Here is a 111,722-nt window from a genome sequence, read left to right on the forward strand (position 1 = left end):
CTGAACCAGGTTCATCCATCCATCCATCCATGTCATAACTGTTCTTTATTTAAACAACTAGCTGTGATTCAGACCAAAGTAAAAAAAAAAATAATAATAATAAGTCAATGCAGTAGTAGGCTAAGTGTTACTAAGGATTATAAAAGAGTGGTGTAGGTTTCATAAGATTGTTTCAGAAGCCTATTAAACAAAATTTGACAGCTAATTAACAGTGTGAACAGTTCACTTCATAATGAATTCAGTAAAATAATATTTCTCAAAAAAAAAAAAAAAAAAAAAAAACATGCGCTGCTTTTAATCTGAAGTTAAAACCCGGAAGTGTGTTGCCACGGCAGCAACGGTTCAAACCTGTGGGTCCGTTTGTCGCTGTGTCTGTCTGTCCGGTGATGAGCTCACACGCACCGGCGCCGGTAGCAGCGGGAGAAACAGCAGCAGCTCGGCGGCGGTAAAGGAGGACGCGGCGGCCCCGGACCGGACCGTTGTTTTGTTAACACCCGTGAGACCGTGTCATGCTCAGGGACCGGGAAAATAGACCGTAAAAGTGGGTGATTTTCGGCGGTGAAGATGCTGACGGACACGATCGTGGAGGAGGAATTTGAGATCAAGGAGGAAGAACCGTGGTACGACAAGCAAGACCTTGAACATGGTAGGTAGTCTACAGTTTCCCTGTTTCAGTCTTTTGTCTTTGAGCCTTAAAATAAAACCAACCTCAGAGCCGGAGAGAAGAAATAAACACAACACATCTTTAATAAATGTGCATAATATATCATATTTAGTACCGTTTAATATGTGTATCAGGTTAAAAACTCGTAATTGATCTCTGCAGGTGCACGGTACTAGGACACATTTGTAAGAATGATAATCTGAGACAGTACTAAGGTTTATAATCTTGAGTGTGAAGGACTGTGGTAGAGGAAGTGAAGCACATTTGCTGGGCTGCAGGAAAAAGACAGAAGTCAGCAGGGCACTCAGATATGCGGCAAAGTGAAAAAAAAATAGAAAAGGTCTGTCAGAAATGAAGACTTGTGCATGTCTGTACACTGAATATTATAGGTTTGTCTGTGATTCTGCTTCATGTTTTCACCCTAAGTCGTTTAATTTTTATTATTTAGGCTACACTAGATTTTAGAGGCAAGATACAATAAATAAGAATAAAGGTCAAATGATAGGGAACATTTTAAACATGTGCATAATGAATAACCATTAGAGCACCTTCAAGATACATTTTGCACCGATGTCTGTCTTAGTTAGTAGTGAAGGTGGATAAACCCTTTGGCACAAATATTTGAAAAGTGGGTTACTGGACCAACGCCAGCAGCTAGAAAACCTCCCAAAGCTGCTTGGTACAGCATTGTCCTCTCCACTCAGTGTTTCAGACTAACTAACTAACCCATGAGCTGTGAAACGCTGCTGCTCCTGCTGCCTCTTCACTCTCCGTGTGTCTCTTGTCTCTCGTCCCGTCCACAGACCTGCAGCTGGCGGCCGAGCTGGGGAAGACGCTCCTGGAGAGGAACAGGGAGCTGGAGCAGGGGCTGCAGCAGATGTACTCCACTAACCACGAGCAGCTGCAGGAGATCGAGGTAAAGGAGCCTGTGATGGATCAGGATATATTTTAAATGATAAGATATGACGTCCTTGCTTCATTCATGAGGCACTAATTCCTTCTTTCATGTAGGTTATTAGACTGGACAACCTGAGATTTAGTATATTGAGTTAGAAAAGCCTCAGTTCAGCCTGAACATGATGGGCTTTTTTTTTAATAACACAACATTTAAGCTTCACATGCTTTGGAGAGGAATTTGCAAACCAGATTTCGCTTGTCAGGCAACATTTCTAGAGGAGCTTGTCATGTACGTAACTTGCCAGGAAGACTGCAGATGATTAAAATAAATTGGTTTTAATAACCAAGCAGAGATAATTCTCCTGAAAATGCTGGAATGGATAGTCAGTCGAATACAGTAAAATGTTGATATCTACAGTAAAGATAGAAATGAAACATTATTTACTGAGGTTTGAAATGTATTCTTCATATGAGAGAGTATTTATCAAGAAGTATCAGATTACTATGATTACAATTATAGAGGATTATTGTTATTTTGCAACCTTAATGTTAGGATATTGATTAAGAGGAAAAAAGTACTAATTGTGTTATTTGTATGTGCTTGTTTTGTTATGACCCTCTTCTATTTGCTGTATCCTGCTTGAGGGGATATTCCTGGCTTTTGAAGCGTGGTTTTAATTTCCTTGAGTGGGGTTAGCCCGCGTTGTTGTCTACGGGTAAATCCCTCTCTACATGTCGCTGCTGACATGCAGATTTAATCTCTTAATACCTGGGCTGGACACCTGTTACGTCACAGCTCTGATTTAAGCTCATGACCTGTGTGTTGCAATTGATTACCTGTTCCCCCCCGTTTGCCTTTACTGTCACTCTTTAACAGAATCTTTTAAAAATAGACCCTAACCCAATAACCTGCCCTAAACATTGGCAATAATGTCTGACTCTGTTTACGTCCCGTCTGTTTGTTTAGTTTGGCAGTGAACTGCAGAGCCGACGGCAGCGGGTCTGTTGTCAGTGTGAAGTCGGTTCTCAGCAGTTTATGTAATGAAAGGTTCAAAGTGTCCTGGCTGCAGCAGCTGATAAGATAAAACCTTGTTCTTTAAGAAATTGTTCCACTGAGGGGAGATTAGGAGGCGTTCAGGTGCTCATGGGAAATAAAAAAGGTTTGGCTGTTAATATTTGCAGTTAAAGCAGCTAATTATTGATAATGATCATAAAAAATAAGGGTTTGGTTCCTTCAGGAGCAGCATTTAAACTGTTTAAAGCTCCAGGGTCTGCTGATAGTTAAAACTACTGCTAATTATTATTATTCATATTAATATGAATTCACTTTGTTGTGTTGAGGCTAGATATATGGATCAAGTTAGAAGTACAACATCTAACAACTTTTCCCTCTTTTACAGTATAAATTGCCAATTTTATTCACAATTGATCATTTTTTTCTTTTATTTATCATACTTTTAAAGTGTTTTTAATGTCTCCCTGTCTTAGATCTGTCTCTTTATGTGTACATTTTGTTCTAGTGTGATGTTCGGATTCAGTCTAACTACAACAGTAGACTGGATGTGTCATTACTGTAAAAGGTAAACGGTCCTTCCTCTCATGTCTTCTTTATCTCCGTCCACCTGTGTCCGTCTCCTCAGTACCTGACGAAGCAGGTCGACCTCCTCAGGCAGGTCAACGATCAACATGCTAAAGTGTACGAGCAGCTGGACGTGTCGTCCCGGGAGCTGGAGCACAGCAACCACAAACTGGTCCAGGACAACAGGTCGGCCCAGCAGAAGATCCAGGGGTAAGGCAGAAGATGTAGAGGTTGTTTACAGTCTAAAATATCCCCTGATCATAATTCAGATACATACTGTACACATAAATCAGAACTTAAAGGGATAGTTCAACATTTTGGCAAATTGGCCCATTGCCATTATCCCTATAGTTTTAGCAGTAGGTTCGTTACCTTTAATTGTCGGTGCTAGAATGGCGGAGCAGAGCCGTGAGCTGCTCAGAGCTGCACAACGGAGGCTAATGGGATTTCTTGGTTTCGCTCATCAAACCCATCAAATACACAATCCAACAACTCCAAAACGCTGTCGTGAACAAGTTGTGACCTGCACATTCACCACGCTATGAGATAATAACGGAACATTACGAGACAGAGTTGTTTTAGAGGTAAATTCATGCAAAACCGCTGATGCGCGTTCCCGTTGGGGGCAGTTTTTCAGCAAGCAGTCTCTGCATTACCTCGAAAACAACTCTGTCTCATAATGTTTCGTTATTATTTCATAGCGTGGTGAATGTGCAGGTCACAACTTGTCCACAAGAGCGTTTTGGAGTTGTTGGATTGTGTATTTGATGAGTTTGATGGGGGAAACCAAGAAATCCCATTAGCCTCTGTAGCGTAGCTCTGAGCAGCTCCGACTTTTTTTAAATAGCTTGCACCGACAATTAAAGGTAACGAACCTACTCCTAAGACTATAAGGATTATGGCAATGGACCAATTTGCCAAAATGTTGAACTATCCCTTTAATTGTCATTGCACAAAAGTGCAACAAAATTGCCTTAAAGAAAAAACAACCTACATAAAGCAAACATGCACACAACTGTTTCACACCACTCATTTATTCAGGGAGATGTACATTCATACTATAAGATATTGCACTGCTGTGGTCAAATCTGTGGCAATCAGAGATCTGACGGAGCTGTGTTTTGTTTTTTCCTGTGCAGGCTGATGGAGACGGTGGAGCTGCTGCAGACGCAGGTGGAGGAGCTGCAGCATCAGGTGGAGGAGATGAAGCTCAGTCCTCAGCCTCAGAGGTCTCCACAAGGAGAGAGGAGGTCGCCGCGCGGCAGCCAGAGTGTTTCCTGTCTGAAAGAGCTGCAGAACACGCTGAGGTGAGGATGCTCCAACAAAGTGTAAAACAATGTGTCATGCAAAAGTTTGGTCAAGATTTCTGTTGATGTGAACAGTTAAGAAGGTGGAAGATGATATGATCTCCAAAAGGCATAAAGTTACAGGTGACACATTCCCTTTACATTTTAAACAATATAAATAAGAATTGAATGCATATATTATATCTATTAGAAATAAATGATATATATTAATAGAGCTATTGACATGAAACCCAAGTGATGCACACATACGAAGAAATCCAAACATTTATGCCCATAAATTAAGTAATGTGTAATAAAGTGAAATGACACGGGGAATAAGTATTGAACACATGAATAAAAGGAGGAGGTGCAAAAAGGTTTGGAAAGCCAAGAAAGCAGCTGGAGTCTGGCCACGACCAGGTCCTCACAAGATTTCTGACAGTCAAAAGAAAACTAAGAAGAGTTGTCCAAAGGCAAAAGAGCACTGACAGAGATTTAGAGAGACCTGGAATCAGCAGGTACAGTTGTTTAAAAGAAAAACATGATTAATACTCTCAGCCGCCATTGCCTCTATGCATGTTCACCATGCATGTCTGTTGACGAGTTTAATACTTATTTTCCCCACTGTGTATTTTTTAATTTTCATGTTTTACATTTTCAAAATGACAGAAAAAGAAAAGGGCCCACAGTAAAGGTTTGGCCACCCTGCATAGTTAGTACCTACAGTAGTAGCCCCCCCTTTGGAAACTATCACAGCGTGTAAATAGTAAATACTGTAGCTTGTCTGATACCTTTGTCTGAGTTATATTATTTGTCACTCTAAAACAAAAATAATACACTGATATTGCTTAAAATATTGCAAAAGAGTGTTTCATGTTTAACTTTATGCCTTTTGGAGATCGTTTCATCTTCCACTTGCTTTAACTGTTCACATTAAAATAAATTTTGACCAGGGGCGCCCAAACTTTTGCATGCCACTGTATAATCAGAGGTGCTGAAATGATGAGTCAGTTATTTGAGTAACATTTTGGCAAGCAATTAATTTTTTAATTTAAAAATATGAGGATTTGCAAGTGCTTGTTGTCGCTGCATTTGAACTGGAGGAGTTCAGGGTCACGAAATCCATTAAACCCTTTAAGACAAGATATGTTAATTGCATTCTCACTGATCCAGGCTCTTTGTGAGCTTCGAGAAGGGAAACGGTGAATAGCTCTCTCCTCTCTGTACGTGTGCCAATCCCACTCGCTGGCAGGCGGCCGTGTTTACCTCACAGCACTCTGAATGTCTCACGCTGTGGTCACTTCCTCTTGAGCTTGGACCAAGACAAGTTCATTTCACTTGCTGAGTTTAGTCTGTGTAATCCCGTTAGGGGGCTGCTGCATCAAAACATCCAGGTCAGATGGTTGGAAGTCTGTGATAAACACGGCAGGGAGATACGAGATACGAGGAGGCAGGTCTGGACTCGTAGCAGTGAAGATGAGGTTGGAAGGAAAGAGTTCAAAGTCTGAAGCCGGAGGGAACAAACATGTCTCAATATGTTTCTGAAGCTGCAATCGATTCTTCAGCTGATTTCTAATCACCTTGGTTCTACTGATAACTAAGTTCCCAATTTCTCGCTTAGTGTGCGTTTCTCTGCCCGTCAGCTGTTTCTTATCTCACGTCACCTGCTTTTGTGTTTTCCTTTTTTCCTGTTTGTCTTATTCAGATTAAAAAAAACACACACACGCACAACTGATCTGCAAAAGATAAACACAATTACACAGGTTTCCAAATCAGACCTAGACCTACAAGATATAAGATTTCTTTTCTTTTTTCTTTTTTCTTTTTACTTTTTACAAAAAACAGAAAAAAACCTATACAAAATGGCAATACAGCACCTGACATTGGTAAATGAAATAACTGAAGGATGAAAAGAAAGACAGAGGCTATATGAGGATCTACACAATAACCAAAGTAGTCTAGTCTAGTGCTTCCTGTCTCATGATACTGTAAACAAAACAAAAAACAAACACACACACACACACACACAAAAAAGGAGAAAAAAAAAAAGAAACAAAGAAAACCATAAAAGGAGAATCAAAACCTTGGTCAGTACACAAAAAATCCAAAAAAAGGGAGGGAGTGGGAAAGGATGACTGATGTCCTTTCATTTTCATTTTAAATTGCTTTGAGAACCAGTTAAATGTCACACCAAGGATACAAGATATTTGTATTCATATTTATAAGCATAGATAAAAAAAATTATCATTTTAAAAGGCATTTAAATCCCCACTGTTTTCTGCCGGTGTAGATGCCACGTGTACTGTATGTCTCCTCAGCGTAATGAGACTGAACCTGGTTTGTGACCTTTGGCACAAAGTGTCACCGTTTCTCTTCACTGAGTTGTTTCCTGTCACCTTTCACTTTGTTTTGCTTTATAATAAATCAGATGGGTGATGAAGATAAAATGTGAGGAACGGTTATGAAAGAGGGGACAAAGTGTCAGCCGGCGTGGATTAATAATAAAAGTCATAGTTGATTAAGAAGAGCTGTTCGACAATCTTTACTCAATGTCCTCTCACTGAGATTCTGATTAGATGGTCCTCCTCCAGTTAGAGTAACCTCTTGAATCAATCTCTCTAGTTCTTCCTATAATTACCTGAGCCCTCCTCACCTGTGATAGGTTAACTTAGTGACAAGTGAATTGAAGAAACAGGAAGTGTGGTTACAGTGAAGAGGATGAACTGTGGAGCGAAGTAAAAACCGCCCGTCGTCTGTTTTTCTGTCCAGGTACGACTGTGATCCCGACGAACCCGCCGACGACCTGGAGTCGTGGCGCGAGGAGGAGCAGGCGTCGCTGCGGCAGTCCCTCCGCGCCCTGCAGACGCAGTTCGCCGGCGAGCGAGCGAGGAGGGAGGAGGCGGAGCGAGAGGCCGAGCTGCTCGCAGGAGAGAACGCCGCTCTGGAGCAACGGCTAGTGAGGATGGAGGGATGTCAGGTACATCTGAGAGATACATTTGGAAAACGCACACGTTACACTTTGCACTTTGGTTCTAACTTTTATTTTTTAATCAGATAAGTTAAAGCAGAAGTAAGCGATCCGGTCGTTTTGGCTAACTTCTTGTCAGTGGATGGAGTTAGCAGTCCCCGCCCTCGTCCCTACGTCACCACATTCACACGCATCCCTTGGCTGCACACACAGAGAGGGCTTTATGGGCTTTATGCCGTTCTCTCTCCTCATTGGATAAAGGTTGTAGGATACAAGGAAAGTTTTCTCCTCAGCTTACAGCAGAGCAGAGTGACTGACAGACCCGTGTTTCAGACCAAACACTCTAAATAAGTGATTGCTGTCGGAAGATATAACTATTTAAGACTTATATTAACACAAATATTCCACTTACTTCTGCTTTAAGAGCAATTATAGGTAACTTTTATTGTTGTTGTTATTATTATTATTATTATTCCTATGTAAGGCAACTTGCACCAGCTGAACGACGAATGTGTCAGATGCCAATAGGTTAGGGGGTCTAATTTTGTTTGTCTACATGTATTTTTCATATGCTTTTTATTTTATTCTATTCCTGCAGCATTCTGTGCTAGAGACAAATTTCCCTGTCAGGACAATAACGTTTATTTGATTTAATTTGATTCGGGTTACAATTACATACAAATATGAACTTTTTTCTGCTCATTTTCCTTTTGTTTAGTTTGTAAAACTGTCAGCAATAAAATAACACAGGGGCACACGGTACGAGGTTTCCCAGCTTGTCTCTACATGACCATGAAGTTACGTTCATGTAAATCAAACATGTAAAAACACGGACTCAAATGAAGTCAGATTAAAGGGAGTCACTTATTCATTCTCACATCTTCCGTCTTCTTCAGGCCCGAGTGTCGGAGCTGGAGCGTGAGGCTGAAGAGCTTCGTCAGCTCTGGAAATCCGGGTCCTCGACGCGACAATCCAGGCCGGACGTCATCCACAACCTGCTGCCGGACTCGCTGTTCCTCAACCCGGAGGACGAGCACGACGGGGACGCGGACGCGGCCCGGAGCCCCAGGGTGCTGAAGCGCTGGGACAGCGAGCGGCTGATGAAGATGCTGCAGACGTCCGACGCCTCCGACCGGATCTACGACCACGAGTGCTCCTGCGTGCGGCGGGCCGAGGTGGTGAAGTACCGCGGCATCTCGCTGCTCAACGAGGTCGACGCCCAGTACAGTGCCTTGCAGGTGAAGTACGAAGAGCTGCTGCGCCGCTGCCACCTGGGGCCGCAGGAGGACGAGCAGGACGGCCAGAGCCACAAGTCGGTCCAAACGCCGTCCGCCGCCGCTTGCCCCGCTCTGACGGACATGCAGGACTTTGAAGACGACTTCCACCAGCCGGAGTACAAGGAACTGTTTAGGGAAATATTCTCCCGCATTCAGAAAACCAAAGAGGATCTGATGGAAAACAGGGGGAGACCTTCAGCTGGTGGCCTGCTGCCTCTTATGCATTAGCTGCTTCCAGATAGAGAGAAAGAAAAAAAAAAGACCTGCTCTAATGTAATCGCCATCTTCCAGTTTCAAAAAACGACTCGTTTTATGGCAGCACATGAAGCTAAAGAAGTCGTCTACTCTTTACTGTACGTTATTTACCCAGAAATGCCCCGGCAAAGGAGTCGAGACACCAGAGTGATGCAGAAACACCAAGGCCAGACACCAACACCAGCTCACGTCTCCGATGTGATGTGGCTCATTTTGCACAAATACACCAGTGCCTAACGCCGCCGTCTCTACTGTCCGATCACTCTACCTCACTTTGCACAGCCCTGTTTTTAAACAAGCTCCTGTGGAAATCATTTCTGGGGAATAATCTGTCCTCTTTTCTTATGCTGAGTCAGAAACACTTTTTTTTTTACATGTTCTGTAGTTTCCTAGAGAGAAATCAAAAGAATTGGTGCGCAAACCTGTCACAAATTACACCTTTGCAGGACAATATAAGGGAATTACAGATGTGGTGTGTTAAAAAGAAAAGTGTTTCTGTTGTATCTGCTCTTTGTTTACTGATCTCTTAAGGTCTAATGTGAAATTTTGCATTTTTTTTTATTTTTCTTCTTTGCAACTACTGTATGGGGGGGGGAAAAATGTAGCTTTCTTGGTGATAGTTCTGCCTGCGCCTATAAGAACGACCAATGGAAAAGTAACCGATGTAGCAAAGTGGTGTTTATATTGGTGAAGGAGGTGAAGTAAAAGCCGATGATTCAAGGTGCTAAAATATATTTGGACTTTTGTAATTGTAACATGCATTTCTCTGAGAATCTACTTGATTGATTACTGTGTGTTAGGTTAGACGACCGTGAGTGAATGTTAATATTAAAGGGAAGTAGGGAGGTTTACCAAAATGATAATAACTCCATGTACTTGATAATGTAACGGCCTCCTGATTATATTAGCCTCAGGAAGCCGCGTATGATTAGAAGCTGTTGCTTTTCGCTGCCTGACGACGTGTCCTTGTTCAAGCTTAAAGATTGTGCACATGTTTGTAGACGTCCTGTTAAATCTCATTGAGATGCACTTTAGAATTGCACAGGCATTATTAATGCTCCTCCGACACTTTATATTTCTGTCTCGTGAAGTTAATGCAAGTGTGATGTGCTACTGTTTCAATCATATTCCAAATCTGAATAATAGTCTGTATGTACTACTGTATGTAAGTACGATGTGTTTTACCTGTTTATGACTGGACCTCATAGTTTATGTTTTTGCTCTGAGCCATAAACCGTGAAGCAAAGTGACACAGCTGTGTGTGTGTGTGTTTTTTCTCTGAGTCATCTATTGTAACAGCTCGAGTATATGTTTGGTGTCACAGTCAAACATGGACGTTTTGACGTTTCACTATGAATATGATGAAAGAGTTATTTTGTCATCTAATGTAATAAATGACTGTAATGTGGAGCAGCCACACGTCCTGCTGGACTTCAAACAAACCGCAGCAAATCAGGCTTAAATATAACACTGACCAGAGTCATTGACTATTCAAAACTACAGAGATTTTGAGAGCGCCATGTGGGGGCGCTGCTGCGGCGTGATCTCTGTCAGTGAAACCCATGACCTTAGTCACACATTGTACAGCCAGAGCTAATCCAACAGACACATCATCATCTCTCTCTCTGAACACTGACATTAGCTCGTTCAACCTGTGTGTGTGTTGGACTTTGTAAAGTAGGTGATAAACACTACAAACATCCTAAATTCATTATTAAACACCTGTATGTAAACTGAGCCCTCAGCGGTTGAAATGCACCTATCAAACTCAGGCCTACATCTTCATTCATTCAAGTTCATTTGGCTTAAAAGGATAGATCAACATTTTAGCAAATTGGCCCATTGCCATAATCCCTATATAGTTTTAGCAGTAGGTTCGTCACCTTAAATTGTCTGTGCAAGCTATTTTTAGAACGGCGGAGCAGAGCTAGACTATGTTTGTATTTGATGAGTTTGATGAGGGAAACCAAGAAATCCCATTGGCCTCCGTAGTGTAGCTCTGAGCAGCACGCGGCTCTGCTCCACCGTTCTAAAAATAGCTTGCACTGACAATTAAAGTAACAAGCCAACTCCTAAAACTGTAAAGGATTATGGCAATGGGCCAATTTGCCAAAATGTTGAACTATGCCTTTAAAAACACAAGTTTGCTACCAAGAAGAAAACGAAAAATAAGACTTTCTCCAAATGGAAATGTGTTTATTGTTATTCCTTTAATACAAATACTGATTTTAATACAATCTAACAACAGAAACAAGTTGAGCCTCGTAGGGACCAAATCTTCTCTCCCAAGAATCTGTCATGAGCTCGTTCTTACATACGCTTACTAGTTAAAAGATTAAGAAAAAACAAACGGTGTTAGGGGAGTATCCTGTAATCATACACAACACTTCAGTATTATATACACACATATATTTAAAGAACAAACTCTTCAAGCACCAAAAATGTCAATCATCCATTAAAGCACATGCAACAAGCATGAGAACAAACAAACAAAACCAAAAAAAATAAAATAAAAAACCCACACACTGTAGCACATCACATCTGAGTCTGCCCATTGAGGACACACATGAGTGTGTTATTGTCAATTTACATATTACAATTAAGAGCACGTTGTCAGTCAGTCAGTCAGTCAGTCAGTCAGTCAGTCCGTATTGTGAAATAACTGAGGTGGTGAAAAAGTGAAAAGAGGTTCACTGAGGTCGGTCTTTCTCCCATGGGGCCTCGGCTCCCTCAGTTCCCTCCGCCTGGGCGTAGACCGACAGTTCCTCATACAGACCTCCACCACAGGTCTCAATGGCCAAGCCCTAAGAGAGGGAAACCAGCCACAGTTAGGGCGTAGCATGCGTACGTTGGAGTCCCATGTGGGTCCGAGGAGTCCTGATCTCAAAATACGTAGGTTTTATTTAATAATGAGACGTAAAACTGCAAAGTTCTCTGCAGCTTTCATTTGCATCTGATTCAGACATGACTCAAATATAAAGTCGTGCAACTGAATTTTTTTGACTCACAAATGCCACTTTCCAAAGTTATCATGTCATTGTTGTTATAAATATTATTATTATAAGTGACACAGATGAAGTTTGGCCAACAGGACAGGCTGCGTTCAGACATGAACAAAAAACGGAGATCTGCATAGTGCATACACAAAATACCAAGATACAATCGTGGTTAGAATCTCAGTGGTGCGAGGAGACTGTGTCCTGTTTGTTTGTTTCTTGCTCACACTTTTGTATCTAAAAGCGTGCAGCTGTGATGTGTCTTCAAGAGTCAAGGCCCACTTAGAAAAAACAAAACAAAAAGAAAGATGCTTCCTCATCTTTGGTGAATGTTAAAGAAGTCAAACAGAGACAAACCTCATAGATGTGATCGGTTTCAGGGTCCTCGTAACAGCTATCGTCGTTTTCCCACTGGAAAACAAGAGGGGGAAAATGAAACAGAGAAAAGCTACTGATAAACACACTCAAATAATAAATAAATGATGCTAAAATGTGTTATTTTTATTGGCAACACTTTCTTTTTTACAGTGTAGGCTACCAAGTGGGCATGTTACAGGAAAGGAGAAATAAATTAAGCCTTAAATACTGTAAAAAAAACACTTGATAAGAGCTACTGCATTAGCGGAGTTTCACGGGAAAATGGCAGTTTTCATCATTTTTCTAATCAATCTAATCAAGAGCATCCAAACATTATCAAACAGCTTAATCTAAACTTAACTTAACTTAAAATGTGTGTAACTTTAGGCCATGAAAACACCTGTGACTGTGATACCGAGGGCTTAAAGGTAAAAAAAAAAAAAAAAAAAAAAAAAAAAACTATTAAGAAATTAATAAGGAAAGAAAAGACCTGACTTGAATTTTACCTGAACCCTAACCAGTTGGCCCAATTTACTTTGCCCATAAAAATTGTGAAAAATATTATAAATATAGGCTAAATATCGTCCGGTCTGTTTACTTAACCATCAAATAATGACAGAGGTCTTATCAAGATCTTGACAAGTTATTGACATGTTGATAAAAGTATATTATTTGCAGCCTTCTTAATTTTTCCATGGTTGCACTTTTTGTCCACACTTTTGGCATACTTGCTATGTAAATCTTTTAGTAATTCTCTTTTATATATGTTTTCCTGATGCTTTTTCATTGAAAATCTGTCATTTTTAAAAATTATGTTTCATATTTTATTGTTCTTCTTGGTATTTGTTCATGTTGTTCCTCACCAGAGTTTGTTTGCGGAACAGCATAGCAGCGATGGTCACAGCCAGCAGGAGGCCCTGAAAGACGATGAGCCCGTCCTTCATCCTGCTGTGGTGCAGGGCCTTGGTCAGGTTGATGGGTCCTGTGACAAGAACATATGGACATTTTTCAAAAGTGGCCTTAAAAAGAAAAACAGACTATTTATTGACCATGAAACAACCTCAGCCACTTACTGACGACTCTGAGTTCACTTCCTGGTCCCCATGTCTGATTGTTGATTTTGCAGTAGTAGACGCCGCTGTCCTTTATTTTTGTGTCTTCGATGTGGAGATAGCCAATGGTGGTATATTCATTATCAAACCTTGTTCCTTGTAGGACCTCTTTTCGCTCTTTTTCGTTCATATCATGCCTGTAGGCGTCCACCCGGTACCACCGCACAGATTTTGGTCTCCCCGTCGATAAGGAGCAGGAAAACGCCACGGTTCGGCCGGTTTTTATACCGTAGAACCGAGGCCTCTGGATGACCTGCAGGGCCGCTGGGGGTGGAGAAGTTACAGTTACTGTATCTGTCATCAGATGAAGCAAATGCAGGTCTGATCTCAAACTGTGATAGGAGATGTGGCCTATTTAAAGCAGAAGTAAGTGATATATTTGTGTTAAAGCAGAAGTAAGTGATATATTTGTGTTAATATAAGTCTTAAATAGTTATATCTTCCGACAGCAATCACTTACATAGAGTGTTTGGTCTGAAACACGGGTCTCTCAGTCCCTCTGCTCTGCTCTGAGCCGGAGAGAAAACATTTATCGTATCCTACAGTTTTTATCCAATGAGGAGAGAGAACGGCATGCAGGGCTGTGTGTGCAGCCAAGGGACGCCGTGAATGTGGCGACGTAGGGACGAGGACTGTTATGGTGCGTTCAAGGAAACTCGTATTTTTCCGACCGTGAAGTCGTACCAGTTCGATCTGGTACGAGTTCACCGGTCGGAAGTTACAAGTGGCCGTTATAGTGACTTTCACCGGTAAAACAGGTCGGAAAAACACGAGTGGGTTGCCTGAAACGCTACAAAGTCGTAAGTTGTGACTTGAAGCTGTAATTTACGGTTTCAAAAGCCTGCCTGGAACGCAGCATTAGCCAAAACGACCGGATCGCTTACTTCTGCTTTAATGGAGGTGGAGGGAACATACAGTATAATCACAGTTTTCAGTCGTCTGAAATAGTGAGGTCAAACTAAAATAGTGAGGTCAACTATAGTTTTACAGATTAACGGATCAAATTTGATGGAGTACTGATATTGTTTTTTTACACCAACGGATACATGCTTGTTGCGCCAATTATCAGTGGATCAGTAGAAATTAGGCTACACTCTTTTTTTTTCTTTACCAATTCTATGGTTTAATAATCTATCATTTTAATTTGGTTATGGCTTCATGATTATGATGTTTGGCTGTTCTTTATTAACTACAGTAATTGACTGCATATTGTAGGCTACATGCTTTGTGTAAAAATGATTAAGAAGACAGCAGTTCATCAAAATGACAATAACATCAAACAAACAAACTTCCTCTTTTGTGTTAGAGGCCGTTGGTCAGTTGATGGTATGAAAAGTGTCCATAGATGAATTGGTTAATGACATTTTACAAAATAAAGATGGAGACCAATGTAAAAAAAAAAAAAAAAAAAACAGAAAGAAAGAAAGAAAAAAGTGATGAAAAGGATTATTAACTGTGGGACTGTGGGATGTACAAGGTGGAGAATATAATATAAAATAATGCAGTGACAGCACATGTAAACTTCTGTTATTTCTATTAATTCTCTCAAAGATTAACAATAAAGTAGAATAAAAGCAAATTGATTACACGGTGACACCAGTTCATCAACATGACAATAGTATTATGCAGCCTGTGTCTCAGAAGAAAACTTCCTCTTTCCCCCCAGATGGCCAGGAAGTAATGGTATTGTGAGCTCAAGAAAAACATGCAAAACACATGAATGCAGTGTAGCTCCGGTAAAACAGACGCATAAAAAGTACAATTAAAATGTCTGTGTAAAGCACATTGTGGGTAACTTACTGCTGTGATATCATTTTTTTTAATTATTATTATTTAGCACCAAGGCTTTAAACTGTAGTTTGCATCTTGGTGCTAATTAAACTGATTATATTTCAAGAAATTGACTTTTACCTGAGAGGCTGATCAAGGCGAGTCCATAGCATCCAGCCAGCAACCAGTGCATGGTGACATGCAAGAGTGAAAAGTTTATTTATAATTCAATTAAATATTTCTGATGGCTAACGCCTGTCCGGACGTCTGCGCAGTCATGAAAACGCTGTGAGAGTCTGCAGCAGCCGGTGGGTGTGCTGTCTCACACATACAGGCTTTAATGGCAGGCAAATGAGGGGAAGAGCCAAAATAACTGAGAACAACCCACACTTTTACCATCATAACCCGTCTGATTTCACACTCAGGTGCCAATTATAGGGACAAATGAAACAATGTGGGGAAACTGGAGCATGAAGAAGCTTTGAATGATAATTCTGTAAGGGATTATATAAAATAACAATATCTGTGTGATGTCAGATTATAACCAGGTTGAGGCTTTGGTGCTGTTTAGTGACTGTTTTTACTATAATATCTTAGTTTTGGTATCGACACCAACAACTTCCACTTTTAGATTTCCTATTTTTCTACAAAGTGTCGTGTTGTCTGAACTGTACCAGCTGTAAAAGAGTTATCAATTCTAAGTAAAAAAAGAAGAATGCACAGGCTGGGTAAAGGCAGGAAGTAGCTGATGAAAGAATGAATCAAGATTACAAACCTGACCAGACTTTACAACTTGACAATAGTTTAAAATTTCTTTATTTTTCTTTCTTATAACTTTTGCTCTTTGAATTGTGAGACCAGTTTCTTTGTCAGTATGACATTGGAAAATATAATGTAGTGTTGTTCATGATTTGATTAACCCCTTTTTATCAATGAAATTAAAGTATAAAGTCTGTTTAAATGAGTTTAGAAGGTTTTTTCTTGGTTAGAAAACATTGACTGATTTTTAAAGAATTTCATTTTCAAATTATGAACAAGGATAGAAGGCTAATTACCGTGTTTTATTGATGATTTTTGACATTCAATGTGTCGAGGGGAGCCTGTCTTCTGGTTATTATGACTCCAAAGTCAATAGATTAAACAGATATGGCATAGTCAGGTAAAATGCAAAAAAATGCACAAGCAGAATATGGATAATTGTTGTATCTATTACTAGATTTTGTATGTTTGAGTGTAAAAAAGATGCGTTTTGGCAATATCAGTGTGTGTTCAAGCAGTTAAGGCCTGTCGTCATGTAGACATTTGTTTGTGGAAAAAAAGGAAAAATGTATTGGGTCCAATGAGATGAAAAAACTGAAATGATGGCCATGTTACTTCAGGATTAAGCCTCCTGGTCACTGGTTGTTGTAGCTGGTCTATTTCTGATTTCTGATAACTTTTTCACCAGTTTGGTGCAGACAGAAATATCGCAACAACTATTGGATGGATCCCGATTAGATATGTCGCTGGGCTGGCATTTGTGGTCCCCAGAGGATGAACCTTCCTGTGCCACCTTGTCGTACCATCCTCCATGTGTCACCAAGAGTTTCACATGAGTTTAAGTGAAATGTCTCAGAAGTTACTGGATGTTACATGATGAACATTAACTTTGCACCCATATTTTTCACTTGGCGACCATTGGCGTTCCCATTAATCTCATCTCCTGTAGATTATACCTTCAGATCAACAGCACGGTGACACTGTCGTACTGCCCTGCAGCCAGAGCTGCTACCACGGCGAAGGGCTCTTACCCACATTATGCAACATTCGTCTGCAGTCAAGAGTGAAGTTTTCAGCTCAGTCAAGCAGATCACATTTCCCTAATTGTCAAAGCAAACACACACAGCAGCCGCACAGTTTTTTAATCTACTGGGCTGAGTTTGGTCAGGTTTCACAGTGTGTGAGCAGGAGATAAACCAACTTCAGCAACGATCATGTCTCACTGACAGGAAACGCTGTGACCTTCACAAAAATGAATGCTACTGTAATGAGAGGTGACTAAGAAAGTCTCATTTGCTTGTGAGCAGTGGCCACAGGACATGAGATAAGACAACATAAGGTTTCAGTCTCTCGAATATGAAGAAGCTACTTTCCCTGGTTGCACATTGCAAAAAGAAATATTTTGTTTTTTCAACAATGGGATGGCAAATAAGAAGGCATTTGAAGTGATCTTGGACATTTTGACCATTTTCTAATCTTGTATAGAATAAATAGACGAAGAGATTAATCAGCAGATCAGTTGATATTGTAAAACAATTGTTAACTTGTGACCATATATGGTATATATCTATGCTTAATTGACTCTGTTACAGTGTCAGAGCACATATTCACATTCAAAGAGCAACTGAGCCCAGGTCACTTTGAGTAACCAACGGTTGGTAAAGGGCGAGTTGTAGCGTGCAACCACAAAAATATGGAAATTAATCAGATGCCCCACTTCTTTATTTGTGCTCACTTAATTTACTGACACTCATACTGGATAAGTGGGTGAACTGTGTTAATCAGCAGCTGCAAAAAGACCCAGAAAATGCAACGTCAGTCGTGCTTTAAGACAATACAGCGTCAACAGTCCAGTACAACGTTTTACTGGAAGTTAAACTGATATGAAAATAAAATTAAGCTTTATATATATGTAACCAACATCATCATTTAAGACAGCTTTTTATAAAATAGACATCATAGCTTCTGTAAATTGGAGTGAACAGGTTTGGACAAAGGACACAGGGTTGAGATGTATTGGCTCTGGTGTTTTCATGATGTAGCTACACACTTATCACCAGCTTTCCCCTTAAACACTGTTAATAATTTGACACCGACATACACTGTTGATGAAGCCTTGACTGTTTGGAGTTCACCCTACAACCACCAGGGGGCCTTGGTGTACCAAGGACAGGAAAAGTTGAACTATCACAATGACACATCAGTGTCCAGACCCTTTGAGATGTTGCTACTCCTTGACTGCAGTACAGACGCACATCTGTCCTTCTGGAAGTTTCTCCCTCCTCCACACATGATCTCTGGAGCTCTGTCAGTTTATCTGGGTGTTCGGGCCATAGGACTCGTTGGCCCCAGACTTCTAATGTATAATATATATGGAGGCCACTGTGGTCACTGTGGGGAAACTTCAATCCCTTTCTGATCTCCTTTGAGTTGTATTGTTGGCTGTGAGAGCTCATACAGGCAGATGTGAGGCTTCCCAAATCACGTAAGCTAAATTAACCTGAGGTGGACTTGGATCAAGGTGTAGAAACATCTAAAAGAGGATCATCGGAAATTCAAAGCACAAGGGTTAACATTTCAGAAAGACAAGAGCCTGAATACTTTTGTCAGTGGGTGGGTGTCCATGGCATAGATGACATAGGCAGCCGATTAGAGTTTAGACAATACAATAGTGTTACTTTTCTTTTCTGGTGCAGCAGAATACACCAGTAACATATTGTTATTTATCATTGTTAGGCTACACCATTTATCAAAATAAACTGATTTTAAATTATAAAAAAAGACACACTGTGCCTTCTGAACTGCCAGAACTAACACTGTGCAAGACTGTTGTTGTGTTTACCTTGGAGTTGTTGCTGTAAAATGTTAAGCAAATACAGAAGTAAGAAGTAACAGTTTCAGTACAAGACGTCAAAACAGCGCTGGGCAACATAAGCTCACAGTCTATACTTTTACCTACAAGAACTTTATTCTAACAATATAGTTGCAGTTTTTGTACAATAACAAAATGATATAAATATACAATACAGAAAAAAATGTATATACAGGCAACACTGACTGTGGGTGCACCAGTAAAGCTCCTGGTAAGGGTTTCCCTCCGTTAGAAATGTAAACAAAAGGAGGACGCTGTCTTGTGAATAAGATGGTACCATCGGTGGGGGGTGGGTGGGGGCTGGATGGGAGGGGGGCGACTACGGCTAAGCAGCGCAGCAGCACGTCAATCTGAAACAGGATTGCTGCAGGTCACATTACAGACTTCTGACAGGAATAACTGCAATGCTGTGGCAGCAGGATAAGACAAAGAGACCCCTTGTAGAGGAAACGTCCATGATTTTCCTTTTTCCTCCAGGGTTGATGTTACAACACACATGAACAAGAGAAGAGACAATCTTCTATAGTCTACTGTAAAAAAAAGAAAAGAAAAGAAAAACACACTAGAAAACTGTAAAAGTGCTTATGTTATTCATGTAGTTATATAATCAGAGTAAGACATTTTAAAATCAGTTAAGACTTACACAACAGCAAGTGAAGCAACCTTTCTATGTGAGGTTAGGACTTGAATAGATCCACTGTGCTTTTTTTAAATATAAATATATGATCTACATAGAAAACATGGGTACTTTTTTTTAAATCTAGCATTGCATTCATGTATTTAACTCAACCATTTTAAGATCAAGTCAAAAGTCAACCCTGTTTCAACCAGAGGCAAATCTTAATTTAGTCTTTCCTTGCTCTATAGTTATTGTTATTTAAGAGAATTGTCGCTCTGTTGTGCAACCACATTAATGTAAACACCACATCTTAAGTTTTGTGGCCACATGTGACGTTTAAACCCGGACACTGGAGATGGGAACAAGTTATTATTGATTGTTGCTTTGAGTTTAGAGATCACCTGATATCAAGACAGGGGGGGAAAAAAACATAGAAAAAATAAGACAAAACATTGATATGACATGCATATTGTTTACCAGTGATGAAACCATCTTAGAAAACAGGGAAGTCTCTGAGTCTTACACAGTCGACAGCTCTAACTCGACCTGGAAGGGATATAAATAGTGCAATATAAACTGGGACGTCGCAACGAGCCAGTCAGGGACAGATGTTAACTGCATTAGGTAGCCCATGTTATTGTTAACTAATAATGACTCATCAGGGTTTCACTGGTATGCTGGGACAAATCTGATCCAGATACACTTTTTTTTACTCCATAATTTACATATGTACAAAGCGAATTCCACCACAGGAAGTCGTTTAGTTTCTAATTGAAAGAATTAGCATGTAGAGAACTCACAGTGATGAGATTCCACATAAAAGTGACTTTAAGTGAGCAGGAACAATTGGTAATAAAAGGTGAGAATACACAAGGTGATAGACAGTTAACTATTTTAGCCATAAAAAGGTACAATGTTGATGTGGTTGTTGTCATTTGTAAGTGCTGTTTGCACACTAATTAAACATCCAGATATTGCTGTGTGGAGGTGGATAATAGTGCCGCATTCACGTCACAGTAAAATAACTGAAATAATTGAAATTAATACAGGATAAAATCCTACTGATGAGTAATTCAGGTGATGTTCAAGTTGCTCTTTGGTCGGAAGCTGGAGAGCATGTTTTGGTTTTCTGGTAACCACTGTACGTAAGTATTGGTTTCAGGTGTTATTATAATTATAAAATTGTGCTATAATTTGAGCATGCTCTCCACTCCCATTTTACCCCAAAAAGCATGTTGAAATGAAAAAAAAATAAGTAATTTTTATTTAAAAAAATGTTTTTATAAAAAAAATGCAGGTAAAAACATTCATTCGCACTGTGTAACCTATTCATCTAATGTGGAAAGTTCTGCATCATTAGTGAGATTCAACTAACACTACTCCCTTGGCTGGTAAAAGAAACAAAACAAAAAAAAAAAAACGGGGAAGATATGATAAATTACTGCCGTTTGTTATACAATCGACTCTCTCAGGTTTGCTTGTAGGGTCAAGAGGTGTTGGTGGGGGGCAGAATGTAATAAAACCTCATTAGTAATTTCTACGGGTACAACGATGACGTTTGGCTCTACTGGTGGTTCTGGACCACACTGGGACCCTGGATAATGTGACAATGTCTCGGGATTAGGAGGCTCTTGGCTGGCTAGAGCCTCTAACGCGGCCTGCTCCATCTCCGCTGCCAGGTCCGCATTGCTCCCATAGAGCACTCCCAGCCTTCGCGCGAGCAGCCCCTCTTTTTCCGGCGGATCTTCACCTTCGTCGTTCCTCCCGATCCTCTTGGCACGGTGCATGAAGGCGGCATGGCGTATGCAGCGTTTGAGCAGGTGCTTGCGGTACGCCCTTTGGATTACCACAGCAGCGGTCTGCTCTTCCTTGTGGCGTACGGTCGTGGTGATTGGCGCAAAGGAGTCCGAGGTGGGGTTGCTCAGGATGAACTTGGCCTCGATGCTCTCCCGCATTGCCGCCATCTCCACTGTGTCGCCCAAGACCATCTGTGTGACGGCCAACAAGACATCCAAGCAGTGGATCCTGTCCCCAATGACCAGCGGCAGATCCATCTCGATCAGGCGCATCCGGTTAGGCTTTGCCACCCGCAGCGGCTCCTGCAGAGTGTCGCAAAAGTCTGAGAGGCGACTGTACTCTATGAACTGAGTTCCTTCAAGGTCAAACTTCTCCCAAGTCTCATTGAACATCTCAAAGTCGTCCTCACAGAGCGCATCGCCACTCTCCTCCTGCGCCACATTGAAGTTCTCCAAGATGATGGCAATGTACATGTTGACCACCACTAAGAACGAGACGATGATGTAGCTGCAGAAGAACATCATGCCCATACCCGGGTTGCCACAGTCACCCTTTACATCCGTGCCTGGGTTCTCAAAGTTCGGATCACAGTCTGGTGGATCCCTGTTCAGTATCGGAAGTAAAAGCCCGTCCCAACCTGCCGACGTTGTGATCTGAAACAAACAGATGATGCTGCCACCAAATGTCTCAAAGTTAAAAATGTCATCGATTCCCGCCCCCTTTTTGACATAGGCAAAGTTTGACATGGCAAATATAGAAAAGATGAACATGATGAGGAAAAGCAGAAGGCCGATATTGAATAGGGCAGGAAGTGACATCATCAGAGCAAAGAGAAGTGTCCGAATGCCCTTCGCTCCTTTGATAAGACGGAGAATCCTGCCTATTCTGGCCAGTCTGATCACTCTGAACAGAGTTGGTGATACAAAGTACTTCTCAATGATGTCTGAGAGCATTGTCCCTGAAAGGAAATGAGAAAAAAAACAACAGTCAGAGTCAATGCATGAACATCTACAGTACTGCCCCTTTGCATGTCTGTGAAATGTCAGGTACCCACCTGCTATTGATAAGATAACAACGACAAAATCAAAAATGTTCCATCCATTGGTGAAGAAGTACTGTCGCAGAGCAATGAGCTTCAACGTGCACTCTCCGGTGAAGACAATGATGAAAGCCACATTGACTTTAAAGAGGAAGTCCTCCTTCTCTGCGCTCTGATCGTCCGTCTCCACCATCATGGTCACCATGTTGAGGCAGATGAGCACCATGATGAAGATGTCAAAGAACTGCTGACTGATGAAGTCAAACACCATGCCCTGGATTAGGTTCTGCAGGTCAAAGGTAGAAAGAGGGAGAAAGAGGGGGGAGGGGGTTGAGAAATACAAATCCAATAGGGTCATTTGGCCTGTTCACACCAGCAGTGTGCAGAGAAGGTCAACACAGAGGTCACTGACGACATCGCCGTGCATACCACACATGCCGAGCTGATGTGTAATAACTGTGGTTTACCATGTTCATACTTAACAACAGCAAACTGTGTGGATTATGATTACTACTGAATCTGTTCCAAATATTATCACACTTATCAATTAATATCATGAACAGAAATAATGAACACATAAATTAATGACATACTGCTGGACGTGGGATTGGCTTTTGTGGCTTTTTCGAGCCGAGTTTCTTCATGGCTTCGTAGTATTTCTTTTGTTCCTCAGTCATGAATATGTCTTTATCTCCAAAGTGCAGACACAACATAATACAATGATTATTATAGGTATTTAAATTACATAACAGCTTAAACTTCAGTTGGTGTATTTCAAACTCCTTCATATGACAAATAAAATACTTATCTTTTTCTTTTGTTGGTTGAAATTGTCAATAATGACACCAATAAAGAGGTTGAGTGTGAAGAAAGAGCCAAAGATGATGAAGGTGACAAAGTATATGTACATGTAGAGGTTGATCTCATAAGAGGGTTGTTCCTCTACCTAAAAGGAACAAAACATTCAAATCAATAATGGAAAAATAAGAGAATGCAATTCATTTCTCTGTTATGACATTTTTGAATATATTAGGAAAGATGTTTGTGAGACAGGGCCGAGACGAGACAGGATAAAAGGTTAAACTGGAATTTGATACAAGTCGGGAGACACTTGTTGATCCAGAGACAGGGGACTCACTTTACCATCGCCATCTGGCACATATATATTACATATAGAGTATATTCAATTAACTTAAAGTGCAGGAAGGTGTTAGTAAGGGAGTGGAAAAATATGCCGCGTGAGCTGAGAGCATAACAACTGGATTTTCTAATGTTGCTCATTATGCCTATACATCCTGTCCTTATTAAAATAGTGAATTAGTTAAGCAAAATAAAAAGTTTTATTTCTCCATTCTTCTTCCCTATAGGATATCATGCTTGCTTTTTACTTCTTTTTATTGGTTATTATGGAAATCCAAACAAGTTTAGAAAATAATTTACATTCCTTGACCCATGTGCTGAGATAAAAGCTAATGATAAGGTTTGATTTGAACAAAAAAATAAATACATAAATAAATCTTATTTAATTGGTATCCACCAGTAATTTAAAAAATCTGTCAGTAGTATAATACGGATTTGAAATTGTTCTAAATGCATAAAAACAACCAAAAATGCAACTGATACATGAAATACATTTTCAAATATTGGTAACATAACATATGCTATTTATAGGCTATAAAGACAAAAAATATACTGTACATCAAATTGGAAATAAGTGCAAGATACTTTTCTGAATATCAAGTCATACTATAACACTACAAAAACAAAGTGTACATACATAAACTACTATTTTGCATAAATAGACTAGATTGTAAATACATACCTCTCTGGAATCAACAGCAGCATACATTATGTCCATCCAACCTTTAAAAGTGGCCTGTAAACACAAAGGAAATAGTCTCAAATGTGTTTCACTGTATTAATCTGCTAAAGCCTCTTTCTTCAGCAGCAGTCCTCACCACTTGAAGCAGGGACAGGTATCCTTTGCCAACATTGTCATAATTGACCTTGACATTGACCCAGCGTGCTTCCTGTGTGGCCTCCTTCAAGGCCATGCAGTCACTCCTGTTGTTGACCTCTGACATGGGGAAAAGCTCCTCTGAGGTGGTATTGATGCAGCGGTAAAACTTTCCGGCGAACAGGTTAACTCCCATGATACTGAAGATGAGCCAGAAGATCAAACACACCAGGAGCACGTTGAAGATGGAAGGAATCGCCCCAACAAGAGCATTCACCACCACCTGCACAACAAAGGGGACTTTTTAGGAATGTATAGATCTTATTTATGTATTTTGGTTGTAAGCCAGAACAAACGTGGTTTAGACAATGCAATGCTCAGGCATTGCTGATACTCTTACCTCAGTCACTTCTGTTAAAGCAGCCATGGTGTGATCATGCATACAGCAAACACAATAAAGAAAAGCTGATCATATTAGTACAAGAATGCATTAAACATTCAAAATCAATGTTAGCCATGCACTGTGCTCATATGCTGGATCACAAACTTACCCTCATCCCTTCAAATCTTGACAATGCACGGAGAGGCCTTAGTGCCCTGAGGGTTCTGAGGGATTTGATTGGTCCAAGGTCAGAGTAGCCGAGCCAGTTGGCAACTAAACTAATCAGGGAGACCTGGGGCAGAATCAGAACATTTCCTATTCAAGTGTTACCACAGACTTTATCTGACATAAAGCATGTTTGTATGCATGTACTGTTTTGAAACGAGACATCAAAACTTACATCTACGATGAAAAAGTCTAACCAACACCAGGCGTTGGTGAAGTAGGTCTTAAAGCCGTAGGCCACCCATTTTAGGAGCATCTCGATGACAAAGATGTAGGTGAAAACTTTGTCAGCATACTCCAGAATAATTTTGATGGTTCGGCGTCTTTCTATGTTTATGTCCTCAAAGGCCTGCCAAAAAAGACATTAATACTCAGATACATGTCCAAATGGTATTAGAGCGTCTTACTGTAATACTATCATAAAACAGTCAACATTTCTAAATCTGTAGCACTGGCGACAGCACTTACCAGAGCTCCGCTGCTGAGCAAGATCATAAAGATTATGAAGGTTTCAAAATAGTCATGCTCCACAATGGTGAAGCAAGTCCTACGCAGGTTCCACCATTTCTTGCCGCGACCTTGGGTGATGTCCACAGTCAGACATGGCCAGCGCCTCACACAGTCTGGACAGAGAGGAAAGGGATTAGCATTATAGATTTCAGCAAAATGAACACTGGTAAATATGTCACGGTTATTTTGACTCTGTTTTACAGGTTGGCTGTACCGTCAGTGAAGCAGGCCTCTGGCTCCTCTGGCTCTGGCTCTTCTTCTTCCACTTCTTCTGGCTCAGGCTCAGGTGGTTTATAGTCCACTGTGCTGCAGACCGAAGAATCCCCATCACTCAAAGCACCCATCAGCTGGTTGAGAATCACACAAGCAGATGAGTTACCATGCAAAAAAATAAAAAATAAAAATGAAATAAAAATAAATGCACAATTAATTACAAGGGATGCTTTTTTTTCATAAATTTGGATGCAAATAAATGATGTTTGCAGTTACTCACTTTGATGTTTCTTGTCTTAAAGCTTTCATGAACTGAGTTTTCCTGTAATAAAGAAAAGTCTGTATAAGCACTGAGCAGTCAGACAAAGATATCCAGCTCTGAAGTTAATTTTTCCCTCCAAAAAAGTTTCCCACCACATCCACATCCACATCAACCCCACACTGCTTTAAGTTTGGCTACATTATGTGTGACCGGATTGAGCCTGAAGTCTTCTCAATCCGGGAGACGGAAGTGATGTACAGGAGCTTCATGTGGTTTGTTTACAAAACGAAAATAGAAGCGGCGCGGGCGCTGCCTACTTCTTCCGGATTCGAAGGGCGTTGCTAGGTGACGAGCCGGGCCGGGGGCTAGCTGGTTAGCATGCTAAAGAAAAGCTAATTTCGTAAGCATAAAAGCGAATTTCAGTAATAGTAAAGACGCAAAAGAGACACGAGTCAACGCGGGTTTTGCTTTCCACCGCTGGTTACGGCTCTTCTTGGTGAGAAAAGGAATTAAGCTTGATGCTGAGGCTGAGCTGATGCTAGCGATGTAGCATTTAGCGAAATTAGCTATGTAGCAATTAGCAAAACAGTAGCCTTGTGCTCCTAATTTCTACAGGTGTTTCCGTTAAACCTGGAACTTCAGCACAGGGATTAATTGAGGTTGTCAAACTTTATTTACCATTAAGAATTACAAAGAAGAGATACAAGTTGTTGAGTATGATGAAAATATCAGTCAAGCAGAGTGTGTCAACAAAAAATGTGCTTTGTCTTTGAGTCTGCAAAACCAGCTCATTGTTTCCCCTACAGCAAAGCATTCACTAATCCCCTGCCTCATTATTTTCAAGGTGTGTAGTAAATGCATAATTTGAGCTTGATGGATCATGGTCAGGTTTTCAGCTTGTCTGACGTTGGATAGTGTTTTGCTTTGGCCAGTGTCATGAAATAAGGTGAAATGCTGTCTCTTCTACCACACTGTAATTGTATCCTGATTGGTTAAGCATACTGTATGTGTGAAAAAGCCTGCTAATATGATGAGATGATTGACACAGCATCAAGGCGCTAGCGTTAGAGACAGACAGACAGACAGACAGACAGACAGATAGATAGATAGATAGTTTTCTTACTGCATCCTCTTGGTTATTTTCTTCATCTAAAATCTCAGATGAAAAGTCATTATCATAGTCAGAATTATTCGCCTCCTCCTCCTCCTCCTCCTCCTCCTCCTCCTCCTCCTCCTCATCCTCATCCTCATCGCCCAGGATTTCAAAGTCTGACTCTCCCTGGGCGATAGGCACACTGAGGTTGAGCTCTCCGTCGACAGTAAATCCAGAGGGCCTGCCTTCGACCAAACAGTTAGGTATCCCATCAGCTGTTTTAAAACTCAGGCTGGCATCCAAATGGTTCATTTCAATTCCCTCCATTTTAGGGTCCCCGTCATCCTCTGGACTTCCCTCGGGCTCCTTGGGTTTTCTGTCAAGAATCTGCAGGACCGTTCGAACGACAAAAGCTTTGAACCAGTCGATGCCCCGCGTGATCCTGCCGATAGCAATCTGGAGGTTGTTCATCTCTCCGTCATCGTCTCCTGTCGAGAGGTTGTCTCCGCTGAACGAGCTGAGCAGTAAGGCCAAGAAGAGGTTGAGCACCTGAAGAAGGATACATGAAGGACTCATGATGAAGGTAATAAAAACACAATCTGATATTTGAAGTATAAAATGAATACAATTTCAACACCTTGTACCCTGATGTGAAAAACAAAAAATATACATGGCAGAAGATGCACACAATCTGCAGATACTTATACATTTGATTCAGCAATGAGAATTAAATGATCAACATTAACATTCATTCCTGTTTCAAGAGTCAGAGAATTCTTTATAGTCCCATATGAATCCCCAAGCTTATGGTGACTGATTGCCAGGTCAAAGAGTGCCGACATTGCCTGAACTAAAGACGCTCTGGACTATCTCAAATACACATCACATATCAAATTGGGCCTGCGATGATGCATCAGTAAATATTATGTCGTCTGCCTCCTGTTGCAGACGTTGCTATCTTTAGTTTCTTAAACCTGTTAGTCAATTTCTCGGTTCTTGTTTCCCAGGTTTAGCGGGAGATCATGGTTACAAGGGCCAGTGGCAGGCTGATCTATCTCATGCCAGTGCAGGAGCTGTGAATCAGTAAAAGAGGGTTGAAGAGACAGGATGAGCTGCTCACAACTCAATCCCAGTATTGAGTTGTATAGTACCCAGTATAGGTACTAGACGCATGAGGTAAATTCTCAAAAATATTACTTAGGTAATTCCCCTGTTTACTTCCCTACTAATGCTGGTGATGTGAGATGTTCCTTATTTTGTGGGATAGTTTCACATTTTGATAAAATTTCCTGGTGATTTTTCTGAGAGTATAACGAGTATAGCCAATAAAACTCACAAATTTCAGTTAAATCTGAAAGTACAGCCAGCAGCCAATAACCTTAGTTTATCTTATCTTTACTTAGTGTATGGAAACAAAAGAAATTAAATTAAAAATAAAAATAAATAAATAAATAAATAATTAACGTGCAAGATAATGTTTCTTTAAAACAAGGTGTAAATACTATTTTTTGTCTGGTATCTTGTCATCACCATGAAGTTCCCAGGCAATGAGCTGCATTTTAAATAGTGAGCTTTAGACACGGTTAACTTTCGACAGGGCCAGGTCTGCTGGTTCCCTCTGCCTTCGGTCCTAATGCCAAGCTAAGTGGCTGCTAGTGGTAGCTTCATATCTGATGAACTGATGTGGTATCAGTCTTCTTTTTCCCAACTTTGGGAAAAAAAGCAAACAACTTTACAACAATTTTAAATAAATCTAGCTTTGAGTTTTCTTTATTATGAAGAACAACACAAAGCTCTTGAATTTGTGCTACATAATGCAAGCGCAGAGGATGCTGAAAGTCAATAAAGAATCCAGTGTGATCTGAGATGTCAGCAGCATTTTTGAATATGAATGGGCTCAAGAGCAAAGATAATCAGCACAAAATGATCAGCATGTCCCTAAACATACAACTCTGCTCCATGCTGTCGTGCTGATGGCCCAGTATGATTACCTCTTCATCAATTATGGTTCAATCTCCTATCAAATGACTTTTCCTTAACACCCAGTCCCGCTGCCACCTGAGCTCTGCTCTCTCAGCTGTCTGTGTTTGTTCCCTCAGTGGCAGCGTGCTTACTTGAGCCGGATCTTAGCACATACCCAAGGTCAAAACCACTGTTTGGTGGCACAAGTCATTTGATTTAAATAGAATACCCTCAACCCCTCCCTTCCCATGAAGTGTTTAAGTGCACTATTTGCCTTTATGTCAGCACAGATAGTGAGCATTCATGCATCAGATGAATGTACGGTGGTGTATGGATGGAGGGTTTAGTAGGGAGGGGGGCACAGAGTGTGAGACACGAAAAAGGCATGATAATATTGGCACAGTGTGGTCAGCGCAGTACTTTTGTCAGCACTTGACGATGAGCCATTTCCTTTTCAATTCTATGAATAACCTTACAGGAAATGGTTTTGGCACTCATCATTAAATATGATGCCGAAATGATGTCTGCGAGTGATCATCTGTATAGCCTTCTTCTTTGAGGCCAAGATAAAATGTCAGGGTCACAGTATTGTCATGCTCCAGACACTCAGCATTCTTAACTAAACAAATTCACACAAATTCACCCAGACACTGACAATAGGTTAGTACAGATCAGTTTAACAGCACAAACAAACAACTTGTGTGTGGTGTTGTGGTTTTTGCCCATGCTGTAATATGCTGCAATGCCCCCTGATGGAAACATTTCTCCCGCCAGCTGTGTCTGTCTGTCCTCGGCCTTGCTCAGCTGAAGGATCAACAATAGATTGCTGAGATATGCAGACCACAAAATCTCCTGGCATTATGATAAGATAACTGTTAGATTTAGAAAGATTTTACAAAACAGGTTGTCAGCTTTACAGCTTCACAGCAGGGACAGTTGCTCAGTTTGGATATTGCCTGTGAGGTTGAGCTGAAGCATCTGTGAGCTTCTCAGGAGTGAGCATTAAGGCATAGTTTAATTGAGAGATAAAAACAGAAACACTGAGAAACAACAACTGGAAAATTTGATGCACAACTTGTGTGCTCAAATATCTTAGTATAGATTTAAAACAAAAACACTACATCCACATTCAGTGACACAGATGGACACACAAACATTTACCATTCACCAGAATTCACACTTACCACTAGATTTCCAATGACCATGACCATCATGAAAACAACCAGACACATCCCGGTTCCGGCCACCTCCATGCAGTCCCACATGGTCTCTATCCACTCCCCGCACAGGATGCGAAACACGATGAGGAACGAGTGGAAGAAATCGTTCATGTGCCAGCGTGGCAGCTCACACTCTGAGGAGATTTTGCACACACAATCCTTGTAATTCTTGCCAAAGAGCTGCATGCCCACCACAGCGAAGATGAAGACAATGATGGCCAGCACCAACGTCAAGTTTCCTAAAGCTCCAACAGAGTTGCCAATGATCTTGATTAGCATGTTGAGTGTGGGCCAGGATTTGGCAAGCTTGAAGACACGAAGCTATCTCCAACATGGGACATACACACAAACAAAGACAACGTGAATAAAATGAGGAAAAGTCACTGTGGTGAATGGACAGATATAAATTCAATCAATGTTTCTCACCAGACGAAAAGACCTGAGGACGGAAAGCCCCTGGACATTGGCCAGCCCAAGCTCCACAAGACTGAGAGTGACAATGATGCTATCGAAAATGTTCCAGCCAACTTGAAAATAATAGTAGGGGTCCATGGCGATGAGCTTGAAGAACATTTCAGCTGTGAAGATCCCAGTGAAAACCTAAAGTAGTAAAGATTTTCTTTTTACAAGAATTGGCAAGAATGAAGACTTCTCCTTTATCATTGCTGCATTGAAATTCAAAATCCAACGAGGTGCATATTCACCAGATTCCCCACTGAGAGCATGTTGTCGAACTCGGGTGTCATGGGGTAGTGCTCCATGGCCATGAAGAGCGTGTTGAGCACGATGCAGATGGTGATAGCCAGGTCAACAAAGGGGTCCATCACCACAAAGAGCACCCATTCTTTAAAGGTCACCCAGGACTTGCAGCAGTTCCACTTAAGGAACATGTCAGCAAACTTATACCAGCCAGGTGGGCATGGCCTCTGTGCATCCTCCAACTCTAGATAAAGACATACAAAGAAGGAAAAACAATCAGATAGTCTACCATCAATTTTCTCAAAGTATCTGTGTTATCTGTAAGTGATAATAAGGAAGCAACTCGCAGAATCCTGCCAGGCCACTTCATAGCTGAGCTGAAATAGCCCAAGCTTAACACCGTGAGGGTGCAACTCTGAAAGCTGATGGGGATTCCTCCTGCACACAATGTGATTAGCCTGATCATGGCAAGCACTGAACAATGCTACTGTATTAGCATGGGAGAAATGAGTGTATAATGTTTACAACTGCTTGATAATCTAAGCAATTAGAACTCACATTAGAGCTTAGGCTCTATGAACCTGCAACTAAGCCTTGTGTATTTCTTCATTCCCTGACGGCACTTGACACTCACTACTAGATACTTGCAAGCACCCTGCTGCTTAAGCCTCATGGTGTTGTATCATTTGTTTGTTTAAATGTAATCCAAGCTAGGAAATATTTGTAATTCTGTGTGATGTTTGCTGTATTATCAACATGAGGTTTCTGTCTTTATTGGCATTGTACCTCCCATAGCAGCTGTAGTGAGGACAGTCATGGCACTAGAGGATCTCTGTTTCAGGCCCGATCCTTCCACCTGAAGCATGCTGTGCACAGAGCCCAGTGACTTCTCTCCGAGTTCGTAATCTACAGCAGACTGTAAAATATGTTGAGAAACTTTGAGCACACACACAGATTTGTCTCATGAAGCTCATGAAGAAATATCAGTAAATCGACTATTACTAACCTCCTTCAAAGTTGGTGATCTAATGAGTAGATGAGGAATGATTCTCCCGTTACAATCCTTGATGAATTCGTCATGTTCAAGACTCCTTTCATCGTCTGCCAACTCGGATGATGTATGATGACTGAGCGATTTCTTACTGGTCAGAGTGGCTCGGCTCCCAAGAAGTTGAGCCTGTGGAGTTTCTGATTTATTTAAACACTACTAACCACAAACACTTGTTTTAACTTGTAATAATCACTCTAACTTGTGGATGGAGTAGTAGGTATGTAGATATTATGTATTGGAACCAAATAGCTATGTGTGGTTCCAATACATATAACCTTAACCTCATAGCAACAGCAAATATTGGCCAGATACCAGTGCTCTCTTCTTCTAGAAGCTGCATGAATATTGTATCTGTGGTCACTGTAGATCACCATGACATAGTTGATACCTGATCTGGTTATTAACATCAGTATTGGTAATGATTCAGTCTATTGGATCGGTGCATCTCTAGCTTGTTGTATCCTTTACCTGTTCTTGATTCTTGAGTTGCTCTAGTAGCCGCTGGAACTCCTCCTCTTTCTCTATGGCCTCTTGTTGAGTTGCCTGATTCTGCTCTTCATAAGCCATGGCTACCACAGCCAGGATGAGATTGATGAGGTAGAAGGAGCCCAGGAAAATGATCACGATGAAGAACAGCATGTATGTCTTACCAGCCGCCCGCAGGATCTGTGTTTGGACCAAAAAAGAAGCTACGAGAACTAAGGACAAATTTCATAGAATAGCTTAAATTCTAAAATGAAAAGTTTGGTTAGAGGTCATGAGTCTGTTTGTTGCAACAAATGAAAGAAGTGCCAACCAGCTGGAAAAGGTTCTCCCAGTAGTCCTGGGTCATGAGTCTGAAGAGGGCCAGGAAGGACCAGCCAAAAGAGTCGAAGCTGGTGTAGCCATAGTTGGGGTTCCTCCCAGCCCTCATGCATGTGAACCCTTCGGGGCACTTTCTATCAACAGGGAAGAAGAGTCAGCATGCTACAATTGCTCTCCCCTTACCCCATACTGTTGTGACATATGTAAATGAGATAGTTAGGGTGGCTAATACATACCCAGCATCAGAGCTGTTCCCACAAAGCAAAGCATCTAGGCTGCCCTCCACATAATAGTGATTTTCTATAATCAAACAAGAACAGAAATGCTGACATCCACCCCAAAAATGTAAAGCTTAATTAAGAGACACAATCCATAGTAAACATACCTGTGTTTTCTATATATTCCTTAAAATTAAAGGTACTGTTGTAATATGATGTATAGTTGGTACCGTTGATGGACACAGTGTCGTTGAATGCCATTGTGGCATCAGTTTCATTTAAAATGGGCCACCGCACACATTTTTGACGTAGATTTCCCATGAAAAGCTGAAGGCCAACAAGGGCAAACACAGCAAGAGCAAAGACGGTCAGAATCATGACATCCACCATCTTCTTCACTGACTGGATCAAAGCGGCCACAATGGTTTTAAGACCTGAGCAAACAGACATATGTGTTATTGACAATTATATATCTGAACATCATACAGCACTGCAACAACAAATGATTTCAATAGTATCACAAATTATTCATGAAATACTGTGTATCATCATACTATTTATCTATAATCACAAAAAATAATATCACCAACATATCAAATAAAACATCAACGCTAATTGTAAATTAGTTGTAAATGTTCTGCTTTAGCAAACCGCACAAACACACAATAACATATTTGGACACACACACACAAATCAGTGTATTAAATATTAAAAATACCAGGAATCACAGTAATTGTTTTGAGGGCTCGAAGCACACGAAATGTCCTGAGGGCTGACACGTTGCCAAGGTCAACAAACTCAGTGACGTATCTGTGGAAGGACATAATATAATAAATAAAAGTCGCCAGCAAGATTAGACACAACATAGTATCAATACACTTATGTATGAGAACTATCCACATACACAGCACAAAAACAAATCTGCAACATATCAGGTTTCATATGAACATAAAGATCATTTGTTTCAAAAATATCTAGTTTTGGATCTGTTTTACCTTTAATTTATGCACTAAAAATGCTGATTAATGTCACAATAAGGTCATTTGAAAAATGTCTCTGATTTTAATGTGATTTCACAGTTGGATAAACGTGTGCTCAGATACTTACGCCATGCTGATCACCATGAAATCCAGCCAATTCCATGGATCTCGAAGGAATGTAAAAGATCCAACACAGAAACCTCTCGACAACACTTTGACTGTTGCCTCTGTTGTATAAATACCGGTAAAAACATACCTTGACAGAAACAATGCGCCATGAATAAGTATTACCAAAATATAACACAGGAATTATTGATACCAGAGAAAGTGGTGTAGTACTCACTCAACGGTTTTACTCCATGCTGGTGGGTTGCTCATTGTCATGAATACACAATTCGACAGAATCGTAATCATGATGAACATGCTAAATAATTTAATCCAGAGTTAAGGAAAGTACATTACAGGTACAGTGTAAGCAGATGTCCCAGCACTTGACCCAACATTTAAACCTAAATTCACAAATTAATTCAAAAGTTATGGCAACAATAGTCCAAAGGATATGAATGTATGAGAATTTTGATGGCTCCTCTCCTAACCAAACTAAAGGGGCTCAGAATGTAGCAAGCTGGTTCAGCGTTGAACCTGAAGATCGTGTTTCCTTTGCTGATCACAATGAATGTCTGAAAAACACAAGAATTATTTGTATGAATACAAGTGAGTCCAAAAATAACATTTCAATAAATACCTAGTGATGACAATCCTGAAATAATAAACTAACTAACATATGCATACCATGAAACTGTATATGTTTCGTAAAGGGATAGTGTATGCAGTTGTAATAACAAATTTATGTCAAGTAATACATCCTGTCGTAACGTGAGGTTACAGAAGGACAGCGTCAAGCTCATTAAATAGTGGTTGTGCACACTTGTTGTGTGCTTCAGCAGACATTAATGGCCATGTGAGACAGACTTTTTGTGCTTTGTAGAAGGGGTCCAGGTCCTCCAGAGGTGTGTTGAGCAGCTCTGATGGAGGGTCTCCATAAATCATGGGCAGACTCTTTCCCGCCTCCAAGTCAGCGTTTGGGACTGCTCGCTCTTGCTCCTCTTGACCCTCTACTTCTCCGGCCTTTTTACTTTCCTCCGCGAGCCTCTCGATCTCCGCCAGTGACTTCTCGGTGAAGGGGCGCAACGCATAGCTGACTGGGGGAGGGAGCAGGTTTGCCATCTTCGCATCGCGAAGGGATACCGCCTCACCAGGGTTTCCCTAGAAGAAGCTGGAGGCAGAACATATCAGTGAATACAGGAAACACCATGCGTTGCCAACCACAGCTCTGAGATGGGCATTGAATGCGTAAAGCATCGAGCCATGACCCCAAAACCTCAACCATTTTCAGCTCAACACGAAAATTTTGATTTAAACTTTAACTTAAAAAGACCTTTATTGTCCTTACGGAAATTTGTGCTGCACAGCAGCTGAACAATCCTCACATTTCCACTCAACACAATTCATACGTTAAAACCTCTCCTCCCATTTCCAGTCAGCACAAGTCATACATTAAAAACCCATACATATAAAATAGGATTAACAGTCAATGTCTGCAAGAGTCCAGGGATCCTGTAATGTGTGGATGTGTGTGTCTTCTTCTTCTCTTTTTTGTGTGATTGTAAACACCTTTAGTGGTCTTAGAACAAACAATTAATTGAAAAGAATCAAAAGAATAATAGATGATCTTTTAGCATTTATGAGTATGAGTATTTATGAGTTTCTTTTTCTTTCCCTCCCTCTTTCGGTGGCAGCCGCTTTAAAACTGGACCCAGTCAAAGCAGATATTTGAAACCCACGGTAAGGGACCACATGTAGACACAGCTTTGGTTTGAAGGGTCGCAAGCCATGTCTCCACAGGTGTCCAAAGTGTTGGTAACGATTGTGGGTCTCAGTTTCTTTGATCTGTGTCCAAACCCATCACCCTCGATCACTCCTGCCCTCTGCCCTGCGCCCTGCATCTCTGATCCGACACACCTTGCCACACCATGAGCACCTAAAAGTGTCAAGACAAGTAACAAAATGACTAGACGCACTCAGGGCAAGAGCTTGGACTTTCCCACCCTTCTAAAGAGACCATGACATTACTTGTGTACATCAGATTACTTATTAGCTTAGCAGACGCTCCATGCTGGGTCCAAGTGGCATTCGCTTACGTCCTTTGATGTGTTTAGCAACCACTCAAGATCACTTGGTTTCTTCTGGTGCAACTAAGGTTAAGCTGTCAGGGACACAATAATGTAGTTAACTGTCAGACATGTGTAGATTTGAATAAAAAACATTTTGGGATACTAAAAATATGAGTTGGCACTGCTTTTCCATAGGTGCTACTAAGACTATAATCCTGACACTGGTATTTTATCTAACAAGATGTATACGTACGGGTACAAATCTCGACATAAATAGGTTCATAGGAAACATGTATTTCCCAAACAGCAACTATATTAATATGCATTGTGCAGATGTAACTTTCTAAGTTTTAAGCTTTGTGTTGTCAACCCATTGATCACACAACTTTTGTCATCCTGATCGATCAAAACTGACCCGACCTGTTCCACCTGATTAATGCACTATAACTTTTAATCAACTTTTCACTTTATTTTGGAATTTTATGGTCAACAGTCCAAATTTACATAAATGTATACTTAATTTTGAGTCAAAATTTAATCATGTTAAAGAAAAACATATTTCTGATATAAAAAGATGGGTCAATTTGACTCCAGGGCAACAAAAGTTAGCAACTGAATCCACAAAACAAAGCTGAGCCCTTCACAAACACAGAACAATCAAAAGCTGCCTGTTGCCTTGTAACGTCCACTTGCAACTTCACTAAATGTTAGGGACCACAGATACAACATTAATTGCCAAAACACACAAACGAGCTGGCAACAGATTGAATAGCTGTTGAGTTCACGCACAGAGGCCAACTGAGCCGTGAGCACGCTGGGATGGACTGCAAGAGTGACAGCGATAGCCACCGATTGCACATATCAATTCGGGGGGTATAATGCCCACTCAAACCGCCTCGCTTGAGCAGAAACGATGCATTCACACACACGGGAGGGGACGCACACGTTTGCACAGATACGGTGGCTGCCCAGCTGCTACAGGCAATCAAGACGGAGCGTCGTGTTACAGAAGCCCGATGACTCTGCTCATTCCATCCTGGCTGAGCCTTTGCTCTGCGCCTCACATCCCTCCGATAAACAGGACAGCATGCCAACTTATCTTACCGAGCTGACTCCTCTCCCCTACTACCTTCTATTTCACATGGGGCCCCAAACACACTAAGCTTCCGCCTCTGCACCCTTAACAGCACTTTACAACCCCCCTGCCACCACCCCCACCTCCACCATCCTGCTATATGACACTTGAGGCTCTAAATCCCTCTTCATACAACAGGACTTCAATCATGCCATCTCGCCTCTATCACTCATCAAAGCTGCCATCCCTGATCACTCAAACACACCAGATACCGACGGCCCCCTTCAATTAAAAGTAAAACATGGGCACTTTATCTTACACAGGTATTCACAATGTTTATCAATGCTATCCAGTCACAAGACGACCAGCACAATGCTACACCTACCACCTTCTCCCTCCACACTCCCCTTCAGGCCCTAGTTTCAACCCCTCATCATCCCATTTCAAAACCCCCCATTCTGGGAGACGTGGGCCCCGCTGCCCTCGACCGTGAGCCAACCTTAAAATACACATCCTGAGAATGGATGTGTTTCTCTGTGGCTTATGGGGAACATTTCCTGATTGCATTACATCACACAGCTCCTGCTAAAGCCATCAAATGTTCTTTTTTTAAAAGAAGCTGGGTCCCTCTGTTGAAAGCCTGCCAATCTTTAAAAAAAGGCCTCTTGCTGAGGTTGTTGCCTTATCACCGGCGTCACGTAGGTAAATAATACGCTTTGGCAGCATGTTAAGTTTTGTAGCTACATTTATCAGTGTCTCTACATGAAAGAGCCAAGAGTGCACAGCCAAGACTGGGATATTTAGTGTCAGTCAAAATAGATTATGTATAGCACACTTAAACTCATCATTAAACGTGTCTAGAAAATATGATCCTGTCTCAGTTTCTAAGATCAAGACCAAAAAGAACTGGTAAGTAGATGTGAAGAGTGATGGAAGAAGCGCCAGATCCAGAAATGTGAAATGCAGTACAATACGAAGTGTTGTAAAGTAAAATCACTTTACTCATTATTATATTTATCATTATTTTGTCTCTTAATTCTGATACGTCAGTGTGTGTAAGCAGCATTTAGTCATTGTCACTACTCAAAGGAAAGCTACGTTATGTATTTTAATAAGGTAGTTTTGTCAAGTGGTTCTCAACCTTGGGGTCAGGCCTTGCGAAAGGATCTACAGTTAAATCTGAGGGGTGTGTGTGTGTGTGTGTGTGTGTGTGTGTGTGTGTGTGTGTGTGTGTGTGTGTGTGTGTGTGTGTGTGTGTGTGTGTGTGTGTGTGAGAGAGAGGAGAGAGAGTACGTGTGTGTATGTGAATGAACTCAATGACATTTGAAATGTGGAAAAAGGGCTTCAACCTGGTCAACACTCTTCTGTTTGACAAGATGTTACAGGTTTGGTAACCACTGGTTTGATCATTTTAATGCATTTTGAATCTTAATATGTGTTTTCTTATGCAAAATCATCATTGAAGTGACTTCCTGTCAAATACTGTGTAGTACAGAAACATGTACAATAAGTCCCGCTAAAATTAAACTGAGGTCTAAAATCTGTATTTCCCAATGTGACGCTTTTAGAAGTTTTACAGTTCTCTTCCCCATGGCTGACTGTTTCATTATGTACACTGGTCTTGTGCAGATAGAATGAGTGGGCATCTCTGAGTTTATGTTTCACCTGAGCGTAAACCTCCCAAGATAAAGCTAAATGCAGCCATTGTACCAGCCTAAAAACATGATGGTTGCGAGGTGCGAGGTGCAGCCCAGGTCAGTTTTACAAAACATTTCTGGGTACAGATTTAATTATTTGTAAGTCCAATTGTATGTCTTCCTTTTGAGTAATATAAAAATGGATATACCCATGTACTGTAGCCTACCTAAAAAATAAATTGAGCACAGTTGTTGAGTTAAACCACTTCAAGAGTCTTGCCGCAGACAATCAGCTCATTACATGTCCATGCTTGCTCAGTGGCTGTGGACAGGTGGCAAACTGAGGAAGAGGGTGGGAATGTTAGATTTCAGAGGCCTTCCCCGAGAGTAATATATATATCACCTTGCATGTCAGTGAGGGCCATGTGACCTGTGACATTCTGGCCAAGGATATAGACTGGGTAATGTAGACACCTCTTCGTCACACTAGCCGGCCGTGGAATGTGAATGCCAATATTCACCTCCGGAAACCAACCAAACTAGTTTTTTTGGTTTTGTCACAAGGGCAGCCCAAGTTGACACAGTTTTCACCTCATAAACAGTGAAGAAGATTAATTCACTAGACTTCAGGGTCAAATTTCCTACTGTGATCCATGAAGCATATTGCCAGGCAGAGCTTTGTTCTCCCTGTTGAAGTCCAAACCAAACATACCAGTGTCACAAGTATTGATCCATTCCTTGGTAAACATAGACGAGTAGAAACTTTACTCAGTTGTTGAGGCAATGCCCATGTTTCCTGTGCTACAGCGGAGAAGTACCCAGTATTTTAATCAGTTTTAATGACATGTTGTCTTAACTCCGGTGCCCTGGAGATGCCAGGCAGTTAAAAAGACAAGTCCTGTGGCCACACGGCAAATGCCTGAGTCCCCTCATTATTACAGCCCTTACTGCCCCTGGTATGTGGTTAAGTTGTAAACGACAGATCTACAGAGCAAACAAGGGGCTTTTATCCACACGTCCTTTGACATCTGCCGTGCTCCTGTTCCCCCTGTTTTCTCACGGGGTCAAATCGCAACACTGTGGTTTGCTGTCTCCCAGCTTGCTTCAACACCCTGTCACCCACCAGTTAACCTTGTATTTCAAACCCTATAGGGAGCCACATTAAAAACAGACCTCTCCACCTGTTGCTGCCTCCTACCGTGTCATTGTATGTTGCCACTGGGCACATTTTGCACTTCAACAAACTGGACGGAAAATGATCAGCATGTTCAGGGCCTCGGTAACTACTCAGGGTCAAGCCCCTGGTGTCTTTGACTCTTATTTTGATGTCTTTCTCAGATGTGCGACCAGGAGACTTAGTTGCACTATATCTCTACATGCATTATGTTGCTGCTAAGAGGACAGCTGCTGTCATTCACGGTATGCTTCTGTCGCTGCATACCGAAGAGCTGTGAAGACCAAGCGTAATCTCCCTGGTGCAGGCGGGTGGTCAGATGGTTAAGAGATACATACACAGTAGGCCTACTGGTTTATAAATCCAAACTTTAAACAATGTGTCTCTGATTTATCTAAGCCCAGGAAATGTTTCATCACATCCATCTTGGTCTCCTCTATAACAACAACATGATATTAAGAGTATACTAACAGAGAGTCCTATCTAAACTAGTAGATGACTAATAAAGTAACTTAAGCTGTTTTGGAACAAACCATAAACGTAAGATTAACTTTTTTTTTTATATATCCAGGAGTAATGTCATCCTCAAACAACTTTCTAGCTGCTTTCTAGATCGGTGCGGTTTCAAACTGACCCATTTGGCCTTTGCACTTGCTGCACAGAAATTTGAGTAGATTACATGTGAAAGTGATATAGAGAATATTCCATCCAGCTTGTGTGAGACCAGGGGGAGCTATTATCATACCCATAACACCAATCAAGTCCATAAAAAACACACAGACATCCACGAAGGAGCTGCTGATGTTTGAAACATCTATCTAAAACAAATCGTTAAAAAAACACATGCAGTTTCTGTCACATACAGTCCCTTGGGGAAGCAACACAACAGTACGTCACTGATTGAACTGATCAAATACGGTAATAAATTTTGAGGAAAAAAGATGCACTTCTTTAACCTTACTTCACCTTTTGAATACTCTGGAAATACAGAGGCCCAGCCAAGCAGTCACATGGGCTCAGTTGGTGAAAGAAACTCAAAACCGACACCTTGTGCGTCCAAGAACATGTGATGCGAGACACAAACACACTTAAAGGCAGAGGAAGACACAGATACATATTTACATATTATGTGTGTTTGAAGCCACATAAATATGTATTTTATGCTATGTACCAAACATGGGCTGACAAGGGTAAACATATCCGCTTTGAATGAGGAGATTTAGCTTAAATTATAAATTTAAAATATCTAAGAAAAATGATGCAATATGCAAATAAAACTTACTCTAAGAACTTTAAAACACCACCTGACGAAACCCGTCCATGTTGAAATCTGCATTGGTTCTACCGCTGGAGCTTCACTGTAGGAGCTCGGCCTGTTACATAAGGGCTGCAGGTGCACTGTTGACAGGAATCTAATGTGAACACCAGTCTCCACGTCCTCCCCTGTGTCCAGAGATCTGCTGTGCCTGCATGGGGCCAGGCTGTCTCTGTAGTCCCACACTTCTGATTGGGGGCAACAGGGATTAACGGTGGAGAAATGGAGGGGCATGAGCATCCACAGCATCACAGTATCTTGCCCATTTGCCATGAAGACATGGGCTAAAAATAAAACTTTGCCCCCTGTGGGTGGAGGCATAGTGGGGATTGAGAAGGTTGCAAACTGTCCACACTGGACATTACAGCCATGTGCATGGAGGGGGATATTCACCTGGCAGATGAAGACAGGGGCCTGTTATGATGCTCATGCACACTTTACCCTCTAATACTCCAGGAAAACACATGCTCTGTGTGCACAACACTGCACAAACGTACCCTTTAAAAAGCACATTCAAGAAGTCATAAATCTACCAATTCCAAATTTGACCTAAGCTTAATTACAGCTCCAGGTTTATTATTAGAATAAAGGCGCTCAAATTAACTTTGCATCTAATTTCTTTGGTAGTACAGCTGATTAGTTTGAGTAACACCCCCCCCCCCCCCCACCCCCTTCTATTTATACTATTAATGAAAACTGTTATTGAAAACTTCATAAATATCTTAACAGTCCAAATGAGAAGTAGCCAAACTATAATTCTCTCAACTCAACACAGATTATTGCAAAATTTGAATTTCATACACAAAAAAAGGGGAAAATAAGGATCAAACTCACGACTGGTGGAGACATGAAATGGCCACAAACGTCAGTAATAATCCGAGTTTGAAAAGAACAACTCTTCAACCTGCAGGCTGACGTGAAACTTTCCTAGGTTTCATGCAGGAGTCATCTCTCTCCTCAACCTACTCATGGAAGACAACAGAAGGCAGGAGGCGTGTTACCTTGCACGGTAAAGCAAATATATCCACAGAATCCAAGAAACTTGGGGGGGAAAAATCAAGTCTTCCGTGAAGCCTTACACCGAGGACGTAACTCTCCCCTTGTGGCAGCCAGCGCGGGGCTGCAGGACAGCTGTTGCTGACGCAGTGTGGTGTCCTGCAGTGAAACCGGAGGAGTCGCTCCAGGTAGGATCAGATCAGACCTTTGACACTTTGGCAACGGAGCCGCTTCCTCGTTCCCACACAGCTGGTCGCTCCCGGTGCTTTGAAACTTTTTTTTTTTTTCTCGTCGCAAAGTAAAAGCGGGCGTCTGCAGCAGCAGCAGCAGCAGCAGCGCACATGGAACTGGGGGTCCCGCTGCAGGATCACTGCAGCCCGGATCAAACCCTCACCCCGGGCTTTTATTCATCTGACCCATCTGCAAGATCTGCGTTAGAATCTCCTCTCTTCAGATTTGGCTGCAAAATTTAGGTATTATCTTAGTATAGTGAAAAATCTTTAACAATGTCACTAATGCTCATTCAATATTTCTTGCTGAGTCATGCATTTATGATAACAGAGTGGTTGGTGCTTGTGCATGTGTGCAGCTGAAGGGCCCAATACTTAGGCTGTTTTACAGTAGCTACAGTTGAACATTTTGTCATTGTGCACACACTCAGAAAGCGGTAGGCAGATCCTACAAAACTTTGCATCCTACAGTAGAAGTTTCATTGGTGAATCTGGGTGTGTTTTTCTTTCACTATGTTTAAGAAAACAGTGGATGAACATGAGGTAAAAGTGAAAGGGGTGATTTTATCTCATTCTAAGGATGTTTAAATATCTGTTGTTCTTATGTTCTTTTCACAATAGCTAGAAACATGACATGAAAGCACAATACAAGGAAATAATACCCTATAAGATTTATAAGGATTGCTGGGTGCTGTAACCACAAGAGGGCAGCATGATGGATTTCTATCTCACTGGAGGTTCTTTGATTTAGGTTTATACTGCGCCCTGATACCACAAAACATGACTACAAACATTCAGAAATGTGTGGAAACAATATTAGAATGAAAAAACAGATCGTCTAAGAAACAATGAACAGATGGAGACTGACACCTGTTTTTAGACTTGTTGACAGGGCCCATATGGACCTGTAGGCAATGTGCTTAAGGCCCAATATCTAACATCCACTTAAATTAATGTAATATGAGTAAAGCTGTTAAAGGTCACATGACATGAGACATATAAATAATTCTGAAGGAAAAATGATCAGATTTTTAATTACATTTTTAGCAAATGACCTCTCCATATGCAGTGAGAGGGACGGGGCTGCATCATTACACTTCATACAGTCTGATTGGGTGAGTCCTCCTGTCAATGTGAAGGCTATATTTGGCTGAAAGGTGTGTAGTATGATTATACAAGGAAAAATGATATCTGTGATTACAAATGTTAACTGGGTGTCATCTGTTTCTTGGAAACGGAGCCTGCTGCAATTTTCCCCACCTTCTCCTTTCCCATGGGAGCTAACTGTCCCAGTTTCAAGACACGAGACACATGAAATTATACTAAATGTTGAAGAAATATGGCTAAGTTTTCTCACTATCAGTGACATCAAAGAGATATAAATAGAAGCTGCTCAGTAGCTTGTTCTGTGGTTTTTAAATTCATCACAGTATGGAAACCACCTTTGTAAAATGAATCTTTAATATTTGATTCAACCGTTCTGCCTATTTCTATTAGTGTTAGATCTGATTTTCTTTAGATACAAGAATAAATGGTCATATGATTTGCTTTTGTTTGTTTTTAATTTTGCTCTGGGATTTAACCTTTGCACCATATGTGCCTTAATCTGTTTTCCATACCACCCCGGATATAATAACAGAATATAAAAGTAATAATGATCAAAGTGATAATAATAAAACTCTGCTCCTTAAATTATTATTATTAGTAGTACTATTAGGGGTAGCAGTGGTAGAAGTTGTAGTCTACACAACTTCTACTTGTAGTAATTTGTGGCAAGTAGGAACTATTTGAAAAGGATTGAGGGAAGAATTAAAGACGTGACACCGTTACCATGGAGACGCAGTTGCTACATCCGGACGCTGCGTGGAAACGGTTTGTGTTTCATCATTTACTCTTCTTTTATTAGTTTTAATACGTTTAGTACGTTGTTGCATTTAGTTGACGGTAGTTTTTTTTTTAAGTTACAGGAGAAAATATTCCTTATTGCAACGGGAGTGTGACTTAACATTAACGTTTTGTTTGTGTTTGTTTTTTAACCGTTTGTCGAGCTAAAGTCGGTTCATTTTTCAGTGGTAGCTAACTAAGTTACATGTTTACAGGTTACAGAAAGTAGACTAACACACGCTGTTTTCTATCTGTTTCCCGCAGAAAAACATGGACTCTGAGTACATAAAGAAGCATCTCGGACGGTGTCTGACAGACGGACTGGCTGAAGTCGCCGAGCAGCGGCCCGTGGACCCCATCCTGTACCTCGCACACTGGCTTTATAAATACAACACAAACGTCGAGTATGAAGCAGAGGTAAGCTGCTGTTCAGCTTTCTCCTCAGTGGGGGGAGGCATTACACAACACACTGTGTGTACAGAGCAGACCTATAACCTGGGTTTTTAGTGAGATGCTATTATAAGAAATTTGAATTTAACTTTTTACGTATTATAATGTATCAGATATGCAGGGACAGACCTAGATATGTTAGCTTGAGCTGCAGGGATAATGATAGCCACAATTTTCTGGCATTGTATACACTGAACAATCTGGTATTTAACAACATTGAATATATTTACACACAAAGATGCCTCCAAAAACTGGCATAAACAAATACCAGATTGTACAGGAGTGTGAACTTTAGATTTTGATGGATTATTTGACAAGTGTACAATATCAAATACCATAAAGGTCAGTGTTTTTGTTTACAGCTTGTTTCCACTGCCCCCATGTGGACAAAAAATGTGTTAATCCAGTTTTAACCACGTAACACGTAATCCAAGTTTGAATGCAAGACTGTATCTGTAAAGGGATATTTCTAATAATTTGATTTACATTAAAGGAAAGGGTTTTTCATGCCCCATTAGTAACAGGACAGATAAATATTCAGAAGTGATCCTGTAAATGCTGTCGCAGAAATTATAATACCGGAGAACATGCCCCCACTCACCAAAATAGGAATTACACTGGCTTGTATGCCACTACTCTACTCTACCACTTCTATAGTACTAGAGCCGTGATCCTCAGACAGGTTGAGAGCCACAGTGGAGGATGACACAGACTTAGACAGTCTAATCTCCTCAGGCTGAGCACTATAAAGGTATTAAGCCTATAGAGACAGCAGCAGTAAAACCCCACTCACCTTTTACCTTTAACCTGAATGCTTTCTATGAGAGTCCTGTATGCCTCTATGGCTGCTCATAAGTAAACAGACCAGAGTCCCAAGCCTTTTAACTTGTTTAAAAAGTGCAGTTAATCCTTTTCCCTCCATCACATGAGCCTTGTTTTATAATTTGCAGAGAAAAGCCAATTTGGCTCTTCTGGAGCAGGAGCAAGCGTTGCATCAGGAGAAGCTGAGGGAGGAGCGAAAGATCAGTGAGGCCTTGGAAGAAGCTAAAAAAGTATGTGACAAAATCCTTGTCATGTTTTCAGTGTGTGTGTGTTTTTATTTTTCATTTTTCTCCATTAATTATCTGAGGCCTTCTTACAAAGAAGTTCCCTCAACTTGCAGGAGTTATTGGTGCAAAGTTTGTGCTATCTTGTTTTTTTTATTTCCTAATTTTGTCCCAGTCCGTTTTTTTACGAATGGTTCTCAACTCCGTCTTAAAACACGACTTACATGTACAATAAACAAGTTAGTGCTTGCTGTGATCATAAAATGAAAGAGTTTCTCAGGACAATGTTTAATGTCTAGTCACAAAAATTGTATTATACAGACTTAAGCTTTAGAAATTAATATTCAATTGTTGCTGAAGCAAATACCAAGAAATCCGAGGAATAGCAGATGAAAGAGGTAAGGTCAGTAAAGCACCATGATGTGCTCTAGTTACGTTTGCATCCATCGAAGTGCAGGTGATTTAAGATTTTGAGCAAAATCCAAGAACATATGGCCACATTAACAGATCTCTGAGACGGCGCCTACGGGATCTGATGCGTCTCCATCAGCCACAGCCACAGGAGCTGCTGAGGACAACAAACCTGTGGCAGAAGAAAAACCAAACTCTCCTCCTCCTGAGCAGCAGCAGCAGGGAACAGACGAGGTCCAAGCTGAAGCTCAGGAAAATGACACTGAGCAGGAGGTGATGAAACATAGATCTCAAATCTGTGTGTCTCTGGTGGTGGTGGTTCCTTCCTTCCTGATCGTTTGCACCTCCTCTTCTGTGACCTTTGGCTTTTGATTTGTGGTCTGTTTGCGGTGAGGGTGCAGGGCGCTCGGTTAATACTGTGCAAGTGTGCATTAGCTATCAAATGACTGACTTCAAATGCTTTAAGGCGTTGGTGTGTCTGCCAGGTGAAGGTTGCAGATGATATAACCAGTCCAGTCCAGTCCCCCAGGAGAAACCCTGAGGAGGAGGAGGCCACATCTGAGCCTCTCAGCGCTGAAATGCCGGTAGAAAAAAACGAAGTGGAGCCAGGGAGCGACGAAGCAGGAGAGAAAAGAGAAGAGGAGCCACGTGACAATCAAGTACAGGAGAAAATTGAGGAGGAGGGAAGTGTCAGTCAAGTAGAGGAGAAAGCAGAGGAGGGAAGTGTCAAACAAGTAGAGGAGAAAGCAGAGGAAAGTGTTGAACAAATAGAAGAGAAAACAGAGGAGGGAAGTGTTAAACAAGTAGAGGAGGAAACTGAGGAAGCAAGTGTCAGTCAAGTAGAGGAGAAAATTGAGGGGGAGAAAAGTGAAAATCAAGAAGAGGAGAAAACTGAAGAGGAGGGAAGTGTCAATCAAGCAGAGAAAGACCAAGATGAGGACAAGGTGATGGTTAAATTAGTTTTATTTCAGTCCCATAATTTATAGAAGGATGGTTTTTATCGTTGCACTGACATCTAGTAGTTCATTTACATCTGTGTGTGTAACAACTGCCCTGCAGGTGGTTGATGAAGCCGACAACACTGAGCCTGAGCAGACTGAACCACACTCGACTCCTGACAGAAACCGAGAGGCTGACGACTTAAAAACAGACACGACAGAGGAGACACGAGACAATCAAAGTCCTCGAGACCCAGAGAAGGTGCTGGCTGCTGAAACACAGGTCACGTGATGTTGATTTTTACTACGCATCCAGCATAAGAATAAAGTTTAGGAAGCAAGAGAAGCGAGGAGAAAGATTTGAAGCAAAGTGAGCTGAGGACTGTGAGCAGGTCAAGCAAGGAGAGAGGAAGAGAGAGGCCGCAGGGGAAGAAGATGCAGACGAGGAGGTTTCAGGCTGAGGAGAGGCATCATGACAGGATTGTTTTTTAGACTGCTGACTGTTTTTCATATTAATCAAATCCACTCGTTTTCTCCATCGAACCATTTCACCACAAGGTTGACGAAGATCAACCTGATCAACCTGTAGACTCCGTCCCAGCGGAGCCGCAGAGTGAAGAAATCAAACCAGAGGAGACGGTTTCTACTGATCAGGAGACGCACAACAAACCAAGTTCTCCTCCTCTCCAGGACCAGGAAAAGGTTCAATCTGCCAACTTAACATTAAAACTGTAAAGCCACATGTGTAAAACACAGCAGCTTATTTCTCTTTTCTGATGTATTGAGTAAGAAAGGTAGGTTCGGAGGAGGCAGCACTGTTGTTGAGGATCTAGAGGTGGAAAAACACTGTGGTTTAATGCTTAAATAAAACTGTTCTGACCACCTCATCTCAGGAGGCAGACGGGCGACGCAGCAGTGATATCACTGATAGCTCGACTCCTGCTCAGGGTAACAGTGACGTAACAGCGGAGATGAACCAATGACCAACAGGAACAACAGGAACCTGACAAGTCGGAGTCAGGTCGGGAGGTAATGACTGTGCAGATCTCAAAAAGTGATTCATGATCTGTTTCAAAAGTCAACGTGAACACATGTGGTCAGTTATTTTTAACAGTTTTTAGCAGTGAATAATTTGTTACTAAAGGCTGTTTCTTTTTTCAGGAAGAGAAACAAAGACGACAAAGACGACCAAACATGATCGAGATGAGTCTGATGATCCATTATCTGCTGATCTGCCTTTTAAATGAGTTTAAAGTTACACTGTCTGTTTAGTTCATGACCAGTTCATGTATAGGCCACAGTTTATGCAAATAAGAACAAAAAATAAACATTTCTTGTTAATAATGTTGTAGTCATTTGTTTTGTTTCTTAGTTTCTTACAATAGCATCTCACTAAAAACACAGGATATACGTTATATGTTCAACCTACTGTTATTATTTCAAATCTGTTTTTAAAGACACATCACACCCGTTTAAATCTTGTTTATTGTCTGAAGCTCAAGGTGAAAATCAAGGTGAGCGGGGAAACTTTCTCACTGAATGTAAATGAATGTGAGAAAAGATTTCCAGAGGCAAACTGGCAAAAAACAAACAAACAAGAAAACTCATTTTCAGTGGAGTTGGATTTGATTTGTTTCGGTCAGAGTGCACTGGATTTTGTGGTTGTGATTATGTCACACACACACACACACACACACACACACACACACACACACACACACACACACACACACACACACACACACACACACACACACACACACAGTGCCACAGTGTGAACCATGAGCTCAGAGAAAATCCGTCGTACTTAGGAAATGCTTGTTGTGCAACATCTTTTTTTTTTTTTTTTTTTTTTCAGCTTCAGTATCTGTTTATTTATTGCAAGTCATATCATCTCAATACTGTAACAGTGTTATTTATTTATTTATTTTTCTTCAAAGTTTTATTTCAAGTTATAACAACAACAACAACAACAACATTTCAGCCTTTCCAGCTCACATTCGCTGCAACAGCAACAATACATTTACAATTATGACAGCGTAACAAAGGTTAATTAAAACAAAATTAAAATATAAACCAAAAAAATAAAAAACAGTCAAATTAACAATAAAGGAAAACAATGACAGACTTTGTATCCCATGCAAACCACAGTTATGGCCATTGTGACAAGATCATTCACCAAACATCTCTGAATGTATGGTCATTATTGCTATACATTTCCGGTTTGTAACTAAATTAAGAGACTTAAAATAATAATCAACTTCAATCAAAAACTTGTTGTGCAACATATTTCAGACATTTTTGGCCGCAATGACGTTGCAGCTTCTGCGGTGACCTTTGACCTACAGGAGGAGGAGGAGGAGGCTGATGCATAATGACTGTTTTGTATTAGATTTCTACCGACGCTGTTTGTCTGCAGACAAGAGGGCGGCGTCGCTGATCAAACGCAGCTGTATTGAATCGTCGCTGATCGGGGTCTCGGTTCCGGGGGGAGGGAGGCGGGGTCGAAGGGATTGAGATCCGCTGGAATTTAAATGCGCTTCTGGAGGATCTGCAGGTCACACACGGAGCAGAGCAGAGAGGGGTGGAGGAGATGCAGTGAATGCAAACCCGCACAGAGGAGGAGACATGGCAGCGGGACAGAGAGGAGACATGGCAGCGGGACAGAGAGGGGACATGGCGAGTCTGGTCGCCAGCACCGTGGCCACCGTCGGCGGCCTCATCACCGCTGTTATGAATTTCCTCACCGACATGTTGCTGACGCCGCCGCTGAGGGCCACGCTGCAACATCTGGAGGAAACAGAGCTCAAAACTATGAAAGGAGGTGAGTCAGCAGTTTTACTGACTGGGGATCTACCGTCAACTTGTTGCGTCACAAGTTTTTAACCTTGTTATTCTTCCTCCCTTAAGAGATAAAAACCCTGAAGGCCAAGTCTCTGTGGGAGAAGTCAGGAGCTGTCATCATGGCAGTACGGAGGCCTGGATGATTTTTGTGCAGAGAGGTAATAGAGTCTTCATTATGACTAAAAAGGCTTCATGAAAGTGAGTCTGTGTCTTCTGGATATCACTTCTCATTCAATACTTGTTTCTCCTCTTAACCCCCCACTCCATCAACAGGACATGTTCCTCCTGTCCTGTTAATCACAATGAAAACAAACCCTGACATATTTGGCATCTGTGGGAGATTTTCCACTTAAATTATTAAGATGAAGGTTTTGAACAATGTTCAGCTGCTCAGCGTTGGGGCCTGTAAATACGTTTTTAGTCATTAACTTTTGTTTGTTTTGTATTTTATTTTATAAAATGATTCAAATACTTTATTATTCTAGCTTAGTCTCATACACACTGACAAATGAAGTGGCACAACTTCTTGGATAAATCACAACAGACAAATGATGTTTGAAAACTCACTGACAGCGTTATACAGTAGTCAAAGACCTTGGTGTCACTGAGGAGTCCACAACCACCATCCAAAATACAATTACTCTAAGGCAAATCATAACAAGGTCCATGTTAAGTGCAGCAATACGAAATGCCACTTTAAGCCAGTTGAATCACAGCCCTAGAAATCAGCAGCCGTATCTCAAATCACTGATTGAAATGTTCACTTTGGTTATTTTTAATCTAATGTAGTATGTGTTTACACTTGTATTCCTCCTCTGGCTGCAGGAGGCTGCAGAGCTGTCCTCTCTGAAACCCGAGCTGGAGGAGCTCGGGGTCCCTCTGTACGCCGTGGTGAAGGAGGACGTCGGCACCGAGGTCCAGAACTTCAGACCGTACTTCAAGGGCGAGATCTTCTTGGATGAGAAGGTGGATTTTTCTCTCTTTTTATTTTTATTCAAATGAATCAGTACATTGTCCGTTTGCCTTTTTAACACAGACTCGTTCAGTCTGACGTCATCAGTTCCTGTAAAGACACTGAGGTCTTTCAGGATCTGTGAGAAATTGGTTTAGTTCTACATGAACATCCTGAGGGTTCTTGTTTGTTTTGGTTGTGTTGCAGAGGCGTTTTTATGGACCCCGTGAGAGGAAGATGGGTCTCCTGGCGTTCCTTCGTGTCGGGGTGTGGATGAACGGCCTCAGGGCCTTTAAGAAGGGCTTCATGGGAAACGTTTCGGGGGAGGGCTTTGTCCTCGGCGGGGTCTTTGTCATTGGACGAGGACAGCAGGTAAAACCCTTTTTACTGTCAGGACACTATTGTTTAGACAAGATAGTTCAATATTTTGGGCAATTTGCCATAATCCCTATAGTCTTAGCAGTAGGTTCGTTACCTTTAATTGTCGGTGCAAGCTATTTTTAGAACAGCGGAGCAGAGTCGCGAGCTGCTCAGAGCTACGCGATTGAGGCTAATGGGATTTCTTGGTTTCCCTCATCAAACTCAACAAATACACAATCCAAAAACTCAAACGCTCTCGTGGACAAGTTGTGAGTTGTTTTAGAGGTAAATTCATGCAAAACAGCTGATGCTGATGTTCCCGTCGGGTGCAGTTTTTCGGCAAGCAGTCTCTGAATTTGCCCCGAAAACAACTCTGTCTCGTAACGTTTCGTTATTATCTCATAGCGTGGTGAATGTGCAGGTCACAACTTGTCCACCAGAGCGTTTTGGAGTTGTTGGATTGTGTATTTGATGAGTTTGATGAGGGAAACCAAGAAATCCCATGAGCCTCCGTAGCGTAGCTCTGAGCAGCTCGCGGCTCTGCTCCGCCATTCTAACAATAGCTTGCACCGACAATCAAAGGTAACGAACCTACTCCTAAAACTATAGGGATTATGGCAAAGGGCCAATTTGCCAAAATGTTGAACTATTCCTTTAATGTGATATTTGAATTGCCAAATTATGCCACTTTGCACTTATTGTAAAGCACTTTGTGATTTTCATCTGTGAAAAGTGCTATAGGAAAAAATGGTTACTTACTTTACTTACAACAAACGTTTGGAGCTTTATACTGGACTATAAAAGCTGTGTTTGTTGTGCAGGGAATACTTCTGGAGCACAGAGAGATCGAATTTGGGGATAAAGTCAACATTGAGGACGTCATCCAAGCCGTCAGAAGAATCCCACGGGAACTTCAGGCTTTGGAGAAAAAATAACTCTTTTGTTTTTCTCACCATGGACCAAGTTCAGAGCTACAGAACTGACACACGGTTAAACAAATAATCAAGTAAACACTGGGGGGTAAAAATGCTTAAATGGCTTTGAGGCAGATTAAAGGTTCATGGTTTTGTAAATTCAAAGCACATCAGGCTTGTGAGTTTGTTGGAGGACTGGTCTCGGGTAAACATGGATGCATTTTTGCGGTGTAACTTTTATTAAGAGGCCGAGTGTGTTAATGATGGTCTGTCTTTAAAGTCGACAGAGGAAGCGGACCTGACGTCCAACACTGGGTTTCCTTCTTAATGACTGTGACGCTGCAGTGTTATCTGTGGAGCTCGGAGACTTGCAACCTGTGACTAATAAAAACAACGCTGTGATGTTCAACAGTTGGTTTTTTTTGTCGTTTGTTCACCATGTGAAGGAAACTGCTCAGGGAAAAAAAAATATCCAGTGGTTTGAGGGAGGAGTTGTTTGCTCGTCTGCGTCTGTTTTCCTGCAGGTCTCACTCTCCAGTAGTTCAGTGTTCAGCATGAATTAACTGCAGCTCTTACTCGACAACTTTTTGAAACAACCATGGAAACAGGTTGGTTTTCTTTACCTTGTTTTCAAACATTAACTGTGAATAGCTTTTCCTTTGATAGACAAAAACATTTCAACTTTTCAACTATCAGCTTTTTTTTTTTTTTGCATATCTATGTAGTATCTAAAGCTTGAATCCAGTTCACTATGAGATGTTTATCTGTATTAACAATGGAGAACAGCTGTTACAGTAGAGCAACAGCTTGATTAGATTATGTTTGTCAGATGAAGGGTGTTGCCTTCAGGGATTCTTTCTCATTTTAAGATCCAAGTTAGTTTGAATGAAAAAGAATAAACATGTATTTACTTTTCCCACATGAGTGTTAAAAGTGAAACTATATAACTTTTTATAGCAAGACGCAACAGATTCAGAGTGTTTAAACTGAAATGTTGAGCTCAGAAGTTTTAATTTAACGCACGTTCTCATTGCTACACTGAGGGTTTTGCAGCTGCTCCCTTACATGGTCTGGTATTTACAGTATGGTGGCTAATGAGAAACAACACACTGTTCTGCTCTAGTGCTTCACTTTCACTGCACTTTTCTTTTAGCAGTTTCCATTATCGTATGTTCCCATTTTTAATGTCTTGCCTAAGGTTCCTTATAAAAAGTAATTTGTCTCTGACAAAGGAGCTGAGTCATTGCACTTGAATCTGTCTAAAGCAACTGATCTTTCTGTTTGTTTTTGCTGAGATTTTTTCTTTCTTCTTTCTTCCCTAAAGCATTTTTTTACAGTATAAAACAGAAGACAAAGTAGATCTATGGAGGTTGGTGTTGGGTTTACACAGATCGCAGGGTGTTGTTGGAAATTTACCATGACTCACTGAATATCCTGTGACCTTTTATCTAAAAAGTATTTTGACATTAAGGGGAAAGAAAGAAGAAGAAAATGGTAGAAAAACACAAATACCAGCTTTAGATAAAGGATTATTAAATCAAATAGAGACATGAAGAGGTGTGAGACACATATAACAGCCGTGATAATAAAACACTGCAATAAAATAAAGGCGAAAATGCGAAATAAATACAGTAGAAACACATGAGAGCATTTGTAAAGGTGCAGGGCAGTAAAGAATAAAATAAAGGTGAGAATAAACAAAAGCCAATAAAACAATGAAATGACCTAAAAGCAAGGGGAGTGACATAATTAGAATAAGGAATACAATAAGATAAATAAAAGTCTGTATAGTCAGTTTATATATGCTTACAGTATAGACTATAGATTGATGCATCTGGTAAAAATTAATGCTGTCTCTCTGTTCTCTGCAGTGCTGTCCTCCATCCTGCAGGGGGCGCTGTTTGACATCTGGTATGTGGCTCTGGCAGTGGTGGCCACACTGATGGTGGCAGTGGTCTTGGCCAACTCTGACTTAATCCTGACTAAATCAACCGCAGCTTCTTTGGAAGAACTGGGAGCCGCCGACCTGCAGACGACAAGAGGAGGTGAACGAAACGGAAATAAACAATCAATGAATAATAGATGATCAAGTTTCTGTGTAAAAATGAAGCTGGAAATCAGTAATAGCCTTGCATAGCCTACATACACTTAATATAAATATCACATTGTTTATAAATATGATTGCAAGGTCTTATACCATCATAAATGTCATAATTTAGATATTTTCACTACTGTTTTTTGTACATTATATCTTCATGTGTCCATAGGATGTTTATGTGATATGAGACATGTCATTTTTTACATTTCTGCATGAGTATAGTTTCATTAAACTGTGATTAGAGCTGATTTTAGGTTAAATCAAACCTTGTTTTTTCAAGTGGCTCAGTAATGTGATGGGTGTGACTCTGCAGATGTGTCAACAGTAAAAGGTCGAACTTTGTGGTCGAGGAGCGGAGCAGTGATCCAGGTCGTGAGGCGTCCTGGATGAGCCTTGTGCAGAGAGGTACAGTTAGGATCAGTGAATATGTGATGATGCTTAGGCCTATATTATATATTTTATATTTAAAAGTCTCAGATTTGTTAATGGTTGACCTGCGGGAGTGAAATGAGGCAAAACCCAACATAATGGATTTATTTCCAGCTGTGGAGGTCAGAGCATGAAGTTCAAAACAGGAAACTTCTGTGGCATGTAACTCATCATCTGCCTAAAACTGCAGACATTTTCCCACCAACAGATTGTCACTCGACAGCGGGCAGCTTGCCGTGAGGATGTGTGTGTGTGTGTGTGTGTGTGCGTGTGGCCTGTCGGTTGTGTGTTTTTGACAGGAGGCCAATCACAGCTGTTTTATCAGCAGCATGAGGAACCACACCTCCGTCCCTGCTGTCATCACAGACTGTTTTTAATTTTCTAAAGTAATATAAAATAAAAGGTTTAATGGTGAATTTGATGTTAACATAACATCCACATACTGTTAAAGTGAAGCAGTCCCTCTTTGGTTGCTTTTAACATGGTTTCAATCCATTTTAATGATTATATCTGACACTAAAGAAGTGAAAAAGTTAAATTCTGAGTATAATTGTGTATGAAAAACGTTTCTTTTGGAACCCTCAGATTCATCATCGTGACCCCACATGAGGCCTCTATCACTAAACTATACTCTCACAATGTCCACTGTGTTGGCTGGAGGTTATTTATTGTCTCAGTTTGTCTTAATCTATAATTGATTTGGTTATTGATCAGTGATTTCCCCCTGTCCCCTGCAGGAGGCTGCAGAGCTGTCCTCTCTGAAGCCCCAGCTGGACGAGCTCGGCGTCCCTCTGTTCGCCGTGGTGAAGGAGGACGTCGACAACGAGCTCCAGGACTTCAGACTCTACTTCAAGGGCGAGATGTTTGTGGATCAGAAGGTCCCAGTGTCCGACCTCAGTTTCTTCATCTCATCCTTTTATTCACACGTTTTCATTATTTTATGGTTTTGCTTCGTTTTGTCCTAGTTTTCTTTATCTCTATTTATACTATATCGTTATAGAGAGTTTTCTATGGTCCCAAACCGAGGAGAATGGGTCTGGGTCTTGGTCTCGTTCGTCTGGGTGTTTTACGAAACCTGGTCCACGTTGGGAGAGGGAAGGGTTACCAAGGCAACAAGAAGGGAGAAGGATTCGTTCTTGGTGGCTTATTTGTCATTGGACAAGAAAAACAGGTAATTAATAATGATCCTACTTTTTTTATTGTTGTAGGCTACTTTTATTTATGTCAGTACCTATTTATTCCTGACTTTTATCTAATCTAATCTTATCTATGATCATTTATCCATCTCTCCCTGCCTCACTCAGGGTATCCTGCTGGAGCACAGGGAGAAAGAGTTCGGACACAAAGCTGATCTTTCTTCTGTCCTGGAGGCTGCAAGGAAAATCAATAAAAGCCAATAATTTTTTTTTTTTTTTTTTTTTTTTACATGTTTTTTAAGAAGTGAGAATTTGTCAAATAAAATGTGTTTTTGTATGACGGTCTGTGTCTAAACCACTGGCGGAGACAGACCTGATGCTGCAAACCAATAAAACACTCACAATAAAAAATAAATAAAATTAATGCTCTAAAAAAAAACGTCTTCTCTCATTTAATATATGTTTTATATTTAATTTAATACTCACTGCTCTATCAATACATTTCCAGTTGCATTATACACCTAAGAAGTCCAGAAAACATTAACAATGATTGACATGTAAACCATCCAATCAGATACTCACAATCGACTCCAGTCCAGCCAATCGGCAGCGGCCTTGGGGGCGGGGCTTAGGCACCAGAGAAATGTCCCGAACAGGTGAGTCCAGTCGTTTCGCTCAACATGGACACAGGTGGGACAAAGAGCCCGGTGCAGGTGGTTTATTTACGGTCTGTAGGATGGATGTAAGGGACACGGAGGCGCTCTGTCGTCTGTCGGAGGAGTTAATCATCTTTAAATGAGCGTCTGTTTGCGGTGTTTTCGGCTTTGAAGCGTAAAAATGAGCGGTAAGTGTTGCATTTGTGGCGTTTTTTTAATACTAAAATTGACCCTTTGTTGTCGCAGGTAGGAGAAACTATCGCTGGATAAATTTTAAAGTGAACGTAGCACATTTAAGTTGAAATAAACCTAATTTAATGTATTTTTTTTATATTTAATTTGACATTTGCCTTTTAAAATGTGTATTTTTTGACGCTCCTGGATGCAGGGAGGGGGACCCCAAGGTGAGGCCATGAGGACTCACTTGTTGTCCCGGGGTTAAGTTGAGTTGAGTGACATGTAACCATGGTGAAACACCATGTGACGTCCTGACTGCTGTAAGTGGGTCAGGTGTGAGCTAAATAAAACGATTAAATCCTTTTTCTGACTTCACCTGCAGCTTTGTGTGGATGCTACTGAACCTTTTTGTGTTGATCATGTGTGTTTGTGTTTGTGTTTGTGTTTGTGTGTGTGTGTGTTTTCCTCAGGTGACAGGTGAGAGCGATGCACCATGGGCAGGAATGGACCAGAGAGTGACTCCAGGAAGAGTCGGCCGTCATGTCACAAAGCAGCCTGCACCAGTGAGTAGGTCGTCCCCACCTTTAACCTGCATTAACTCACATTAAATAACAATAATTTAAAACATGAAGCTTCCTTCTCCCTCTGCTGCTGCAGACGCCTCCACCCGGAGCTGAGCCCCCGGTGGAGGAGCTCCTGTGTGAAAGGGGACCCCAGCAGCAGCAGCAGCAGCCGCCTCCATGGCTCATTCATCAGACCCGTCCCGCAGGGAGCCGACCTCCGGGACCCAAAGGTCACACACGGCTACACGCAACCTCTTACGGAAGAAGGAGCAGCGCCGGCGTGGAATCCGATCCTCTTCGCCCATGGGCCGAGTCATCCTCATCAACTCCCCCGTGGACGGTGAGGAGCAGCTGCTGCTGCCGGCCGATGTACACACACACACATACACACATACACACACACACACACACACACACACACACACACACACACACACACACACACACACACACACACACACACACACACACACACACACACACACACACACACACACAACACCGGTTCAGTCTCGGTCTGATAAACCTGTCACTCTGTTTGATTAAATAACTTTATTATTGTGTCCAAACTTGTGATGTTTAGATTTTAACTCCTCATGTTTTAAATGGTTAAATACATAATGGTCACAAGTTGTCACATTAGAGTTTTTACAGTACACACCTCAACTCCATCAACTCCACGTGTCACCAAAAGTGACAGAGAGATAGGTGGAAATTTCAAAATGCACCTATAATGCACAATATTCTTACATATGAACTTAATTTGACCTTCCCTAAACTTTTTTTTTTTAAGTATATTTTTTGGCCTTTTTGCCTTTATTGGATGGCACATAGTAAGATAGACAGGAAAGGGGGAGGCAGAGAGAGGGGGAATGACATGCAGGAAATGTCTGAGGACTGTAGCCTCTACATGGGGCGGCCGCTTTAACCACTGCGCCACGCACCGCCCCAACCTTCCCTAAACTTTTAAATGCACATGTCCAACTGTTTAATGTTTCAGTACTTATAACATACTGTAACATGCTGTTCTCTAACAAGGTGATCGTTAACGGTGTGTGTGTGTGTTTTTGTTATTTTCAGGAGGAGATGACAGTGAGGACCTCCACACGATCACGGTGGATAAGAGCGTGGACGGGAAACTCGGCTTCAGCGTTCGCGGAGGCTCCGAGCACGGCCTCAGCATCTTCGTCAGTAAGGTGGAGGACAACAGCTCCGCAGGTGAGAGGACGGAGACGAGGAGGCGTGATTCAAAAACTGAGTGTGTTTATGATCCCGTGTGTGATTCTGTGTATGTCATGTCATTGTTTTTTTATTTTTTATTATTGTTGTCAGTCATTATTATTCTATTTGTTAAATTAATTTTTTCATGTTATTTTGTGTTTTTTCACATTAAACTGTAAAATAAGGTGGAGGCTTAAAAATAAGCCCCTTGTGGCTTTTTGCCTCTCCCTGCACTGTCCTATTGTTACCTACCATGTTTTATGTTGTATTATTTTAACTTTGTGCAAAAATAAAAATTCAAATTCAAAATGTGTGTGTGTGTGCTCAGAGGAGGCCGGGCTGCTCGTCGGAGACAAACTGGTGGAGGTGAACGGCATCAGCCTGGAGAGCATCACCATGAGCAGCGCCGTGAAAGTCCTGACGGGAAACAACCGGCTGAGGATGGTGGTGCGACGCGTCGGCAAAGTCCCCGGCATCCGCTACTCCAAGGAGAAGACGACCTGGTGACGAAGCAGCTTTAGGTTCCTGTCGGCTGTCGGCTCGGTGTCGAACCTGAACGCTCTGTGCTGAAGCTCGCTGTTTGTTTTTTGTTTCTTTTTCCTCCTCAGGGTGGATCTGATTCACAGGCGGATGGTGGTGGAGGAGAGCGGCCGGACGCCATCGGAGGCCAGTTCAGGCAGCGCCCTGCGGAGGATCGTCCACCTCTACACCACCTCCGACGACTACTGCCTCGGCTTCAACATCCGGGGCGGGAAGGAGTTCGGTTTGGGCATCTACGTCTCCAAGTAGGTACCACTGCTCCTCGACAAGATCAACGCTGCATCATCGTTTGTATATAACAAACCTATATAACATAGGTTATACATGTTGTTGTATACAAGCCATTAAGTCTTATCTTTCAAGTAATGAAAGAAAAATAGATGTATAGTTAGAAAAAAATAAATGAATAATAAAAGCACCCACACTCTATCCCATCACGGTACTGATATACAGATTGTAGGCAACATAAGGATCCAAAAAAATAAGAAATGATAATGATAACAAGAAAAATGAAAATAGAATAAATAAAATAGGTAAATATACAGCAGTAAATAAAAATAGACAATAACAGCTGTAAAATTAATATATTTGTCTGACTCATATGCACATTTCTTTATTCATAACTTCTCCTGCAAGCAGTATCTTATAGTTGTGTGATAATAACTGCGATGGCAAGTTTAACAACACAAATAATAGTAATTATAGATGAAATAAAGATAGTTTGCTGCATACATGTATAACTCTGACTGAGAACAGTGTTGCATCATTGTTTTTTGTTATGTTATTTGAAGAAAAAACAGCTGATACATGTTGCTCTATATTTTGTATACATATATCATCAAATCTTATCATCAAAGCATGTAAAGAAAGAAAAATAGATTAAAATAGATTACCTTTTCTTTTGATCTTTAACATCTATGGAGCAATTTATTTGTAATTTTCCTGTTTACCTCTTTATTTCCCTCCCTCCTGTCCCATGGATCCAGACTGGACCCTGGTGGTCTGGCTGAGCAGAACGGGATAAAGATGGGAGACCAGATCCTGGCGGCCAATGGCGTGAACTTCGAGGACATCAGCCACAGCAGCGCAGTGGAGGTGCTGAAGAGCCACACACAGATCATGTTGACCATCAAGGTGAGAAAGAAGAGTGATGATCCTGTGAGATAAGGTTTTTTTGTTTGTTATTGAAAAAACTGTACATTTTCCAAAGTTTTAAAGACACAGGTGTCGTAATAAATATGTCCTTCCTTTTTGCTAAATGAAACTGAAAAGTATGAAAAGTTTGATCAGATCTTTCACTGCAGGTATAAAAACCAAAAGAAGCCACATCTGTCCTAAAGTCCAGACATGTTTCTTTCCATTTTTATGTTTCTATTTTATTTCCCTCTTTTCCAGCTTGTTTGTTTTTTTCCCCCTGATGCAGCATCATAGCCACTGAGGTGTCTCCACTTGTTTCATTTTTACAGAAAGGATGAAAAAAATGATCTAAAGTCCGAGGACATAGTCATATTTTTGCGAATTAAAATTCTTCCTATTTTTGTTATTGATGTTTTTGTAGGAAATTGTTTTTTTGTTTTGTTTTTAAGCCTCATGAGAAAACGGCTTTTCAGTGGCTGAAACAGACTGATGTTACTGTTACAATGAATGTGCAGAGAAATCAGACAAGCTTTATACTTTTAGATTATGGTTAAACTCAGAAAGAAAATGTCTAAAAAAAACAGTAATCAATTTCCAATCATTAATAATAATCACAGTTTTCCAGCTCTTATGGGGAAATGAGCGAAAACCCCATGGATGAGACGTGTGTGTGTGTGTGTGACGCGGACGGTGAAGTCGTCTTATCTGTATCACCTGAACGACTCTGATATCACAAACATGTCGTCGCTGCTTCCATCAACTCTCTGACCCGATCGTCTCTTTCATCTTTAATTGTCTCTCACACGAGTCCCGTCGCTACACAGTGGATGTAACAACAGTGTGTGTGTGTGTCTGTGTGTGTGTGTGTGTGCAGGGCTGACAGCTGGCATGCAGTCGTAATATTCCTCGCTCACTTTACTTGCTGCTGCTGGAGCTTGGGTTTCGCGCTGTGACAAACAGCCAGAGCCGTGTGCATTATTCACCAGGCGCCCGCGGATCAGGTGCTGATCACAGCCCGAGCATGTGTGTGCGTTATACTTTTGTGTGGGTTTCGTCTCGGGATCCCCCCGCCGTCGCTTCACCGCGTGGAAACTGAAACTGAAGCGGAGTTAGAAAGCATCGCAGGCGTCAGAGGTTACTAGAAAGTCGAGCAGAGAAATGTGGCGAAGGATGAAGAGTGTGTTTTAGTCTCTGTCTCTCTCTGTGGTTCTAAGGTTTCTCTTTATCAAATATAGTGATCCCATAAAAGTTTCAGCGTCTCTACTGTGTCTCATTTGCATATCTGCTCCATATCTCCACAGGAGGCCGGACGATACCCGGCGTACAAAGAGATGGTGGCAGAGTACAGGTGGCTCAATCAGCGTACGTATCTGTCAGCACCAGTGTTTTATTCTCTGGAAACCTTCAGCCCGCTCCGGTCCAGAGTTAAATCGTCTCTTATTGTTTTCCGTGCCCAGTGGCCAACGGTCAGAAGTCGTCCTCCCAGGGCTCAGAGTCCAACTCCTCGGCCTCCTCCCTGTCGTCCGGGACCCCGGTCAGCTCTCTGAGCGGCCTCTCTCAGGTCATGTTCCCCCCCTGCCTGCCGTTTGGCTCTGACATGGTGGACGTCTGCATCTCCACCGAGGACCAGAGGTCGGACTGATTGTTTTTTTTTTTTTTTTCTTCTCTATTCCCTCTGGGGCAAAGTTAACATGTTAAAGGGATAGTTCAACATTTTGGCAAATTGGCCCTTTGCCATAATCCCTATAGTTTTTAGGATTAGGTTCGTTACCTTTAATTGTCGGTGCAAGCTATTTTTAGAACGGCGGAGCAGAGCCGCAAGCTGCTCAGAGCTACGCTACGGAGGCTCATGGGATTTCTTGGTTTCCCTCATCAGACTCATCAAATACACAATCCAACAACTCCAAAACGCTCTGGTGGACAAGTTGTGACCTGCATATTCACCACGCTATGAGATAATAACCGAATGTTACGAGACAGAGTTGTTTTTGAAACAAATGCAGAGACTGCTTGCTGAAAAACTGTCCCCATCGGGAACGCGCATCAGTGGTTTTGCATGAATTTACCTCTAAAACAACTCTGTCTCAAAACGTTCCGTTATTATCTCATAGCGTGGTGAATGCGCAGGTCACAACTTGTCCACCAGAGCGTTTTGGAGTTGTTGGATTGTGTATTTAATGAGTTTGATGAGGGAAACCAAGAAATCCCATTAGCCTCTGTAGCGTAGCTCTGAGCAGCTCGCATCTGGGAGCAGAAATCTGGGTAAATAAATGAATAAAATGCAAGTTAGAGCTGTAGAAAATGTAATAATATTCCTTTAAAGTACATTTTGAATAGATAAACCTGTGATTAATCAAGATTAATTGTGAAAACTCATGCATTAAATATGTAAATCAGTTGACAGCCCTTTGTTTCTGCACATTTTGGTTCATCACACTGAAGCACCAGGAGGTTTTAGACCTGACAAAACCTGAAATCGACATTATGGTGTTTTTTTTTTTTCTGTCCAGGTCTGAGTCTGAGCGCACGGAGACGGCCATCCAGACCGACCTCCTGTCTGCAGACACCACCCGCAGCCTCGGCCGCACCACGCTGCTCAGAGACACCGTGATTGGAGGGGAGGAGAGCGAGTGGAGGGGGGAGTCGCCGAAGACGGCCATGTTGCTGGCCCTGAGCCGGCCGAGCCGACTGATCACCCGGTCGCAGAGCCAGGTCACCGTGGCAGGTGAGATTATGAGGACAAGACGGTTCATATCACAACAAGACTGAGCAGGTGAAGATGATCAATGACTGTGGCGTCTCTGTCGTCAGAGATCAAACAGAAGAAGGAGAAGAAGCAGAAGGAGAAAGACCCGCAGGAGAAGAGCACCCTGCAGCGCTCGAAGACCTTCGTCAACCTGCTGTTCAGGGGCGGACGCAAGAGGGACACCTCCAGGGGGCGCTCCAAGTCCCCGTCCACGGACAGAGGCAGAAAAGGTAGATGAGATTCAAACGTCCTCGAACTAAACCTGCTCCTGCTCTGGTGAGACTCTAATGATGTAGATGACATGTCCAGTAGAGGCACAAGGCTGCTATTTGACTTTATATTTTTTAATTTCAACATTTGTTACGTCTTGTATTTCCTCATCAGCTCCAAACCTTTCATGTACTAATGAAGATCCCAGTCTCAAACGAGTTACAGATGTGTCGTTTCACCACAAAATGTCTTTTTATTCCTTGAACATAAAGACAAAAGGAAGTTTATTGTTGTATTTTGTTGTATTGTTGTGTATCCAATGCAATGAAATTTCAGTTTGGCACTCTGAAAAGCAGTCACAAGATAAAAAAAAACAAAAATAAAGAACCAGCACCAGACAAAAACCAGATGGAGCAGCATCATACTCGATAAAACAGTCAATTAATAAGTTATGAGGAAAACCAAAGAGCAGTGGTAAATAAAAAGCAGCAGATATCAGGTGTTGCACATTTTATAGTCAGAGAGTACTGAGCTGTTGTGAACATGCACGCTGCCGTCGTTCTTCCCTGTAGTTTTTCAGTAAGGACGTGTTTAATGTTCAGAGTCCAGTGGACGAGTTTCACATGACCTAATTGTCACCGGTGCCACTCTTGTTTCCAGAGGGACGACAACACGCTGCGACGCCAAACCCAGAGATGCTGGGGGTGGTGGAGGACATGGCGCGCAGGCTGCTGACGGAGGAGGAGGTGTCTGTGGTGATGAAGACGTGTCGACGGGTGAGAAACAACAGACTGTCGTATTTGGGTTTTTCAAAGTCAAATTGGACAGTTTGGACTTTTTTTGGGGGAAATCAATAATTCACCAATTTTCTACTCACCATCATGCCAAGGAAGGGTTCGGAGAACTTTCAGAGTTATCAAAACGCTTTAGGAGTTTCAGGGGGGTACGGCTGGCAACGGATTTTCATATAATGGCGGCGGAGAGAGTTCACTTTTGAATCGTCCAAAACACACACTATGAAACATTCAAATACCTCCATACTGCTCATCTGTACTGAACCAAGTGTCCTGAAGCCGCCACATGAAAAAGTTGTTCGGAAAAAATGAATTTTATCTCTGTTTTTAGCCTTGTTGTAGCAGTAGCTCCCAGTGGCTCTGTTGATGTTTGTGCGCATGCAGCACGAGATTTGCTGCGAGATGTTCTTCCGTGTTTACATCACACATCCAACGACGGTTTAGAAACCTTTGATACATCCAATGGTTTACAACAACGAACAAACATCTCGCAGCAAATCTCGCAGCCACTGGGAGCTACTGCTACAACAAGGCTAAAAACAGAGATCAAATTATTTTTTTCCGAACAACTTCTTCATGTGGCGGCTTCAGGACACTTGGGTCAGTACGGACGAGCAGTATGGAGGTATCTGGATGTTTCATAGTGTGTGTTTTGGACGATTCAAAAGTGAACTCTATCCGCCGCCATTATATGAAAATCCGTTGCCAGCCCGGACCCCCCCTGGAACTCCAAAAGCGTTTTGATGACTCTGAAAGTTCTCCAAACCCTTCTTTGGCATGACGGTGAGTAGAAAATTGGTGAATTATCGATTTTTGGTGAAGTATCCCTTTAAAGACATTCAAAATAACCTTAAAATAGTCAGGATAAATAAATAAGCATCAAGTTTCATTAATAAGTCGACTGCTCTGACTGTTTCAGTACATAGCAGAGCGGTCGGTGGAGAGCCTGGTACGCCACCTGCTGGCCGTTCTGGACCGGCCCGAGAAGCTGCTGCTGCTCAGGGAGGTCAGGTAGGACCGACCCACTGAGATGAACTACTGTATGATATGAAATGCCTCATAAATATAAATTTCTCTTTTTATTTCCTTTGTGCAATAAACTGTTTTTTTCACAAGTTAATTATCTGATGTGTGAATCCAGCTGGAGAACAGTGCTGTTATAAATCCATCCACCAGACCAGGATTAATAAGGATTTTTCAGGATAATCATCTCAAATCCAACAGTTTTAACACAGAAAAACTGAGGACTAATTAAAAATGGATTTGTTTCTTTATTTGTTTTTGTTTTTTTTTCATTATTGTTTTGTTTTCCAGAATGCTCCTCTCTCCCTCCGACCTGAGGGTGTTCAACAACACGGTGACGCCCATCGAAGCCGAGGCCTACGACATCCTCAAGTACCGTTCAAGTGCGTTTGAGTGTTTTTTTCTTTATTTTTTAAATGTGTCCAACTTTACTGTTTGATATTTTGATATTGTATTGATGCACTGGGACATTTTCACTAAAATATCGTTCTTTCCTTCCTGATCTTCATGTCTTGTGTTGTATCTGTAAATCAGATGTCCTCTCGACTTTGTCTTTTTCAGTTCGGACTCCTCCTCTTCGCTCTCCAATGTCTGGTCGAGCCCCCAAACGACGCCTCATCACCCCCGTCCCAGGTCGGTGCCTCTCACCTCCATAGCAGCATTATTATATTTTTTATATGGTCGACTGATTGTTGAACTGGGAATAATATGCAACACTTCTTTTCTTAGAGTTGATTATTATCAATTGATGACGTGTTCTGAGGTAGATATAAAGGAGAAAGAGTTTAATGCACTGTAAAAACCAAAAAAAAAAAAATGTATGTTTCTTTGGTCAACTGATTTACAACTGCAGTCAGATACTAAAGTTGAAATGTTGATCTTTTTCATAATTAAAGATTTTGTGTCCACTTTTTGTTATTTTTAATTGTATCCAACTTTCCATCTAATCACAATGGAAAAGAAGCCATTTTCTCCTTTTCATTTCTATATTAGTGTACTAAGATGAGTAGATCTATCTATCTATCTATCTATCTATCTATCTATCTATCTATCTATCTATCTATCTATCTATCTATCTATCTATCTATCTATCTATCTATCTATCTATCTATCTATCTATCTATCTATCTATCTATGCAAATATAGAAATGAACAGAAGGAGAAAATGGCTTCTTTTCCATTGTGATTAAAAAATATATTATAATAATAATCATAATAGATCAAATAAAATACATATAACATGATGTAACGTGATGCTGAACCTCCTGTGTGTTTCCTCCAGACTCCAGAGGAGGCTTCGAGCTGCACAGCGCCGAGGAGGTGGAGAAGGAGAGCCACCTGCTGGAGGAGCTGGAGAGGCTCAGCGTGTCCCGGGAGAAGCCCCACGCCTCCACCTCCACCTCCGCCTCCGCCTCCGCCTCCCGGGCCTTCACGCCGCTGCTCGATATCCCCGTGGACGGGTACGACTCGGAGGCCGGACTCCTCGGCTCCTCCACCTCCTCCTCCTCCTCCAGGCCCATGCTCCCCAACTGGCTGCTCTCCCGCGGGGACCCCGTCGCCCACCCTCCGCTCCGCACGGACATCGGCACCATCCGCTCGGTCCACTTCGACGAGGTGTCTCTGCACTCGGACAGAGGACGGTCCGCGTCGTCCAGCAGGAACGGCGTCTCCAAAAGTCGGAGGGAGAAGAGCGGAGAGCGGAGTAAAGACGCCGCCGTGTTCACGCTGCAGAGCGCCGCCGCCCGCAGGAGTCGGCCGGCGTTGTCACAGGTGTTCGGTCCGAGTCCAGGTGAACGAGCCGGGAGCGGACAGGTGAACGGTCACCGGACGTCGACCTCTGAGAACGGACTCAACCGCTCCGAGCATCCGCAGGAGTACGAGTTCAAAACCGTCACCATCTCCAAGACCAAACAGTCGCTGGGTAAATAAATGTCAGGTTCTTATGTGAATTGTTGTAATTTAAAGGTCAATTACATTAAAAAATCAAATTAAAGATCAATATAAACAACAACCTCCATCAGAAATGTATGGTCAAACTATCACCAACATCAACTCTGTACACGACCTAAAGAAGAAACCAGAGTTGATAACAAAACCTCAGCAGCATCAACATTTCAGCGCTTTATTTTTAAAACATCGTCACTCTTATGACTCCATATAAACATAAATGTGTTTGTTATACTGCAACATACAGGCTGCACAACATTTCTCTTTACCTGTGTGACGACAACTGTTTTACAGGACGTTATTACTGCTGCACCAGAAAAACATTGTTATAAAAACTTATAAACATGAAGTTTATTGGTCTGATAATTGGTTTTTCACATTTTTACCAAATACAAACTTGTGACATTATAACAATATCATTTATATTGTAAAAGAAAATGTCACATTTATGTTGTAAAAATTGATCTTTATTGTGAAAATGTGCATCATGATTTACAATATCTATAAATCCATATGATTTGCAGTACTTTGTGTAATTTTAAATTTCTATTAATGTTTATTGTGAAAATGTTGAAAATCATAGTGATTTACAGCATTTTTACAATATAAATTATAACAATTTTCAACATTTTTACAATATTAATTACATTTATGGGGACTGTGTGTATTTGAATCAGCCTATAAATCAGTATGTAAATCATATTATTGTTGTCAGATATAAAACACATCACTGTGTCTCTGCAGGCATCAGTATATCTGGAGGGATGGAGTCCAAGATTCAGCCGGTGGTGAAGATTGAGAAGATTTTTCCTGGAGGAGCCGCCTCCACCTGTGAAGTGCTCAAGGTAACACAACGTCACTGAGCGGGGTTTCTCTCAGGTCCAGGAAGTTACATTTTTAGACCTTTTTATGACACAGGAATGACTAATGACTTAAAAAAAAAAAAAAAAAAAAAACCCAGGTTGCTTTACAGTGAGCAAAACAACCAGTAGTAGTGTATTACTTTTATTATTATAGTCTATCACCTGTTCAAAGCAGGAGCGCCCCCTGCTGAAAGAGCTGGAGAAGAGCAGGATTTGAATCAAACTGCAACTCAATGAATACGTTTTTCATCATCATACTGTCCAAAGTTTAAAAAATATGATTATTAATTAGCAATTTGATTTTTCAGACAAATAGATAATTAATTATTTATAGTTGGATTTATAATGTTTCACATAACGGGAAAAAGATATTATTAGAATTAATTTATGTAATTTAACCATTTAATGTCAGATGTTTCACATTTTACAATTTAAGTCAACATGATTTATATAGTAAAAATGTGAATTGTTTCACATTAAACTAAATTATTATCACATTAGAATTTCCTGTTATTACAACATAAATCATTATATTGTTATAACATGTGATTAGAACAATAAATTTAACATTATGACATGATAATGTTTTTTCTCTTTCTGACACGGCAGCAATTCACTTCCATAAAACATTAGGCGTTTGGTCTCATTCAAATCCACAGTCTCAGCTTTAGTTCACTAGAAAAAGTCCACAATCAGTTGTTTTGACGTATTTATTAAGAATGAATTTGTGAGAATAAATGATAGACTAAATGAATGAAGACTTTTTAAAGATGAAATGTCACTTCTTTTTAATCTCTGCTGATGATCTGTGTCCGTCTCTCTCTCTCTGTGTTTGTACCTATTTGATATTTAATTTTCTGTATCTGTTTGTATTTTAACCATTCAGTTCTGTGTCTCCAGGCTGGGTTTGAGTTGGTGTCTGTGGACGGCGTCTCCCTGCACGGCGTCACGCATCAGCACGCCGTGGACATCATCCGCAAAGCCTTCAGCAACAAGGCCAAAGACCCCATGGCGTTCGTGGTCAAAGTCCCCAAGAACATTTAAGAGGAGGAGAACGAGACGCTCGACATTGACTGTAGATAAAAAGGAAAACTTGAACACACATTTTTTGCCATTCTTGTTAAAAGTTCAAATTGACGCCGTGGACTCTGGTGACGGTGGAAAACAAAGATGGCCGCAGGTCATGGGACTTCAGGAAATTAAAGACCATGAATGTGTGAGAGGAAGATTTGTCACAAAATAAATTACAAGTTAACACAAATTTTAAACTAAATGATGCTCCTGATGCCTTAATAATGTCACTTCATCACAATCAGTGTTTGTCAAGGAATGTGGTTTTCTACGGTGGCTCTGAAGGCTCAATTCAGATTCAGATTCAGAATTACTTTATTGATCCCTGGAAGGAAAGTTTTTCTTTGTTAGAAACTCCTGAATAGTACTGTAAGAGAAATCAACACGAAGTGAGATATACATAGATAAATAAAAAATACTATTACCAGAAATACAATATACAATGCACTGCAACTCAAGAAAACACACACAAAGACCCAATGGAAGTATATCTGGGGACACAAAAACGTGACGGACCTGGCAGTTTGGTTTGTTATAACACTAACGCACTGAAGTTACAGTGTGTTGAGCCTTCGGGGCCACCGTAGTTTCATTTTAAATCCATTATTGTATAAAACTGATAGATAACTGGATCAGTGGTGACTGGTGCTGTTAAAATCCCTGTGGAACGAGTTGTGTGGAGGTCAGACGTTTGACCTGCAGGGGGCGACAGGTGACGAGCAGCACTGTAAAAATCACACCAGAGCACAGACAGAATGTCAAGTATTAATATCCAGGTTGCCAATCGTTGAGAATTAGAAAACTATTATTTGTTGGGTGAAAACTTCATAGACTGGAACTAAAATGTACAAGTGAAAAATAAATAAACCTCTGAATTCTGTAAAAACTCAATATCACATGATGCTGCAGAATAAGTTGATGTCAACATGAACAAATCTCCACCGACGGGTTTAAATTTAGTGTTTTTTAATTAAAAACATAGGTTTGTTCAAGAAATGTACAGCATGAAAATATACATTTAATGTCTTCATACAAATATTGTGGATTATAAAATTACACTGAGGAACAGAAACACACACACACACAAACAAACAGTTAATGTACAGGCAACTGTATCTGCACTGTAGGAGCAAAGTAATAACGTGTGCGACATTGCTTTGGTCTATTCACAGTGGCTATGTTTTGTATTATTTCTCTTTCCGGGGGGAGAAGAGGAAAACTGTACACGTCGTGATTGGGTCGAGTTTTTATTTACACAGGATTATGATTGGATCAGCAGAGAGGCAGGAAGTGAGCGTGCACGAGAAGGTCGGTGGGAAAAAAACAAGCAATGTCAAGGTTGGCGTTGATTCATTTTTTTTTTTTACACCAAAACACCCGACATCCAGTGCTGATTCATCTGTGTCAATAACACACACACACCACCCACACACACAGTTATCAATCTCCTGCCACCTTTACACAGTAGTACTTAAGTGTTTTCCTCTAATTATCACATACAGGAGCCTGTGTGGGTAGATTTTTTTTTTTTTTTTTTACTGTGAAAATAGATGAATTTTAATCTAATTTTGCTCTAATGTGAGCAGCATAACCAAGACTGACTTTTAAACATTAGCAGTGGGCGATATGATGATTAACTGTTTAAGACGAGACACAAGAAAAGTGTCACAGATTATTTTCTCCCACTGTTTAAATGAATGAGTTTTACTTTTATAATGTCATTGAAAACAAAAAATCTGAAGCTCAGAGGCTCCTGGACTGATTTAACTGGAATTTTTGCATTGATGTAATGAAGTATCTTTTTTTTTTTTTTTTTCTACACATTTAAATTGTTTACAGCCAAAATAACCCCCCTAAAACAACCATTTCCACAGCAGGAAAAGCACAGATGTAGATACTAAATGTCACCTCCTGTGATGTGAGTCCACTAATTTGTGCATTAAAAGTGGAAACACATTGATTTAATTGGAGATGTTTATATCTGATGCTACAACTACATAACACAACAATGAAAGCAGCTAATTTAACATTGTTGGAGTTGTGTATTAACTAAACAAAATCAGATTAAAGGGTGTTTTCCCTCGTTTTTTCCCCATTACGTCTCTGATGCAGCACGGTGAGTCAACAGTTTTCAGTCGTGGTCTGTTCACACTGACTCACCGTCACAGGACGAAGCCCTCGTTAATGTAATTACTATCACTGGAGCTTTTTGTTTTTTTCCCCTCCATGTCAAAATACCTGCTGTGGAAAAGGTCTGTTTATTCTCTGTGACATTTATCATCTCATGATAAACAGTGTAAAATGTAAAAAAAAAAAAAAAACTGACACACTCTCAAGCAGCTTCCTACAGGTTATTTCTCAGGTGTTGAAGAAAAAAAAGAAGAAGAGAAACGCACTGGATGTGAGGTGTTGTTGTGTTTAAAGGGATAGTTCACCCAAAATTCAAATTTCACTCTATCTCCTCAACCTCATGTCGTCTTTTTGGACGAAGAAAAGTGAGCCCCGTTTGCAACCGTCATATGGCAATGCATCGCTGCACGGACCCCCCCCCCGTAACTCAGAGAAGGCACGGAGGACTCTGAAACTTCTCCAACCCTTAGTCGACATGAGGGTGAGGAGATAATGAGTGACATTTGGGTGAAATATCCCTTTAATGACATCACACTGTGCTGATGTCATCTCCACCGCACTGTTTTTATCTAACCAGAATATAAAAGCAACAACTTAAAACTTTATTTCCCTATTGTATTAGTAGTCAAATCTGTGCCATATGCGGCTGGACAATTAGTTTTTGTTTTAAAGATTAAATTCACGTTGGAAGTTTGACATGTTTTCGGAAACATCTGCTGTTTGTTGCTCTGAAAGAAAACAACAACAACAACATGATTCTCTCTCCTCCACGTCGTCATCAGCAGCGCCTGGATCTGATTCACGCTGAAGTTGTGGTGTCCCACGTTCGCTGTGAGTCGACAACTGTGTGGGCTTCGTCTAGATTAACGGTGCTAATTAGAGTCGACTGTGAACGCAAGAGTGGGAGAGCGGCGCTGAAACCAGCAGGAGAGGAGGGGGAGGGAGGGAGAGGAGGGGGGAGAAAGGTTGGAGTTACTCATACACAACAACAACAACTCTCCCACAAACACTGACGTGGACTTGATAACGGAGGGCGCAGGTTGTAAAAGAATAGACCAACAACGAGGCAGAAGAGCTAAGCTGTTTGTTTTTGTCTTTGTTTTTACACATTTCTTCTTGTTCGTCACGTTCCTCAAAGACGAGAGAAAGGGTTCAGCTGACAACAGTAGTGCAAATCAAAAAAAAAAGAAAGATGGAGAGACGACGAGGGCAGAAAAAGGTCAAATCTCTGTCGCAGCGATCTCGTCGAAGTTGATCTCGTTGCCGCTGCCCTCGTCGTCCTCCCTGCTCTCCAGTTCGTGACTCATGTCCTGCAGCATCGTCTCCAGCTCGCGGTTGCGGCGGTACATCTGCACGTAGTTCTGCTGCAGCTGCTTCTGGTAGCGGATCACCTTGTCCTTCTCCTCCTGCCAGACCCGCCGCTCCTCCTCGAAGCCGCCGGTCTGCTGCTCCGCCCGCTGGCGCTCGAAGTCCAGCTCCGCCCTCATCCTGTCCATCTGCGCCTTGATGCTCTGCAGCGCCTCGACGCCGACGCCGCAGCCGCCGCCGCTCTGCCGCTGCGCCTTCGCCTCGTCGCTCTCGTACGCCAGCAGGTGCTCCTCGGCTTCCTGGAACACCTGGCACTGTCTGTTCCCCGGGCCCTGATTGGCCAGAGCGTCTCTGAGGTGGACGAGCTCCGCCTCCAGCCGCCCCACCTTCTCCCGCAGCAGCTCCGCTTCGCTCTTGCGGCGCTGCAGCTCGTTCTCGCAGACCTCCAGCTCCAGCGTGCGGGTGCGCGTGGCGCCGTGAGCCTCCTGCAGCAGCACCTGGGTGTTGGTCAGCTCGCCGCGGGCCTCTCTGAGCTGGCCGCGCAGCGACACGATCTCCCCCACGCGCTGAGCCAGCTCGCCCTGCACCTCCTTCAGCTGCTGCTTCAGCAACGAGATCTCCCCCGACTTCTGACAGACCTGAGGCCGAGACACAGACGGAGCGGATCAGACGCTGAGTTTCAGTTCAGAGAGGCAAAAACAGACAAAAAATACAGAGCACAGTGGATCTGCAGTGTATGATGGAGGATTAGGGCCACACTTCGAGAATAAAGTCATAAAATATTAAAGGGATAGTTAGAGTAGGTTCGTTACCTTTAATTGTCGGTGCAAGCTATTTTTAGAACGGCGGAGCAGAGCTGCGAGCTGCTCAGAGCTACGCTGCGGAGGCTAATGGGATTTCTTGGTTTCCCCAAAACGGTCTCATAGACAAGTTGTGACCTGCACATTCACCACGCTATGAGATAATAACAGAATGTTACGAGACAGAGTTGTTTTTGAGGCAAATTCATGCAGAACCGCTGATGTACATTCCCATCGGGGGCAGTTTTTCAGCAAGCAGTCTCTGTATTTACCTCTAAAACAACGAACTCTGTCTGGTAACGTTCTGTTATTATCTCATAGCGTGGTGAATGTGCAGGTCACAACTTGTCCACCAGAGCGTTTTGGAGTTGTTGGATTGTGTATTTGATGAGTTTGATGAGGGAAACCAAGAAATCCCATGAGCCTCCGTAGCGTAGCTCTGAGCAGCTCGCGGCTCTGCTCCGCCGATCTAAAAATAGCTTGCACCGACAATGAAAGGTAACGAACCTACTGCTATGACTATGGGGATTATGGTAATGGACCAGTTTGCCAAATTGTTGAACTATCCCTTTAACATGTTGTTTTAGAGGAGGAAAGTTGTTCAAATGAGGCCGTGGAGCATTTCATGAAGTTGTACTTAGCTATACATTTCACAAACAAGGAGATACTCAATATTTTGGGTCATCAGCACCACATTGTCATCAGTATCAGGGCTTTGAAAAGAATATGCAAGAAAATGCATCTATCCCGCAGAAAGAACCGGGCGGACTTGGGAGGAAATCGCTGCTTTTTTCTCATAAAATTGCCACTTTATTCTCGTAATATGATGACTTTATTCTCGAAGTCTGTGAATAATTTTTTTCTTTCTCAATGTGGCCCTAATACTCCGTCGTAGCAGTGACTAACTCATTAACAGATTATAGATCGATACCAAGTGTATAATGGTACAAAGTTCTCAAATGTACAAATCCTATCCATGTTGAACATTAACAGGTTAAACCACGAGCACCTTGACGTATCGGGCCCCACATTTAAGACTCAGCGTTGATGCTTCACAAACCTGCCTCGACCTTTCCCCCTGCTGCATACTGTGTGTCACCTCACTGATCCACCAAACCTCAACTGAGCAACGTTTGAGTTTAGCACAAAGAGACAGTGATCGTGTTTCTCTTGGCAGCAGCAGCAGGAGTCTGTAACAACAGCTGAATAATTAAAGAAGCTGTGAGGTGAGACTCATCCTCCCTGAGTGAGAAGGATAACAACCATCATCGATAGCCAAACATCTTCAGACGAGTCGAAAATATTATTTGATTATTTTCAAAAAGCAACACATCTTTCTTACATGACCAGAGTGTCACTTGTTGGGACTCTTTTGTTTTTCTTATGCCAGAGGTTATGACCATAATTGGTTTGCGTCTTTTTTTTGTATTAGTTTATATTTGTTTTCTTCTTTAGGTGTCCTGTTGCCTGTTTGGTTCATGTATCCGTGTGGCTGTGTTTGTTGTGGGGATGCCACCTGGCTGGGGGTTGAGGTCCACAACTTCTTCTGTACTAAATACTTAACCAATGATGTCAATGTTTTTGATATCGAAAAATGATGAATAAAGTTGTTAAAAAAAACAAAAAAGCAGCACATCTGATATTATTAAATGATTCTTTCAATGATGTTTCCTGTCAGACTGTGATCAGGGTCTCAAAACACAGTCAAATGATTCATTAAAGCTGCATTTTGTCACATCCTGCATCAAGTGAACAGATGAGATGAAGTGCACAAAAGTCAATCAATCATCCTTAACCCTCTATCTGTGAATACTGTATATAAATACTGTCTATTATGGACCAGTTGCCACAGTTAGATTGATACTAGTGAAACGTTTTGATGCTCTGATGAGCAAAAACTGAAATGGTTGTTTAATTACAATGTGTTTAAGACGGCTAATTTTATTTCCAATGCATGGAAAAGAAGACAGGATAGTTTGTTTAATAAATCTTTGATCAACTCCTTTGAAGCTTGGTGTTGTTTTCTCTTCTTTCCTTCCTCCAAAGATGATCTGATTGATGTGCTGACAGCGTACTCTGGTCCCAGTTTGTTTTCTTTGTGTCTTGTAAGCCCCAAATTTAATTCATTCATCATCTTCAACCCTCTTTCTGTAAATACTGTATATAAATACTGTGTATATTATGGTAATCATAGTTAGATTGATACTAGTGAGACAGTAGTTCTTTAGTACTGTAGAGAGTAACAAGAAAGGGTTTATGATAACATAAAACAGTGTTGAACTTTAACTTCACAGCCCAAACCTCCTCATCGTCCTCTGTCTGGGTCAAGTTGTGAGGAAAGCAGCTCACCTCCCACTTGGTCTCCTCCAGCCGAGGTCCCAGCTGGATCTTCTCGTGCTCGTAGGAGGTGCAGCGCTCCTCCAGCTGCTCCCTCTCCTTCAGGAGCTGAGCAAAGTCCTCCTGCAGCTTCTTCTTCTCCTGCTGCAGCTGATACACCTGCAGATGTTGTCGCCAAACAGGAAGGTCAGAGGAGTTTAAATTTGGGAAGACAGACAGAGCACCGATATCAGATCGTATTTGAATTTGTATCCAGACAGAGAAAGAGAGAGAGAGATAAAGAGAGAGAACAATCAATGCATTTCTAATTTTAGCCACCAGCTAGCTTCTATTTTTATGTTGGTTGTGATATAACATGAACAGAAGCTTCTCAATGTCAAGTCAACACAGATTAGTCAAATTGAATCAATTCATAATTTCATAAAATTTAAAAATATAGTTTATAAAAGTCACACAATTTGAGAAAAAAAAAGCCAAAGTGGCATCAAAATCAAAATATTATCAAATATCATTAGTGAATCGTACAGGCAGGATTATTGCATGTGGACAAACATACTGTATGTCGGCCTGTTTCCAGTTGTTCTTTACTCGGTTTAAAGTTTACACAGCAAAATAAAACCTATTTTACACAAATGACCTACAGCCTATGGATTAAAGCAGAGCTAAATGCTGTTAGATGGACAACGTTTATAATAATAATATTATTTATATAGTGCCTTTCATACAAAAATATGCACTTTTTGTAAGGTGCTTTAAAAAAAACAACATCAAACAATAAAAAACAATATTAATCAAAAAACGATCAAAAAGTAATAAGACACAGTGATGAACAATAAAACAATAACAATCATACAAATAAAAGTTACCGCCTGCGTTAAAACCAAGTTAAAACAAATCAATTTTAAGAAGACATTAAGAAAAGATGCCATACTCAGATCCCTAACTATATACTTTCTTACATAGATTCTTAAAACCTTCCTTTTTAATAAAGTAGTGTTTACCCCCTTTGTACCTGTTTTTTCTGTAGATTTTGCTATTGATTGACAAATAAAGTTAAAAAAAAAAAAAAAAAACTATTTTACAGATAATAACTTTGGATAAAGATAAGATTCTCAGCTGGAAACAACCACCACCACATCACCAGCTCCATCGGCAGCTGTTTGGATCACACAGCACATCAAGTTTGCCCAGTCATTCTTGGGAATGCAGATGTTCAAATATTTATCTTTTTTTTTTTTTTTTAAGGATTGCAGAACTTCCTTCCAGCTGCTCGTGGATTTTATGGTGAGACTGTTTTGTCAGTAACTGATTGATTATCTACTGATTGTGTGTGAGAGGAGGAGGAAGTTTCTCACCTGCAGCTGAAGCACCTGCTGGGCTCTCTGGGCCTTCTGAGACGCCACCTGCATCCTGGTGGCGCAGCTCTGCCTCAGCTCCTCCAGCTCCAGCTCGAAGCGCTTCTGCTTCTCCTCATAAACCTGCAAAATGAGACGAGAGACGAAGATGAAGACGATAGAGATGAGAATTTACAGCAGAAAACAAACATCCATAATCATTTCCATGTCTTTTGGGCCTGTTCAACAATCCAATTCAATGTGGCTCCCGAGATACACAAAATAATGGGTGTAGAGTTAGATTACTCTTTTGTTACTTTATATCTTGGTAAAATACTAAAAACAGTCCTACACAGGGATTAAAACTTATTGAAGAAGCTTTTGTCAAGTAGTAGGAAAGAAAAAAGAAAAAAACACTGGACCAGTGGTTCGGGATCGTGAAAGAAATCTATTATATGGAGAGACTTATCTTTGTTTTAAGACTTGAGTTGGAGAAATGTACTGAACTTTCAGTATGTATACATATATGCACTTTGAGTAGTATGACATCATACAGGGCTCCAGAGTCTTTTTTTTTTTTACTAGTGGCCCCTAACTTAAAATTTTAGGAGCGCAAGCAAAAGATTTAAGGGAGCACACCATCAATCAACTTGCAAATCAAATATTTACATTCTTTTTCATTCATGGTCCTCACACATATTGGCCTGCCACCTGTAATGACCGATAACAGATTCTTTGGGTCGCCCCTTCCACGTTTCATGGGTTCATGTGTTGATAGAAAAACATGGAAATTTACTGGTTGCACATGAGGAAGTAGATGAAAAATTTACTTGCACTGTCTCAAGTTTTAGGGGCAAAATGCCTCCATTTCCGGGCAGTCTGGAGCCCTGTTATACCATTATGTATGTGGGAAAATATGTCGTGATTTTAATTGTAACACCCATGATAACTTCATGTTCTTTGTTTGTAAATTTCACGTAAATAATTTAATTTCTCTTCCCACCTGACAGATTGCAGCTTCGTTCTCGTCCAGATTGTCTCGGAGCTGCTGCAGCTCCAGGTCTCTCTCCCTCAGTTTGTCCTCCAGGTCCCTCACCACGCCTTCGTAGCCCTCCACGGGGCCGGGGGAGCGGCCGCTCGACCCGCTGTCGGACAGAGGCTGCCCCCGGCCGCTGATCGACCCGGAGCCCGTGCTCTTACTGGAGGACGAGCGGCCGCTGTCCGAGTTGGAGTGTCCGTGTGCGGCGACCGGCGCGGCGCTCTTCAGGGGCTCCAGGTGGCCGACCGAGGCCTCGCCCGACGCCAAGCTGTAGCTGGCGGCGCTGTACGGCGGCAGGCTGGAGAGGGAGTTACGTCCAGAGTCGGACAGGGAGCAGGACTGGTTGTTACCGCCGCCACCGCCGCCGCCGCTGCTGCCACCGATACTGCTGTTGCGGGCGCCGCCGTACGAGCTGCGCTTCTCAGAGCAGGAGGGCGACACGTCTCTGTGCGTGGGGCTGAGCAGGTTCAGGTTGTTTTGGCTTTCGGGTGCGTTGGCACAATGGCGAGGGGAGAGGTACTGCATGGAGGTGCGGCTCTTCGGTATGACCGGTTTGAAGGCAGTGGGCCGCAGCACCGTTTTCTCCATGTTCTAGAGGAAAGAAAACGAGGGAAGCACCAAGGATGAGAAGACGGTACGACAGGTACAGTATGTGGCCAAAAACAGAGGTCAGAGACGCTTTGACAGGAAATATACAGGTGCATCTCAATAAACTAGAATATCATGGAAAAGTCCCAACCAAGTACTGAGTGCATAGAGATGGACAGACTTTTCAGAAGGTCAACATTTCCATATTAAAATGCTTAATACTAAATTGGTCTTTTTTGATATTCACATTTTTTGAGATCCTGAATTTTAGGTCTTCATTAAATGTAAGACACAGGGAGGGAGCGCACACCAGCGTTGACAACAGAAGCAAAACTGACTTAAAGAAGTGTGCGACTTCTCTTTCTCTACTTTATTAAATGTAAGACACAATTATTACAATTAAAATAAATTCAATAAATAAAGACATTAAATGTTTAATTCTGTGTAATAGATCTATATAATGTATAAGTTTCACTTTTTGAATTGAATTACTAACATAAATAAACGTTTCTACGATGTTTATTGAGATGCACCTGTATCTTCCTATAAATAAATACCCACCTTCTCAAGTTTTCCCGACACTGGGATCAGTTTTGGAGGAGGTCCTCCCATGTTCCCGTTCAGCCCTGATCCGTCTTTCATCTCGTCCGTGTCACTCGTCGGACTTCCCGGAGCAACATGGTTCTCGTTCCAGTCGCCTACGTAGTCCTCGTTCAGATAGGTGTAGTTCCCGATCCCGCTCTCCTTCTCGTGTGGCCTGTGTGACGTCGTGGAGCTCTGTTTCTTCAGCGGCGGTGGGATGCTGTGCAGCAAGGCGTCCTGGGGCGACTCGCTGCCGCCCAGGCAGGAAGCGCCCGGCGTGGGCCGTCGGAGCCTCGCTCCCAGCTCAACGCCGGAGCGATGGTCCTGGTAGGGGCCGGGGCGGTTGGCGATGAGGCTGCTGACGGAGCCCATGGGATCCAGAGTGGAGGTTGGATGTGGTGGCGGGTTGATGGGAGACGATGAAGGGCCGGATGCGTGGCGTCTACGGGCTCCTCCACTGAGGCCGGGGTTGTGGGGCTCAGCAGAGATGGGCAGAGCCTGAACCAGGGCCATGGTGGCAGCTCAGGGGGGTCACTCGCTCTGAGGGAGAAAAATAACAACAAACACGTGTTAATACATGCAGAGTGAGTCAACGTCATGTCTTAAATCAAATTCTAGGACTAACAATTAAAGTCTCAAGGCAGAAAACAAACAAATCGAGTCCAGTCTCCAGGTTTTGCTTTGATAAGGGCTCAAATTCCAGACCAAGTTCAAGTCAACTCTTAAGTCCTGTGATAACAAGTACAGTGAAGTCTGAAGTTTAGATTCAGCAACATCCAACTTATGAATCAAAAATGACCACAGCAAGTCCCTTAAAGGGATAGTTCACCCTAGAATGATATTTCGCTCATTATCTACTCACCCTCATGTTGACTAAGGGCTGGAAGAATTATCAGAGACCACCGTCCCTTCTCTGAGTTACAGGGGGTCTCGGCGTAGCAGTGAATTTCAATGCAACGGTTGCAAAGGGACACCAGAGCTCTTCGTAAAAAAACACACACAAAAAAACATCCAAATACCTCCATGATGCTCGTATGTAATGTCCGTCTTGTGCTGAAGCCCCAAATTGCGTAATTGTCCCGAAAAAAAATTAAATAAGTCTATATTTTAAGCTTGTTTGTAGCGGAAGCTTCTCGTCTTCTTCTTCTTCTCCTATTCCTGGTCCGTCCAAATATCGCGTGATTCGCAGTAACCGCAATGACGCCGGCGCAAATCACGCGATATTTGGACGGACCAGGAATAGGAGAAGAAGAAGAAGACGAGAAGCTTCCGCTACAAACAAGCTTAAAATATAGACTTATTTAATTTTTTTTCGGGACAATTACGCAATTTGGGGCTTCAGCACAAGACGGACATTACATATGAGCATCATGGAGGTATTTGGATGTTTTTTTGTGTGTGTTTTTTTACGAAGAGCTCCGGTGTCCCTTTGCAACCGTTGCATTGAAATTCACTGCTACGCCGAGACCCCCTGTAACTAAGAGAAGGGACGGTGGACTCTGATAATTCTTCCAGCCCTTAGTCAACATGAGGGTGAGTAGATAATGAGCGAAATATCATTCTAGGGTGAACTATCCCTTTAAGAACAAGTCTGGGTCAGGTGTCACAATAACAAGTCAAGTATCAAGTCATTTTAAGCAGAGATGGGACCAAGTCATTCTTTCTTGGTCAAGTCAAAGTCAAGTCACCTTATTATTGCAATTATGAAAAGACAAGATAATTAGTAACTGTCAGTTAACATCATTGGCCATTTATCCAACCTAAAAATGTATGACAATTGGATTTGCATTGTAAATACATGGAATCAAACATTTGCACAACTGATTGACAGGATAGTGATCCAATCATGACAACGCAGTTCTCGGCCTGCGCTTATTATTTTATATAGAAAATATGAAATGAACAACACTCAAGTCAAGTCAAGTCCTGAGTCCTTAACGTCCAAGTCGAATCTCAAGTCTTTTATTTTTTGTCAAGTCATGTCACAAGTCATCAAAACAGCAGCAGCAAAGTTTCAAGTTTTTGCAACAAGTCTCAAGTTGTTAAAGTTCAGTCTTAAATCTTGTATCAGCCTTGTCATCCAAGTCAATCCAGACAAGTCCAAGTCAAATTGAAAATCTTGCAGTCTCAAGTCTTTGAAGATAAATACAACAAGTGGCTCAGTCTTACAACCCACAAATCATCTGAGATCGGCCACAATCAAGTCTGAAGTCCTTAAGGACAGATCTCTCAGTGAGTCTAAACTTCTGGTTGTATGTTTGCCTTTAAGACGCCAATAAATCCAGTTCCCAGCTTTTAAATCTCCACAGCGGGGGCGGCTTCAAGGACTTCCTCATTTGTCAAAAAAAGAAAAACTAACAGTCAGTGATGATGACAGAAACTAAATTGAAATGATATACAGTAAACTGAAGCATACAAATATCCCTCAAGACCGTGGTGGCCCACACACAGAGACCCAGAACAGGCCATTCATTAAACCCATTCAAGCAGCACAAACAGGGCTTGAGGCATTCGGCTCGCGAGGCATGAGACAGCAGAAGAAAAGGGTCTCTTTTCATTTGAGATGTAAAATGGCTTCTAACATGCTGGTATTTTCCCTGACAGCAACAAAGGCTACTGTCGCCACACATCTTATCAGCCACGGGAACAACTAATGGTTCATAACTGTGGACAATACCTCAACGGGGGAAACACAGAGAAGGGGAGACAGGTTGAACTTGCTGTGATACTTTAGCTGAAGGGGATTGTAAATCTTTACAGTTCACAAAATTGTCTTAATAATATAATAAAATATCAACAACGCAGGAGGCACAAGAAGTGACCTACTTACTTTTTTTTTTTTTTTTACTCACGCACTCTTTGCCGGACTGATGGTAAATATTGACACTATAACTGGCAAGTACAAACTATTATCTATGATATCAGGATCAAGGTCCCGTGGACGGTGAACAGTGAAGTGTTGTGTTGTGAGAACAATGGGCCCAGAGGACGCATGATGATGAAGTCATGGTGCACCGACTGACAACCACACCAACACCAACAACAGCAGAGCCAGTTGTGCTCTGGAAACGGCATCATGCTGAGTCACAGTTATGAGGATATCCATCCAACAGGCGGGTGTGTCCTCTCGAGTTTCAGGCTCGTCCGGCAGGTCGAGAAAGATCTGAATGAAAGTGATGTGAAGTATGGGAAGACTGCAGCTCCTCATTACGTCATTTACATATTTGCAGTTTGTTGGAAAACAAGACAACCGAGTATGGCCGCAACCCCTTAAGGCTTAAAAACTAATCTATCAAACTTGACTCCTCTTACAAATGCAGCAGAGGTCTTATACAGGATGAAGAGGAAGAAGAATATCAATGAGTGCATTAGAGAAACCGAGCCAAGTACAAGTCTGTTTTCTGTCTGATAATTATAATAATACATTAGTGGAAGCAGCTGAATCAATAATAGAGAAGTTTCAGTCGATTATTTGTGTTTTGACTTTTGACAAAACTTTTTTCTTGGCATTATCGGGAGTGCAAAACAACAATACAATTACAATCTGGCATTGACTTTACTTAGAGTCACTGTCAAAGCATCTTTATTGTCGGTGTGATGGTAAATATGTCCTTTCATTTCCCTTTCAGCCAATTTAACTTGAGTGTTCACACCTTGAGAGTCGCTTGTGCTTGTGCTTGTGTTTGTGTTTGTGGTTTGTGTAGGTGTGTCCTGGTAAAACATGGTACTGAGGTACACATGGTACCTTGGCACAACTATGACAGTCACAGTAATAAAACTCTGCAGGTGTGTGGCCTAGTTTGAAGATGGGTGTGGTCTAGTTTCACTGTTTGTATAATGATGAGACATTACAAATACAGCGCAATGCAAAAGTTTGGGCACCCTTAGTCAAAATTTATGTTCATGTGAACAGTTAAAGCAAGTGGAAGATGAAACGATCTCCAAACAGGCATAAAGTTAAACATGAAACACTCTTTTGCAATATTTTAAGCAATATCAGTGGATTAGTTAAAAACTACTACTACTACTAGTTTTGTTTTCTACAGTTTTAGAGTGAAAAAGGGAAACTAAGCAGCAGCCTGCAGAAGAACGGGAAACGCAGGAGACTTGAGCTCTCAGATAACTTTGACCAAAGTTATTTACTATTTACACACTGTGATAGTTTCCAAAGGGGGGGCTACTAGGTACTAACTCTGCAGGCTATGTGGCTAAACCTTTGCTGAGGACTCTTTTCCTTTTCTGCCATTATGAAAATGTAAAAGATGAAAACTGAAAAATTATATTCTTTAAAATGTAAAGGGAATGTTTCATCTGTAACTTTATGCCTTTTGGAGATCATCTCACCTTCCACTTGCTGAACTCGTCACATAACAAAAAGTTTGATCAGGGGTGCCCAAACTTTTTCATGCCTTGGCTTAGATCATTGTTGATTTCCCATGTCTCATCAATCATATTGTCATTTGAAAGTTGATAGTTGAGGACAAAATTATTAGCTCCTCTATGCAAATGTCACTTTTTTGCATACTGTATTTCCCAAGTGGTGTTAAAGAGAGCAAATCATTTTTAACACAGCTTTATTGTGGATGCTTGCATTGATTTACTTCGCACACAGGAACTGAAACAACCAAAAACTAACAGGGTCAAAATTATTAGCCCCCCTGATGCTAATAGTCAGTTCCTTATCCTTTTTGCTGGATAACAGCCTCCAGTTCTTTGTTTTAGTTGTAAACAAGTCTCTGACATGGCTCCTGTGAAATCCAATCCCAGCCCATTCTTCTTTGGGAAATCTCTCAAGCTCCTCCAGATTTGACAGCCTGCTGACCCTGGTAGTTTTTGGTTTTTGTGAAATAATTCCATTTCTGTGTGCAAAGTAAATTAATGCAAGCATCAAAAATAAAACTATGATGTCTGGAAAAGCTGTGTTAAAAATGATTTGCTCTGTTGAACAGCACTTTACAAATACAAATGTTGCCCTCACGCTTCACCTCCTCGCTCTGTAACAGTCTCAGCCTTTTATTGATCGCTGAAGATGTGAAAACCATGAGGAGGAAGGTGGAGAAGATCAGATCGTCCATGTTTGGCAGCGAGAAGAAGAAGATGAAGGCTAATAAGGTGAAAGAAGGGCTGACAGCAGGCAGGGCTGGCCAGAGACACATTTGTAGCCCTGGCAGCCAGGACAGGGCCATGCCAAGTCATTTTCAAACCTGCCAAGTTTGCTGAGAGCGTACAAGGATACTACTGCGATTTAACTGTGATTACCACACGTTAATTAGCACCCTCAAACTCTGGCTGAGCCCTCGCTGCTTAAGACTCTGAGCGAGACAAATCTGGCACTGCAATATGTTGTTATGATTCGTAAAAGCTGTGAAACTTTCCAAGTAATTAACAAGCGCCCCTCCTCTGTGATCTCTCTATTGCACCGGCTCTAAACCAGATTTCCAGTAGCTGTATACTTTTTCCTCATGGTGCTTTATTCTGTGACAGAGGTGGTGGAGGTGGTGGTGCAGCTTTTAAGAAGAGCTCAACAACATCGATGCATTACGTGACCATGGACCAGAGAGTCAAACAAAATGATCATCTAAAATCCATTTGCTCACTTCCTCATGGGAGAGGCTGGGAACGCTCCATTGATTTTCTCAGTTAATGCAGTTTTAAGTGGAGTTTAAATGTGTGTCAGTGTGACTATAAAAGATTCATGCTGCATACTTCAGTCTCTGCATCAGCGTCGGACTGAAGGGGAAAACTGAAGTTAATGGCAGCAGGAGCAACATGTGTTGTTGTTGTGGAGAGAGGGAGGGAGGGAGGGAGACTTAACGGTCCAGAGCCAGGAGGATTACTCTTATGTGATTTCTCTACGCATTAAAAAAAAGCTAATTAGTCCATGACCATATTTATTATTACACATAATCCTGTCTGAATGGCACGCAATGACACCGGCTATGCCAACATCTGGAGTTTGTTACAAACTGCAGCTGTCAGAAAAAGAGACCGGGTCAAACTTTAACAGATTCTGATTGGTAAGTGAACTCACCTGCTGCTGTTATGTTCAGCAGATGTTTTAGCATCTGTATCTTCACTATTCAGTTCCCACGGACTGAGGCAACCTCATCAAATCATCTTCTTAACAACTCTCAAAAACACACATATATATTTAGTTCACTACCATGTATGATAAAAAGAAAAGAAAAAAACACCCAATTCCTCCAATTTCTTCAGTTTCTTTTAAATACTGTTGATTAGTGTTACATGTCACTGTTAAATAAAACAATAAATGAATAAAAATTAATTAATTTAAAAAATCTTTGAGCCCAGAAAAAGGCAAATATTTGACCTTTCCTCTCAAAATATGATAAAATTATTGTTCAGTCATCAAAACAGTTGCAGATTAAGTAATTTCATCCTTTGACATGATTCAAGAGTGAACAGCATCCTCTCGTGTAATTCATATCAGCTAAGATGGGTCATTTAAACAATTGTGTTGGATATTAATTGAATCTTCCAAACAGTCGTCCATTAATAAAAATTAAGATTAACATTTACACAAGAGGATCTTAACTTAAAACAAGCTCTTTCTCAGTGCGTCATGGTTTATTGAAGTGTTTTTATCGTCTTGGCTGATGCAGAGAAACAGATTGAACATCTTCTTTCACTTTCTTAAATCACTGTAATTAAATTAAAGAGGAACTACGCAGGATTTTTAGCTTAACTATGCTACATTTTTTACCTTAATTTAACAGTTTTGGAGTAATTGTGATGGTTAAATAAATAAGAGTGGAGGAGGCTCTTTGCCTTCCACCTAGCGTCTCCTGGCTGAAAATCAAAGTTGCAAGATCAGCGCCGGTGTCCCAGCTCTCGTCTCTGCGGCACCGCGACACAAACGCACCTCGTAACCCGTAATCTCTTGTATATGACAGATTAAACTACACAAATATACCCGTCCTAACGTCGATTATGATATATAACGTTATCTACCGCACTATTGATTGATTTCTTGCTGGCTGCATAGTAAACAAATGCACATGGCCGGGAGGAGGGTTAGCAAAACAGCGGGAAAGTGCCCGGACTTCCCCTTTAAATTCATCAATCAAACCAACTTGTTAATATTAAAACTAACCAACATATTTACTGACAAGTTTACACAAATTGCAGATTGCACCTGTGTGAAGGATTTCTCAACACAGACCAGTATTTGTGGCGGTGAAGTGGTGGTGAAGTGGGGGGGTCCATCTGTTACCAACTCTCTCCAGATAAGTGAATAAGCTTTAATCCCTCTGGACTCAAGACGACTGAAACTATGCAGAAACTCTGCTGAGGGAAGCACGGGGGTCTCGAACTGTTTCTAAAGCCCCCCCCCCATCATGTTCCTATACGGTCCTAGTTTCCCCTTTGTTGTCATAGTGACCGCGGCCTCAAACACTAGAGAGGGAAGGAGGGACAAAGAGAGGAGGGGGTCATAGGGCCGACAGGAAGGCCGGGACCCCTCCTTAGCAACTTAAAGCCTTCAGTGGCTCTATAGCTCTCTACCATGCGCTCCCAGCTCTCCTAATGGAAGATAAATGGACATTAACAGCTAATGACTGACGGGTGGATCCATGACAACCATGCAGCAGAGGCGTGAAAAAGGGGTGTAAATAAAATGCAGTGTGGCGATTTCCATCACTAATTCATCTGTTGATCATTTGCTTGATTGTTTAGTCCATCAAATGTGAAGAAAGTGGTGAAAAACGCCCAGTGCAAAGACCCATAAATGTTTCCAACTATCTTTAATTTCCTTGCGTGTTTTGGTTATGTGTAATAATAACAATAATGACTTTACCACTTTAAAAACACAAGTTTACAAGGTGCTTCACAAAACAACATAAGAGAAAAGTCACAAATGCCATAAAACCATAAAAGATGGACCGCCCAAGCAATACAGCAACACAGGCAATGCGAGAATCCAACAACAAATTGAGACCAGGAGGACTCGATTTAAAATGCAGGATGGAGTAAGTTAGATAAAATAAATAAAAGGGCGGTATATGATAAAAAGAGATGAGATAAGATATGATAAGATAAGAAAAGCTGGGATAAAAGAGTTCAAAATGAAGACGGTCACGGTGTAAAGTAAAACTAAGAGCATCCGAGTAAAACTATGAGATAAAATAGATGATAGAAGGAGGATGACATCACATAAAAGCAACTCTGTAAAAGTGGGTTTTAAGTCATGTGTACGTAGGTTCACACCGAAAAAAAAATAGAGGATGGTTGAAAAGAAAGTGTTAAGTTTTGACATTTTCTGCCTGGCAACCGACGCTAATGCACGAACAGAGTGGATGTGATGCTATTGACAGGCGGCCAAAGTTAAACAGGGCATTACCTTGATTAAATTCACACATTTCTCTCTGTTTGAATATTGATGCAAACAATAACTCAACGTAATGAATAACACAGCTCCAGTGGTTTTTTAAACGCAGAAAAGAGTCATGTATTCTACTTTTAAGTGATTAACTCATCGCCTCAGCACTGAAATAGTGCAACAACAGCAGCACATTGACAAAAACACACCACCGCACAGCCCACTCTCCCTCATGATGCCTTCAGGGTCAGCTGACTGTTTTTGTCTGGGAAAGCCCTCGAGGGTTTTCATGTCTCTGCCCCTCAGACACTCGGTCACTCCTCCAGCTGGAGGAATGTGCAGCTAATGGGAGTCCAGTCTAAACATGAGCACAATGAGCACTGGTGGTCACCGAGTGGACGACGGGCCCCGGCTACAGCCACCGGCTTCACCGAGGTCTCATCTTTAAACACACCACAGCACCAAGCAGGAAGTTTATAGTAATATTCCTCACACCTTGTCCAAGCTTCCTGCAGGGACAGCTTTGTGGATCCAAACCAAATGAGTTACAAGAAACACACTTGTGGCCATTTTTTTTTAACTTTACCTAATGATAATATTGTCTGTCCTCCACTTAAAAGTCAATTTAGATCATGTTTTCGAACATTAAAGGGGAACTATGCAAGTCAGGTCGCCTTTCCGCTGTTTTGCTAACCCTCCTCTTGGCCATGTGCATTTGTTTACAACGAAGCCGGCGAGAAATCTAGAGAGCAGTAGATAACGTACAGCATATACTATGTTACGTCGTGTAACCCTTGTGTAGTTTAATCTGTCATAAACAAGAGATTATGTGGCGCATATGTGTCGCGAGGTCGAGGTGCTGCAAAGTTGTTTTTCAGCCGAGAGACACTACGTTGAAGGCAGAAAGCCTCCATTCTCCCTGGAACAAGTTACAAGTCATTTATTAAACCATCACAATTACTCCAAAGCTGTTTAATTAAGGTAAAAATGTAGCATAGTTAAGCTAAAAATCCTGCATAGTTCCTCTTTAAAAGTCAATTTAGGTCAAGTTTTCAACCATTAAGTAGCAAAAGTAGTAGCTGAGGCGTCTGACATAAACACACAGCTCCGATTTCCACATCCTGATACTTTTAACTGATATAAACCAGTCCTGAAATGGACACATCCATCAGACCTCCACCTTCCTTTTAGTCTGTGAGGTCATATTTCCTCTGTAAAAGCGATGTGAAATCTATATCCTGCAAATCAATACATTCAGAAAGAACTTCTTGCTTAGATTGCAGTCGACCAGATCATCAGAGCTCGACGACGCTGGGGTATGAAATGTGAAACAGAGGCTGGGGATGGATGGATCAGCCCACTCAGATGTCCCGGCCTCAAACAACTGACAGTCGGGTCACGGCCAATCACAGCGGTGTATTCATTCCACATACGGCGGTGGAGTCTAGACAGACTTCGATGGCATTCATTGGCATGCGGGGGCAAACCTTTCCCTCTGGCTGCATCTCAGATTGGCAATTAAAGAAACAAACTGTATAAAAGCTTTTTTTATGGGAGGCCATATTACAAAAGATACAGTATACAAAGTTTACTGGCCCAACTCGGCCCTGCAGGACTGCAACGTCACACAAATCTGCTTTGAGACAGACTGAGAGCGCCTGCACTAAATCCTTCTTTGTTAGTGCCACCACCACGCCATAAACACACATCCACAGCCTCGGAGGTGAGAGCCTAAAAATACCCCCCCCCCCCCACACACACACACACCAGGTGAAGTGTGGACTCTGGGTTAAAGAGAGTAAAAAGGAAGCTGTGTTACACTGGCCCCTCGACCGAGAGCGACGCTGCAACGACACCGACGGGGGGAAGAAGCGAAGAAGAGGCAGAATAAAAGTGAAGCGTCTCGGTTTTCAGCAGGGAAGCAGCGTCTGCATGAGGGAACAAACAAATGAGTGGAGATCCCCTCCTCCACTCTCCATCTCTCTCCCTCTCTGTGCCCAAACTGAACTGAATCCCACTCTCTCTAACACCCCCCTCCCTCCCTCCCATCTCCTTATTCTTCGCCCGTTCTCTCTGTAGAAACTGGAACATAGAGGGAAAGTGTGACAACGCTATTTTAGTTTTGTAGACAACCTACCTTTCCAGAGGCAGACACCTCGTGGCCCTGACACACACACACACACACACACACACACACACACTTACACCACAGTTACCAGGTCAAGTGTTAATGGTCACTGTCCCCTAACTGTTAAATGACTCAAAACAGAGGCAAGTGCATCAGAAAAAAAACCTCTTGATTCGTCCAAACAACACAACAAAACACAAAGATATTTGACGTACACACCTAATCCGCACATTTGAAAAAGCTGGAACAGAATATTTGCATATTTTTGCGCCTAAAAAAAATCAAAACTTGTAAAACTTATAGGTTTCAGCATAAATTATGTCAATTTTGTTCGATATTTTGCATATTTCATTGATATTGCTGCTCTTTTGGGTGACATTTCTCATTGCAATGGCTTTCCCATTTCAATAACAGGCAGAATAAATTGAAAAAATACCACTTTATTCCTTATAAAGTCCATTATATACTGTAGAAGCCCCCATAGGAGAGATGCTGTAGAAGCAGCAGCACGTGCACAAATAAATCAGTTCACTAAACTTCATTTCTCATGAGGAGCTGCAGGTTCATTTGCATGATGCACTGAACACTGTCAATGATTATACAGCACCGACAGAGAGCAGAGGCCCACACACACACACACACACACACACACACTTTTAGATTAACATCCTCAGTTTGTCTTTGTTTTGTGTTAATGAGCAGTACCATGAGCGTGATTAATGGACGTCGACTTCAGCTTCTCAATTTCAGACATACATTAATACTCTTGTAATAATTAAAGCAGATTCCATCTCTTGTGATTTTTTATTTCTTATTAACATGCAGCAAAGCAGCACAGGATCACTTCTTACACCTCTTTATAACACTAATGTTTCTTTCACAAGTCAAACGCTGCTATCACCCGACGTCCCTGTCACCTTGATTGAAGTAATAAAGTCGACTTCCCCTTTCTCCAACGTTCCTACTCCCCCTCCCTCCTCTCCCTTCCTCCCTTCCTCCCTTCCTCCGAGCGTCTTACCCCAGTTTGTTCCCTGCATCGCTGCCCTGCTCCTCCTTTCTCATCCAGCCTCAGCTCCTCCAGCCTCTCAGACTCTTTAAGTCGACTCCAGCTCTCACTCTGCTCCTGAGCTGCTGGCTCTGTCTCTGACCAACCCTCCAGAGGAAAACTTCTCCAAACCAAAAAAAAAAAAAAAAAAAGGAACTCATTCTCAAGCCAAATGCCGCCAATGTGAATGGGAGCACAGTCCCCTCCCCTTCCCTTCCCTCTCCTCTTTCTTGTGCCCCCTCCTTTCCATTTTTCCTCCCCCCTCTCCTCCTCCTCTCAGTCCAGCCTTTCTCTGACAGATACACCTCCTCTCTCCCTGCTTCACTCCTCCTCTTCCATTTCCTTTGACCAAAGAAAAGTACTCTGCAAAGTCCTCTGCTGCCTTTGTCAGGCTGAAAAGAGAAAGAGAGGGGAGAAAGAAACGGAAAGCCAGGGAAAAGGCAAAGCTGTCAGTTAAAGACCGTTTTAGTCTCCGTGCCCAGGAACAGCAAGAGGATATCACCTCACTTAGAAAAAAAAAAAAAGGCTGGATTTCCACTTGCAACAGATCCGCTTTGTTTCTAAAGAGCTTGAAGGAAGCCTCAATTTTTAAAAGATTAAAAAAAAGTGAGTGAAAAGTGTAAGAAATAAGTAGGAAAGTGAAATTGATGGGAAATTACATCAGGATTCAATAAAGTAATCTTAAATCTGTTTGATTTATCCATTTATAATGCAATGATATTTACAGTAATGTACACAAGACTAGAGCACAATCCTCTTATCTGAAAAGGGGAAAACTGAATATTCAGTATTTTTGCTTCGTAAATGTTTCAGCATAAAGTTTGTTACATTTTGTGCATTATCACTGACTTTTCATCAGTTGCGTTTGTGAAACTAGTGGGAAATTGCACCAGAATTTCATCATGTAAAACGCTATAATAAGACACGGAGTACAAAAACAAGCTCTTTATTATCTAGTCCTGCTTCTCATCGGTTAATCTGACCTAATAACAGACACACCAAAGCTTAAAATAAGAGTTCAAGTTAATTAGGGAGCAAATGATTAATTAAAGCAAGGTGTCACTCTGATTAAACCAATCAAAAAGATCAGCAAGTCCAATATTAACTGTCCTGTTAGCTCTGTTTTTTGGTATAAGAGGATTTTCAGTGGAAGAAGCTAAAAGCTAGACGGTAAAGAAACAAAAACAATGAGCTGAGAGACACAGAGACAGCTCTCTGTGGGATCTCATGCAGGAATCTTGATCTATTGTTGATAAAAAAAAATTATTGATTAGTGCAGCTTTTAAAAAAGGAGCCAGTCGGTCTCCATACGTTTAGAGTATCCTCCTGTGACAGTGGCTGCATTCATCCTCTGCCTTGACCTGTAACTGTAATCCACCATCTGGCCCATGTGAAAGAGAAAAATAAAAGGAACAACAGGAACGAGATGGAGGGAGCTGAGCAGCCGGAGCTCAGCTGCTCAGCTCCCAGATGAAGACAGGGGTAAAGTGGGGTACGAGAAGTAGGCTATGCCCTGCCGCCACACACACACACACACACACACACACACACACACACACACACACACACACACACACACACACACACACACACACACACACACACACACACACACACACACAGAAACACAGATCTGTCCCTCTGCCTCTCTCTCTGCTCTGCTATAACTGGGCCACACTGGTAGGCACCGAGTTTGTCCTTCAGTCGAGGCCGGCGAGGGAGTTCAAGGTCATCCTCCTCCTCGGTCGCGTCCTCATGGGAGGTCTGGAGAACACTTGAATGTGCCACAAGTGGCGTGAAGGCTCGGCCCGACCCGACCCGGCCCGCTGCAGCCGGAGCAACGCAACAGGAAACCCCCAGCCGGGTGTCCAAGAGTGGACGACCGACGCCATCCATCAGCTCGCCCGAGGCCACCAGCGCTGGGATAAAGAGACAGGCTGCAAATCACCTCTGTGAATGGCACCATTAACACCAGCTCTTTATAGGCAGGAGGGGAGGGGGTAACATGAGTCAGCCCCTTTAGAGAGAAGTGATTTACAGACCCAAGCGAGAGTAAAGTTAAGTAAAATCAGGGCATGTGCAGCTCTTAAAAAGCCTTAAAAGCGTTAGAAAAAAAGCCTTTGAAGGCATTTACAAAAGGTTTAGATCCATTTGCCACTAGACTGGGTTCAGGTCACATTTACCGACTGACTAAAACTGCACGATATGCAATAAATGCGATATCCAATAGGCAATTTCAGTGTGAATGGTTCATTTTTGCCTTTTCATTTTCTCTAAATTAACATAAAATGTGATTATTTGCTGGGTCTTGTACCAAACCAACAAACCAGTCTAGAAAATTGCAGCTCTTGCAATTTGGAGATTACACTTATACTATGCATTATATTATGCTTTCGATTACAATTCATTTTGCAGCTCTAATTATAGACACTATTAGACAGTAGCTGGGAAGTGCTGAGAAAACTGTCAGTAATTTCATATATATAATAAAAACTATAAACTTTATTGTCCTGTCCCCTCTGTTTTTCCATTATTCTCTTATCAGTATGACTGTGGAAAAAGCAGATTACATTTCATTCTGCGGTATCATATAAGTCTTATGAAGTGTTAAATTTAATTGATGAACTCTGCAGAAACTGAACTGACTGAAATTCTGTGGCTTCCTCTTCTGTCTGCAAGAAGAGCCAAGGAAAAAACCATGAAGGAAATTAAAGTAAAACACCAGTTTAAACAAATAGTTCCAGTGTGGCTTTGCAGTAATGTTGGGTACATCTGCCTGGTGGTTTCCAGTTTATCCTCCCTAGTCGTATAAAGTTTATTATCCTACAGAAATGCACCAAAACATTTAGCAGAGCTCTGTGTGTGTGTGTGTGTGTGTGTGGGCCAATTTCTGGTCAACATTGAAAGTGGCTCCTTTGAGGCCACAACTCCTAGTTTATCTGTATCTATAGCGGATGCCCAGCAGGTGGTCATCCATCACAGGCCCGATTCCCTCTATGTTTTCATAACAACGGTTCGCGTCTGGGACCGGGGAGCTGACAGAAAGCTAGGCCATCCATCAGTGTCCGTGCCGTCTCTTGCGTGGGGACATCACTCCCACCGGACGCTGCTGCTGCTGCTAAAACTGGCCTCCAGCAGCCGGCCATTTGGACCCGCTCACTTCCAAAATAAATTCCACCGTGGCACAAAGCAATCTGCGAACACCTCCGAAATAAAAAACCTTGTGCTCGGCAGGAGGAGGGCTCATTAGTTTGAGACACAAATGAGGAGCAGGGAGGAAGAGAGAGAGAGAGACCTCTGCGGATTGAAATAACTACTCCTAGTGCTGTAAGTCCCATCATAAATCCACAGAAATGGGCTGGCTGTATCGAGTTGGCAGGGACCCGACTTAGCTACACTGATTTTCTGTATAATGTGCCAAAGAGATTAGGGTTACGCCTCCAGCTCTGGAATTACAGCAAAACCCTATCCATGATTAAGATCTGTTGCTAACTCCCACACAGCGGTGATGTGTTAACATCCACACATAGTGGGATGCAAAGTGTATGCTGCTGTGTGCTACGTGTGTGGCACTGTTGTATGTAGTACGCAGCAGTCACTTCAAAACATGGAATGGCTCTCGAGAAAGAAAAAAAAAATCTGCTCTCAACTCAAAGCAGCAAGGTTTCGTGTGAAAATTCCTGCAGTAATCCAAGAACGTTTGCGTAAAATCAAGCTTCAAGGTCAGAGAGGAACAGATGGTAGGTTCTGTTTCATATATATCAGACAACAGCCAGGAGGGTTCAGACTCAGAGCTCCCTCTTGATCAAATTCAAACCACATTTTATCCACGAGGCTTCACTTACCTGTCAATGACGCCCTGTCTTTAGCTTCTGGAGGCCTTAGAAACGCATGGGGTACGGGCCCGTCGAGCATCCCAGGGACTCACACCGCTGAGCAGATCTTCATTCTCCCCTCGTCTCCCTCTTCTCCCTGACTGAAGGGGATGAAAAGCAAAAGAATGCATGTTGTTGAATCAGCAGAGGGGGAAGCAAAGAGAGACTACTACCACTGTAGAGAGCTGGAAAACCTGAAATGTGACAAGTGTGTTTATGGAAGTCAGCGAAAAAGAGGAAAATCTGAGTCATGCCGGCAGAAAAGCTTCACACGAAGGGAAGGTTGAGACCGGGGGGATTTTCCATGTCAACAAGAGAGAAGAAGACCGGACCCAAAACGAGCAGCAGCACCTCCGTTCACAAAACAACCCCACCACATCATGGGAAATGTAAAAACATTACTGTTGTTGAGCCCTTTGTGTTTGTGAATAACCACAAAGTCTGTGGGTTTTCCCAACACGTTTCTGTTATTTACAAAAGGTCACATGAGTCATTTTACGTGAGAAAGTTAAAAGTTTCTTGTGAGCTGATAAAACTGACAGATTTTGGATCAACCTCTACATAAAAACACTGCTGAGACACACAATGCCGCCGTCTGGAAAGAAGAAAATTCATTGCAAAACAGTGCATTTGTGGTAAAGCAACACTTGAGTTTGGCATAAAAGAGCATGAGAAAAAAAAAACCCAATGAAAAGTGCCAGAGGTGAGATGAGCAGACAGTCCTGCTGCTGCAGACTGAACGTTATACCTGCAAACACAGTGCGCTGCGCTTCGTTCTGATTATATTATGTTTGGCACAACATCATGCCAGGTGGGGTGAGCAACTGACACCGACAGAAGAAGAAGTAATAACAACGGTGCTGGGTGAGTATTGCTTCCTCAAACTTGTATTCTGCACGACTCAGTATCTTCTCTCTGAGCTACATTTCTCTGCTATATTATATTAAAGGGATAGTTCAACATTTTGGCAAATTGGCCCATTGCCATAATTCCTATAGTCATAGCAGTAGGTTCGTTACCTATAATTGTCGGTGCAAGCTATTTTTAGAATGGCGGAGCAGAACAGTTACGCTACGGAGGCTCATGGGATTTCTTTTGTCACGTTATGAGACGTAGTTGTTTTCTAGGCAAATGCAGAGACTGTTTGCAAAAAAAGCGCCCCCGATGGAAAAGCGCATCAGCGGTTTTGCATGAATTTACCTCTAAAACAACTCTGTCTTGTAACGTTCTGTTATTATCTCATAGCGTGGTGAATGTGCAGGTCACAACTTGTCCACGAGAGCCTTTTGGAGTTGTTGGATTGTGTATTTGATGAGGGAAACCAAAAAATCCCATTAGCCTCCGTAGCGTAGCTCTGAGCAGCTCACGGCTCTGCTCCACCGTTCTAAAAATAGCTTGCACCGACAATTAAAGGTAACGAACCTACTCCTAAAACTATAGGGATTATGGCAATGGGCCAATTTGCCAAAATGTTGAACTATCCCTTTAAGTGGTTGTTGTAGACACATAAGATCAAGGTGGTGCTCCTATAGTGTTTAAATTATTCCTATAAAAACTGTGCTGTGAGCTGTGGTGGAACTGAAACTCAGACAGAGCTACAGTAGCAGCTAACTGGTTAACGTGCATCCTGTTTTATCAGCAGGATCAGGGATGTTTGCTAAATTTAACGTCCCCCCCGACAACCGCCTGCAGGGAACCGACTGCAACTGTACAGGCTTTACTTAAAAGCTAAGCTAAGCACACCTCCAGCTCCTCCATCTGTTTCTCAACATACTGCGTTAGTATGTTACAGACAGATGGATGAAGTGCCGAGAGGATATGTTGATGCAGATGGATCCAGATGGCCGGCTGCGTAATGTTGCAGTGCGTTGGCGCCAAGACGGAGAGTACAGTACAGTACACACAATGAGCCCTGTCAGGTAAAAAAAAAAAAACTTAACAGCCGTTTGTTTTAAAGGCCAACAATCAACCCTAACCCACAGATCGCAAAACAGGTGTTTACTTAAGAGGGCTGCTCCTCTCACCTGCTCGTCTGCACAGTGACGGGGATAATCCTCATTAAAGAAGACCAAACAGTACCGAGGGAGAAAGAAACTGACTGATCAGTAGTAGAGGGCGGCGCTCTGTGATTACCACTTCATTACATTTTATTATTCATCTGCTGGACTGAATGACACCTTCAAAAGAAGACGGCCGTCAATGTCACTAAAGCTCAGAGTGACCTGTTAACCGACCCGCAAATCAATCAGCTGTCAATGAAGTGGGAGTGTGGGGAACGACGAGGATTTACTTGTTCACCTCCATCAGAAGAGTGAAGACACTTTATTTGGAAGAAAGCAGCAGTGGTTTTTAAGTGGATTCAAACAACTTAACCCTTCTCCTGAATTCACTTTGAAGCAGACGTGAACGGCTTTGATGACAGTTCAAAGCAGATAACGTGCATGTAAACACCTGCAGCGGTGGACAGAGGCTCCGCTGATTAAATAGACAGGTGACAAAAGTGTCATATTAAGCGCTACTTTACAACGTCTTTCTCCTCCTTCCCTTCACCTTCTCTCACTTTGAGTGGACGCCATAATTATAATTAGCGTTTATCCATCACAGTGGCACATCACAATAATTTTCGCTCCTGATCCAACAAATAAAACTAAATCAGTTAAGAACTTGTGACGGCTCGAAGGAGAACGTGTACAGATCATAGCGTCTGTTCAAGTCCTCAAATTTTGGCTTTAAAAATACTCAGTACAATCTTTGAATATTTAACTTTAACGAGATATTATCCATTTTAACTTGTGTTTTTACACCATCTTTTTGGATTTTTTTACACCATCACCACCATTTTACACCATCTATTCAGTTTTCATGTATATTTTATTTCACGTGGAATGACCTCTGCGTGATATACAAATCAATTTGCCTTCTCTATGTCCCAGACAGTTTATATCTTCTTCTATCTACACGACACTGGCGATGGACAGATGACAGATGAAAAATAGAGAGTACAGATTAAAGTTTAATCTGCTGGAGACCAAACAATCTCCTAGTCGATCAAACAGGAACATAGCAGTTAGTTCAGGAGGCCTCATGTTATCTCCACATTCATCTCTCCAGCAGCCATCTATAAAGTACAACACGGACATATTGTGACAATATAAAAGTTATTATAATGAACTTGTTAGCAAACAGCCTTTATTGGAAGTTAGCCTATGTTTGTGTCGACCTGATGAATTAAAATCCGATATTTCTCATTCTTTTAGCTCTGTTTTGCCGTCCACCGGCTCCTAAGGGAAGTATCTAGCCTTTAAAATGAAAAATACTCGTTTTCTGCCTCAGCTCAGTAAATAATAAATGTGTAAAGCACAATTCAAAGCGTGTGTTAATAGGAACCTGCAGACAGAGCTGGGTCAAGTTGTGCACGTCGGTCGTTGCACTTGTATCCATCGTTCACAAAACAGGGGCAGTGACCACATGACCACTGAGCTGTCTCTAGCGGCTGCTGGAGAAAAGTCAATTCATAAATCACATTTGAGAGCAAGACTAAAAAGCTCCGTGTGCGGTTATGCTGCCTAATCATTTAATAGTATACGTTATCCCCACAGGTTTGTTCACCACCTAAAGGCTGGGAGTGGAGGCGTCCTTCATCCGACACCAACGGACTGTTTGCTCAGCCCGTTTTTACAACTTAATGCTCATCAAAGATCTCAGCGTGACTTTAACTGAAGAAAAGCAGGAAACTTTTTCCATAATTAAACAGCTTCGGAGGAATTATGATTGTTGATTAAACAACTTGTAACTTGTTACAGGGAGAATGGAGGCTCTCTGCCTTCCACGTAGCGTCTCTTGGCTGAAACCAAGGCGCACAAGGCGCAAGAGATCCTAATCCGTAATCTCTTGTTTTTGACGGATAAGACATACACTTTGTAACACATAGTATATGATTAACTTGATTTCTCACCTTCTTTGTTGTAAATAAATAGACATGGCTGGGAGGAGGATTGGCAAAACAGCGGAAAAGCGACCGGACTTGCATAGTTCCCCTTTAATGCTCATCAAAGATCTCAATGTCAATGCCCATTTCCTGCTTTTCTTCAGTTAAATTAGACTTTAAAGATCAGATAAGGATAAAGTGAAGGCAAATTAGAATATGGACACCTGCTGTGCGAATAATAATCAGCCAGTGCCGATCAATCACTGCTCTTAAGTTCACTGTAAACTGTCTTACTACATGATCTCCTACTCAATGCAGGGTTCCTACACATTTGAAATTTCCAAATTCCATACTTTTTCCAGACCCTAATTTCCATACTTCTTGGTAAAAAAAATAAAAAATAATTTGCGATATTTAAGTAAATAGATGTGCATAATATAAAAAAAAGCATGCAATTTATCATTTGTTTTCATTATTCTGAATGGGTATGCCATTATGCAACCTAATCATTGCCAGGAGATTGTAGCTACATACAATAGTGCATACAAAATAATTAACCCAAATAACTTCAGATAAGACCAAACCAAGATAAGATAAATAAAATAAATATATTTCCATACAATAGTTTCCATTTTCCATACTTTTACAGACCTGGAAATGTATAAAATCAAATTCCATACTTTTCCATACTTTCCATACTTGCGTAGGAACCCTGTCAATGTGCCACAGGCCACACCATGTACATTTCAGATGCTCCAACAAAGGACAGATGGACTAAGAGAAATGAAGCTGGTGAGATAATAACATTGCTTTACAATCACTTTAAATATTAACTAAAAGTTTATCAAAACACAAGCTGCAGTGAATTTTAAAAAACCATGATGCCAGGCAAGAACACTGTGGCTGAAAGAGACCAGGATATCATGAATTACAGCCTCATTACTTTTGTAAACATTCAATATTAGCCTGTGCAGTTGTGCGTGTTACAGCACCGCGGCATGCAGCAGCAGGTTTACAGCCGAACTGTGCAGCAGTTAGGGAGCTCACATTAAATAGGAGGGAGTGCAGGAAATAAATTTAGATACCTATTGGGAAGGGCAGTGTAATAGAGGAGAAATAATGAGGATAAATGAGGTTCTGTATTTACAAGGCTTTCACACACACACATTAAGGAACAGGGTGGCGGCCCTCCTCTTCCCTATCCAAACACCACCACCCCACAGCACTTTAGGTTTATTATTGTAATGTTCGGCCGTGTGCCGAAAGGTTTCAGGCGAGTTAATAAAGTCAATGAGAGACGTTGGGACCCGGCGCACACCCTGAACAAAGACCGTTGAGAAGAATAAGGAAGTGGTGCAGCATGAAGGAGGGAGGACATACAACCAGACAGGGTGTTGTTGACATTACTGTACTGTGGATGTGTGCGAGACAATGCTCAAACATTTTCATTTGACAACTGCTTACTTACACACAGATGTTTACTTAAGAGGGATAAAACAAGCAAGAGTGGGAAGTGAATCCACTGGGAGAACTGGCATGTCTGCCTCGTTCAGGAGGACGGACCACATGGAAAGCATCACATTCCTTCTCAAACAGCAGAAAATCTCTGTGTTTTCTCAGACATCCTCGTTTAGGATCATCCAGGCCAAAACCTCAAACATCCTCCTACGCTGCAGAAACCTACCGAGGAATCTCACTGTGTCGAGTCGAGTGGTGGTGAAGGACTGAGGATGAGGAGGAGACGAGGGAAGAAGGAGCGGCTGTAATATATAAGTGAAGAGGCGGTGGCTGAACGAGCAGTATTGAAAAATAAGAGGTTATCTACCACAGTTTTTATGACTGTGATGATGAACTGAAATGTAAGTGATGTGTGGCTATTAGGCTGACTGACATGCTTAATCAATTCTAAAACAAAAGCTTCAGTTGTAGAGGAAGTTTTACATTTGTTTTGTTTTTAAAATCATAGTGTACTCTGAATCATTCACTTGGACTAAGGATGCACCTAAACAGTATTTTACAATTTGCCAATTAATCCAAGGCAACAACTTCAAATGTCAAAACATGAGTCCTCAAACTGTAAAAGCACATTTTTGAGGTTAAGGAGGGAATAGTTTGAGATTAGTTGTTTTTCGGTTCTGATTGGGACAAACAATAACATGAAGTTATATCAAATGATCGGTATGATTCCTATTTGCTATACAAAGACACATACATACTAAGTATCCATGGTGTATCCAAGTGTAAATCATTATATATTAGTTTATATACACAGATATATTAATGATAGAAAGCTAAAAATGTTTGTCTTTCATAACACAAACAAACACTAGCTGATCTTCTACATCAATAATGTCAAAAAACATGAGTAAGTGGCCCTTTAGTAAGAAGACGTCCAGCGAAAATCATGTATTATATGCGTGGCTATAAAAACGGGACAGTGCATACATTTGTAAATCGTAGAAAACAAAAACAACTGGTTTGTTCCCCAGGTTGTGTAAGTTTATGTAAATTATAATATAGCATATATTTTTCGAATGTTTATCCGTCACTTAAAATAATGACTAACAAATGAGTACATGATGAAAAACTGCCCGGCCTGTGCTCTATGAGGATGGATGAATGAGCCGCACATTGTTTTTTTGAACACTTGACATCTCTCGTCCTGTCAGTTTGCAGCCTGGACCGACGGCTCTCCGCGCTCATTACTTCAGATCCACTTCCCCGCTGCCTGCGTAAGCCCTTATGCAACAACGCTGTGACGCGGCTGCTGCCCGACCGTGCATCCCACCACCCACGTAGCTCGCTCGATCACTCTTTCTTCCCCGCCACCACCTCTTCACCTCTCAACCATACCCACCAGCTTCTCCACAGCAAGAGGCTGTGGCAGAGAGGAGTCTTGTGCACACTCATTGTTTATTACTTGCATCCCGCATGTTTAAGATGTCATGCGTTTAATCAGTATGTGTGTTTAATGGAGAGTGTGTTTGTGTGTCGTCCATCCTGTGGCCCCTCAGCAGGAGAATAATCAGGCCAGAAATCACACAGAGAGCGAGGAGAAATCTATTTAAAAATATCCAAACAACCAAACCTCAGGGAGGGGTCGTCCCACTTACATAAGTCCATCTACATACTGTACCTCCAACTGCAAGAAAACTAAACCAAGATGAAGAAGAGGGGGGGTCGGGGGGGTGGGGGGGCTGGAGACGCAGAGGAGCTGAAGCAATATTACTTTTCCAGGCAACGTAGACAAAACTGACAAAACACGATTGATATCCCAGCGGTAAAACTTCAGAAAGAACAGAGGCTGAAATATTATCGTGGGTTATGGGTTTCAAGATGAAATGAAAAAAGGCATGTTTGGTATTTCACCATTTAGAAACACCTGTCAAAGGAAAAAACAGGAAAAAAAAAAGTGACCTTGATGGGCGAAAGTGAACAAAAAATGAGGAAACAAATAAAACAGAAGCTGCAACTGAAGAGTGGAGGAGAACTTGGGTGTTTATAATTTCACATTATTGGCAATTATGTGACACAGCTGAAGAGTGAGTGAGTGGGAAAATTAGTGGAGGAGAAAGAGAGCAACAAGGTAATGGAGGATGTGTGGGGGCAAAAAGGAGGAGAAAAGTAAGCAGGAGTCAGGCCTGCACTGTACATCAGCACATATGAGCCTCCCTGCAGCAGCTGTGAATGTCATGATCACACTAACTACTGCTGCCAATCACAGCTGCTCATGGGAACAGGGTATGTTGTTTTTCATGCTTTTTTTAGAGCAAGCAATCATCTAACAAGTGACAACAGATGATGCAACCCACTGCATGTACAGTACATGCTCTGTAAAAAAATATTCTCCTGACACGATTTTCGGTGTAAACTCAACACTTCATGGGAGCCGGGCCAAGGCAACAAAATTTGTGTCCACGTCCAAGTGACTGTGACGTCGTCTGAGTCTGTTTAATCCGACAAAGTTACACTGTGTTTCTCTTCCCAATCTGGAGGATATTTTACTAATTTAAAAGATAAACAGGAGCTGGTGCAGCTGCAGCCATGCTGGTGGCTCTGTGAGGCTGCATCTCAACGCTAAGGTCACAATAACTATTCCAACAGGTACATTATTAACCATGTTCAGCATCTTTGTTTCCTACACGAATATTTCTGCCAGTAGCTTCGAGCAAATACTATTGTCATCTGTGTGGCTGATTATTAACCAAAACTAGATCATTGCAAGGCTGTACAGTGTCACATACCTTATATGTCATCGAAATTAAAGCAAGGACAAAGAAGGCATCTGCGGGCAAATAAAGAAATTATTAATCTGAAACACTTCAGATCAAAGTTTGGATTTTGTCATTTTATGCAACATTAATGTCACAACTTGCCTAAATGATAAAGTGCATTACTTGTGGTTAAATTAAGAGATGTAACAGATGTTTTTTTCCCTAACCCAAGATACAGCCCTCCACTGTCACCTGTATATAGTTTGCCCATACAGCTATCCTTTTACAAAACATTAAGAACAACCTGAATTTATTTAAAGAAAACTATGTGGAATTTCAACGATATTATATCTTCTATGTAATTTTCATACTTGGAAAATTCACCCTTTCCATATATTACCACAATAACACCGGGGGATTACCACTAAACAAACTACAGCTGAAGCTCTCTGCACTTATTTGTTCACAAACTAATGTTTTGTACAAGTAAAAAAAAAAAAAAGACCTGATGGTGGCAAAGTCACTGGATCACAAAGGTCACATCAGGTCGGTCCGTCAGAGAGTTGGTAGACCGACTGAACCAGACAACTGATTCACAGACACTGCTGAGACGAATTCCCTTCGAGGGGCCGAGGCACTATGAGTAATTCAATGACAGCCCCCCCCACCCCACCCTGCACCACCCAATCCTACACCACCCCACCCAGGACACCATTTCCCCGGCCACTAAGTGAATCCTGGCATCTTATCAGGGCTGTTTACAGAACTGTAAATCTAATCACCACTGCGGCGGCTCCTCTGGACCCATTCATGAAGTGGTGGCAGCAGGGAGGGAGGGGGGGTGGGGACGCAGCGACATGGGTCAAGTCTGAGTGGGCAAACATTTGGAAGAGATTAAGAGAATAAATGTGGTTACAGCAGCGGTGGAGCAGTGATTTAGACTAGAGGAACGACACAGCCGGAGGTCTGATCTCTTGTTTCACAACACAGCATATTGGCAATTTACAGAGACGACGAGAGTGCCTTCGTTATTTCACAGTCATCATCATCATCATCAGTATTCAGGAGCTGAACGCTGCACAGCACCGGCAGCATCATCATCACTTTGTGTCATGTTCAGACACAAAAACCTCCATTAGCTTTCTAAATGCAGCGAGATATCTGTGGCGACAGGCTGCACCAAGCGACGCTGCTGCAGAGATCAACAGTTACTGTTTATGAATTACAAGTGTTTTCATGCACATCAGTCCACACTGAAGATAAACAAGTGGAAACAAACCAATTCATCACATTCCCTCATGCTCTCACAGCTTTTATAGCTCGTTTAATTACATCATCCTGCAGCACCACCCTCAACTATAATGGTTTATTAATGAGAGTCAGCACCACCAAATGTTTTATCTGCAAGAGCAAAGTAATTTGAAACATGAATTTGCGATTATTTTGGAAAGAGAGTGTTGCAAGTCAACATCACCAATGTCAGGTCCCAGAAACAATAAATAAAAGTTCATCCATCAGTGAATTTATTATTTACATCTGTACTTTTGTGTATTTTACCATTGTGTGAAAGAATTCAAAGAACTTTAAGCAAAAACTTTGGAAAAAGCACAAGAATGTGGGCGAGTATTTAGGAAACTGGTCTTAAAATATGAATGGTGCATGGACCATTTGCATTGAAATGGGGCTATTAGTGAAAGTGCTAGAAAGTAGGTGACAAAATACGTCAATTTGGGAAGAAAAAGATGTCTACAGATTAATGACCTCTGTGGTCTGCAACGGAAAATCAGGACAAAGCAGAAATTACATGAGGTTTCACCACAGAAAGCCAAGTGAGAAGCCTGTGTGTGTCGTAAATCTGTCGCTAAATCCTCTAAATGCAAATACTCATGATCACAGGCGTTAACCTGCTCCGGCGCTCGGCCCCAGATTAACCAGAGAGGGAAGGAAATAAGGAGTCCTGACCCTTTCCCAGGCTCCGGCTCCGGGTCTACGAGGCCTATGAAACCTCAGCCCCTGCACCTCGGTGCCCTCGTCCAGCTGTGCAGTCCAGCTGCGTGCGTAACTCTGAGGCTGGCTAAGAATACCAAACCAATCCTGGGGAGGAGGTAAGGTCATAAGCCCAGTGGGAAATCTGGATTACAGCTGGGAAATGTTTCAGTATCATATTATGATACAAGACTAAATAGATGTCTGGGATCTGTCTGGGAATATTACGCAACTAGATTAAAATATAGATACCATTTGAAGTGTTTGACCACCAGTGGTGCCATGGAGCCAAGTTTTGTTGATGCTCCATGTAAAGCTAAAAATATATCAAGTCAAGAGAGTAAAATATCTGCTTTCTTCTTCCCCAATGCGAAGATTTGCTGCTTTTATCTGTCTTAATATTTAATTAAACATTTAATGAATGCAACAATTAACTAATCAAGGGTTAAAACAACAGAAATCCGAGTGGTAGTGCGCTAGAATAAGAATAATGCTAAACAATGCGTCCGTAAACTGTGCAGGTTTCAAAATATTCAACGGGACTGACTTTTATAAGGACCAAAAAAGGTGTTATGTACCGTCTGTGTGCGTTTGTTACGTCTTGTGGTGGGAAACACTGAAGGTAAATATTAGTATGTTTGCGTACAAGAAAAAATTCCCAGGGTACCATGAAGTGTTTCTCTAGGTTTCTGAAATCAATTCAGGATGAGAAGAAACGTATAAAACTTGGTATTTTCATCATATTTCTTTCTCAGTGTACAAAATAAACAGATTAGTCGTAAGAGATTTGAAATTAAACAGCGTACATTTATTATTACGTTTGCATTTTTATCTAAAACAAATGGCGTTTATTTACAAATTTGTGTTGGCAAGCTTAGATGAGGATGAACTGCTCCCAGTTTTATTAACGGACACGTGTTTCGCAGGAGCAGCCCCGGGTCAGAGAGCTGCACGAATCTCAGAAACACTGAGGTTTATCACTGCAGGAGGGTGGGATTTGTTTAGTGTGTGACTGACTTAATCAGATCTTATCGCAGTGACCCCGTCACAGCGAAGCCCTCCTTTCATGTATCCAGCAGAAACTAAATTAAAATGCGTTGTTGCTCTAAGGGAGGAAGAGGGGAGGGCTGGCTGGCTGCTGCCGCCGCCGACTGCGCTCACTTTTGTTTTGTCAACATGCTGCATGTGTTGTGGATTCAGCACGTTGCCTGAGTTTCCTACGGTGTGTTTTGACACTGCAGTCGATCCTTAAGAAGCAGCAGCCTGCCAACTACAACATGACCCCCCCTCCACCCCTCCCCCATGCAGATATATTGATGTACAGCTAGTCTTCCTTTCAAGACATTTTTGTCATCTCGATACCAAACTGTATAAGACTGCTGCCTACTTAGCTTCATGGCGCATTGTTAGAAAAACCACAGAGAGTCAGAAAAACATTATTTCAGGCACTTTTAAACACTGTGTGGTGTGGGAAACTGAGCAAAATTACTAAGTACAGTAATCAGCCGGTGACAGGAGAGTAAATCTAACATAATGGGACGCTACATAAACAAAAGAAAGCCACAAAACACTATAAATCGCCATTTCATCTGACATGACGGGCCCTCAGGAGAAACCAAACACAACACAGTCTTCATGTTGCCTGACAGCTAAACACCTCCCACTGCGTTCCCATTGTTGTCTTGTCTTCTAAAGTTTCCCCGTCGTCTTCTTCTTATTTGTGCTTCAAGGAGACGGTTTGAAGTGCACGGGCTTAACACTCAGAAGAAGAGAGAGAGTTGACTTAACCTTCAGTTTAAAACAGCTCAAGGGCAAAATTCACAGCAGCAGCAGGCGGGAGAGGTATCACTTACAGAAAATACACCATTCGTCCAGTCCGACCAGAAACCTGCTCCAGAGAGATACATAAACAAACATGACTCTGTGCTCACACTCGTGTTTATTTTTCTTTTGTCACAGTGCGCTCTCTTTCTCCCCCCCAACTGCTCAGAGCTACACTAACTATATTTTACCTGAAGGCTCTCCATACATCACAGACCTGCTCTTGCATAAGTTTCACTTCAACAACATAATTATAACATGAAAGAGGTCAAATGTTGCTAAAGGGCAAATTGTTTTTTGACGTCAAGTGCCAGAGAAGCATGTGCACTGTGCAGCAATGAAATATAAGCCACATGTTTTACATAAGGTCTGACGGTGCAACATCGGATACAAACAAACTACAAAAGCACAAAACAATGCTGTCGCCAGTTTATTATTAGGTACACCTATAGATAACATAATGAACGTCAATCTCGAGTCTAGAGCCATTGTGGTCCTGTTAAAGGGATATTTCAACATTTCGGCAGATTCACCTATTGCCCTTATCCCTATAGTTTTAGGAGTAGGTTCATTACCTTTAATTGTCGGTGCAAGCTGGTTTTAGATCGGCAGGGCAGAGACGCCTTTCCCTCAGAACTCATCAGATGCACAATCCAACAACGCCAAAGTTATGAGTCATTCGCCATGCTATGAAATAATAACGTATATGAAGCAGATACTCTGAACTACTTGCATGTTGTAGTTTCATCTACGCATTCGCCTCGAACACAACTCCGTCTTGTAATGTTACGTTATTATTTCATAGCGTGATGAATGTGCAGGTCATAACTTGTCCACAAGAGCGTTTTAGAGTTGTTGAACCTATACCCCTAAGACTATAGGGATGGCAATCGTCGAATTTGACTCTTTTACGCTAAAATACATTTCAGATTAGACTATATTTTAGCTGTTTAATCTGGGTTTGTGGCTAATGAGTGTTCGGCTACTGGGCATCCTATAGTAAACAATAAAGAATAATAAAAGAGCTGTATGCTGATCAACTTGCATGTGTAATCAAATTCAAAAAGGGTAACATTAAAGCTAAAGTAAAACTTAAGTACTAAAAAGGTCCAACAACCAGGTATCATAATTGATTTATCTAAAGGTGTCAAATTAAATCCAGCCCTAATGAAAACCAACCAAGCTTTATTTAGCTGCAGCACTGAATACATCAACAAAAAAATAAATATTGTTAGCCTAACTAATGGGATTCAGATGATAAAATGTCATCAAACCTCAAGTAAACACAGACAACTGGGTGTCTTGCTACATAGATGAAGACGTGCTCTTATATGCTGACAAAGCAGTTCCTCTGAAAACATTTGAGAAATTATCAAATGCAAATAAACTGTGTGCCCCCCCACCCCGACCTCCCCATCCCTCACTGTCAAGGCTCCAGCACAGTCCACCCCTCCCTGAGCTGCTGAGGCAGGCACTTGACCTCAGTGTGTTTATTTAGGCTGGAGAAATTTGAATATAACATCCTGCAGAGTTAGAGGGGGGGGGTTGAAGGCATGAGTGCTTACTATTTTACTAGTCTGTTTGTTCTTCTTTGTCGTGTTTCCAACTTATTCCAAGTATTTGCCCTCTGTTTACACACGAGGCAGACGCATAAAACGCAGACAAGGTGCTTTTTTAACCTCATTACTTAAATACTCCACTGCTGTGCACGTATCCACAAAAACAGACCCTCTAAACAGACATATCCCGTGTGCAAAACACTGAATTATACTCCTGTTTCTGTCTAGTAATACACACTCACAACAGTGAAGCTCTGATCCCACAGTGTCTGTGTCTGGCAAAGCAATAAAACAGTGGAGGAAAAAAAAAAAAAAGCCTTTATGTCGAGCCAGTGGCTGCAGACAGTGTCCGAGGGGGGAATGCTATTCATTTTAAGAATTCACATATGTTATTGCTGCACCCCAGGGGCAGGTCAAGCAATACTTGGAAACATGAACCACTTTTTCCTCTTTCAATTTGAGCCAGAAAATGCATTGTGTTGTCATTCGGATGTAAAAATCTACAACTGTCCCAATAGACAGCGAGATAATGTGCAATGTTTTCCTGCTGCTGGCTGCTGCTTGTTATTTTTGTGAGCCCTTGCAAGTGGCAATAAAGAGACCTAACAGTATAATATAGAGACCTGCAACTTCTTCTGAAAGCTAATGTCCTGCAGATTTAACATGGAGAGCAGTGAGTCTGACACACATACACACACCTCGAGCACCACATGAGCTTTCATTATCCAAGTCTCTATTCGAGATAAGATTAAAAAGCAGTGAGAGTTGTGTTTAGAGGAGATGGAGGAACATGAGGGGGTCCGTGATAAGGAAATTGTTGATTTAAATGAAAAGGACTAAAGCTGATGTTTGAGCAGGAAATGGGTCTAGATTTACTGTAAGAGGCACTTTGTTATGTCTAAACCCACTCAACCTGTCAGCTCTGATGCACACGTTGATAAAACTGGGAGTTGTTGGGGGTTTTTTTGGTGTGTTTTTGTTTTTTTAAACAGAGATTTCAGAGGCCTCCAGGCGGCATTTTACATTGTTAATTTGTTTTCCTGGTAGGAATATCAAAACAAAGTGCTGCACTTCATCATTTCCTCCTAGATTTTCAAGATAGTGTGTTTTCTTTTCTTTTTTTTACCTGACACACCTGTGCTGAGGAGCAACTTCATTAGCAGACGTTATATAGACTTTCAAACAAATTTCCGTAAAAGTTACAAAGGCACAAACAGTGACACGCGTGTATTTACACTACCACAACGTTTATGAGACACATTTACACACTTAGGACTCGATAAATTGAGGTTACAGTGAATAAAACCCAGTAGAAAACCTACCATGTACGGTGGAGCGGACCGTCGAAGGAGAGAGCTGCTTCTTGCTGCTGTCCTGTAAACTCTGGATGTTTCGTCCTTTTAAATGTCGTCTCTTTATCCACAAACTCGTAACTTTACCGAGGTCGTTGCTCGTAAAAACTTGTTGTTTCTTTTTCTCGCTTGTCTTCTCCAGCTCTATGTCCTAGAAAGCGCCGTTTTGTTTGTTGCTGTGTGTGTGTATGTGTGTGTGAGGTCCGGGGACAGGCGCCGCTCGTGTTTTACGGAGCTCAGGTTAAAGCTGGCTGCGAAAGCAACGGCTGCATCCGGTGAGGACTTTCAAAATAAGACACACTACTTTAAGAAAATAAAATTTCGTCTTAGTAACAAAAAAGAGAGTCAAAACTGAGACTTTTTATTGTCTTGTAATGTTGATTTATCATATTAGTAACAAGAAAAAAAAAGTCAAAATGACTCTTTAAAAAAAAAAAAATCTTGTAGCCTGCTGATGTTGACTTAGTAGACCTAATCAAAATCAGAATCAGAAATAGCTACCTCATTAATGCCCATAGGAAAATGGCTTTAAAAAAATATTCAGGATACTAAATTATAAAATAGCTACACCATGACAACAGTAGTTAATAAAACATTTTTTTAAACTAATAAATAGGCTACCAATGCCAGTCAAAAACATTACACTTTTGATCTCAATTTATCTTATTTTATGAAATTTATCACCAGGGCTCTGTGTGTATCAGGTGTACCTAATAAATTGGTAACTGAGTATGAAAGGATGTAGCTAAAATGTGTCAAATTTTATGCTTTTATTTTGAATTCCCACTTGTATGGTTCCACTCTTGCACTACTTCCACAGTGACCCTCCTCACACACACACACACACACACACACACACACACACACACACACACACACACACACACACACACACACACACACACACACACTACTCTACTTTACCTTACTAATAGCAGTAATAGCACACTTATTATTAGTTTATTTGGGAGGGACAATGCATGCCACTATCTGTCCTGAGGCCAGGACACAACTAGGTCAATAATCAAGTTATATAATAAGTGAATGTTCTCCTCACTATTCACTATATATTTTTATAGTCATTTTATATTGAGACAAAAATAGCACAGGGATACTCATCAAAATTAAAACTATTGCAACACATTGTGCCTATGTGCCAGACACATCATAATATTCGAGGAGCAACCAGTAATGCCTGAATAAACAGCCTATAAAGGTGTGGCTAAGTCGTAAACAGAGTACTACAGTACAATGGTTTGTGATAACGATAATGTACCCTAGATTCCCCAGCTTGTTCCAGTACAACCAGTTCTCTGTTCTGTATTCTAAATATGTAGAACAAGGTCATACCTGACTAACCCCGACACTGTTTGAGACAAATCCCTCCGCTCCAGACGAGTAAAACAAGGCTATACATAGTCACATGGAGAGACCTGACTGGTTCAGAGTGGGTAAGATACAGACATTCACACACCATCAATAAAACAGCAATGAAACATAAAGATATGGAGAGCTGAGCTGCATGAATTGCATAGGATCTTTAATAATACAATATGATTATGATATGATTTGATCTCCTGAGGATGAGACTTTCATGGTTTCCTGGAGGACAAAAATAAATCACAAATTTCATTTAAATGAATCCCTATTTGACCTGTGAACTATTTATAGCCTACTCCCTTCATGTAAGGAAAGCAGCCATGAACTTTGCATATTTCCATTGGACCCAAACGCACACCCACACATAGCCACACACTGCTGCGTGTTTGCAAGGGACTGGCTTATTTACTCTGTGTGTATGGAGGAGCACACAAGTTTTCCTTCATTTTCAAAGAGCTGAGCTCCACTTACAGGGAAATTGGATTTAGTGAACTGGGCGGCTTTGTGAAGCCGGTGGGGCTCCGGCAATAGGGCCCCGATGGGAATGGAGGAAAATTGTCCCGCACTTATCTGCCCACTAGAGAATTTGAGAAGAGTTGTTTCAGTAATTGATAATTGTGTGTGGCTTGAATGCGGCGTGTCTGCCGATAACGACTTCCCAAACCAAACCTCGGAGTTTGCTCTCCGCCGCCGCCACCGCCGCTCCACTGTGGAGGAACATTGTGTTCCTGTTCCCTGCTCCTGGCTGGGCCTGGGTGTGCATGCCCAAGATGCCTATCATTGCCCACAGCAGCCAGCCCCATCTGCAATTATGTTGTGTTGGCGGATAATGACCTCCCCCTCCTCATCCACTGTGAGCTCATTTTATACAGAAAACATGCCGGATGGAGATAATTGGTGAAAAGTAATTGGTCAGTGACGCTGCAACTCATTTCACTCAGAAATGGCCCCCGGTTCTCGACTATCTGAGCGTCAGTTTCCTGAAGGTGAAACTGCAGCTCGTTTCCATCGTGATACATGAGGCGTATAGCTACAGTTTGTGCAGCAGGGGAAGCCAGGAAAAGACATTTCTGAAGTTTTCCCAGGTGCACCGTAATGTTATTCATGTACAGTACGTGCTTAATATTCCCACTTTGCATTCGAT

At 41.7% G+C, this 111,722-nt stretch overlaps 7 protein-coding genes and 1 pseudogene across 14 annotated transcripts; 5 read left to right on the forward strand and 3 right to left on the reverse strand.

The window, feature by feature from the left end:
• The first annotated feature begins 399 nt into the window (after nt 1-399).
• Nucleotides 400-10,001, forward strand: LOC311002359 (cerebellar degeneration-related protein 2-like). The gene is made up of 6 exons (XM_083993711.1): nt 400-646; nt 1,468-1,580; nt 3,202-3,350; nt 4,280-4,447; nt 7,196-7,403; nt 8,291-10,001. Exons 1-6 carry the CDS (start codon nt 565-567, stop codon nt 8,897-8,899), a joined length of 1,329 nt encoding a protein of 442 aa, XP_083849837.1. The 5' UTR covers nt 400-564; the 3' UTR covers nt 8,900-10,001.
• A 1,240-nt stretch (nt 10,002-11,241) lies between these two features.
• cd79b (CD79b molecule, immunoglobulin-associated beta) lies at nt 11,242-15,443 on the reverse strand. The gene is made up of 5 exons (XM_083993648.1): nt 15,303-15,443; nt 13,353-13,655; nt 13,143-13,261; nt 12,280-12,333; nt 11,242-11,730 (listed from the first exon to the last, which is right to left on the reverse strand). The coding sequence occupies exons 1-5, from the start codon at nt 15,352-15,354 to the stop codon at nt 11,617-11,619; spliced, it is 642 nt and encodes a 213-aa protein (XP_083849774.1). The 5' UTR covers nt 15,355-15,443; the 3' UTR covers nt 11,242-11,616.
• A 3,531-nt stretch (nt 15,444-18,974) lies between these two features.
• On the reverse strand, nt 18,975-34,250 carry scn4aa (sodium channel, voltage-gated, type IV, alpha, a). The gene is made up of 24 exons (XM_083994518.1): nt 34,167-34,250; nt 33,951-34,079; nt 33,562-33,653; nt 33,011-33,277; nt 32,862-32,925; nt 32,618-32,759; nt 32,290-32,487; nt 31,777-31,947; nt 31,557-31,686; nt 30,776-31,014; nt 30,498-30,671; nt 30,036-30,392; nt 26,920-27,438; nt 25,815-25,856; nt 25,536-25,668; nt 25,280-25,434; nt 24,987-25,160; nt 24,756-24,878; nt 24,206-24,487; nt 24,070-24,123; nt 23,056-23,193; nt 22,841-22,945; nt 22,263-22,533; nt 18,975-22,166 (listed from the first exon to the last, which is right to left on the reverse strand). Exons 1-24 carry the CDS (start codon nt 34,244-34,246, stop codon nt 20,863-20,865), a joined length of 5,343 nt encoding a protein of 1,780 aa, XP_083850644.1. The 5' UTR covers nt 34,247-34,250; the 3' UTR covers nt 18,975-20,862.
• A 7,795-nt stretch (nt 34,251-42,045) lies between these two features.
• dydc2 (DPY30 domain containing 2) lies at nt 42,046-48,460 on the forward strand. 6 transcript variants are annotated; one of them, XR_014596257.1, is made up of 9 exons: nt 42,212-42,382; nt 42,494-42,667; nt 44,573-44,725; nt 45,709-45,810; nt 46,701-47,159; nt 47,275-47,415; nt 47,722-47,855; nt 48,047-48,182; nt 48,315-48,338. XR_014596257.1 is itself a non-coding variant. In XM_083994519.1 (9 exons), the coding sequence occupies exons 3-8, from the start codon at nt 44,579-44,581 to the stop codon at nt 48,134-48,136; spliced, it is 1,083 nt and encodes a 360-aa protein (XP_083850645.1). In that variant the 5' UTR covers nt 42,212-42,382; nt 42,494-42,667; nt 44,573-44,578; the 3' UTR covers nt 48,137-48,182; nt 48,315-48,460. The 6 variants fall into 6 exon arrangements, 5 of the variants coding, with proteins under 5 accessions (XP_083850647.1, XP_083850645.1, XP_083850649.1 ...); XM_083994519.1 differs by having other exon boundaries at nt 47,712-47,855; nt 48,315-48,460; XM_083994521.1 differs by lacking the exon at nt 42,494-42,667 and having other exon boundaries at nt 42,046-42,382; nt 47,712-47,855; nt 48,315-48,460.
• Nucleotides 48,461-49,686: 1,226 nt separating this feature from the next.
• LOC311002926 (peroxiredoxin-like 2A) lies at nt 49,687-52,595 on the forward strand (annotated as a pseudogene). The gene is made up of 5 exons (XR_014596509.1): nt 49,687-49,977; nt 50,064-50,155; nt 50,823-50,963; nt 51,157-51,321; nt 52,131-52,595. The product of XR_014596509.1 is annotated as a peroxiredoxin-like 2A (transcript).
• A 226-nt stretch (nt 52,596-52,821) lies between these two features.
• On the forward strand, nt 52,822-56,150 carry LOC311003172 (peroxiredoxin-like 2A; the record flags this gene model as incomplete). Its single annotated transcript, XM_083994857.1, has 6 exons — nt 52,822-52,831; nt 54,095-54,268; nt 54,713-54,726; nt 55,488-55,628; nt 55,751-55,921; nt 56,055-56,150. 6 exons carry the CDS (start codon nt 52,822-52,824, stop codon nt 56,148-56,150), a joined length of 606 nt encoding a protein of 201 aa, XP_083850983.1.
• Nucleotides 56,151-57,459: 1,309 nt separating this feature from the next.
• On the forward strand, nt 57,460-68,807 carry LOC311002383 (PDZ domain-containing protein 7-like; the record flags this gene model as incomplete). Its single annotated transcript, XM_083993735.1, has 16 exons — nt 57,460-57,622; nt 58,363-58,500; nt 58,832-59,006; nt 59,112-59,288; nt 60,030-60,177; nt 61,482-61,542; nt 61,638-61,812; nt 62,691-62,905; nt 62,992-63,156; nt 63,797-63,912; nt 64,850-64,941; nt 65,245-65,336; nt 65,515-65,586; nt 66,236-66,874; nt 67,645-67,745; nt 68,664-68,807. 16 exons carry the CDS (start codon nt 57,460-57,462, stop codon nt 68,805-68,807), a joined length of 2,673 nt encoding a protein of 890 aa, XP_083849861.1.
• A 1,056-nt stretch (nt 68,808-69,863) lies between these two features.
• Nucleotides 69,864-109,394, reverse strand: LOC311002669 (leucine zipper putative tumor suppressor 2 homolog). 2 transcript variants are annotated; one of them, XM_083994092.1, is made up of 7 exons: nt 109,169-109,394; nt 94,309-94,439; nt 78,932-79,492; nt 77,747-78,373; nt 76,765-76,887; nt 75,422-75,568; nt 69,864-72,910 (listed from the first exon to the last, which is right to left on the reverse strand). In XM_083994092.1, the coding sequence occupies exons 3-7, from the start codon at nt 79,463-79,465 to the stop codon at nt 72,185-72,187; spliced, it is 2,157 nt and encodes a 718-aa protein (XP_083850218.1). In that variant the 5' UTR covers nt 79,466-79,492; nt 94,309-94,439; nt 109,169-109,394; the 3' UTR covers nt 69,864-72,184. The 2 variants fall into 2 exon arrangements, with proteins under 2 accessions (XP_083850218.1, XP_083850219.1); XM_083994093.1 differs by lacking the exons at nt 94,309-94,439; nt 109,169-109,394 and adding an exon at nt 90,437-90,564.
• Nucleotides 109,395-111,722: the final 2,328 nt, after the last annotated feature.

Source organism: Trachurus trachurus (assembly GCF_905171665.1).
Source record: "Trachurus trachurus genome assembly, chromosome: 19".
Lineage (NCBI taxonomy): Eukaryota > Metazoa > Chordata > Actinopteri > Carangiformes > Carangidae > Trachurus > Trachurus trachurus.

Excerpts from the sequence above, each read along its gene's own strand:
- LOC311002359 (XM_083993711.1), top strand. The coding sequence starts at position 565 with ATGCTGACGGACACGATCGTGGAGGAGGAATTTGAGATCAAGGAGGAA. Across the intron at positions 1,581-3,201 it reads AGCAGCTGCAGGAGATCGAG|TACCTGACGAAGCAGGTCGA; the intron begins GTAAAGGAGCCT and ends CCGTCTCCTCAG. Across the intron at positions 4,448-7,195 it reads GAGCTGCAGAACACGCTGAG|GTACGACTGTGATCCCGACG; the intron begins GTGAGGATGCTC and ends TTTTCTGTCCAG.
- cd79b (XM_083993648.1), bottom strand. The coding sequence starts at position 15,354 with ATGCACTGGTTGCTGGCTGGATGCTATGGACTCGCCTTGATCAGCCTC. Across the intron at positions 13,656-15,302 it reads CGCCTTGATCAGCCTCTCAG|CGGCCCTGCAGGTCATCCAG; the intron begins GTAAAAGTCAAT and ends CTCCACCCCCAG. Across the intron at positions 13,262-13,352 it reads AAGTGAACTCAGAGTCGTCA|GACCCATCAACCTGACCAAG; the intron begins GTAAGTGGCTGA and ends TTCTTGTCACAG.
- scn4aa (XM_083994518.1), bottom strand. The coding sequence starts at position 34,246 with ATGTTCATCATGATTACGATTCTGTCGAATTGTGTATTCATGACAATG. Across the intron at positions 24,124-24,205 it reads ACCTGTCCCTGCTTCAAGTG|GCCACTTTTAAAGGTTGGAT; the intron begins GTGAGGACTGCT and ends TTGTGTTTACAG. Across the intron at positions 22,534-22,840 it reads AGCCAATCCCACGTCCAGCA|AACCTAATCCAGGGCATGGT; the intron begins GTATGTCATTAA and ends TTTGACCTGCAG.
- dydc2 (XM_083994521.1), top strand. The coding sequence starts at position 44,579 with ATGGACTCTGAGTACATAAAGAAGCATCTCGGACGGTGTCTGACAGAC. Across the intron at positions 44,726-45,708 it reads ACGTCGAGTATGAAGCAGAG|AGAAAAGCCAATTTGGCTCT; the intron begins GTAAGCTGCTGT and ends TATAATTTGCAG. Across the intron at positions 47,416-47,711 it reads GTCCTCGAGACCCAGAGAAG|GTTGACGAAGATCAACCTGA; the intron begins GTGCTGGCTGCT and ends TTTCACCACAAG.
- LOC311002669 (XM_083994092.1), bottom strand. The coding sequence starts at position 79,465 with ATGGCCCTGGTTCAGGCTCTGCCCATCTCTGCTGAGCCCCACAACCCC. Across the intron at positions 75,569-76,764 it reads AGCAGGTGCTTCAGCTGCAG|GTGTATCAGCTGCAGCAGGA; the intron begins GTGAGAAACTTC and ends CAACATCTGCAG. Across the intron at positions 72,911-75,421 it reads TGGAGGAGACCAAGTGGGAG|GTCTGTCAGAAGTCGGGGGA; the intron begins GTGAGCTGCTTT and ends TCTCGGCCTCAG.